General features: G+C 38.0%; 1 protein-coding gene across 1 annotated transcript; it reads right to left on the bottom strand.

The window, feature by feature from the left end:
- Positions 1 to 57528: 57528 nt before the first annotated feature.
- On the bottom strand, positions 57529 to 112283 carry LOC114669376 (H-2 class II histocompatibility antigen, A-U alpha chain). The gene is made up of 5 exons (XM_028825592.2): positions 112102 to 112283; positions 87174 to 87428; positions 77582 to 77863; positions 72005 to 72134; positions 57529 to 57754 (listed from the first exon to the last, which is right to left on the bottom strand). The coding sequence occupies exons 1-4, from the start codon at positions 112166 to 112168 to the stop codon at positions 72010 to 72012; spliced, it is 729 nt and encodes a 242-aa protein (XP_028681425.1). The 5' UTR covers positions 112169 to 112283; the 3' UTR covers positions 57529 to 57754; positions 72005 to 72009.
- Positions 112284 to 144179: the final 31896 nt, after the last annotated feature.

Here is a 144179-nt window from a genome sequence, read left to right on the forward strand (position 1 = left end):
CTTGATTTAAATGATTCCATGTCTTGGTGGGTTTGTGTAGCTTATTGTCAATATCTTTATACCTGTTTTTAAGACTTATTGACTGAAACGGGCTTTCACGCAAAAAGTTAGGGCTTTGCTACAGGATATACCCTCCACAAGTTAAGGAAGTAAAAATAAAGGTATATATTTCTGTTTCATTTTAACCTTTTAAGTTCATATGCATAGCCCCATTTGGCTGTTTTAGTTTTTTTTTTCTTTCTTCAGTAATATTTAATCTCCTTAAAGAAAAACAACATATGCATTTAAATTTTTTTGTATCTCTTTAGTAATATTTTAGTGTAAAAGGATAACCAGTATTTAAACCTTTTATGTTACTTTATAAAGTTATTTTACACAATGTTGAAAAATTAATAAGAAAGCTACATATTTTGGCAGCTGCTGCTTTAATTTTCAATTAAATGAAAAAAGCTCTCCAAGAGAAAACCTCAATGAAGAAGAAACAGTTTGCTCTATCTAAAAAGGAGAAACCCTCATTTATAAAGGTTTGCTGCAGATGACTTAACTGAAAATAAATGAATAGTTCCTATGTGTATAATACATATTTATCTATTTGACTTATGCCTGTATTCCAGCAACTTGCAACATCTGAGGTACAATTTGTTACATTACTTTTGTTTTTGCAGCACAGGCAGGTGAAGTGACTTCCTCAGGGTCACACAGTGGTGTCAGTACTAGGATTTGAACTGACAAGCTCTGGGTTTGCTGAAATATTACTGAAGAAAGAAAAAAAACGAAAACAGGCAAATGGGTCTATGCATACAAATGTCCATCCATCCATTATCCAACCTGCTATATCATAAATACAGGAGCCAATCCCTGCCAACACAGGGCACAAGGCAGGAAACAAACCCCGGGCAAGGTGCCAGCCCACCGCAGGTCGCACACACCCACACACACCAGGGACCATTTAGAATCGCCAATGCACCTAACCTGCATGTCTTTGGACTGTGGGAGGAAACCGGAGTACCCGGAGGAAACCCAGACAGACACGGGGAGAACATTCAAACTCCACGCAGGGAAGCGAACCCGGGTCTCCTAACTGGCACCTTTCACTGCGCCACCATACCGCCTGCATACAAACTTAAAAGGTTTAAATAAAACAGAAATATATACCTTTATTTTTACTTCCTTAACTTGTGGAGGGTGTATCCTGTAGCAAAGCCCTAAGTTTTTTCAAGAAAGCCCCTTTCAGTCAATAAGCCTTAAAAACAGGTGTAAAGCTAAACTTGCAGCACCGCTATTCAATTACACTTGCCTAACGCCTCTCCTAAGGGGAGATACTGTGGGATCTGGGCATCAGTCAAAGCACCAATCACAGGCCCGATTAGAAAGCGGGAAGCTGTGATTTGTCATCTCCCTCCCATGTAACAATCACAGCCCATGTTACAACGCACTATGTATGTATGTGTATATGTATATATGTATATGTGTGTGTGTGTGTATGTATGTGTGTATATGTATGTGTATATATATGTTGATATGTGTATATATATATATGTATGTGTATATTGTAGCAGTTGAGGTGTGGAGCCACCTCTAACACCCTCAGGTACCACTCGAGACACGAGGTAAAAGTATAACAACTATTTATTTTCCTGTTATACAGTGCACAAAGCACCCTCCACTCCACACTCATATAAACAATAATAACTCTCTGAATAAACAATCCTCCTCGCCCAGACACTTTGCCACCCTACCTCCCAGCTCAGCTCAGTGTCTGGGCTTTCCCATAGTCCTTTTATATCCCCCGACCCAGAAGTGGTTCCTGGCACAACCCACAAGTCCATTTCCTTCCGGGTCAGGGTAAACAGTCCTCTTCTTCACCCCGGGAGTACGTCGTTTCTTCAGGTCACGTGACTGTGACGCACTCCCGGGTTATAGGGCATGCAAGAGCCCACTAGCCCCCCTACAGCGACTGCCAGTGGTCCCCAAGGTATCCAGCAGGGCTGTGTATATAAACTACAAAGTCCATGAGGCCCTGCTGGAACTCGGGGCACCATCATGCTGTCCGGAGGGCTCCTCCTAGCGGCCTGGGGGTGGCGACCGGAGTCTGCAGCCGGTCGTCCATCACAATATGTATATATATGTATATATATGTATATGTAGATATGTTTATATATATGTATATATATATGTTTACATAACCTCTTTAACACACTACTTCTCCGCTGCGAAGCGCGGGTATTTTGCTAGTATATATATATATACACACATACAGACACATATATATATATATATACATATTTACATATCTACATATATATACACATATATACATATCTACATACATACACATATATCTATCTATATATATATCTCTATCTATCTATCTATATATCTATCTATCTATATATATAAATCTATCTATCTATCTATCTATCTATCTATCTATCTATCTATCTATCTATCTATCTATATATATAAATATATATATATCTCTATCTATCTATCTATCTATCTATCTATCTATCTATCTATCTATCTATCTATATATATATATATACAGTATATATCTCTATCTATCTATCTATCTATCTATCTATCTATCTATCTATCTATCTATCGATCTATATATATATATCTCTATCTATCTATCTATCTATCTATCTATCTATCTATCTATCTATCTATCTATCTATCTATCTATATAAATATCTCTCTATCTATCTATCTATCTATCTATCTATCTATCTATCTATCTATCTATCTATCTATCTATCTATCTATCTATCTATCTATATATATACATCCCCGTGCTTTGCAGCGGCGAAGTACTGCTTTTAAATTTTTATTAAGAAGAAAACCTTTTTAAATTGAGTGACAATATACCAATAACAATTTGTTAAGGATCTGTTTTTTTGTGAAGCTGACTTCACACAGCCTCTCCGCTGTTTTTACGATTGTTCTGTTTGTATACCACGTTGTCAGTTCAGCACTCCGGTTGGAATATGACCAAGCCGTGCAAGGTTACTGTTAAGAATGCAATGTATGGTTGTACAGGAGAAAAGCAATCTTGCCTTAAATCAATGGCAACCTTTTGTAGGTCTATGAACTTAATTTAAACTTTAGGTTTACACGGTGCTCTGTTTCCATAGTACCTGCACTCATGAATATATCTGTATGCGTCAGTCGCTGAAATCCCCGCGCTTGGCACAGGCGAAGTACTGCTTTTAAATTTTTATTAAGAAGAAAAGAAAACCTTTTTAAATTGAGGGAAAATATACCAGTAACAATTTGTTAAGGATCTGTTTTTTTGTGTAGCTGACTTCACACAGCCTCTCCGCTGTTTTATAAATGAACGTCATATAAGGTCTTCCTTTTTCGTTGCTTCGCCAACGGAAGCAGCCTTTTTATTTAATCCTGTTTTTACGATTGTTCTGTTTGTATACCACGTTGTCAGTTCAGCACTCCGGTTGTAATATGACCAAGCCGTGCAAGCACACTCTTGAGAATGCAACGTACAGTTGTACAGGAGAAAAGCAATCTTGCCTGAAATCAATGGCAACCTTTGTAGGTCTATGAACTTAATTTAAACTTTAGGTTTACACGGTGCTTTCTTTCTGAAGTACCTGCACTCATGAATATGTCTGTATGCGTCAGTCGCTCAAATCCCCGCGGTTCGCACCGGCGAAGTTCTGCTTTTAAATTTTTATTAAGAAGAAAAGAAAACCTTTTAAAATTGAGGGAAAATATACCAATAACAGTTTGTTAAGGATCTGTTTTTTTGTGAAGCTGCCTTCACTCGAGTGATCACTTCGAGCTTTAAGCCTGAGAAATCACCCCGTAAATGCACACGTTTAATTGCACATCTGTTAATATGTATGCTTACACAGTATTAAAAGACACTCAACAATTACACAGTATTAAAAGACACTCAACAATTAACGTCATTTACCTTCGTTCCCGCGTTTGACTTGTGCTGTAAATCTCTTCCTTGTTTTCACTTCACATGATTACGTAGGAGGCGTAATACGTGATGACGCGATACGTGACTCCGCCTCCTCCATTAGAGTATATGGACAAAAAACAGGTTCCAGTTATGACCATTACGCGTAGAATTTCGAAATGAAACCTGCCTAACTTTAAGCTGTAAGGAATGAGCCTGCCAAATTTCAGCCTTCCACCTACACGGGAAGTTGGAGAATTAGTGATGAGTGAGTCAGTCAGTCAGTGAGTCAGTGAGGGCTTTGCCTTTTATTAATTAGTATAGATATAGATATATATACTGTATATATACGGTATATATATATATATATATATATATATATATATATATATATATACATATATATATATATATATATATACTAATAAAAGGCAAAGCCCTCACTGACTCACTCACTCACTCACTCACTCGCTCACTCTCTCACTCACTCACTCAGTCACTCATCACTAATTCTCCAACTTCCCGTGTAGGTGGAAGGCTGAAATTTGGCAGGCTCATTCCTTACAGCTTACTTACAAAAGTTAGGCAGGTTTCATTTCGAAATTCAAAGCGTAACGGTCATAACTGGAACCTCTTTTTTGTCCATATACTGTAATGGACGGGGGCGGAGTCGCGTATCGCGTCATCACGCCTCCTATGTAATCACGTGAAACGCCTTGGGGCCGATCTGGAAGAAGGTAGCGCAGCGCCTTGATTTAAACCATTCCATGTCTTGGTGGGTTTAATACTGTGTAAGCATACATATTAACACATGTGCAATTAAACGTGAGCATTTACGGGGTGATTTCTCAGGCTTAAAAGCTCGCCTTTTATTAAAAAAGTAAATGCAAACTGTTTTCATTCTGAAGGGCACAAACCACGTTGGATTTTGTAATGATAGTTGATTAGTAAGGTCTATTAAGGGATACTTACAGAATGATTAGTAATGCCTGTGAATGCCGATGCAAGTAGGAGAATGGGCGTGAACTAAAGAACGAGTAGTAACATGTACAGTAAATGTCTCTAAAGTCTGTCTATTAAAAAGTTATTATATCTTTCAATCCTGTGTATTGATTAAACTACGAACCTAACAAGATCACTACATGGTGTCAGAAGTGGCGGATTGGAAGAGGAATGTGACGAAGAGGTTCAGCTTTTGAACGAGTCTCGTGTCTGTGAGTAACCCGAAAACGTGGTCAGAAAGCGCTAAGACGTTCTAGCAAAAGAGCAAAAAAGATATGGAAGGATTACAGCCCCCACCAAATCTCCAGTTAAAGGGAAATGTAGCTGAAAATTGGAAAAGATTTAAACAGAGATTCGAGATGTATCTTGCTGCGATTGAAGCAGATAGGAAAAGTGAAAAAATGAAAGCGTCTATGCTTCTACATGTAATTGGCGAAGAGGCGCTAGAGGTGTATAACAATTTTCAGTTTGAAGAAGATGGAGACAATATGAAATTGAACAAAACAGTTCAAAAATTCGAAACGTATTGCAACCCAAAGCGCAATGTGACGTTTGAGCGGCACAACTTTTTTACATGTTTCCAGAAAAGCGGCGAAACAATAGACCAGTGAAACTAAACTTGCAGCGCCACTCTAACACCTGACTTTATTGAAATCTTCAATGACGCGCCACTATTCAATCACATGCTGCTATTCAATGACACTTGCCTAACGCCTGACTTTATTGAAAAGAAACTAAACTTGCAGCACTGCTCTTCAATCACGCGCCGCTATTCAATGACACTTGCCTAACGCCGCTATTCAATCACGCGCCGCTATTCAATGACACTTGCCTAACGCCTGACTTTATAAACCTTTTAAGTTCGTATGCATAGCCCCATTTGGCTGTTTTAGTTTTTTTTTTTCTTTCTTCCGTAATATTTAATCTCCTTAAAGAAAAACAACATATGCATTTTACTTTTTTTGTATCTCTTTAGTAATATTTTAGTGTTAAAGGATAACCAGTATTTAAACCTTTTATGTTACTTTATAAAGTTATTTTACACAATGTTGAAAAATTAATAAGAAAGCTACATATTTTGGCAGCTGCTGCTTTAATTTTCAATGAAATGAAAAAAGCTCTCCAAGAGAAAACCTCAATGAAGAATAAACAGTTTGCACTATCTAAAAAGGAGAAACCCTCATTTATAAAGGTTTGCTGCAGATGACTTAACTGAAAATAAATGAATAGTTCCTATGTGTATAATACATATTTATCTATTTGACTTATGCCTTTATTCCAGAAACTTGCAACATCTGAGGTACAATTTGTTACATTACTTTTGTTTTTTGCAGCACAGGCAGGTGAAGTGACTTCCTCAGGGTCACACAGTGGTGTCAGTACCAGGATTTGAACTAACAAGCTCCGGGTTTGCTGAAATATTACTGAAGAAAGAAAAAAACCGAAAACGGGCAAATGGGGCTATGCATACAAATGTCCATCCATCCATTATCCAACCCGCTATATCCTAAATACAGGAGCCAATCCCTGCCAACACAGGGCACAAGGCAGGAAACAAACTCCGGGCAAGGTGCCAGCCCACCGCAGGGTGCACACACCCACACACCAGGGACAATTTAGAATCGCCAATGCACCTAACCTGCATGTCTTTGGACTGTGGGAGGAAACCAGAGTACCCGGAGGAAACCCAGACAGACACGGGGAGAACATTCAAACTCCATGCAGGGAAGCGAACCCGGGTCTCCTAACTGGCACCTTTCACTGTGCCACCATACCGCCTGCATACAAACTTAAAAGGTTTTAATAAAACAGAAATATATACCTTTATTTTTACTTCCTTAACTTGTGGATTGTGTATCCTGTAGCAAAGCCCTAACTTTTTTTATGAAAGCCCCTTTCAGTCAATAAGCCTTAAAAACAGGTGTAAAGCTAAACTTGCAGCACCGCTATTCAATTACACTTGCCTAACGCCTCTCCTAAGGGGAGATACTGTGGGATCTGGGCATCAGTCAAAGCACCAATCACAGGCCCGATTAGAAAGCGGGAAGCTGTGATTTGTTGTCTCCCTCCCATGTAACAATCACAGCCCGTGTTACAATGCATTATGTATGTATGTATATATATGTATATGTAGATATGTATATATATGTATATATGTATATGTATATATATGTTTACATAACCTCTTTAACATACTACTTCTCCACTGCGAAGCGCGGGCATTTTGCTAGTATATATATATATACAGTATATATATATATATATATATATATATATATATATATATATATATATATATATATATGTATATATACTGTATATATAAAAGCTAAATACTGTACCTCTGACTTACTCGTCACGAAATCTCCTAAACCATGAGGACTTGAAATTTGAAATGTAGGTTACCCTTGGCCCATAGGTGCTCGCTAAGAATCGATTTTAAAAATTTCGTGATCCAAGTGCGAAATTTCTTATAGTTTTTAGACCCGTTTGTATGTCTGTCTGCTTTTCATGAGAAAACTACTTATAAGATTTAGATCAGGTTTTTTTCTAGAATTTGCTTGAACATTCCGTTGATTTTGAGACTTTCTCATCGCGTTAAGTATCATAGTTCGCTTGCAGTACCGATTTATTAGAGCGAATCCAAGAGAGACTCATCGGGCTGTGGGGAGGGGGGTGGGGCCCTCCTCACTCACGCATCTGCCTCGAGGCGTAACCTTAATTCAGCTTAGTTAGTGAACAAAAGAACTACTTAACGGATTTAGATCTTTTTTTTTTCTATAATTTGCTTGAACATTCCGGTTAATTTTGCGACTTCTTTCATTGCACTAAGAATCATAGTTCCCTTGCAGGAGTGATATATTCGCATTAATCCGAGACAGAGACTGCGGGCCAAAGGGAGAGGGAAAAGTGACATCAGGAGTAGAGAGCTGGGCTGGGCTCTCCTCACTGTCCTGTTTCACTAATACGTGAGCGAAGCTGCGGGGGATGGCTAGTATATATATATAAATATATATTGTGGACACAGACAGGCAGACACCAATGGTTCAAGCACCACACACGTTTATTTACAATATATACAACAGTCCAGCCCAGTGCCCCTGCACCACACACCCTCAAGTTCGGGTCTTTCCAAAGTCTTGCCTTCACCGCCTCAACTCCTCTCCTCTCCTCCGAGCTTCGTCCTCCGAGCTGGTTCATAACACACATTGTACATTTTCTAACCATTCTCTCTACATCCGCATCCATGTGTGGCCAGTAAAATTTCCTCTAAGATACTGTTTAGTTTTAACTGCCCCTTGGTGTGTTTCATATGCAGTTCTCAGTACTTTACTGACTAGAGAGGCTGGTAATGCTATTCTACTTCCATGCAAGACCAGTTCCTCATATGTTGACAGATCATTTGCAAATCTTGAGTAAGATTGTAGTTCCTCAGGAATAGGATTAGGCCATTTGTCCATTTCAATTACCTGCCCCAGTTGCTGTAATATTTCATCCTGGTTAGATGTGTCTTTAATCATTTCAAATGCTACTGTCTGTAGGTCTACTACTTGTACAGTGAGAACTTTCTGCACATAATCCTCAACATACTCTTTTCATTCTGAAATTTTCAACAGCCCATACACAGCCCAATGCTTCACATTCAATTTGAGAGTAACACCTTTCTGTGGCATTTAAGGAGAGATTGGCATATACAACTGGTTTTATTAGTCCATTTTGCTGGTTTTGAAACAATATGGCTCCAAGTCCAACTGGGTTTGTATCAATTATTTCAATTCTTAGTGCATTTATTTGAAAGGCAACCTTTAAGTCTCTGAATGAATTTTCAGTCTCTGCTCTCCACTCCCACTCCATACCTTATCTTGTAAGTTGTCTGAGTGGCTCTGAAATATTTGCATAGTTGCATATAAACTTCATAAGATATCCACAGGTATTCAGAAATTATCTAAGTTGCCCTACATTTTGTGGTCTGGGTGATTCACACACAGCCTCAACTCTTCGTCGATTGGGTTTAATTCCTTCAGAGGTGACTAAGTGCCCTAGGACCTCTACTTGTTGAAGAGTCCTCTTTCTTTAAATCCTTTGAACACCTTTCTCAGTCTCCTTTCAAGCTCTTCTTTACTATCTGCAAAAACCACAACATCATCCAAATCCAATGCCACACCTATAAGCCCACTTAAAATGGAGTCAATGTCTTTTTTGGTAGACTTCAGGTGCACTGATAACCCAAAATTGGACCTTATGAAACTGATAGCATCCCCAGTGAGTAATGAATTTTGTAAGATTTCTTGACTCTTCTGCTACATCAACCTGCCAAAAACCTTTCCTATCATCTACTTTTGCAAACACCTTTGCACCTTGCATGGCTTGTAGAATGCTATCTACTATAGGAACTGGATGCCTTTCACAAATGATTGCTTTATTGACTTCTCTGAGATCCACACAGACTCACTTGTGAAGTGCTTTTCTTTGGGATCAACAGCATATTATATATCCATTCCATATCTTTTTTAATTTCTTCAGAAATTACTTCATCAATCATCATGTCTAATTCTTGATTGACAGCCTCAAACATACGATATGGAACATGTCTAAGTCCCTGAGCAGCAGGTGTAACTTTGACATCTACGGTGACTTTGTGTGATTATCCAGTAATCTGCCGCAGTCCTTTAAAAAGCGACTTGTATTCCTTAACCAGTTGCTGGTTAACTTGCTTTGAAACTTATTCACTTGGCACACTTTACTTTTTGCAGTCTTATGCAATATTTCCAAATCAAAACAGGCTTTTCTTCCTAGCAATGGTGCCACCTCCCCTTGCATCACATAGATGCTGTTGTTAATTAATGTTTCTTTGTATTCTATTTGAGCCTCAAAATAACCTGCACATTTCAATTGCACAATCTGTCCATAAACAAAAAAACGTTTTACTTGTTTTACTAAGAACCATACCTTTCAGTGCAAATATTCTTTTAAACAAATCCTGACTGATGAAATTTCTTTCCACTACTGGTGTCAATAATCATTTTTATCTTTTGTCCATTTACTTTGACTGTTTCTTTACCTTTATGGTCAACGGAGTAGATAAACTCATCTCAATCATCTGAACTTGGTTCATAAACTACTCTTATGGAATTTTTTTAGTTGTATGTGTATCTTTATTCATTTCTGTTTTCTGAACATTTTCTTTCTTTCTGCATTAATGTGCATAATGTCTAACTTTTTATATAGATATTTTGCAGTCTTTGCTCCACAATTGTTACAGTTATGTGTTGTTAGCCCACATCTGTAGCGCCTCTGGTCATTTTCGATGCTCTTACTCCACTGCCGTGTAAGACCACAATGTTTAGTGAAATTAACGTGACTTTCTTTTAAACTGCCCACCTGATCTGAGAGCATTTTCGATTCTGATTGTGACAGGAACTGTTAGCGCTCTTTTTAATGTTAATCCTTCTTCCTGTAGCAATTTGATATGCAGGTGTTGGTCAGCACAGTTGTTTGTGAGTTTGTGAACATGTCTGACTCAAGAGCACCAAACTCATGTGATTTTGCTAACTCTCTTAATGAACTAAAAAAAATGCATCGACAGTTTCTTCTGCTGACTGAACTCTTTGTCTAAACTTATGGCATTCTAAAACAAAATCTATCTGTGGCATGAAGTATGAATTCAAAGCAGCAATAGACTGTTCAATTGTATTTTTGTCACCTAGGAGACTGGCAAAACTAAGTTGTACTGGAACTCCTATACAATGCAATAGTGTTGCTTGTTTTACATTATCTTCCACCCCTGTTAATCCCCTCACATTTTCAAAGAATCTGTAAGACTCCATCTACATTTTTCATCCCGTATACAAATCCTCTGCACCAAGGTTGAGCGATCCGGGTGGGATTAGTTGAGCATACGTCATAGTGATTTCTGTCAAGATTTTATTCCATGTTCAATGGACATTGATCCAGTGTCATCTTGTCCAACATGAGTATACAAACTCACAGTTCGTCACTCGTCATCAATATGTTGTCATGTGGGTCAATTATCAGTCCGTTTCATTTTAAAGCAAACTTTATTAATCTCCATGTTCCCCTACTTAACCATTCTGTTCCCCACTCTCTTCCTGTCTCCTCCTATTGCGAGATCACACAGCTATACCACAGATGGGTACACATGTTTTAGGAAGGATAGACAGAACAGAAAAGGAATGGGGTTGCCGTTTATGTCAAACAGAATTTAAATGAATCACTTCTTCAGTTGGATGATGAGCATTTGAGAGAGAGGCCTTATTTTAGGAGTGTCCTACTGACCACCACCAATTCAGATAGTAATTTCAGTCTGCATCTTTTAATAAAATTAAATGGGCGAGTTTACTTGGTGATATTATACTGTAGTTATGGGGGACTTTAATTACCCAAACACCGACTGAGCTAATTTTGCAAATACTGGAGTACAAGACCAGGAGTTATAGATGTAATTATAATATAATAATATAATAACAATGTATTAAAGTACCATTGTGGGGAAAGCCTACCTACAGTAGATTTAGTATTTTGTAATAACCAGGATAGAATTGAGGGTGGACAGGTGATTGAACCACTGGGATCAAGTGACCATAATATAATATATTTCTCAATGTTTTGGAAAAGCATACATGCAAAGACTAAGATTGTTAAGTTTAACTTTTGTAGAGCTAATTTGGAACTGATGTGGCAAAGTATAAAAAGTATAAATTGGGATAAGCTTTAAAGTGTGGAGACATTACAGGAGCAGAGGAATAGGTTAAAAAACATATTACATATGATGCACAACAGATATATTCCAAAATTTGGAATTAGTAGGAAATTTAAATATATAAGACTAATAACTCCCATGCAAATCATGGGGCATATGAGAACATAGCAAATGCTCTAAACTTGCACTTTTCTGAAGTCTTCACACGTGATGAAGTCAAAAACCTCCGAGTGATAAAAGGGGCTGCTAAGGAGGGACTTAATGATTTGGAAATTGTAGAGGGAGAAGTACTGTTTGGATTAAATAGGATGAAATCAAAAAAATCACCAGGACCAAATAACATTTACTTTCAAGGTTAGTAAGTGAATATATAAACCTTGACTCATATTTTTAGGAAGTCATTGTGCACTGGGGAAATTCCAAAGGACTGGAAAATGGCAAATATTACCCAATTATATAAAAAGGGTGATTGGCAGATCTAATTAACTATAAGCCAGTAAGGTTAATGTGCATCACAGGTGAATTAATAAAAGGAATTATTAAGGAAAAGACTGAGCAACACATGGGAAGACCAGGGGCCTTATGTATAACGTGTAGAATTCATACTAAAGCCTGGCATACGGACAAAAACAGAAATGTGCATACACACAAAAAATCCAGATGAATAAACTGTGTACGCCAAGTTCCATGTTTATAAATCCCAATGAACATGAAATTTAACACAAGTCTACATGCCTACACCCCCACCCTGACTCCTCCCATAATTTTGCATATTTGAATATATAAATCAATATAAATAGCCCTTTCAGTTGAGTGTTTTGTTAAATGACAATGATAAAAGTACATATAAAAAAGAATAATTTCACCAACTGTGACGTGGAAGTCCTACTCAGTGAAGTGGAGACAAGGAAAAACATACTTTTTGGTGGCTTAGGCAGTGGCATGAGCAACAAAAGGAACTTGATGAAATGACAATTACACATTCAAGTTCAGAAAGTCGCACAGTGCCCAAAATAAAAAAGAAGTGGTCAGATATCAAAGTTGACGTGAAAATGTGAGTCACAGCCCATCATCTGAGTTTCATACGGAAGCGTATTAGGGTACAGAGTAAATAAAAAAAAACAGGGACTCAGTGAAGAAAAAAGGGTGAAATGTCAACTTTAATTTCGAAATGACTTGTTTAATCTTGCAGTTTATATTTTGTCATTAAACTAGAACATCATAAACTTCATCATAAAATCTATGTTTAATTTACTACAGTTCGTCAAAACCCATCAAAACTAAAGTAGCATTTTAAAAGCTTCGTATTCTTTGTGTTCTGTTTGTTGTGATGGATGGCCGGCTAAATATTCTGGCCCTCACCCCCAGGCCGCCAGGTGGAGCTCTCCCTACAGCATGGAGGTTCCCCAAATTCCAGCAGGGCCTCATGGACCTTGTAGTTTGTATGCACAGCCCTACTGGATACCATGGGGGCCACCGGGAGTCGCTGTAGGGAGGCTGACAGACTGTTATGTGCCCTATAACCTGGAAGTACGTCCTGGTCACATGAACAGGAGAAACGACGTGCTTCCAGGTTGAAGAGAAGGACTTTTACTCTGACCCGGAAGTAATGAGGACTTGTGGATGGTTGGACAGGAACCACTTCCGAGTCAGGAGGTATAAAAGGACGCTGGGAAAGCCCAGAGACTGAGCTGAGCTGGGAGGAAGGGTGGCGAAGTTTCTGGGAGAGGAGGAATTGTGATTATTGATTAGTTATTGTTTTATATGAGTAGTGTTGAGTGGAGGGTGCTTTGTGCACGTAATTAATATAAAATAAAGAAGTCTTGGACTTTAACCTGGTGTTTGGCGTGGTACCTGAGGGTGCAAGAGGTCGATAACAGCCTCTACTGCTACATTGTGTAAATCAATTCATGCTTCTTAAACAGGTTTTCACTAACCCTTATAGGAGCGTGCAGGCGCTGATCGTAGCACAGAATACATTACATTCACAATATAACTGCTCTCTGAATACTTGACATAATATGTTGAGAATTTGGATCAAGGATCAATGCGCTGCATTAATAGTTTTTGTGCTCTTAGCTATGAAAAGTTTAGGCCTGAAACAATGTTAAAAGGACACCATTTATTTTGTCAGAGAGGCCTCTTGCCCGCTTGTCCTTCTTACTTGCTTTGTTTTTGAGTTTCTGCGAGTCAAGCTGTGAGACAAGGTCATCATGCTCTTGGAGGAAGCAAGCAGGCAAACTTTGTTTTGAAAAATGCAGAAGCAGAGCTTTTTTAAGACTAAACAAACTGCATGTAAGGCCTTTGCCTGTGTGAGTAAAGGGTAAGCTCTTAAGTATAAAACATATAAGCAATTGAATGGCATGTAGAAGCATTAGAGCTCATTAACACCTTAGGCAATAAAATTAAAACATAATGTATTATGATATCAGTTAGTTTGAACACTATAGGAGTTGATTGTTGAAAGTTAGGGGACTTTTCCTGAACATGTGCCATGACGTAAGCAGTAGCTTGGCATCTGTCAGACCACTGCTGTCAGAGCGCTGCTGTCTGCATTCATGGGCTTTTATATTAGCACACACATATATGTTTTACAGTAGCATTTAAGTTTATATGGCAATATTTCTTTATATAGCTTAGTGATAATAATAATAAGATATAGTAGCACATATGAATGAGCTTAAAGAAGCAATTGTTAACACTAGAATTACCAGAGCCTACGAAAAAACTCGTAGATCCGGCCCACCTTAAATCGCTTCTTAAATCAGTTCACACCTCTCCGCCAGCATCTTTTGTCCTCTAAATGTGCTGATAAAGACAACCTGCCAGCAGCCGGCTATTCCATCCCCCCTCCAACTTAGAACGTGCACGAACTTCTCCCAGCTCATGCCTTGATTGATTATCTGGGAGTGAAGTGGAGTTTTAGAGTGGAAATAATAGATCGTTATTGAAATGCGTGTTCCGTTCTACAGTAATCTGTGTAAACACATTGTTAAAACAGAAACTTTTTCATAATTTAGTAATAAATGTTACAAAATGTAGGCATAAACTATAGAATGTGTAAAGCCCGAGTTCCAAAGATCAAATAAACACTTTCACAAAAGCTATAAGGATGCTGCAACAGTTCCCATGGCGTAGTGCGATAACATTTTCCTCTTAGAGCGCAGCACTTTGCCGTGCTTCACAGACCTCAGTTCGATTCCCCGCTGGGGATAAAGTGTTGCTTTTTTTTTCTTTTTAACCTCAAACGGACATAAAATTTATAAATTGGTATACACTGTTAGTTAATGAAATCGTTATATTTTCATGTGGGATGCTCCTTTTAAAATATTTTTTTAACAATTGAGACTGCAATTAACATGAACAACTGTCCTTATAACTTATTTTTAAGATCCATAACACACAGACAGACAGAGCACTGCATAATAGAGAGACAGACAGGCAGAGATATACAAATAAAGAGGAAAGGCACATGTACTGAAAGAAAAAAAAGATCAACATGTGCGTTGTTCCTGCTGCACTGAATAAGCTCACGTGCTCTAACATCACCCCTCCCCCCAATCTGACTCTAAGTAACAGCACAAGTACAGACGCAAACCAAGTGTAATCAAGAGTCCCAGTTCGATCCCCACTCACTCCTATATTTGCCGTTTTCAGTAGTAAGCTGCTCTTTTTGTTAATATTATACAGTACACACATGCACTTGGTTTGCGTCTGTACTTGAGCTGTTACTTAGAGAGTCAGATGGGGGGATGCACATGTTGATCTTTTTTTTCTTTCAGTACATGTGGCTTCCCTGTTTAGTTATATATCTCTGCCTGTCTGTCTCTTACTTTCCGTTATCACTTGTAAACCGTATTTATTATTTTATCTAAGTCAAGCAGAGAAAGACCCCAGACAGTCTCTGCGCTGACAAGATATCCTGCTGTTAGCAGCCCCACAGTTGACGCATGAGAGCTGAGCAGACAACCTCTGAGTACTCCCATGAGATGCCCAGGGCTGAAGTTCTAAGCGTGTAGTTCAAAATACAAGCTGGCAGGCTCTCTGTCTACACAGAGACTCTCGGAGCTGACAGCCACTGCGCGCTCCCGCTAGATCCAGCCAGTGCCCGCCACAGGCCAGGAAACTGACAGCCCCCTGCTGCGTTCGACCCTGAGCATGTTTGTCAACAGCTGTGCGTAAACCCCACCTCCTCCAACCCCAGGCGTCGGGGGCGCGCAGCAACTTTTTTTCCATGAGAGTTAAAAAATTTTAAGGATAACATGTAAAACACGAGATAACTAGTTCGACATAAGCCCCTTAAAAATCACACAGACGTATGCAGCAGTTCCCTTTTAAATTACGTTTGATACGTATAAAAAAGATATCCATGGATGTATAATTTGTAATTATAATAATTAATATAATTATAATTTGTATATCTAAAACAAGGCAATTTCTATCAAGCACCCCACATTTTAAACAATCAGCGACCCTAAGGTTTTACATTACATTTAGATTTCTAAACGTTAGAAGTGTACTCTGATAATCCCAAAGTGAACGGAGTGCATTTCTCATTGGTCCATGAGACACACGGAGTATGTTTCACTTATCTAGGTTAAACACGAGTTAACTAGTTCGATATAAGCCTTGTAAAAAATCACACACAGTTAAATAATAGGCATCAGCACCCTGTTAAAGAACGTTTGAGACGTATAAAAATCTAACCTTGGCTTTATAATTCATATAAAAATCGATCTAAAACCTTTTTTTCATCCCATTTTAAATATAGTTCGATATAAGCCTTGTAAAAATCACACAGACGTATGCAACAGTTCTTTTAAATTACGTATAAAAAGCTATCCTCGGGTGTATAAATTATATAAAAAGTATTTCCAATACATATATCAACTGGCCCTATGGAAACATATTGTGGAAGCAAGCGTTTAATTGTCTAAACATTACATTGCCCTCAACATGCAGTCATTCTGGGGATAGCAAAAGGCGCTTTAAAACAATCTTTGGCAAGCCACGCTTTCCAAAGCACATCCCTACCAGCTCCGGCAGCCTGAAGCTAAGGGGAGCTGGGGAGTGCGATTCACAGCTCAGAGGCAACAGGTGTGATCAGGCTCAGGGTAGGGGGAAGGAGGGGTTCAATTCACAGCTCATAGGCAACAGGTGGGGCCCAGATCAGGCCGGATCCTGACCTTTAACCTCCTGTCAGAGCATCCACTGGGCCGTGTGAAAACTGTCTCACCTTGCGGATTGCAGCTGCTAAAAGAAATCTACGCATAACAAAGGGTCCTTTTTTAAAAATACCGGACTTTTCGGTATCCAGCCAAAGGTTTAGATGTAATTATTGTTCATACAGACTATTCTGCAAAGAGCACCGACAGTCAATATAACGGTAAGACCTATTCATGATTTTTATAAGCATTAAACGAGCATGTTTTAAAATGGAGGGGCTGAATCCTTATATTTTATCCATAATATTAATATTTCCAAGTTGATTCTCCGGTAATTCCCTTTTAAAAATGATATTTGTGTACAACGCGTTTGAGTACTTGTGTAGGAGCGTGAGCGCGCTCATGTGTGTGTATAAATTGTAGCATTTTATATTTCTATCTATCTATGTGTACGACGATTAATGTACAATGTTCATAGGACTGAAGCAAACAATATTAGTTTTTTTTTCTCTTACCGAAACGGGCTTTACAATCAATTAAGTTTTGTCTCTGAAAATTCAAACAGGTTCTCTCCTCTGAGAATATTCAGGCCTGGTTTAAAAGCGCAGGCCGGGTGTGTAATAGCTCGGACACCCTGAACAGGGACCCAGGAATTTATATTGCGGCGAATGCTTAATAGACATAATGCAGATGTGTTTCCATTCATTTCAATAAATGAAATATAACACAGACTAGTAGACCCAAAGTTCAGATAATTTTTAGACGTAGCAAGTGTATTGTTGAATCACTGGGTAAAATGATTATTATAAGATGTACCTGTATGTATGAGATTATATCTTAATACACAGGGAACCTGAGACTTGGCTGTCCGTTTTTACTTACGTCTTTAGACTTTAAAAAGTTTGTATCTATACATTTTTCTGTGGTACCTGTTTCTTTATCCGCTTTTTTCACAAAGGTCAGGTATCTTTGTAAGACGGTCGTATAAAGTTTTACTTTTGCATCGGAGCTCAAGTCACCGCGTTCCAGTATGAATTTCATTTGTTTATTCAGTTCAATTTCCGTAGCGTTTAAAAGGTCGCTGGAAGCCGGAGCTTTCTGCCGCATTGGAGTCTTTTGTTTTCGAGGTACTAGGCACATCTTGAGCGTGTATTCATATTTATCCTCTCAAACCTATTAAACTAATAATGAAAGGAATAGACACGCTAATGATGATTTTTAATTTTTTTGCTTAGCTCATTTCTATAACATAGAAGCCTTTTGACAAAGGAAAACTCTGTAAATACACTTGTGCATTTAAAACGGAGATTTATAAGAAAACAGGTTTCTACCTTAGCCTGGTTACACACCTTATCCCAATTTTGTACGTGCACGTAAAAGCACTCACTGTTACACTAGCACAAAATTTTGATATTTTCTGTCTACTCAAAAACTAAAATTATTTCTATTAACACAGGTGATAATTAGAAAACATTTTACTATTTTTAATTAAAAAGTTAAAAACAGAAAAGCCCAATTATGATTTTTGTTTTGTCATGGGAGGGTCCTAGGGTGATACTTTTCCCCTTTATACTCTCTTACGTAACCTTAACACATATTCTTACCAAAATAGTTAATCACTTCCCAATTCCTGTAACTTCAGGTAATTAGACAGAGCTCCATAACAGGCAAGAGAAAAATAAAAGTATTATAGGTCAAATACACAGTGCCATAAAACAAAAGAAAAATAAAGTGTGAGCACCACACAACCTGGTATTGCTAGATGTTTCGTTTTCTCCAGGCGACCCATTTTTTGCGTTGTTTGAGGTATCAGCCATAAGTCAAGATCTTTTTTTATTCTTTTTTGATCAGCTTTTATACTGATTTTATAAAGCTAATCTAGGTATGATGTGGTCATCCTGTCTCCAAGACAACTTTACCATTATTACATTTAAATTTCTTGTCTCTGAAAATTCATTCATAGCTCATACGCTTCTGCTCTTAGAGCCAGGAGGCTATAGTGCGGTGTGCTTGTTTAACTAGAGGCAAGGGTTGTAAGAAGCGCTCTTCTGCACATCCGAAGTTCATTGAACTAAAATCATGTTTTTAAAATCAGCAGCTTTAGCTCATGCTAGTGACCTCATAAATGGGAGCCAACAGCTCAGCACACTTGTATAGCTCACAAAATAGCAAAGCTAATTACTCTTTCTGATTAAACTAATTATCAAATATTCAGGTAATTCTTAATTAAACACTAAACATTAGTGAACATAATACATTTTCAGTAGCCAAGTAAAATGACCAGTTGCTTTAACATGAAAATAAAGCATCTTTAGAAAATAAAGCATCTAAAAGCATCTTTGTAAAGGTCCAATTTTAAAACATTATAAGAAAAATCCTTGTTTCCAAAAGAGTTCTGCCCATTTTTCCAACAGGTTTCTTGACTGATCTTTGGAATCATCAGTGCCTTTCTAATCACATCCACCCCAAACATAGCTTATAACTTAATTTCTGTACTGTACTCATTTTAAATGATAATAGCCAGTATAAAGTCCCTGAAGGAACTGGAGACATCTGATATCTTCTATCATAAATCTTTTTTTGCAAGACCAAGTAATTCAGATTCTGCTCAAAACACAAATGTATGGTTATTTTTTCTCAAATGGCCAAATCTTTGTCATGCTAATCATGAAAAAAATAAAAATCAGATTTTATTCTCATTACAGTTTATTTGCATATTTTATTATACATACTTTTATCGACATTTATCTCTATATTTATTTTTCTAGTATCAGAATGTAATTTAAGTTAATTTGTTTTGGGTTCAATAGATGTATTTTTCACATCTTCGTGCCCCCTAGGTGGGGCCTGCCCCACAGTTTGAGAACCACTGTTGTAGGGGGTTATTTGTAAAACACTCTGTGGCACTTCAAGCTAAATTAGATTTCCTCGGTTATTCAGCTGTCCATCGGTGTTCCATATTTGTTATAAATTGTATTTAGTCTCTCTTTATTTACTAAACATTTTATACGATGATTATTAAACAGGTATCTTGTTCAGGCTTTAATTTAAATCAGCATTTTCATCAACAAGTTATAACCACTTTGGTACTTGAGGTGCTTTGTATAATACAAAGGTTTAGATATTCTGTTAATGCTTGGTAATAGCCTTCCATTTTACATCAGTTATGAGCCCCGGAAAAATAAGAATGGTTATAGGAGCTTATACACTACAGGGCTGATAATTAGGCTTATTTTGGACACGTTAGGCAATTAAGGAAGGAAAATGTTTTAGTGAATAGTTAAATAATATCTATTATATGTGTTAACACAAGGATTCAAATTTTACTAAAACTGTGAGGTTTATTCTTTCTTTTAGGTAGTCCAGGTTACATAGGACAGTTATCCTTGAAAACTGCTTTTCTCCTCTGTTTGTGAAAAAACCTTAAACAGCTTTTCCCCCTCTGTTTGTGAAAAAGCACCCTTTGTTTTAGTAGCATTCAATGTGAAGGGGATGTAAGTTTGAACTGTGATTCCAAGAGTAAACAAGTGTCTGCAATCTTCTTGAATACGAGTCAAAGGACCAGGGTTTGTGCAATGATCATGGTCAGGGGCAGAGTTAAGCTAGACATTATTATTCCAAAATGAAACATTGACTCACCCATATCACAAATATAAGATAGTAAAAACTAAAATTTACAAATTCTAAGTCACAGAGGTGATTAAAAAACATATTAGGACCGAATCAACAAGGGATCACCCCAAGCTCACAGCACACAACAACAGAACCTACGTGTTGTGCGGTATATTATCAGTTAAACTGTCATCTGTTTAGGCAGTTCCATGGGGTTGCAAAGAGTTGGGGAAAACATTATTTAACATCTGCTAGTATGATGCTAATTAACATTAGCCTGTTATTGTTTGAATCTTATCTGGCACTAAAAGTGAGGCTTGTGTTCTGTATTCTCTTTTCGGTATTAACTATTCACAATGACCATACTCCCGAGACCTTAGATCGTTTTTTTTATGTAGAAGTACATTTCACAGACCTGAATAAGAGACATCCATCAAAATGCTCTTGACACAAAGAAGGACCAATCAGGCGGGTGGGGTGGGAGTCTCTTTTCAAAGAGTCTTTGCCCCCAAGCGGCCAGGATGTGCCGGGCTATAAAAAAAACTTTTTTCAATGACATGTTGGCTCCCATTTATGAGGTCACTAGCATGAGCTAAAGCTGCTGATTTTAAAAACATGATTTTAGTTCAATGAACTTCGAATGTGCAGAAGAGCGCTTCTTACAATCCTTGCCTCTAGTTAAACAAGCACACCGCACTATAGCCTCCTGGCTCTAAGAGCAGAAGCGTATGAGCTATGAATGAATTTTCAGAGACAAGAAATTTAAATGTAATAATGGTTAAGTTGTCTTGGAGACAGGATGACCACATCATACCTAGATTAGCTTTATAAAATCAGTATAAAAGCTGATCAAAAAAGAATAAAAAAAGATCTTGACTTATGGCTGATACCTCAAACAACGCAAAAAATGGGTCGCCTGGAGAAAACGAAACATCTAGCAATACCAGGTTGTGTGGTGCTCACACTTTATTTTTCTTTTGTTTTATGGCACTGTGTATTTGACCTATAATACTTTTATTTTTCTCTTGCCTGTTATGGAGCTCTGTCTAATTACCTGAAGTTACAGGAATTGGGAAGTGATTAACTATTTTGGTAAGAATATGTGTTAAGGTTACGTAAGAGAGTATAAAGGGGAAAAGTATCACCCTAGGACCCTCCCATGACAAAACAAAAATCATAATTGGGCTTTTCTGTTTTTAACTTTTTAATTAAAAATAGTAAAATGTTTTCTAATTATCACCTGTGTTAATAGAAATAATTTTAGTTTTTGAGTAGACAGAAAATATCAAAATTTTGTGCTAGTGTAACAGTGAGTGCTTTTACGTGCACGTACAAAATTGGGATAAGGTGTGTAACCAGGCTAAGGTAGAAACCTGTTTTCTTATAAATCTCCGTTTTAAATGCACAAGTGTATTTACAGAGTTTTCCTTTGTCAAAAGGCTTCTATGTTATAGAAATGAGCTAAGCAAAAAAATTAAAAATCATCATTAGCGTGTCCATTCCTTTCATTACTAGCTTAATAGGTTTGAGAGGATAAATATGAATACACGCGCAAGATGTGCCTAGTACCTCGAAAACAAAAGACTCCAATGCGGCAGAAAGCTCCGGCTTCCAGCGACCTTTTAAACGCTACGGAAATTGAACTGAATAAACAAATGAAATTCATACTGGAACGCGGTGACTTGAGCTCCGATGCAAAAGTAAAACTTTATACGACCGTCTTACAAAGATACCTGACCTTTGTGAAAAAAGCGGATAAAGAAACAGGTACCACAGAAAAATGTATAGATACAAACTTTTTAAAGTCTAAAGACGTAAGTAAAAACGGACAGCCAGGTCTCAGGTTCCCTGTGTATTAAGATATAATCTCATACATACAGGTACATCTTATAATAATCATTTTACCCAGTGATTCAACAATACACTTGCTACGTCTAAAAATCATCTGAACTTTGGGTCTACTAGTCTGTGTTATATTTCATTTATCGAAATGAATGGAAACACATCTGCATTATGTCTATTAAGCATTCGCCGCAATATAAATTCCTGGGTCCCTGTTCAGGGTGTCCGAGCTATTACACACCCGGCCTGCGCTTTTAAACCAGGCCTGAATATTCTCAGAGGAGAGAACCTGTTTGAATTTTCAGAGACAAAACTTAATTGATTGTAAAGCCCGTTTCGGTAAGAGAAAAAAAAACTAATATTGTTTGCTTCAGTCCTATGAACATTGTACATTAATCGTCGTACACATAGATAGATAGAAATATAAAATGCTACAATTTATACACACACATGAGCGCGCTCACGCTCCTACACAAGTACTCAAACGCGTTGTACACAAATATCATTTTTAAAAGGGAATTACCGGAGAATCAACTTGGAAATATTAATATTATGGATAAAATATAAGGATTCAGCCCCTCCGTTTTAAAACATGCTCGTTTAATGCTTATAAAAATCATGAATAGGTCTTACCGTTATATTGACTGTCGGTGCTCTTTGCAGAATAGTCTGTATGAACAATAATTACATCTAAACCTTTGGCTGGATACCGAGAAGTCCGGTATTTTTAAAAAAGGACCCTTTGTTATGCGTAGATTTCTTTTAGCAGCTGCAATCCGCAAGGTGAGACAGTTTTCACACGGCCCAGTGGATGCTCTGACAGGAGGTTAAAGGTCAGGATCCGGCCTGATCTGGGCCCCACCTGTTGCCTATGAGCTGTGAATTGAACCCCTCCTTCCACCTACCCTGAGCCTGATCACACCTGTTGCCTCTGAGCTGTGAATCGCACTCCCCAGCTCCCCTTAGCTTCAGGCTGCCGGAGCTGGTAGGGATGTGCTTTGGAAAGCGTGGCTTGCCAAAGATTGTTTTAAAGCGCCTTTTGCTATCCCCAGAATGACTGCATGTTGAGGGCAATGTAATGTTTAGACAATTAAACGCTTGCTTCCACAATATGTTTCCATAGGGCCAGTTGATATATGTATTGGAAATACTTTTTATATAATTTATACACCTGAGGATAGCTTTTTATACGTAATTTAAAAGAACTGTTGCATACGTCTGTGTGATTTTTACAAGGCTTATATTGAACTATATTTAAAATGGGATGAAAAAAAGGTTTTAGATCGATTTTTATATGAATTATAAAGCCAAGGTTAGATTTTTATACGTCTCAAACGTTCTTTAACAGGGTGCTGATGCCTATTATTTAACTGTGAGTGATTTTTTACAAGGCTTATATCGAACTAGTTAACTCGTGTTTAACCTAGATAAGTGAAACATACTCCGTGTGTCTCATGGACCAATGAGAAATGCGCTCCGTTCACTTTGGGATTATCAGAGTACACTTCTAACGTTTAGAAATCTAAATGTAATGTAAAACCTTAGGGTCGCTGATTGTTTAAAATGTGGGGTGCTTGATAGAAATTGCCTTGTTTTAGATATACAAATTATAATTATATTAATTATTATAATTACAAATTATACATCCATGGATATCTTTTTTATACGTATCAAACGTAATTTAAAAGGGAACTGCTGCATATGTCTGTGTGATTTTTAAGGGGCTTATGTCGAACTAGTTATCTCGTGTTTTATATGATATCCTTAAAATCTTTTAACTCTCATGGAAAAAAAGTTGCTGCGCGCCCTCGGGAGAGGGGGGCCGGGGTGAAAGAGGGGGCAGACATCCATCAAGTCTGCTCTTGACAGTTTCCTGGGGTAAACAGGTGGTTGGGGTGGGGGCGGGACACCTCCTTCCCAGCCACCAATCAGAGGAAAGGGGTGGGGCTTATGGCCATCAGTCAAACGGGGGCGGGGCTTATGGTAATCAATCATTTTGACAGAAACCCCCGGGCTTATACTACTACTTATACACAGTTGCCTGTTATGTCAGCCTTAGCCTTACAGTTTGCTAGTGCAACAAGTAATCATTTATTGAATTATTAATTAGGCAGTCCATGGGTCCTTCTGATCTCAATTTAATTGTTTCTCAACTTAATTGTTAAGTTGGGAATTGATTAACAACTGAAAGGCCATCGATCTTAGCTCAGGATTAGGCCGTAAGAATGAAGGAAGGGGTAACCAGGAGATGCTTATCACCGGATGGTAAATATGTCTTGCCAGCAAAAATATTGTTATGGAAAGAAGACTGTTATGGGGATGTCTTCAGGGGCAATAATACAGTGCATCCAGAAAGTATTCACAGCGCATCACTTATTCCACATTTTGTTATGTTACAACCTTATTCCAAAATGGATTAAATTCATTTTTTTCCTCAGAATTCTACACACAACACCCCATAATGACAAAGTGAAAAAAGTTTACTTGAGATTTTTGCAAATTTATTAAAAATAAAAAAATTGAGAAAGCACATGTACATAAGTATTCACAGCCTTTGCCATGAAGCTCAAAATTGAGCTCAGGTGCATCCTGTTTCCCCTGATCATCCTTGAGATGTTTCTGCAGCTTAATTGGAGTCGACCTGTGGTAAATTCAGTTGATTGGACATGATTTGGAAAGGCATACACCTGTCTATATAAGGTCCCACAGTTGACAGTTCACGTCAGAGCACAAACCAAGCATGAAGTCAAAGGAATTGTCTGTAGACCTCCGAGACAGGATTGTCTCGAGGCACATACAGGTGCTGGTCATAAAATTAGAATATCATGACAAAGTTGATTTATTTCAGTAATTCCATTCAAAAAGTGAAACTTGTATATTAGATTCATTCATTACACACAGACTGATGTATTTCAAATGTTTATTTCTTTTAATGTTGATGATTGTAACTGACAACTAATGAAAGTCCCAAATTCAGTATCTCGGAAAATTTGAATATTGTGAAAAGGTTCAATATTGAAGACACCTGGTGCCACACTCTAATCAGCTAATTAACTCAAAACACCTGCAAAAGCCTTTAAATGGTCTCTCAGTCTAGTTCTGTAGGCTACACAATCATGGGGAAGACTACTGACTTGACAGTTGTCCAAAAGACGACCATTGACACCTTGCACGAGAAGGGCAAGACACAAAAGGTCATTGCTAAAGAGGCTGGCTGTTCACAGAGCTCTGTGTCCAAGCACATTAATAGAGAGGCGAGGCGAAGGGAAGGACAAGATGTGGTAGAAAAAAGTGTACAAGCAATAGGGATAACCACACCCTGGAGAGGATTGTGAAACAAAACCCATTCAAAAATGTGGGGGAGATTCACAAAGAGTGGACTGCAGCTGGAGTCAGTGCTTCAAGAACCACCACACACAGACGTATGCAAGACATGGGTTTCAGCTGTCGCATTCCTTGTGTCAAGCCACTCTTGAACAAGAGACAGCGTCAGAAGCATCTCGCCTGGGCTAAAGACAAAAAGGACTGGACTGCTGCTTTCTGATGAAAGTAAATTTTGCATTTCCTTTGGAAATCAAGGTCCCAGAGTCTGGAGGAAGAGAGGAGAGGCACAGAATCCACGTTGCGTGAGGTCCAGTGTAAAGTTTCCACAGTCAGTGATGGTTTGGAGTGCCATGTCATCTGTTGGTATTGGTCCATTGTGTTTTCTGAGGTCCAAGGTCAATGCAGCCGTCTACCAGGAAGTTTTAGAGCACTTCATGCTTCCTGCTGCTAACAAACTTTATGGAGATGCAGATTTCATTTTCCAACAGGACCTGGCACCTGCACACAGTGCCAAAGCTACCAGTACCTGGTTTAAGGACCATGGTATTCCTGTTCTTGATTGGCCAGCAAACTCGCCTGACCTTAACCCCATAGAAAATCTATGGGGTACTGTGAAGAGGAAGATGCAATACGACAGACCCAACAATTCAGAAGAGCTGAAGGCCACTATCAGAGCAACATGGGCTCTTCTAACACCTGAACAGTGCCACAGACTGATCGACTCCATGCCATGCCGCATTGCTGCAGTAATCCAGGCCAAAGGAGCCCCAACTAAATATTGAGTGCCGTACATGCTCATACTTTTCATGTTCATACCTTTCAGTTGGCCAACATTTCTAAAAATCCTTTTTATGCATTGGTCTTAATTGATATTCTAATTTTCCGAGATACTGAATTTGGGACTTTCATTAGTTGTCAGTTATAATCATCAACATTAAAAGAAATAAACATTTGAAATACATCAGTCTGTGTGTAATGAATGAATCTAATATACAAGTTTCACTTTTTGAATGGAATTACTGAAATAAATCAACTTTGTCATGATATTCTAATTTTATGACCAGCACCTGTATCTGGGGAATGTTACAGAAAAATTTCTGCTCCTTTGAAGGTCCCAGTGAGCACAGTGGCTTCCATCATCCGTAAGTGGAAGAAGTTCGAAACCACCAGGACTCTTCTTAGAGCTGGCCGGCCATCTAAACTGAGCGATCGGGGGAGAAGGACCTTAGTCAGGGAGGTGACCAAGAACCCGATGGCCACTCTGACAGAGCTCCAGAGGTCCTCTGTGGAGAGAGGAGAACCTTCCAGAAGGACAACCATCTCTGCAGCAATCCACCAATCAGGCCTGTATGGTAGAGTGGCCAGACGGAAGCCACTCCTTAGTAAAAGGCACATGGCAGCCCACCTGGAGTTTGCCAAAAGGCACCTGAAGAACTCTCAGACCATGAGAAAGAAAATTCTCTGGTCTGATGTGACAAAGATTGAACAATTTGGTGTGAATGCCAGTCGTCACATTTGGGGGAAGCCTGGCACCATCCCTACAGTGAAGCATGGTGGTGGCAGCATCATGCTGTGGGAATGTTTTTCAGCGGCAGGAACTGGGAGACTAGTCAGGATAATGGGAAAGATGACTGCAGCAATGTACAGAGACATCCTGGATGAAAACCTGCTCCAGAGTGCTCTTGACCTCAGACTGGGGCGACGGTTCATCTTTCAGCAGGACAACGACCCTAAGCACACAGCCAAGATATCAAAGGAGTGGCTTCAGGACAACTCTGTGAATGTCCTTGAGTGGCCCAGCCAGAGCCCAGACTTGAATCCGATTGAACATCTCTGGAGAGATCTTAAAATGGCTGTGCACCGACGCTTCCCATCCAACCTGATGGAGCTTGAGAGGTGCTGCAAAGAGGAATGGACGAAACTGGCCAAGGATAGGTATGCCAAGCTTGTGGCATCATATTCAAAAAGACTTGAGGCTGTAATTGCTGCCAAAGGTGCATCGACAAAGTATTGAGCAAAGGCTGTGAATACTTATGTACATGGGATTTCTCAGTTTTTTTATTTTTAATAAATTTGCAAAAACCTCAAGTAAACTTTTTTCACGTTGTCATTATGGGGTGTTGTGTGTAGAATTCTGAGGAAAAAAATGAATTTAATCCATTTTGGAATAAGGCTGTAACATAACAAAATGTGGAAAAAGTGATGCGATGTGAATACTTTCCGGATGCACTGTATTGTTATGAAAAGGTCTGGAACATCAAGTGATTGTTATGAATAAAGGTGCTGAGTGGGGACAACATCATGGGAAACTCTATACAGTAGTTGTTGGGAAACTAGTCTGGAAGGGGGGCATTTTGAGATAAGAATTGTAATATATTCGGGGCTCTCTGGACACTTGGGGCTCACTTCATGAATTGAGACAGGCTTTATGTGCTCTGCAATTGTTTTCTATCTTGTGTAATAAAGTCTTAAATTCTGACTGCCTTTCTGAAGACTCTGCTTGTTTTTATGTGAGATTTCTCCACAACACATTTTCATGATGAACTGAATTAAAGCATGTATTAACATGGGGGCATGGTGACACAGCAGTAATGATGAGCTGGTTCCCTGTCCAGGGATTGGTCTTGCCTCCCAAAAGATGTTTGCTAGGATGTGCTTGACCCTGGATGAAATAACTTATTGCAGCAGTACTGTGACTGTCAAACATACTAACCCCCAATTCCTATCCTTCCATTTTCTTTCTCCTTGTAGCCAATCGCCACAATATAAGCACTGTAATAAATGTAAGCTTAGAACATTGATTCTTCAAAACTTTTAAGGAACACTGAAAAATCTTTGTAATACATCTTTAATTATTCCATCTATCCACCCATTCATCCAGAGTTGCACTTGTCCCAGCAAGCATACAGCAGAAGGAAGGAACCATCCCTGGAAGGGACACCAGCTCATCTCTACCGATGCCCCACCATGTCCCCATATGTTTATCAACAGTATACATTATTTAAATGAAGTTAACAATTTATCTGTAAATGTAATATACACACTTTAATGCATTTAATCTTAAAAATGATATGAAGTATACACAGTGCCAAGAGGATAGCACTTGGAAGTCTAAATCAACTTTGAAATCAGTCATCATCCTTCTGTAAACGCACTCTTCTATTAAATTGAATTGAATTCCTTTATTGTCATTGTATGGTACAATGAGATTCAATATGCAACTGTCAGAAGGGGACATTTTTTGTACACTGGGTGGTTCCATTAGGCACCCATTGTTGGGACTGGGGGTGAGAAGTTACAAGGCAGATTTCCTGGGTAATCCCATTACTGATGTTGTCATGGCTGTCTGCAGGATGTGGGTATTTGCTGTATTGCAAAGGAGTCACCACTTTGAAGTTTTTGGCTGGTTAAGATTACAAACAATACCAATTTGTGATAACAGAACTGCTCCTTCCTTGGAGGATGTCTGTATTTACCTGACTTGGAAATTAACATGTGTGATAGTTTGATGTCTCCGTGACCCCTTGAACCCTCAGACCAGACGTCAGACACCAGATAAAAGTCCAAATAATAGTTTATTATTAGTAATAATAATAATAATAAATGTGCACAAAGCATACTCCACTCCACAATACTCAATAATAATAATAATAATAACAACAATAACCAATCCTCCACTCTCCCAGACACTTTGCCACCCTTCCTCCCAGCTCAGCTCAGTGTACTGGGCTTCCCAGAGTCCTTTTATACACCCTGAACCGGAGGTGTTCCCGTTCAACAGTCCACAGTTCCTTTTCCCTTCCGGGTCAGGGTAAACAGTCCTTTTCTTCAACCCGGGAGCACGTCGTTTCTTCCTGTCACGTGACCATGACGTACTCCCGGGTTATAGGGCACATGTGAGCCTACGAGCGACGCCTGGCGGTCCCCAAGGTATCCAGCAGGGCTGTGTATAAAAACTACATAGTCCATGAGGCCCTGCTGGAACTCGGGGCATGTCCATGCTGCTGGGAGAGCTCCTCCTAGCGGCCTGGGGGTGAGGGCCGGAGAAATAAGCCGGCAATCCACCACACATGTTTGACAATATTGGTTTCTAATCAATAGATCTGTACTCATTCATGGTTGGTAACAATACAATTTGTTAACTTGTGTTTTCATTATTTGTTAAACTCAGGAAATTTAGATGTGCCATTGTTTAAACTGATTGTCCAGGACTGACAATGGCAGGGACTGAAGGAGATTTAAACTCCTGGGCAGGAGAAGGCAAAAAGGGACGGTCCACTGAGAACACTGCCAAGACACTCAGACAGAGCACAGGGGCTCGTAGGCAGATGAGGGTACCTGGCTGGCATGACGTGAAGCACAAGGACGGCAACACTTACTTCCAGGGAGGAAGAGACAGCTCCACAAGGAGATGCCGGTTGTGGGTCCAGTGAGAGAGGGAAGTCGCATGAAAGGACCAAGCAAAGCTGGCAGACGAGAAATGAGGCGTGCCTAGGTCACAGCAACACAAGGAGCCCAGAGTGGAAAAAAAAAGGAACGACGAAGAGACGCTGACAAGCATTCAACGATTTGACAAAACTTCTGTTGCGAAATGAGTGTCTGGTGAACAGAGTGCATCCGTAGACAGTTGAACAATTAAGTGTTGGGGTAACACAGTGCGCAAACTGGACTCTGCACCACTAAAGGTTGTATCCTCCAATTCTTGTTTTTAATGGACTTTTAGAGTGTGGACTGTGTGCTTTCCTTTTTTAAAAAAAAAGGAATTTCGTACCTGATATTGATAGATTTTTTTATGTTTGTTTATTTTTTAATTTACTTTATTGTCTTGTGTAATAGAAGGTATGTTGCTTTTCCTGAAATTACTGTTGTGTCTTTCATTGTGTGTTTACTCACCGCCCAATGTAAAGAACCCTGTGTGCTATTTTCTGTAAATCTCAAGAGCTCCCAGTCTCTTAATAAAACTGGGTGGCATAGTCGGATATTTTTTAGACACCTGTCACACAACTCCTACATAAACTTATCTATAATAATAAAAGGCAAAGTCCTCACTGACTGACTCACTCACTCACTCACTGACTGACTCATCACTAATTCTCCAACTTCCCATGTAGGTGGAAGGCTGAAATTTGGCAGGCTCATTCCTTACAGCTTACTTACAAAAGTTAGGCAGGTTTCATTTCGAAATTCAAAGCGTAATGGTCATAACTGGAACATATTTTTTGTCCATACACTGTAATGGAGGAGGCGGAGTCACGTATCGCGTCATCACGCCTCCTACGTAATCATGTGAACTAAAAACAAGGAAGAGATTTACAGCACGAGTCACACGCGGGAACGAAGGTAAATGACGTTAATTTTTTACTGTCTTTTAATACTGTGTAAGCATACATATTAACACATGTGCAATTAAACGTGTGCATTTACGGGGTGATTTCTCAGGCTTAAAAGCTCACCTTTTATCAAACGCGGGAACAAAGGTAACTGACGTTGTTCACTGTCTTTTAATACTGTGTAACCATACATATTAACACATGTCCAATTAAACGTGTGCATTTACGCGGTGATTTCTCAGGCTTAAAAGCTCGCCTTTTACTAAAAAGGTAAATGCAAAACTATTTTCAATCAGTTTATTGAAACGCTCCCGTTAAGGATTGCAATAACATATTCGCGAGATGAAACAACGAAGTAGGGGGAAATGGAGGAACAGCCGCAAACAGCGAAGACCAAAAAATTTATTAAACAATTGAGAACGGAGCGAGTTAAGCATGCAAGCATGTTCATAAGGGAAACAAAGCACGGTGTAAAACGTAAATTTAAATTAACTTTATAGAAACGCTCCCGCTGCGGATTGCAAAAACATATTCGCGAGATAAAAGTTTAATGAGAAGACACGAGGTATAAACGAACCACACGCCGTGGCGCAACGTTAGGGGCAACAGTTTCAACCATTCTATAATCTGCTTCTCGCAACTGAAAGACGGCACATGGCGGATGTTAGCCGACTTGCTGACCGCAACGTTAGGGGCTTCAAGTATGGCGCTGACGCCACATCTCAGTGCCAACACTTTGCAGACTGTACTTAAAAGACACGCCCTCCTCACTGGACAGTTAAAAACACCAATCAAACTAACGATGACATCAAGTATTACCCAATCAAAACTAGGAAAGGAGGCATCTTCATAAAATGCGTGTGGGATGATTTGCATGAGACGCTGCTTTAAAAAAAAAATGATAAAAAAAATACGGGATAAATCCCGTCCAGTATTGATTCAAAACGGGACGCGCAATTTCATTCTCAAACGCGGCACGATTCCGTATTTTAAAGGACGGGTGGCAACCCTACAGTGCCAGGTAACCACCCATACAATCACATTGTGATTCAGACTAGGAATGCAATGAATGTAATTACCCCGATCTACATACAAGGCGAAAGTCTTGCAACATTCAAAGATGATGGTTTGGGATAAGTACACCATACAACATAAAAGACCTTATGAAGCCTTGAACCGAAAAAAGCAAGATCTCAGAGATCGTAAAAAAAAAAATAGGAGGTAATGTCGTTTTACTCGCTGTACATTTTAGTCAAACATTACCAGTTATTCCACGAGGGAGACCAGCAGATGAACTCAACGCGTGTTTAAAATCCATGCTTCTCCCACGCTCTGTTATATGTCGCGTGTTCTCAGGTAGGTGCACCAAAAAATTTATACATTTAAGCATGTAATGGGCAAAAAAAAAATGAGGTATACCCGAAGGCACTGCAGTAGTACTTAATGTAACTTTACTTCTTAAATTTTAATGTTTTACTGTTTAATAATTTATACGCTTCTTATATGTTGTTCAAATTCTTTTATCAAAATACCACTGACAGCGCAATGCACGATAACATGGAGTGAATACACCATACGCATCCGCCCACGGCTGCCCTGCTGTGCGCAGATAGGAGTTGATTCTACAATAAAATAAAATAAAGATAAAAAGAGTAAAACGATCATCACCCATAAAGCGGATAGTAGACGTGACGTACTATATGTGTACCACATTTCAAGTGTATAGGTGAAACGGTTTGCGAGCTACAGGTCATTTAAAATCCTGGACAGACACACAAATTGCCACGGTAGCAAATTACAGAAGAAGATTTTACTGTTTAATAATTTATATTTATATGAAATGTGCTTCTTATATATTACTTCATATTCTCATATGATAATGATGTTAATGTTTATATTGATTTCTGTGTTATTAAAACTGCATGTATGTGTGTATATGTATATATATATATATATATATATATACTAGCAAAATACCCGCGCTTCGCAGCGGAGAAGTACTGTGTTAAAGAGGTTATGAAAAAAAAAGGAAACATTTTAAAAATAACGTAACATGATTGTCAATGAAAGCCCGCTTCAGTCAGTAAGTCTTATGTGTGTGTTTATGTATGTGTGTATATATATGTAGATGTGTATATGTAGATATGTATATATATGTATATGTATATAAATGTTTATGTGTGTGTGTATATTATATATATAATATATATATATATATATATATATATATACATATATATATATATATATATATATATATATATATATATAAAAGACAGCAACAGTTATAACAATGACAACACAATTACATTGACAATCATGTTACGTTATTTTTAAAATGTTTCCTTTTTTTTTCATAACCTCTTTAACACACTACTTCTCCGCTGCGAAGCACGGGTATTTTGCTAGTTTTCCTATAAAATGATAAAATAATAATAATAATACGATAAAAGACAATGAAAAATATACAATATGAAGGCATAACTCCAATATAAATGTAAATATAGTGCAGATAGAGCAAATGGTTCATAAAGTGGCTCAAGTTGTGCAATGTTACAATTGTAGTGCATGTTTACAATGAGGTAATTGTAGTTATAAGTACAAACACGTCTACCAGGAGCACTTGATGGACTGATTAAGTGAGTTTATAGCTCTTGAATGAAACTGTTTCTGACCCTTGAGGTTTGTCAGGAAAAGCTCTGAAATATTTGCTGGATGGGAGAAATTCAAATAGACTGTGCGCATGGCTGAGTGGAATCCATGCAGACGCTGGTGGCTTTCCTGAGGCCGGATGTGCTATAAACGTCCTCCAGGGCTTTCCGGTCAGCAGCTGTATAGCTGTGATTCCACACACAGATACAATGGTTTAAAATACTCTGAGTGGTGCACTGACAGTAACAATGCTAAAGCAGCTATGGTATTTGGAATAGTTTGGCCATTCCATGCACGCTTATATAGTTACAGATTGATTACAATCAAGTGCCTTAAATTTGTAAATGATATGCAATTAATTTCAATATATTTGATAAATCCCGCATCATTGATGTGCATATGAAAAAAGAGAGACCAAACAGAAACAGTAGCACTGCTTTGATGCTGGGTACCACTAGTTTACAAAAAAACAGAAAAGTGCATATGCAAGGTGGGGGGCTACCATGAAAATGTACTTGGCTTAACTGCAAGTTTAATTTAGAGGGTGAGTCAAAAATTATCCACACTCCAACTGTAGAATTTATTTTAATCAACTATCAGAAAAGACAAATACAGTACAGTCTTGATTATTCGAGTCCTGATTTACAGAGGTTCCGTATTATCCAAGGTAGAGATACTTATGTTGTGGCTGCACCAAACCAGTTCAACTCAAGCAAATGAACGTCAGAATTCGGCACTGGATTCAATCGTCATATTCACGGGGATTCACAGCACTATTATATCCATACATTGTCACAAACTGATTACCTTTTTAACAAAGATCGGATTAATCCATAACTGCTTAAAATACTTTGTGCGGCCAGGTCATTTCATACAAAGTGTCTATTTTTCTCACACACGCACTCGATGCCGCTTAACGCTGGAAATCACCTTCAGTGTGGCTGTAGCCTAAGTTGTCAGCTGTAGTGTGTTAACTAAGCTGCAGTTCTATGTACAGCATGTTGCATTTTTTTGTGCGATTTTTTTTAAATTTTAATTTAAGTTTTAATGTTATTAAGCCACAAAGTAAAAGTTATCATGAGTGGGAAGCAGAAGCGTGTTGCTGTGCCCTTAGAGGTGAAGTGGGATGCGATTAAGCGCATGGATAAAACAATAAAAAAAGTAGCTAGTGACTAGGGTGTTGGTGAAGTGACAGTAGGTGACTGGAAGAGAAAGAGAGTGGAAATTGAAAAATGGTGAATAGAAAGAGCTTTGGTAAGATGTGAAAATATGGAAAGAAAAACAATGAAGAAAGGAGAATTTGAAAAAACTGCGCAAGCTCTGTTTTTGTGGTTTAATCAGATGAGAAAAAAAGGCAGCCCAATTTCTGGACAAGCTAAAGCTTTAGAATTTCACAAGCATTTCAAAGATGGGGAAGAACAATTCACGGCTAGTGCTGGTTGGTTGGACTGGTGGTAAAAAAGGTTTGGAGTTAGACAGTTAAATATTACTGGGGAGAAACTGTTAGCTTCTATTGAGGAAATAGAAGGGTTTACCGCTAAAGTGGCAAAGATTAAAGAGGAGGTAGATTTAAGTCTCGATCAAATTTACAACTGTAATGAAATGGGCATAAATTAAGCTTCCAACCAAAACACTTGCAGCAAGAGAAGAAAATCAGCACCTGGGTACAAGCGAAGAAAAGAGAGAGTGATGGTACTGGCCTATTCAAATTAACTCTCATAGGAAAATCAAAGAAACCCAGAGCCTTACAAAATGTAAATTTAAATAATCTGTCAGTTAACTATAGAAACCAAAGAAGTGCATAGTTGGATTCAATTTTGTTTAAAAAAAGACTTTGTTCCCAGCTTAATAAATTTTTTGAACGAGAAAAAGCTTCCACATAAAGCACTTCTGATACTAGACAATGCTCCATCCCACCCAGACAGAAACGAACTAGTTTTTGGTGACATCAGGGCTCTTTTTTTGCCTCCTAATGTCACTTCACTTATTCAGCTCCAAGATCAAGGTGTATTGGAGACTTTGAAATGAAACTACAGATGGCAACTTTTAAAAAATCTCATTGAAGACCTTGGGAATGGCAAAAGTGTTACTGAGAGCATTAAAAAAATAAACATAAAAGATGTTATTTACTGGTTCATCATCCACTCTGAATAAATGCTGGAACAATACAATTGTGCTCCCAACATGAAACCAGCCAGAAGGAGATGATGAACAAAGGTGAAACTGCTAAGGAAACGATTTTTGAATTAGCCAAAACCCTTCCTGTTTTGGAGGCACACACTACAAACAATGATGGCATGATAGTAAAGTTATTGAATGAAGGAAAAGATGAAAGTGATAATGGGGAGGACGAAGAGTGTACAGAAGTTGTAGAAAAAATATCACACACAGAAGGTCTACATGCTATCAAGGTGGCTCTCTGGTATGTCGAACAACAGAAAGATACTACGCCTGCTGATCTTATGTTGCTGAGGCACCTACAAAATGCAGCAGCAAAGAAAAGGAAAAGGAGCTAAACAAATGACGGTCAGAGACTTTCTTGGAAAAGTTTAGAAGAAGAATTTTAAAAGTGAGTATGAAAGAAATTAGATCGCCACAATCTTAAACCAGATATAAATGTAGTGTAATTAATTTTTGGTTGTTTTATCAGGTTTTTAATTTAATATTTTATTTTTTTAAACTGCAGGATACCGTAACTGCAGATATTATGTTGGTACCTGAAGGATATTGAAGAAAAGAAGTGGGAACCGCAAATAGATGAAAGACAAATACTGTATTTCATTAATGAAAGAAAAAAATATTTTATTTATGAAAGTACTGTATGTATTATTTTTGAAGTTGTTTAAATATATTTTATGTATGTCATACAGTGGCATAGTATGGAAATATCTTATTTTTGTCGTAATTTATGTTTGCACATAAGCCTTCTGTATTATCTGAGTTTATGATTATCCGAGGTGGCCTCAGTCCACATTACCTTGGATAATCGAGACTGTACTGTACATTATTTTTTGACATAATCTCCCTGCTTTTCAATACAAATTTTCCACCTGTCAACAAGCTTCCATATTCCTTCATTAAAAAATGTTTTAGGCTGAGCTGCGAGCCACAAATGGATCACTGTCTTCACCTCTTCATCAGACATGAATCTTCGTCCTCATAGTACTTCTTTCAGGGGACCAAACAGTTGATAGTCTGATGGGTTAAGATCAGGACTCTAGGCTTTACCACCTCAAAGTGAAGTTTTTGAAGAGTGTCAATAGTGTTGGCAGTGGTTTCTGGACGTGCATTGTCATGCAAGAACATAATGCCCTTTGATAACAGTCCTTTGTGTTTTGTCTGAAGTTTAGGCTTTAGCTCTTAAGTGAGCATCTCACTCTAATGAGCACTGTTGATTGTTGAACATTTTTCCTGATAATATACCAATATTGGCTCTTGAGAATGCCAGGAAACTGTAAGCATCAGTTTTCCAGCTGATGGTTGACTTTTGAACTTTCTCTTGGTCAACGATTGAGGATGTTTCCATCCCATACTCTGCCGTTTACTCTCAGGCTCATAGTGATTAATCCATGTCTCATCAGCAGTAATGATTCTTCTTAAGAAACTTTCACCTTCCCTAGAGTATCGGCCCAAATTTTGTTTGCAGATATGCAAATGCTTCTTTTTGTGCTCTTCTTTGAGTTGTTACGGTACCCACACAAACATTTTGAAAACCCAAGTCTGTCATGGGTTATTGCATAGGCAGAGCCATGGCTAATTTGTAACTGATTTGCCACATTATCTTCTGTCAATTGTCTATTCAGTGAGAAATTAAAGTCGATCACTCAGCGGGTGGTGGAAACTTAAAGCCGACAGTCTCTTAGTAATTCAGTGGAAAGCGCCGAAAGCACAGAAGTTACTGCAAAAACGGAGAAGATGATATCAGCACTAAACATAAGTTCTATCTGCTCTCTGCCTGTTGAGGGCACGTTTATATGTTGTGTGTCCTGCAGCATGTACAGTTCAGGTTTTCCAGCTGACAGTGTAGACAGCTTCACCTGCCAAAACTGTTTAGTTAATTTAGAGTTGGTCGGAAAAATACGCGAATTAGAAGACCGTGTTAGGAACCTGATAACAATTGTAGAAAACTGGATCAACTCAGTTTGTTTAGACAATTTGGCTACTTCTGATTCGGCTTCAGTCTCTCCAGGTCCCACTGTAATCAGTACGAAGCCAAAGTCAGCAGCACCAATTCAGCCACAGGGTGAGTGGGTAACAGTAAGACGGGGGTCTAAGAAGCCAAAATTTAGTCCCTCGGCACCCAGGTCACCAATTTGGACCCAGAACAGATTCTCAGCACTCCACAGCGCACCTGTGGTAACTGACAGCAAGAAAATGCTCATAATTGGCGATTCCATGGTGCAGAATGTTGGAATTCCAAACTATTTTAAACCAGCCGTTAATGTTAAATGCCTCACAGGGGCCAAGATTTCTGACATAGAGGCCGCACTGGACAGTGTTGCCGATGATGAAGTATCTATCTTATTGCTGCATGTCGGCACTAATGATATTTATTTACAGCAATCTGAGGTATTAAAAAGGAACTTCATCTCCCTATGCACCAAAGCTAAAAGAAAATGTCGGAATTTACTTGTATCTGGCCCCTTGCCAAGATTATATAGAGGGGATGTGATTTATAGCAGATTGCTTTCCCTTCACTGCAGGCTAAAAACCTGTTGTGCAAATAATAGCATAGCGTTTGTGAACAATTGGGGTGATTTTTGGGAAAGGCCTGTATTTTTTAAAAGAGATGGTCTGCATCCTAACTGGAGGGGATCTTATATATTATCCCAAAATATGGCAGCAAAACTGCCTGGCTGACTGATTAGAACACAGATGGATACTCATTCCTTCATAAATGTAAAGATGTGGTCGAGGAGGAGGCCTTGGAATAATTCATTGTGACAAAATGCAAATCACTTCTAAAAATTTAGGTGACTTTACATCCTTTGAGGCATTCATTTTAAATATTAAAACAGATTCCAACACAATTATAGTGCTAGTCAACAGACCACCAGGGCCGTATTCATTGTTCATGACCAAATTTAGCAACCTTTTATCTGATCTGGCTATAAATTATGATCACGTAGTATTGATGGGGGATTTTAATGTACACTGACACTTTTAGCAAATGTTTTACATATTTGTTAAATTCAGTAGGCTTTTGTCAGATTGTCAAAGGTCCAACTCATAATCATAACCACACATTAGATGTAATTATAACTTACAAAGTTAAAATTCAAAATTTAAATATTACTCTATTAAATGACGTTATTTCCGATCCATACTTAATTACATTTGATTTAGTCCTGCCCTTGCCAACGTACTCACAGATTAAAACAAGGACAGTGTGACATCTAGATTGTAGTTCTGCTTCAAAATTTATAGATACCTCGAGTAAGTCAAGTGTAATTGTGGAAAACAATTTAGATCAGTTAACATCAAATGTAAACGTGAAGAACAATTTAGATCAGCTTTAAATTCTAAAATGACACCCACTACTTGTTCCCTAGATCTGATGCCAACAAAACTAGTAAAAAGTGCAATGGATGTTCTTGCAGTGCCTATTCTAAACATTATCAATAGTTCATTATTGCATGGCACAGTACCTGATGTACTAAAAGTGTCAGTCATTAAACCATTACTTAAAAAGTCAGACCTAGACCCACACATACTTAATAATTATAGACCTACTTCAAATTTACCGTTTCTCTCTAAAATACTAGAAAAAGTAGTCACCAGTCAGCTTCAGTCACACCTTACGCATTACAATTTATATGAGAAATTCCAGTCTGGTTTCCGCACTGGTCATAGTACAGAAACGGCACTAACACGGGTTGTAAATGACATTCTGATATCCTCTGATGAAGGAAACTCCACTGTAATTATGTTGTTAGACTTAAGCACAGCATTTGACAGCCATTGACCATTCTATTTTACTGCACAGACTAGAAAATGATGTTGGGCTTACAGGCACTGTGCTCGCTTGGTTTAGTTCTTTTTTATCAAATAGATTCCAATACGTACAGAAATGTGCTGACAGTACTCCATCAATACACACAGTAGTTCAATATGGTGTCCCGCAGGGCTCAGTGCTGGGACCTTTACTGTTTTCACTTTACATGCTTCCACTGGGATCTATCATTAGGAAACATAATGTTAATTTTCACTCGTATGCAGATGACACCCAGTTATACCTTTCATTTAGATCAAATGAAGTTTCTCCAATGTTGTCTTTAATTAGTTGTGTTAGTGAATTAAAGAAGTGGATGAATGAGAACTACTTGTCTTTAAATACAGATAAAACGGAGATGTTAATTGTTGGAGGGAATGATGCTGATCATAACATTATTTTGTCATCATTTAACCCAGTTGGAATCACCATTAATTTTACTGAATCAGCCCGCAATCCAGGAGTTATCTTTAACTCTAGCATGTCATTTAAAGCGCACATTACAAAGTTGTCCAAATCATGTTTCTTCATCTTAAAAAGGTTGGGAAATTAAGATGCTTTCTTAATAAACAGGATTCTGAGAAATTAATTTATGCATTTAGTAGGATTGACTACTGCAATGCGGTGTTCACTGGATGTTCAAACTGTTCTCTATACAGCCTCCAGTTAATTCAAAATGCTGCTGCAAGAATTATTACAAGAACAAGAAAATACGAACACATAACTCCAGTTCTTAAATCCTTATACTGGCTCCCGGTTAAGTTTAGGGCAGATTTCAAAATCCTCTTTTTAACATATAAAGCATTAAATGGCCAAGGTCCGGCTTACTTGTCTGAACTTATCATGACTTACAAACCAGAGTGCACATTAAGATCTAAAGATGCCGGTCTGCTTATAATTCCAAGAATTAATAAAATAACAGTGTGAGGTCGAGCTTTTAGTTACAGGGCCCCTAAACTGTGGAATGGTCTGCCTGCTACTATAAGAGATTCCCCTTCGGTCTCAGCTTTTAAATCCTGGCTGAAGACTCACTACTTCAGTTTAGCATATCCTGACTAGAGCTGCTGATTAACTGTACAGACTGAATCTCTGTTGTTAGTCATTAGCACTAACATATAAGTAACATGATAGTTATAATTTGTTACTAACCCTCACATAATCTGTTTCTCTTCTTGGTAATCAAATATGGCACTTGGTGCCACGGCCCACCTGGCAAATTGTTTTTCTTGCCTAAAGTAAAGTCATCCCTGATGGAGCATCGCTGGAATCGTGAGGTAGAGGGGTCCTTTCATTGGAATGGCAGGCTCAGTGCTGTTTCAGCTGTGGAATGGTGAAATGGGGGAGGCATGATGGCTGAGGTTTCCAAGACTCTAAACAAATTCCAATTCATATTATGTGATATGATCTACTGTTAAATTCTGCTCCTTACTTGTAAAATTTTTATTTTTATACTGTATTGAGGATTTGTTCTGTGTATTGTATTGTATTGACCCCCTTCTTTTTGACACCCACTGCACGCCCAACCTACCTGGAAAGGGGTCTCTTTTTGAAGTACCTTTCCCAAGGTTTCTTCCATTTTTTCCCTACAAGGGTTTTTTGGGAGTTTTTCCTTGTCTTCTTAGAGAGTCAAGGCTGGGGTGCTGTCAAGAGGCAGGGCCTGTTAAAGCCCATTGCGGCACTTCTTGTGTGATTTTGAGCTATACAGAAATAAGTTGTATTGTATTGTATTATATTCAACATACTCATTTCACATGCACGCTCAATGTTGTCATCAGTCGTGGACCTGACACATGTATGACCTTCCTTGAACTTCTCTATCAATTCATACACACTTCTTTGCGACAAAACACTTACTCCATATTGTGCACAAAGTTCTTCGATAAATATATGCACCAGGCACACCCTCACACCACAAAAAACAAATCACTGCACATTGCTCTTCTTTCATCCAAATCAGAAAGGGGGCAGCCATTGTTTCTCACAGCACAGTTACAAATGATCTGATGTAACACGTTCACCTCTGCACAACAGTGACTGGAGAGGCAGGGAACCTTGTTCAGAAAGTGCTGATAAGACAGTGCTGCCAACAGAAGTTTTAATATAACCGGAGAGCAGATAATTTTTGACTTGTACATCTCAAAGTGTGCGTGGAAATGGGCATACGCAACAGTTTTGTGCGTACACAACACATATACTTGAGACCCCAGGAGTTTTACTGAACAGTCAGCATGGGTTCAGACAAGGGAGGTTGTGTTTTACTATGTTTTATTAACATGAAGGAATTCTATGAAGAAGCAATAAAAGGATATGACCAGAGTGGTACATAAAATATTATTTAATCTTGACTTTCAGAAAGCATTTAATAAGTACCACATGAGTGGTTGTGCATCAAATTAAAAGAGGTGGGAGTTCAAGGTGTAGTTTGTAGATGTGTTAGATGGGTGCAGAACTGGATAAAATACAAAAAGTAGAAGGTGTTGGTGTGAGGAACCTTATCAGAATTGTTCATTGTTAAGAGTGGTGTCCCTCAGGGGTCAGTGGTAGGGCTGCTGCTATTTTTAATATATATAAATGACTTGGTTAGCAACGTAAATAACAAGCTGGTCAAGTTTTCAGATAATAAGAGGCTAGGTGGAATGACAGAAAATCTAGAATCTGTTGAGTCATTACAGAAGGACTTGGACAGCACACAGGCTTGGGCAGATTTGTAGCAGACGAAATTTAATGTAAGTAAATGTGAAGTATTACACATAGGAAGTAAAAATGTTAGGTTCGAATACACAATGTGAGATCTGAAAATTGACAGTATGAAAAGGATTAAAGAGTCGTAGTGGACTCTACACTGACAGACAATATTCAAAAGCCATTAAGAAGAGTAACAGAATATTAGGCTACTATATATAGCATGCTGTGTAAAGTACGAGTCAAAGGAGGTTATGCTTAAAATTTATAATGCACTGATGAGGCCCCATCTGGAGTACTTTGTGCACTTTTGGTCTCAGGTATTTATGAAACACATAGATGCACTAGAAAAGTCCAGAGAAGATTGACTAGGATGATTCCAAGAGTGCAGGAGTTGAGTTATGAAGAAAGATTAAATGAGTTGAACCTTTTCAGTTTAAGCAAAATGACACTATGGGGAGACATGACTGAAGTGTTTAAAATAATGAAGAGAATTATTACAGTGGATCAAGACTATTTTAAAATGAGTTCAACAAGAACACATGAACACAATGGTTAACTTGTTTGGAAGTTTTTCTTTACACAGAGAACCAACGTTTGCACTGTTTACACATGAGGCTCCAGGTTTCTAACCAGTAGTGAAGGGACTAACTATTTTAGTTAACTAACTATTTTACATTAAACCAAGTAATTAACCATATTAAAAAATAGTAAAACGTAATAATTTGAAAGTAAATTATGTTTGCGGAAGATGTACTACATTACCTTTCTTGGATACATCCTTTTTTCTACAGTAATTCGTGCCTTGTAAGACCGGATGGTGTTAACAGTTGTAGATATTCTTCGGGATATTGTAAGTTGATGTTTTCATCTTCCGCACGATCACTACCAACTGTTTCAGCATAGTCTATTGATATGCATTTAACCAATTTGCTGTGTAACCGATCAACAATTTTGCAGTTAATTCATTTGACGTCATCATTTCTCTGTGCTAGGATTGCCCGTGTACACATTTCTTCTGTTGATAACCCTTCGTGATGAAATTCTTCAATAAGATTTGGACATAATACGTCTTCTTTAATTGGGAACTTAAAGTGTGAAAAACATTAAAATTTATAAGAGCTGAGAGAGCAGGAACTGTGTCTGTCAAAAGCATTCACATGAATGAGAGGTGAGAGGACCGTGTGCCTGGTAGAATATGGTTGAGAGTAAGGCGTGACTTGAAAAAATCTTATGGCCAAAGTCTCGACTCTCAGGACTTGAAAAAATCTCTTGGAAATAGTCTTGTCTCGTCTCAGGATTTTTTTATATAATAGAGAGATTTGTTTAAACCTTTGGTCCCCATAGCTGTGTAATTCCTCTTTAATCCCTCAGATTGCTGTAGATGTTATTAGTGCTGACATAAAGAAATAAGGAAGATAGCTTATTGTCGGCCAGGGAGTACGTTTTAGCTGCAGTGTTGGAAAGGTTTGTACCTGGGAGGCATTTTAACTGCTGAATTTACATAGTTTGAATTTGTAATATTCTACACTAAACTAGACTTGATGATATTTTGGAGGACTTAAATGAATAAGACTGTTTGCTGTTCTGATTGACCTTTTCTTTATACTGCATGTTCGAACTCATGCAGTATAATGAAGGCCAGTACCATGTGCTTCCTGATAATCCAAGAATGTGGATAAAAACTAATTGTTATTGTGTGTGATTTTCTTTAAGATAAACTTTGTGATTGGACTCTTTGCCTTGATATTTTCATCTGAGATTTCTGATGACAGATAGGACAGATTTTAATTTTAGGATTTTCTCTCAGTATTTACCTATGTCTTATTCCTTACTACAACAATCTTTAGACAGCACAATAGTGAATAGTTGAGTAACTCTGAGAAACCTTCCCCTAGTAGGTGCAGCCTAGAGCAGTTGCACTATGAACCACAGGGTTCCAAAGGCATGGAAACCCTAACCCATTCTTTGACAATCCACATCAATGTGTGTGAACTGAGCTAATGTCAAACTGGCTCATTTGCCTTGTGATTGTCTTACAAAAACTTACAATCTGTCTTACTTTTAAACCATAATGAATCAGCCAGAATATTAAAGGACACGTATTCAGTCAGTGTTTCAAGTAGGAAAAAAAGGAGACATGGAATGCGGCAATTTATGTACAAAACACCCCCTAACCCCCTTCCCCATCTATAACCCCTCTAAAAATAATATTGAACCAATTATGTCAAAAGTACTTAGAAAGCATACAGAATTATCCTTATTCAAATTCATTAAAGACATTTTGTATAATGGAGAATTGTTAAGGCTTTTTATTCCTTTGTGAAAATTTACTTTCCTCCTTAGTAACGTTTACTGACTAGTTGCATGTACTGGGAACAGTACACTCAGTTCATTTATTTTACAGCTTAAGTCCTGGGCTCATAGATAGCCTTAGCAAATTTACTGACTTGCATGTGATGCTCGCAGTTTACTGTTATGAACTATTCGCAGTAGCAACTTTTCTGGAAATAAATCAAACTGCTCCTTCGTCCAGCATTCCAGAAAATCACCTTGCTCAGACAGAGTGCCATATTTTTTGTAGCTCTTAAAATTGTCTTCGTTCAATTAGGGATTTCTGGAGTTTGTGGTAAAATTTCAAAATTGGCTGTGCTCCTTCCATCCTGCCTATACAGAAGCTCACTGTACACTACATGCATAGTGTGCGGTTCTATAAGTCAACAATTAACTTCACATTCCCAACCACTGCACATGACTCATTGCTGGCTGTATTTTGTTTTATTCTACTTTATTTCTATTTATGTTATTTATGTTCATTGTATATTTTAATGTAAAGCACATTGGCAACAGCATTTACTGATGTTGTTTTAAATGTGCTCTATAAATAAATCGACATTGACACTTCAACCAGAACAGAAAAGATTGTCATCTGAGTTTATGGTGTGTAGCTTAGTCCATTGTACCAGTTCCTCTATGTTAACAGTAACAGTTTTCATCAATATCCTAGTTAGAAAAGGCTGCTTGTCCGTTTTGGCAGATGGACGTCTGAGACGGAACTCCGTTAGTAGTGGTGTTATTTTTCCCTTTTTTTATCTATCAAATAGAGGTATCCTTTATTTACTAATAAACATAAAGAGTAATATAAAGAAGATTAAAAAGGATATAAGGAAAGATATAAAAGACATGAACATGACAAATGAGAAGCTGCTTCAGGATATTAAAGACTTGGAGAAACTTTAAGTAATTGCTTTGAGGCAACCTTTAACACTAGAATTACCAGAGTCTATGAAAAAACTCGTAGATCCGGCCCACCTCAAAACCGTTCTCACCTCTCTTTTGTCTTCTAAATGTGCCGATTAAGAGGAGCAGCGAGCAGCCGGCTATTCCATCCCCCACCGTCGCCGAACGTTCACTAAGTTTTCCCAGCTCATGGCTTGTTTGATTATCTGGGAGTGACTGAACTGCTGGAGTTTTAGAATGAAAATAATAGATCACTATTTGGAATACATGCATTTCATGCGTGTTCCGTTTCTACAGTAATCTGTGTAAGCACATTGCTAAAACAGAAACTTTTTCATATTTTAGTAATAAATGTTACAAAATGTAGGCATAAACTATAGAATCTGTGAAGCCTGAAGTCCAAACATCAAATAAACATTTTCACAACAGCTTCCGTGGCTTAACGCTACGGTTTGCTGACTTGGGGCACAACAGCCCTGTCGTGCTATAGAGACGTGAGTTCGATTCTCAGCTTTGAAGGAAGTGTTTTTTTTTTTTTTCCTCAAATGGACATTGAATTTATAAATTGGTATGCACTGTAAATCGTTATCTTTAAAATGTCAATCGCGGTTATTTCTGCTGATTAATTCATGCTTTTTTACTTAGAGTCAGAACAGGAGCTTTTCCTGCTTATTCAGCTTCTGATCTGACTCAAACAGCGCCAGTATAACTTCACACCCGATCTGACGCTGTTCGTTTTCAAATAATATTGCATTACTTCGACGATGTTTTCTGATTGGTACTATTCGCGTCATAAAATTATTTCTTCAAAACGTCACATATATTTGTCTCTTTCTTTTTTTAAAATGTGCGTTGTAGCACGCAGCAACTGGCCACCTGCATGTTCTCGCTCACACTGAATAAGACAGCGCTATATGCAATCATCAAATTCAAATGTTAACAGTTATATAGCACAGAATGGAAATCAGCAGTTCTTAGCATTGCACCACGCAAGCTGTCATATCAACCGCCTACTGTAACTTGCTTTCTTTTTTCTTTGGTTATAGTCTTGAATAAAAGTGCACTTGTTTTGTTATACTTTTACATCAACATATGTTCCTGTGTTTGAGCTACATGGGCATGCTCAAAAAATACACGTATAATGCCACGAAAAGTGCATGCAGACACTTCAGTTCGTAAGCATTGGTACGACAATGCAGTCACAAGTACACTGCAGAGCTTTAGCGCGTCTTTATGTGAAAACAGCAGTGTCAGATGGGGAGTGTCTGATGATTGCATATAGCGCTGAAGTTACTGCTCTTTACTATGCTTTCCTCTGCATGTCCGGGAGTACAAAAGAAACAGCATACAGCAACACGTGGGGACTGGCAATATTGGGGGAAAAAAACACGCGGTCGTATGTATCGTGATACACTGCAGAACTATAGAGCGTCTTTATGTGAAAACAGCAGTGTCAGGTAGGGGGCAGTAGGGAAGTATCCTGAACGCGACTAAGACAATGAAAGTGAATTTAAAAAAAAAATAAAGCTAACCTTTACAAATATCATAAATTACACCGGCTGTTACAGACTGAAATCAAATGTATCTTTTTATTCTAAAATAGTGAAAATAAGAACACTTCTCAAAATGGAGTTGTGCAGGATCGAACTCACGACCTTTGGATTCCCAGTCAGCAACTGATACTGTTGCACCACAGAAGCAGTGACAGCTAATGCGTGTCAAAGTCGCACACTAAGGTGGCTTTTTTTGGCGGTGGCTTTTTTTTTTTGTACCTTTTGTGAAAGTGTTTCTTTGATATTTGGACTTCAGGCTTCATACATTATATAGTTTATGCCTACATTTTGTCATTTGCTACTAGAATATTGTAAACCGTTTCTGTTTTAACAATGTGTTTACACAGATTACTGTAGAAATGCAACACATATGAAATGCGTGTGTTCCAAATAACAATCTTATTATTTCTACTCTAAAACTCCACTTCACTCCCAGATAATCAATCAAGGCATTAGCTGGGAAAATCTCGTTTACGTTCTAAGTCGTTGGGGGGATGGAACAGCCGGCTGCTGGCAGCTTGTCTTTATCAGTACATTTAGATGACAAAAGACGCTGGCGGAGAGGTGAGAAGGGTTTTAAGAAGCGATTTAAGGTGGGCCGGATCTACGAGTTTTTTCGTAGGCTCTGGTAATTCTAGTGTTAATGGTATGCTAGAAAAAATTGAGGAAAAAATACAGGAATATGTGAGTAAGTTTGAGAATAAATATAAAGAACTTGGTGCTCAGCTTGAAGAAGTTGAGCAAATGTTCATGACTCGTATTGAAATAGTTGAACAATTGGTATCCGCCACTAATGAAAAAGCAATGGGTACAAAATCCAAATGCAAAGTGCTTGGAGGAAAACTAGCTGCACTAAAGGATGGATATAGAAGAAACAATATTAGAATTGAATGTTTCCCTGAAAACCATGAAAGTCATGACCTAGTGAAACTCAAAGCTGAACTAAAATATAATAATCATCACCAAGATATCAGCAGCTTACCACATACGTAGATCCAACACCTCAAACCTAGAAGCCTTATTGTACATTTCGACAAATTACAATCTAGCCTAAATCTGATGTCACTTACCAGACAGAAACAACAGATTACATTTGAAAATAACCTGGATGTTTTTCCCAAATTTTTCACCTTCAACAGTTGCTAAATGTGCTGCATTTAACAGCATTAAACAGTACTTGCGCAAAGCCAAAATCAGATACAGCTGAATTAAGAGTGGAAATTTAAGGCAACTTCTACATTTTTAGCTCTCAGGATGAAGCAAAAAAAGAGCTAAAAAATTTGATCCTGACAATTTTTGAAATACGATCGTGAGTCACACCATGTCCTGGAAAGGCAAAGAAGATTTTACCTGTAATTTGGTCTATTAGTAATTAGACTTTTGCCATAATTATACATTCTGTTTCCTTCTCTGCTACCTTTACATTTTAATTAAATTATAATTATATGTATATGTGTATGTATATATATATATATATATATATATTTACATATATGTGTATGTATATACTGTATATTTTACACATGGGGGATAGTTTACAGGCTCAAATAGTGGTATTTGCCAGCCAGACTGGGGGTTGGTGCTCTCCCCCAACCCTTTCTCCTCTTACTCTTCTGTAGTCCAGCCGAAGACCCTGACTCATAGTGACATCACCATTGATCCACCCCAAGCTGACATCAGTTCTGATAAACCCTGATGACATCATTTCTGCTACCCAGAATTCCTTTTCCTGCCACATCAGTTCCGGTTGTCCTGACTCCACCTCTTCCTCCTACCCACCGTATTTATAGAGCAGTCTCAGTTTGTTAGTCTGTTCAGTTGTGTGATCATTCCCTGGGTTTATTCTTTTGGGCCTGTTCAAGGTTATATTTTAGGTTTATACAGTCATATGGAAAATGTTGGGAGCCCCTCTTAAGTCTTTGGATTTTTGTTTATCATTGGCTGAACTTTCAAAGTAGCAACTTCCTTTTAATATATGACATGCCTTATGGAAACAGTAGTATTTCAGTAGTATTTCAGCAGTGACATTAAGTTTATTGGATTAACAGAAAACATGCAATATGCATCATAACAAAATTAGACAAATGTATAAATTTGGGCACCCCAACAGAGATATTACATCAATACTCAGTTGAGCATCCTTTTGCAAATATAACAGCCGCTAGACGCCTCCTATAGCCTTTGATGAGTGTCTGGATTCTGGATTTTGACCATTCTTCCATACAAAATCTCTCCAGTTCAGTTAAATTTGATGGCTGCTGAGCATGGACAGCCTGCTTCAAATCATCCAATAGATTTTCGATGATATTCAAGTCAGGGGACTGTGACGGCCATTCCAGAACATTGCACTTCTCCCTCTGCATGAATGCCTTTGTAGATTTCGAATTGTGTTTTGGGTCATTGTCTTGTTGGAATATCCAACCTCTGTGTAACTTCAACTTTGTGATTGATTCTTGAACGTTGTCCTGAAGAATTTGTTGATATTGGGTTGAATTCATCCGGCCCTCTCAATCATGAATTAAAGAGGAAGAAAGTATTCTCTCACCTAACAGGTCTAAATGCCAGGATAGAGACTCACTTAATAAGAAAAGATCAGTTTCAGTTGCAAAGAGATTGGAGTGGCCAAATAACCCACTCCAGCTATATAAAGAAAGCTAGAGGTGTGGGAATCTTAATTCACAGAACAATTTAATTTTTAGTATCACATGTAATATCTGATCCTGAAGGGCGATATGTGATGGCGATGGGTAATTTATTTAATTGTAAAATCCATCCATCCATCCATTTTCCATCCCGCTGAATCCGAACACAGGGGTCTGCTGGAGCCAATCCCAGCCAACACAGGGCACAAGGCAGGAACCAATCCCGGGCAGGGTGCCAACCCACCGCAGGACACACACAAACACACCCACACACCATGCATACACTAGGGCCAATTTAGAATCGCCAGTCCACCTAACCAGCATGCCTTTGGACTGTGGGAGGAAACCGGAGCGCCCGGAGGAAACCCACGCAGACATGGGGAGAACATGCAAACTCCACGCAGGGAGGACCCGGGAAGCGAACCCGGGTCCCCAGGTCTCCTAACTGCGAGGCAGCAGCGCTACCCACTGCGCCACCATGCCGCCCTAATTGTAAAATGATTTTGATAAATATTTATGCACCCAATGTAGATTATAGTGACTTCATCCAAAACACATCAGATTGTAATCAACCTCATCAACTAATATTGCATTGTTTAATTCGAGATCTCTTAATGGTAAAGCATTGGTGCTGTCAGAATTCAACATTGACACCAAACTTGATATACTGTGCTTTACATCTCTCATGGAGGCAACACCACCTGGTTATACTTTTCTCACAGAGCCTTGTAGCTCAAGACAAGGCGGAGGGACCTGCAGTAACTGTCAGAGTGGAGTTAAACATCACAAGAATCCCAATTGATTGTCCATTGTCTTTCGAGTATCTGGCTCTTAAACTAATAACGGAATCAGGTTCTATCTAACTCATTGATTTTTATCGTCCTACAAAATACAATGCATCCTTCTTATCTGTTCTGGCTGAACAATTAACCCACTTAAGTTCCTTTTCCCAGAGAGTCATTCTTCTTGGTGATTTCAATATCCATTTTGACATACCCACATCTAAACTGAGAAATGAATTCCTATCCTTACTGGTCTGTTTTGACTTGGTGCAGCATGTTGATTTTCCCACCCACTCTGGTGGTCATATATTGGATCTTATCTGTACATCTGGATTATTTGTTGCCAGCACTTACAGCACTGATTTGGGACTCTCTGACCATAAAGCAGTACTTTTCACTGTCTCATTACCTCTCCCTCCTCTATCCTTTCTGGATCCATTTCTGATCTTTTACTGTGTTCACCTATTCCATCAACACTAGATAGTCTTGTTGACCACTATAACACAGCCCTCCATTCATCCATCCATTTTCCAACCCGCTGAATCCAAACACCGGGTCACGGGGGTCTGCTGGAGCCAATCAAAGCCAACACAGGGCACAAGGCAGGAACCAATCTCGGGCAGGGTGCCAACCCACCGCAGGACACATACAAACACACCCACACACCAAGCACACACTAGGGCCAATTTAGAATCTCCAATCCACCTAACCTGCATGTCTTTGCATTAGATAAAACAGCTCAGTTAAAACACAAGGAGGTTTCCCTTAAACGCTCAGCTCCTTGGTATAATTCAGAATTGCGACCTATGAAAGCAGCTGGCCGACACCTAGACAGAATGTCACGCAAGTCTGGCCTCACCGTGCACATCCAGGCTTTCTGACCACTAAAGAGCTTGCAGAGAAGCATTAAATGCTGCCAAGAACACCCATTATGGCAGAATAATAGAAAGTGGCCTTGATAACCCAAGGGTTTTGTTCTCTGTAGTTAATAAACTACTCCAACCCGCATCTGGCCCAACTACTACTTCTTCTACTGAAGTCTGTGAGAAATTCCTCAACTTTTTTCGTAACAAAATTAAAGTTCTAAATAACTCAACTAACATATATACATCATCTGTTTATATCTTTCCCTGTTCTCCCATTCCATCCAGCTCCTTCTCTAAGTTTTCATCAGTCACATCTGCTTTTGTTAATAACCTGCTTTGTAACATGAGGCCGACTACTTGTATACAGGACCCCATCCCCACCACATTACTTAAATCCTGCCTTCATGCCATAATCCCGACTGTTACAACAATAATAAACTCATCCCTTGACACTGGCTTTGTGCCGCTCACTTTTAAAATTGCTTCTGTAACCCCAATGTTAAAAAAGTCTGGTCTTGATGCTGACAATCTTAACAATTTTCGGCCTATTTCCCACTTACCTTTTCTGTCAAAAGTTCTTCAGTGTGTTGTAGCTTCCCAACTCACCAACTATTTAACTTCTAATAATTTGATGGAACCCTTTCAGTCTGGTTTCAGAGCATAGCACAGGTATGAAACTGCTCTGCTATGGGTAACCAATGATTTGCTTATGGCAGCAGACTCTGGACAAACCAGCATATTAATTCTGTTAGACCTCAGTGCAGCATTTGACACTGTCAGACATGACATTCTACTGTCCAGAATGGAAAACATGCTGGGTATCTCTGGCACTGCCCTCCAGTGGTTCAAGTCCTATCTGACTGATAGGCAAGAGTTTATTAGTCTTGGCAACAGCAGGTCCAGTACAACGTCAGTCATGCAAGGAGTTCCACAGGGCTCTGTCCTCAGTCCTCTGCTTTTCTGTATTTATATGCATCCCCTTGGTCATATTATTTGTAGCTTTGGACTGGGTTATCATTTTTATGCGGACGATACTCAATTCTATTTCAATATTAAAGGTGGAACTTCATCAGAGCTTTCTCAGCTCACAACTTGCCTCAGTGAAATTAAAACCTGGATGGAGCAGAACTCTTTAAAATTAAATTGCAACAAAACTGAACTCCTGCAAATTGGGACTAAAGTGCAGCTTAATAAAATGAGCTCCTTCCCAGTCAATCCTGGCAGTGATCTTATCAGACCTGCCTCTACTGTAAAGAATCTTGGTGTTATTTTTGATTATTCCCTTTCTTATTCCGCCCACATAAATCACAAAAAGAAACTTTCTTACTTTCACCTCCGTAACATATCACTGTGTTCGCTCCTTCCTCTCCTTTTCTAATGCTGAGAAACTTGTCCATGCTTTTATCACATCCCGCATCGATTATTGTAATTCCCTACTGGCAGGTGCACCCTTCTAATCTTATATCACAGCTCCAGCTTATTCAAAACTCGGCTGCAGGAGTCCTTACATGGACCAGCAGTAGCGAGCACATAACACCCATCCTGATTTGCCTCCACTGGCTCCCTTTGTCGTATAGGATTGAATATAAAATTCTACTAATAACCTTCAAAGCCTTAAACAACCTTGCGCCAAACTACATCAGTGACCTTCTCCATCACTATGTGCCTGTCCGCCCACTAAGGTCCTCTGATTCTGGCAATCTTGTTGTGCCCCACACTAATCTACACTCCATGGGTGACAGGGCCTTCAGCTGTATAGCGCCCAGACTCTGGAATGACCTACTGAAATTCATTTTAAAAAAAACAACTCAAAACTCTTCTGTTCAGAAGATTTTAGCTCTACCTGACTTTATTACCCTTCTCTCTGTTTACCTCTATGTCAAGATGGTCATGTAACCTGTGTGTGTGTGCTAGACCATCAATTATGTTGTCTGTTAGGCTTTTCTCTGAATTTACTATCTTACTCTTCTTTATTTATTTATCTGGTTTAATACAATGCTATGTACAGTATACCCTGCCATTCTTTCTTAAACTCTGTGAAGTGCCTTGAGCATGGGAAAGGCGCTATATAAATAAAATGGATTATTATAATTAACTTGTAACAATATAATGGTACATGAAATGGCCAATGATTCCAAATACTATAGCTACTTTAGTGTTGTTACTCTCCGTGCACCACTCAGAGTATTTTAACCCACTGTATCTGAGAGTGCTCTGCAGCAGCTGATCCAAAAGAGGATTTTCGGGATACAGCATCTAGCACATGCTGCCTCAGCCATGTGAACAGTCTATTTGAAACAGTTTCATCCCAAGAGCTATAAACGCACTCAATCAGTCCATCAAGTGCTCCTAGTGTAACTGTTTGTACTTATAAGTACAATTACCTCACTGTAAACTTGCACTACAGTTGTAATACTGTACTGCACAATCTGAGCCACTTAATGAACCATCTGCACTATATCTGCATGAGTATTGTACTTATGCTTTCATATTGTATATTCTTCATTGTTTTTTATCATATTATTATTATTATTATTATTACGGGACAGCAGGCTGCTTGTGCTGATCGACACATTTACAAAACAAAAGACGCTGATGGAGAAGTGCAAAGGGATTTAAGGTGGGCTGAGATTAAGAGTTTTTTTATAGGCTTCGGTAATTCTAGTATTAAGCAACAAACTAATCATATTTAATGATGCATTTAATTATTTATGCTCACATATTTTGGTGTTGTTTAATTATTGTTACATTTCACAATGCATTTATTTATCTATTTATTTTTGTAAGGAATATTTCTCCATAGACACTAGACCACTTCAAAGCATCATTATTAACAATCCGAAGTGAACAGGCTTCACCTTAAATCTTATACCCCATAAGTCTGAAAGAATTCACATTCTGTCTCTTCTCTCCTTAAGCTCATTGACATTCACAGGCACACACAAAATCCAAAAATGTTTAATCCAGTCAGGAGGCTGGCAGGGGGTGAGGGGTGAGCCTATTCTGGTGTCATTGGGTGCAAGACAGGAGTTAAATTTGGATGGTGTTTCAGTTCATCACAAACTACAATTTATTTTCATGAAAAAATACAAACCATCTCCAGATATCTTTTGAAGACATAAAAAGAAGTGAAATGTTTAACAAGTTATGAAAAGAGGTAATTAAAAGTGAATTAAAACATTTACAAAATAAACATTTACAGTGAAAGCAGGAACTTACTACTACATCACTGTTTCCAAAGGAATTGGAATGATGTTTCAGTCCTGGAAAATGTCATTCTTTACCCTATCCATATGGCCATTTTTTATTTTAGAATTCTGATTATTTTAATTTAAAATGAATACATGCTATTTTCATAAGAAACTTAAGTACCAGTATACAGAAATCTAAAGGTCTCAGATTAAATATATGGCAACTAGACATTTACCTTTAAAAACAAATCATTTGGGGTTTGCTCTTTGTTTTATTTTCAGCACTGTACACCTGTCATTTATTCATTTCTAAATATATTTACTAGATTTATTAATTATATTTAGAATCAACAATGTCAACAAAAATACAAAGTCTGTATGAAAATCATGATTTTCACAGCATTATCACCTAGAAATCCAAAGTCATCCCCATTTCCAAAGAAAAACTATGCACTTGATAGATAGATGCTTTATTAATCTCAAGGGGAAATTCACATACTCCAGCAGCAGCATACTGATAAAGAAACAATATTAAATTAAAAAGTGATAAAAATGCAGGTAAAACAGACAATAACTCTGTATAATGTTAACGTTTAACGGGTGGAATTGAAGAGTCGCATAGTGTGGGGGAGGAATGATCTCCTCAGTCTGTCAGTGGAGCAGGACAGTGACAGCAGTCTGTCGCTGAAGCTGCTCCTCTGTTTGGAGATGATACTGTTTAGTGGATGTAGTGGATTCTCCATGATTGACAGGAGCCTGCTGAGCGCCCGTCGCTCTGCCACAGATGTCAAACTGTCCAGCTCCATGCCTACAATACAGCCTGCCTTCCTCACCAGTTTGTCCAGGCGTGAGGCGTCTTTCTTCTTAATGCTGCCTCCCCAGCACACCACCGCTTAGAAGAGGGCACTCTCCACAAACGTCTGATAGAACGTCTGCAGCATCTTATTGCAGATGTTGAAAGGCACCAGCCTTCTATGGAAGTATAGTCAGCTCTGTCCTCTCTTGCACAGAGCATCAGTATTGGCAGTCCAGACTTACAAACTTAACAGGCGATTATCATCCTTATACTATGTGACAACAGTTTCCTGAAGGCACTGCAAAGCTCCATTACAGGAAATAAATGAAATGCCAACCGTTATCCATCCATCCATCCATTATCCAACCTGCTATATCCTAACTCCAGGGTCACGGGGGTCTGCTGGAGCCAATCCCAACCAATAGAGGGTGTAAGGCAGGAAACAAACCCCGGGCAGGGCGTGCACACACACACACCAAGCACGCACTAGGGACAATTTAGAATCGCCAATACACCCAACCTGGATGTCTTTGGACTGTGGGAGGAAAGCGGAGTACCCGGAGAAAACCCACGCAGACACGAGGAAAACATGCAAACTCCACGCAGGGAGTACCCGGGAAGCGAACCCACGTCTCCTTACTGCAAGGCAGCAGCGCTACTCACTGCGCCACTGAATGAAATAGATTAACTTATTTGAAAGTTGATTGTAGAGTTGAAAAAAAAATGAAATGTGCCTTCTCAATCTTTTAATTTTGCTTCAAATCATTCATTAGTCATATTATTAATCGTGTCATCAGTTTCACAATATGAAAATAATGAAGTAAATACATTCCCAGTTCAATTATATGGATATAGATTATTTAGTACATTGTTTATTCAGAGACCTTGAACTAAAGGGTCACTATTGCTTTTGTACTGATTAGTCTGTTTTTTTCTTATCTCACTGCCATGTTTACATCTTGACTAAAAAAAAAAATAAGAATTTACATATTTTCCAGAAAAATAAATGTTTGTCCATTAGGCTGCTAATTGTACTGTATGAGCTATTTTTCACATGTTATGTGATTTAGCTTTTTTATTTATAGCAACTAAGTGTGACTGAGCCTTTGGAAGTTTGCAGTTAAACTTCATATACTAATATGTCATAATGGTGCCTTAGTCACTAAGGATGGTACTTTTCAATGGTCCATAAATACAACAAGTGTCTCAGATATCAGTAAGAATGTGAGTTGCACTCCCTGAGTGGAGGGGAAAGTCCAATGGTAGGATTATACAAAATATGCAGGCTGTAGGCTGTCATTTCCTAATGCTGGGCTTTATGAGTCTTTTACACTGTGTGTGCAAGAAGCAGTATGAGCCATTGTGTTATAACTAAAGGATTAAAGCCCATCAAGAGCACTTACTGAATTTTTGGGTTCACATTTTGTTAATTTTTTATTTTTTTTAGAAATGTACTTTATTGTTTGTGTTTAAATGTGGAATTTACTTTGAATTTATTATTTGTATAATTAGAACTAGTTTTATGTAATGCTTTTGATAAGAGTGTGGAAAGAAAGCATAGACATTATCACTGCTGCTTTCTACTACAGGGAGATGACTTAATTTCTTATCCTGGTCTCTATGTACAGAATTTTTACATTTTTCCTGTTCTACCATAATGTTTCTCTGGGTACAATGATTTTCCTTACAGAGTTAAAACAATGTATGTCTGTTTCATTGGCTACTCTAAAGTTGGTTTATGTAAGTGAGTGCCAGTGTAGCAAGAATGTTCTCAAAGATATTGTAGACTACAGTCCCTCCCAGACATGGTTCGTGCATTGTGCTAGTGGTTGCCAGAATAGATCCTAGTACACCATGAATGCAGTAGTTTTTGAAAAATGGTATGTCAATATTTCTTGTAATCATAAAGGGCTATTAACATTCCAAACTGATTTCAAATGCATTGTTCCAGTCATGGAGTGTCATCTAGTGGCTAATGTCTTGGAGTATAATGTGCAAAATATCTAGTTTAACCCCACCACTGACAATTTCTATAAAAATCCCTATCATACTACACAGAATATTGTCAAATTCAGTATAATTATCTGCTTTAAAATTGTTAGACACTCTTTTATTACTTTGAAATATGTTGTTTATAACATGATATATACATGCCACTCCTTTTGTTTCTGTAAGGTAGTTTTACTAACAGATGTAAAAAAGTACATGTTTATACTGTACAAATTTATTGATATCATAAGATTATACATTATTTTTAGAACAATAAACAGAAGTCATTGTTCATTCTTTTGACAAAGTTTTGTTGTGAAAGTTTTAAAAAATTTAATCAGCTACAGATACAAGGTAAAACTTTGAAAAGGCTGATTGATTGAAAAAAAGGGGTAAAAACAGTTTACAGCAAAATGTTCTTCATCCAAGTATCTTCAACTCCAATCTGAAAAAAAAATTAGAAAATGTCCTTAGTGCCGTAATGGCAACAATAATTTAGCAAAGCAGACATGAAGAAAAAGGGCAGTCACATTATATATTTTATGACTGTCATAATTTGGTGATGTAGCCTTCTCCAGACTCACCTTTTTCACTTTTTCCTTGTTTCTGGTCTTTTTAAATTTAATTATATCACTTTTACTTCTTTACTTTAATTGATAAGGGTCAGGTGTCAAGTTAGCCAATTCCCCTCAGGAGCTGCAGAAATTAAAAATGCAGTTACCTGTGAAGATTTAAAGATTGGCCTTACTGTGACATTTTTATTAAACATGGCACACCTTTTTTATTAAACATGGCACACCTTTACACTGAGTAGAGCCATGGTAAAATTCTTTAAAGATTTATTTGGGTTAAGTGGTCAACCAGGTTTTGATTATATATTAAGGCTAGTCTGTTAAAATTTGTACTGCAGAATTTTAAATTTTTACTTTTCAAAGTTATTTTGCAAATTGGCTCATATTTTGTTATTAGACAATTATTTTTATTATCATTTTATTTTTCTTATTGGGATTTTGGATTGGCTTTGAAATTTGGATTTTTTTTCCACTGTAGTAATTTTGAGTTTTTCCTTGCCTTTTCATGGACTTTGTTAAATAGTGTAGTTTACTTGTGTTTTAGTTTAATTTTGTCATGTGACAGTCTGAATTTTTGTGGATTTTGTTTTTTTTTTTTCATATTTTTGATCATTTTAAATTATTATTTTTCTTATTTTTATGTAATTTCTGTTGATGTTGTTTAATATTGGTTGAGTATGTACTGTCTCTAAGTTTGCATGTGTTCCTTGTGCTCTTTGGGTGGTTCCCCAAGAGGCAGGGCCACCATTGCTGCTGGGTCCTCCTTCTAACTTTGTATTCAAACTAGAGGCAGGATTCAATAGCCAAACATTTTGTTATCTTTGGAGTCTTAACCATTGCTATATTGTTAGATTTTCTGGTTTTCTGTTTTACTTGCTCTATCTTAAGGATTCTGTTGGTGGATTTCATTTTGGGACCTTATTTAAAATTTACTTGATTGTCTTCTAGGCAACTCCATTTTAGCCTCTTTTGCTCGACTGAGCATTTCCTTGTATTTTTCAAATTTGTTTTCTAATAAATAATTTTTATAAAAATCATTTGATGCCTTTTTATTTGCAAACCAAGGTTTATGGTTACCTGGCCCTGCAAGACCTAATGGGGTGATGTCTTTCCAGGCAGACAAAAGACACCTGGCCTGGCCATGTGGTGTAGCGGGTCCACAGGTCAGATTGAAAAGGCCAGTTTTTTTAAAAAGATAATCGCCACACTCGTGGCTTAAAGAGGGGGCATGGTGATGTGGCCGGAGTTGTTCCCGGGTGCTTCGTGATTGCGGGCGGTCATCGCTTAAGTGCACAGGTGAGGAGTCGTCCGCATCCGTAATTGATGCCGAGAGCTGCTAATCACCACACCTGATCCACGTCCCCGTTATATATAATAGGAGCGAGAGTGTGGAAGAAGGGAGGAAAAGAAAAAGGGATCGAGAGGCCACAAGACCAGTTAAGTGAAGAAGGTCAGCTGCTGGTAGGGTGACTCCCCTGGTGCATAGCCTGGATGGGAGGAGCAGGGGAGTCACCAGCAGAAAGAAGGCACCAGGCTTTGTTTTTAAAAGGATTGCTTTCAGCCATTGTTTTTAACCTCGCTTTTATGAATTTTTTTTATGGGATTTTTACCTGCACAGTTCACTTGCCTTTAATGGATTATTTTTTTAATGACTTTGAGATGCACTGCACTTTATTTTGAACATTGTGATTTTGTTGTGTAAATAAAAGCACTTTACACATTTTTGCACCATCCCCTTGTTTCGTGATGTCCTCACTGATCAGCTCATCTAGTTACATTATCGATAGTGTCACATTCAAGAGCTCCCAAAATGGAGACGGGAGCGTGGAGCAGAACCAGGCCAGTGAAGCCTTTTGTGGGTCATTTTAGGAGGCCTCACACCCATTTTGCTGTGTTTGGGAGGACAATAAATCATAAGAAGTCTTAGTTAGGGGTTGTGTTTTACATAAACTGTAAAATTCCTAGTTTAGTTATTTGTTTTCAATTATTTTCTTGTTAATTTATAACTTATTTGTATCCTTTTGTTTAGTTATTTCCCTGTTTTTGTTATTAATTTTAAATAAACATATATAAATGAATTATTATTGGTGTTGGCATTTAAAATTTTTTTTATGGTTTTGACCTTCTTCTCTGGTAAATTGTTAACAATAGCAAGTGTTCTGTATCTACCAGTTCATGTTCTATATTTTCCATTTATGCTTCTTTTATTGTGCTTTTCTGTTTAATTCAAAAGTGATTGTTATATGTTTGTAATAGTTATTTATGTCATGTTAGGAATATTTCAATTTTGTGGAATTATGTTTTCATGTGGAACTACAGGTATGTGTTCTATTATGTTCCTTGTGTTTTGTGGGTGGATCCTCAGGAGGTGGGGGCACCTGTCCTACTCCGTTTAAGAAATTTCCGCAGCTCTTTAAAGGTTAAGGCAGTTCAGTGGAAATCATTTGTGAATATGAGTTACAATTGTGAGCATTACTGTTTTATAGTTGTTTTTCTCCAAGAATTCTGATTCCTGAAATGTGTTTTTTGGGACTTATTTGCTATGGATTGCCTTTTTGGTAACTCCTTTAATACCACTTTTTGCTCTGGGGACCTTTTATTGTATTTTTTGATTTTTTTTCTAAATAAATCTTGTTTTTCATGAAGATTATTTTATTTTCCCATTTGTGCACAAGTCAAAGTTTATGATTACTCTCCTCTTGTTTGACTTTTAAGATATTTAGAGACATTAAAGGTTATTTTGGGACCACCATCCCTGTTAGACTTGCAAAGCCTGACTCAGACCATTTGAATTTCCCAACAGAGTCTGGCTGCACTCCTCCAGCAGCAGACCCCCTCTGTGGCCGCTGTAGCCACAGGACCCAGTGACATCACTCGGGGGTCTGTGGCTAAAGGTGGAAGTGACAGGGGCTTACCAGGCCTTTCCATTGGTTGAAGTGGATGTGACATTTCTGTCTAACACCTTCAAATACCATTCCTTGAGCACGAAGATATTTGCACACCAAAAAACAGGAAAATGTGTATGCCAAAAAAAAATCACATTTTTAAAACCTGGTGTATGCATATTTCTACACAGTTTACCCTTGAAGTATGCTAATCAACCTAATACATATTCAGTCACAACGCTGCAGACCTTCCTTGACTGGCAGAGAAATCTCCTTCCTGGCACATCTTGCTGTGCTCTTCAAACTACTGTGCCAGGAGTGTGAACAGTATTATAGTGTATCTCCTCTGTGTTCAGGGGTTGGAAAGGCAAAAGTCACTAGAATCTCAGAGGGTTCCTATTATCACTTGGCACATGTAATTCAAAGATTGCTGTTACAATTAATAGAATAGTTCATATGAAATCTGGGGGTTCAGCTGGCTACCTTTCCAACAATCCAGCCACCATTTACAGTGCCATCATGTCTGTCAAAGCTACTTTTTCTCAAAATAAATAAATTATGGTTTGACACAGGCCACAGAGTTACAAGATTTGTCAGACTCATCTTGGCATCCCAGGTGACTTGCTGTTAATGGAATGTAACTGCTTAAAGTTATTAAAAACTGTTTTGTTCTTGCGAGATGCTGTTATTGTAATATGAATGCAGTAAAGTGTTTCGATTAATTAGCAGAACTGTACATGACTGCAAATTGCCTTATGTTGGCAAAAACATGTTTTGATTTATGTATGCACACCTACAACAAACAAAAACTGAATGTAGTGCCTCATCAGTTGGTTAATGGCTGCCAGCATGGACTGAAGCTTAGCTAAGAAATTCCGACCTGAGTTTCATGAGAAATAACAACAGGTAAGCTATATGAACTGAAGAATACCCAAAAATGTTCTTCTGTGCAAATATGCAGAATTGTCCCTGTTGAAAGGGAACTAAAAATGAGTTTGTACATCATATTCATCACTTTTGAAATGTAATATGTTTGTCACATCAAGGCACATTATAATAATGGCTCAGATATATGAATCATTATACATAATTAATCATTTAATTGGTTTGACTGCATTTCAGTACTCTACTACTCATTTTCAAGTTTCTCCATAATGTTGCAGTTGGAGGGGTCAGAGTTGCTGTCAATAAACGCACGTTTTATCAGGTTTTCTGTCATAAATCCTGATGTTTCAGATGAAAGCTGTAACGCACATTCCAAACCTGTTTTTCTGTGTATGCTACTTTTATAAATCTGATCCCAAGAGAGTATTTTTGGATATTAAAATGTGATACCTTTATATGAAAATATTATAGTATATTAAATCTGAGAGCACTTTACCATATTGGCTGGTTAAATGCAGTTGCGGTATCATATGTTAAGGAGGTTTCCACAATGGTGCAAATGTATAAATAATAAGAACCTTTTGTAAATGAAGTCATACAATAGGAGTTCAGGATATTAGGCTTTATTAGCAAAATGCAGCTACACTTTGTTTATTGATTTACAACATATGCCCTTACGTGCGCACTTACATTTATCCAGTAAAATTATGTTTTTGTCCTGTGGCATGTGCATTCTTTTTAAATTATTGTAGTTGTTTTATGAGATTATTTGTTTGTTGCAAATCCTTCATTGTATTGATTCTGAGCCATTCCTCCAAAGATGCACCTCCTGCTGCAAAGTATTTCATTGTCTACTCTGTCCACAACATGTTCAAACTAGCAAAAATGTCTAGCAGCCTTAAGAAAAGTTCAGAGAAGAGTGACTAGGCTGATTCAGAGAATACAGGGGATGAGCAATGAGGAAAGATTGAAAGAGTTGAGCCTTTTCAGTTTAAGCAAAAGTATACTAAGAGGGGACATGACTGAAGTGTTTAAAATTATGAAGGGAATTAGTACAGTAGACTGATACTTTAAAATGAGTTAATCAAGAACACAGTTGGAAACTTGTTAAGGATGAATTTGCACAAACATTAAGTTTTTCTTCACACAGAGAGCCATAGACATATGAAACATGTCACAAAGTAGTGTGATAGACAGTAGAACTTCAAAATTTGACTTGATGTTAATTTTGGAAGAATTAAGTGGATAGGGCTGGCAAGCTTTGTTAGGCTAAATGGCCTGTTCTCATCTCAATTATTCTAATGTTCTGAGGTCTAAATTATAAAAGAATATGGATGTTCACTTAAGAAATACAATATCTTTCAAAGTTATACTGATTGTGTGCTTGTTTGCCTTTTTTTTTTTGGATAATCTGAATCTTGACTCAAATCTGTCTTATTGAAGACATTAAAGTTTGTAAGTATAATTTAGACTACAGGAAAGATGCACATTTATGTTCTGGATCTTGCACAATTTACATGTTCTCTATGATGCCATGTTAATCTGACCATTATTTTTTGCATGATGTTCATATGGTGTTTTGCCCACATCAACAACAAAGGTGTTACAAATCACTGCACATTTAACTGCTATAAATATATGTCCAAAGCAATTCTCAGAAACAAATGAAAAACATTGTGGTATTTATGTTACCATAACTATGTCTTTTCGTTGTCTTCTTTGCTACATGCTGTTTGTATCTTAATAGAATTTGTATGTTTCTTTTTTTCTTATATTCCATAATTGTCCTAGACCAATATTTGGGAATAATTGCAGCATCTTTATGTTGATTGTGGGACATATCATTTTGAATAATGACACAGATTGTGCATGTCCTATTGTTATTCAGCAGACTGGTAAATAAACAAGTTCTTTTTTATGTAAAATGATTTTTGGCATAGCTTTTTGAGGTTTGATACTTATTTAATTTTATTGTACTATTTTCATTTAGCAATCACATAAGTTACTGTACATCTATTTTATGGTGGTGTGTAGAAATTTTTGCCCTTGAAAGGTATGATTAATTAGTCCATAGTGTTGATTTTCAAAATATGACCAAATAAATGTTTTTCTGTTGTTAATTGCTGTTAAATGTGTATTTCATTGTTGATTAGCCATGAAAGACCTTTTTTCTCATTGGATAGAGGAATCAAAAGCACTGCTGAAAGGAGAGCAAGGACCTGTCTTCCAAATTCCACTAGATCTAGAACAAATTCAGTTTGAGAATAAACTGTGTATTACCAGGACAACAGTAACAAACATATTTTATGGGAAAGTGGCTGATTATGCTGTGTTCTGACACAAGCAGAAGAACCACCAATAATAAGAATAGTTAGCAGGAAAACAGAATGTGATATTTATCTTTTCACAAGACAACTACTTAACAGATTTAGATTGGGTTTTTTTCTATAATTTGCTTGAGCATTCCGGTTCATTTTGTGATTTCTCTTATTGCACTAAGTATCATCGTGTGCTTACGTCAGAAAATTATTAGTACAAATCCAAGAGAGAGGCTGCTGGCTGAGGGGAGGGGAATACGTGACGTCAGGAGTGGGGAGCCGGGCAGGGCCATCCTCACTCACGCGCCAGCCTCTGTTCGATTCGCTCCACCTCTGGCCACGTTTTGGAGTATACTTTGACCTCCACTTAGCTAGCGATACCTGTTTGTTCAGTGGAGATTATCATCTAGAGATTGTCATGGAGTAATGTTTGACTTTTTTTTTTTGATTTTTAAAGTTTGTCCTGTTTCACTACTGCGTGGGCAGAGCTGCGGGGGACAGTTAGCATTTATTATAAAACAAAGAGGCATGTTTGTTGCTGCCAAATGTGGAGTTTATAAAACTATGACCATTCTAGTTAGAGGATGAAGCAAATAGTAATCTGCAAAGTAAGCCAATTTTAATGTGTACATCAAATAACAAAAATGCTTTAATGCAAACCTTAAAACATTTATAAATGAGTAAAAATGGTGTGTTTCTACACAAAAATGATAATTCCAGTGACCCTTACGCTTTTACACTTAACAGAAACCAGTGTTTATGTGCTATTTATGAATTGCTGCACAGTGGTGCAACTAACATGTGGAAATATTTGCTGATGTTGTGCTGCCTCACATCTTAGAGATGGATGAACAAAATGGCATAGAGACTATGGAAGACTTTTGTTTCACATAAAGGCGATCCACATGAAGATGACAGGGAAGAAAGAGTGGACCTTTTTTATTTTATATTTTAAAAATATATTTAAAATGTCTTCCTCGCCATTTTTGTTGACAAACATAATTTTTACTTGTTCATCACTTAAAGAAGTGGAACAGTTTTCATGTGCACAGTTTAGCTTCAGTTTTATCTTTTAATAGTTTAATGTAATGTGTTTTTAACTGTATTGTTTTCACCTAATAAATCATTATTTAGTGTGACTGTGCTGTTGTCATGTGTTAATGTTCTTTTATGTTGTTTTTTTTTTTGTAATGTAATGTTTTTGCAATGTAATTCTTTTCCTTTGTAACATGTAATTATAGACATGCAGAAAAATGGAGAAAATAACTTTAGGTTTTTTGAATTTTTGACTATTTTCCAAATAAAAAAATAAATGAAGAATAGTTCAGATGGCGTCGAGTAGCCTTGATATTATTCCTCAAAGGTACTTTTTTCATGGTATTAATCTTGGAAGAAATATGCATCATTTTAGGACAATATTATTGAGTATACCATGCAGACATCGTTAATGTAAATAGTAAAAGTAACTTATACCATTCAGTGGTCCTGCAGTTAAAGCCCAAATAGATGTCAAGTTTTCAAACACCACTCTGACGGTACGGGTCGGCTCCATACTCCCTGTTCATAGTCATGACTGGAATGAGCAGGGCAGATGAGAACAAACGCACACAAAGCAAGGGGAAGGTGTAAAAAAGGTGCTCTAGTGCTTTTGTTACAAACCATAAACCAAATCAACAGTGTTCAAATTAAAGTGCAGTGTTCCTTCCATAAGAAATAAATAATCCATACAAAAAAGTGTCCAAGTGGAGGTTAAAAGCAATCCAATTAATAAATTAATTAAAATGTGGTTATAACAGCTGTGCAGGAAGCTGTCTTTAAAAACACAAGTCCCAGTGCACTCCTTTAAAAGCTGATGTCTCCTTGTCTTAATGCTAATAGGTCCTTGCAGCCATGGAGGCACTTCATCTGCAGTTCAGCCAACTTTCCATGCTGTTCCTAGGCTGGGCCCCTTATAGCCCTCTCTGGCTCACAGCAGGGCACCCTATCAAGTCTCCAACTCCCACTACCAGGCTCACACCCATTGTGGTCCATGGCCTCACCCACAGGTGTTGGCCATACACTCCTTTGAGGGACTTTCCTGTTTCTTTCTCATCCTGTGATCTCCCTCTCTCTAATATTTATGCTTTCATATGACTGCAATCACAAGATAAAGTTACTACATTTGCACCAGTAGCAGAAACCTCCTTAACACACGTCATACTGCATGTTAAACCAGTCAAATTAATGTACTGTAGGGTTATATACTGTAATATTTTTTCAAGAGAAAATGTTACAATTTCATATCTGAAAATGCTGACTTGCTCTGTGATTATTTCCATGACACAATGCCACAATTCAGCATATCCTTTTTCGCAGGCTTCTTATGTAAACCAGGATCACAGTGAAGCCTGGGCTTATTCTAATAAGTGTGAAGCACAAGGCCATCAGAGGTTTGAGCACATACACACACACACACACACACACACACACACACCTGGTCCAGTTTGGTAGCGTTAATTTACCTAACCTTTATATCTTTAGACTGAGGAAGGAAATTGTAGCATCAAAAGGAAACCAATGCACACAAGGAGAAAACATGCAAACTACATGCAGGGAGTACCCATCCGTTGAACTTACATCTTCCTGATACACAACAGCATCATTGCCACTGCAATACCATGTCACCCCAATTTAACACATATACTATACTGTATATTACCATCAGATGATGTTATACATTGAAACTTACCATGTTGTTTTTCAGCAGAATATGCTGGTAATGTACAATCTAAAAAAAAATTGGCAAGTGCTGCAATAAAACCCTCCAAGGCTATTTCACTTCAACCTATATCGTAAGTTCCAGCATCTGCTGCCACACCCTTCTCATTTGAGTGAAGATTGGCTGAACAGGGTGAGGTTTATTCCAGGCATGCAGTGATAGCCTGGCCTGGTCAAAGATGTTTTTTGGGCAGCATTATTGAGGCCTCCAACTTGTTTGAAGTCATAGAAGCTCCAATTCATAACAACAAGGAAGTCACAATATAGCTATCCCTCTTTTTTCTGGCCCGAACTTGTTATAATATGGATATATTTTAAAGCATTGTTCCAATTAGTCACAAGTCACAACCTCTAAAACTACGCCCCCTAATGACTGGTCACCATACCACAGCAACAAAGCCACAAAATGGCAGCATCCATGAAAAACAAATTGGTGACAGGAAAGATGCAACAGAAAACTATCCTCAGATTTAGAATTTGGGTATTTCAAAACCCAAAATTATGAAAAAAAACCTGAAACAAATTCATATTATAACACAGGTCACAAGGCTAATGAGAAAAAGCTTCTTTTAAAATTAGATCTGAGAATGCTTCCAGAACATAGGAGGTGGAGCTCATAAGCATTGTCGACCTGTTAAGGCTACATTTCTTATGCAGCCCTGCATATGTCCAAACAGGAGAGACATACTTCCATCTATTGTACTGAGAGAACATACTGCCTTTAGAGGGAATCTCCCATTTTCCCACTATTATTTTGGCCTCCAGTACAGGGGAGGTTCCATGCCATCCAATACATTATCCTTACCAGAAAGGATAATAAAAATAAATTATTGCCAAGGAACAATCAAAAATGTAAAACAATATGCTTAAAAAGTTTGAAAAACAGCCATCTAAATTAAAAGCAATCAGGGCACTTTGTTTAGCATGGCATACTTGGCACACTTTCACAGTATATGTTATTCTGATTAAAGTTCCTTATTACTATCATATCACAAAAATGACCATTAAAAAGTCATTTAAATAAAGTTTGGGGAGAATGTTTAGAAAGTGATGTGAAAGATTATACCAAAACATGGCAAGTAGCATTTCAACATCAAAACATTCAAATACATTTTTCATTTTAATTGACTTTTCCAAAAGATTCTTGTTTCCTCTGAAGCTTCAATGGTATTCGTTAAGATCAACTGATGTCTCTAAATTGCTTCTGTGTGACCACGTCTATGTTGTGCTTAAGTTTACTTTGTAATGTCATGATGTTCTGTTTAGGGAAGTTCCTGCTTTTTGCATGGTATTAAATAATAGATTTTGACAAATCCATAAGCCAATGCAGAATCAATACATTAGAAAAGAAATGTGGGGTTATTTCCAGATTATATTTACATTTTATTAAATGTAGTCATAATTATTATATAGCTGCCTAATGTCAGACTAAATGGTTATGTGAAGATAGGGAGTTCCATTCTATAATATAATATAAACTAGCCAGCCGCATAATCACGCAGCTTCTTTAATGAGTTTTAAGCACAGGGAAAAAAATGAACATTTGAAAAATCTGTAATTTATGAAAAATGTGTAATTGAAAAAACCACCAAGAAAAGTAACATTGCAACAATGCACACTACGAACCAACATACAATTGTCTGTGACTGAAAACTGGAGGATCGCCGTCGCGCCTCCACCTCCCAGAGCGAGGGACGGGGCTGGATGGCGCTCAGACGCAGAGGGTGGAACAGGGGGAGAGGGGAAGGACGCCCATTCCGCCCCCTCCGTCCCGGCCCCCCCAGCCATTCATTGTTCTTTGCGGTTCCGGCTGCTTTTCTGTACATAATCCACCAAGTCACCCGACCATGGTAGTAGCGAGGGGGGGTGTGTACAAAGGGCAGGGATGTAATCAGTGCGAGCATATGACCCGCACTTACTGGGAATTCCTCGTTTGTGGGGAACAATTGCAAGCCCCAGTCTCCATCACGAACAGGGTTCAACGGCTTACCCACGCCTGTTAGCGCTGGGTAGACACACGTTGATCCATTCAGTGTAGCGCGCATGCAGTACCGGACATCCAAGGGCATCACAGACCTGTTAATGCTCAATCTCACGTGGCTGAAAGCCACTTGTCCCTCGGGGGTCGCATAACTATTTAGCAGTGGGGAGTCTCGTTCGTTTTTGGAATTAACCAGACAAATCGCTCCACCAACTAAGAACGGCCATGCAGCACCAGCCACAGAATCGAGAAAGAGCTCTCAATCTGTCAATCCTCTCCGTGTCTGGGCCAGGTGAGGTTTCCTGTGTTGAGTCAAATTAAGCGAAATTTGTGTGTGGTGAGTTGTTGCATCCGCGCACATGAGCAGGCACTGTGAATGCCTTGAGAGCGTGGGTGGATGCGTGCCGGGGAATAATGAGTATCTATATATCTTCTTAGATATAGAAAGCATCTGATGTGGTGTTTGATGAATTGTTGCAGTTTGTGAGTTAGCAGTTGTGATGGTTTTACACTCCAGTACATTGCGGTGAACGCTGGTAACGGTCAGGCGGGCGGCGGGAAGGTGTTCTCGTCCCATGCTCTTAGAGTTGGTGGGTGTCTCTCTGTATCGGTTCAAGTTGTTGGGTGGTGCTCTGTCGTTCGTATCCCATGGTCGGACGACTTGGTGGATTATATATAGAAATGCAGCCGAAACCGAAAAGAATAATGAAAAGTCAACGTGGCTCAGTGGTGCATGTGTACTGTAGCAGAGACAAAAGCGAGTTGGTGAGTTGTTGCGTCCGGGCACATGAGCAGGCACTGTGAATGCCTTGAGAGCGTGGGTGGATGCGTCCCGGGGAATAATCAGTATCTATATATCTTCTTAGATATAGAAAGCGTCTGATGCGGTGTTAAAGTTCGTATCCCATGGTTGTCTTCCGGCAGTGTGAATGCCTCGAGAGACAGGGTGGCGGTATTTGGTGAGTTGTTGCAGTTTGTGAGTTAAAAGCTGCGATGGTTTTACACTCCTGTACATTGCGGTAAATGCATTGCGGTGAATGCTGGTAACAGTCAGGCGGGCAGGCGTTCTTGTCCCATGCTCTTAGAGTTGGCGGGCATGGCTCTGTGAGTTGTCGTCCTATCCCATTGTCTTAGAGTTGGTGGGCGGATCTCTGTGATTTTGTGAGCGTGGCTATGTCGTGTGTATCCCATGGTTGTCTTGCTTGCGTATCCCATGGTTGTCTTGCTTGCCCTGTCGGCTTAGTGAATTATATATATAGATTGACAGCAGAAAAAAAAAAATTCTTCAGATTTATCAAAATCCCCAACTCCCACTCTCCATTCCAGGTAAAAACTATAAATGGTTCATCAAATTGTGTTATTATTAAAAAGTTCTTAAAGTTGATTTATAACATGTATACAACATAACACTAATGGATCTTTAATGATTTATTGATACTGTATTTTAATTAACATTTCTTTCTGGGCAACATGACAGCATAGGGAATAGTGTTTGCATCTTACATTTGTTTGATCCTACAGAAATGCCTTCTCTGTAGACGTAAACTTGAATGCCCCTTACTATGTTCCTTTGGATTACCTACCCAAGACCTGGCTGTCAGGTTGACTGCTGTCTTCAGATTTCTTCATTATAACTAGGTCTATGTGTATGACCTTATTTGGGTATAGCTTTAAGCAGATTAATCACTGCTGATAGGGAGTCATGTGATAATGAATTACACTGACATGGTAGCAAATGCATTAATAGATGGGCAGTACACAAATAAATATTCAAAGAACAGGATATGAAAATAAAAAATATTTTTAACATTTTCATAAAATTTCTTTAGAAAACAGGCCAAGGGATAGAACATACCTGCAATAAATACCACTTCTTCAGTAAATCACATTATTGTATGCTAAAAAGTATGAATTATACTATTATTCAGATTGCTTTATGTCTGTCTTAAGCCTATGTATAGTGATTTAAAATTGAGATAAAATTGGGACACTAAAAATGTAAATAGTGAATGCTCCTTTGACAGATTGCAATGCCACAATCCTTATTATGTGTAACTAAGTTAATCCACTTTAATTGTCAATTTTTCACATTATAGTAACATTTTGCAATATATTTATGATACACAAACATTAAAGTATCTATCAAAGTCTTAAGAGTTATGAGATACATGTACAATACATTATTAAAAATATTTTGCTGTTGTACACATATGGCCTGGGTGCAGATTAACTGGATTCTCCTGTATGCAAGCAACACTAACAAGTGGGGTAGATTCACAGAACTTAATGGCCTAGAAAAAAGATTCTGCTATAGGCAACTGGTCCTTTAAAAAAATGGATTAATACCATATACTCGCCTGTCTTGGGCTTGCTATTTTACATGTGATTAGCCTTTTAAAACACATAAGGAGAATATTAAGGTAGTAATTGAAATTCTAGAGATGTGTTTAGAGATGTGTCGAGGTAAAGTCTCACTTGCAAGGAGTAAATACTGCTAGAAACAATACAAAAGAGCACAGAAAAAGAAGGCTGAGTGTTTTGAAGGTAAGCAAAAATAGGCTCACCTTACCAGACACAGATATTCAGATCTCGCATAGACTAGTCCTGAGAATCAATTAAGATTTTAATTCTTTACAAAAGACTGACATCCCATACATGTGTGGTTGGTTCCCACCTTACACAAGGTACTGCCAGGAAGAGCTTCAGCCAGGGAAAGTTAAGTGGATTAAAAATGTGTATATGAATATGTTTAAACTTTCATTGCTTCACAATTGCCATGTAAAGGTCACTTGGGAACATTACTGAAAGTGTGTGTATTTTTTCCCCATTAACATCTGGCTTTATTTTCTTGAGTGCACAACTGAAAGTCAACTATCTTAAATGGCCTCTTTACAAGATAACTGTATGCCGTGTGCGTGGGAGAGCGCAGGAATTGCTTTAGTTACAGGCTAGACTAGAACCAAAGTATGTGAGAGAGATGGAGAGTAATCAAAGGAGAAAGTAACTTAGTTTGCCTAACCCACAAAGTGTCTCCATCTTCAGAAACTTTAAGAGCAATCACACTAAAGATTTTTATTTATTTCACAGTGTACCTTTAGCAAAGCAATATTTACTTATAAAGTAATGTTAATAAGTTATTTTTATTATTTATATAAGGTGCTTACACTTTATCATGTTGCAGCTTTTTCCCCTGCAACTAAAGGAACAAAACCTGTTCTCTTAGAATAACATACCAACCAAGCATTTCAAGTAAGTTTAATTTGACTTATAGTTACACTATTACCCACAATCTCTTACCTGATTTAATTGCAATTGTTTCCTTTGATCAGGAAAAAGGTCCCTATAGCCACACCTAGAAGCCCAAGCGTCAATCCAATAGCACAGAATGCAGTCTTTCCAGCATCAGACTGTGTCTTCATTTCTGGTTCTGTACAAATAAAGAGTTTTAGTATTGATACATGGCAAATATGGAGTCTATGAAATACCTGTTTTGCATAATGAACTATAATGTATTTTGTGTACACTTCATTTTAAGCAGAGTCTGTGACATACTCTTTTGTTGTTAGTTAATCTAACAGTAAAGCTTCTACTAAATTACAAAGTAAAATAAGACTGAATAAAAAAAAAGTATTTAAAAATATGACATTATAATTTTGAGTATTGTCACTGGCTGTGATATGGGTAGGACAAAGAATGAAATCAGACTCAGTAGATGCAGAGAGCTCGCAGCACCTCAAAACCCTCAAAACCTGCATTCCAAAATGAAAACTAAAATGAATGGCTAAAGTGTAGCTGCACCAAAATTTGGCCAGTTTGCTTCTGGTTTCTTCTGATAATAAAAGGTGTTAATCAAGAATCAACTGCCATGTCTGTAGAGACTCCTTCAGGCCAAAAATCATCTAAAAGGAATTTCATAAGTTAATTATTGTCACATGTAAAGAGTACTCAGAAATTTTTACCTGCATGTGCTAATCAACATGCAATATGGCAGCTCTCCCCTGTACCATATTTAGGAAGTAAAACTATTTGAAAGTAGTTTTATTTTATCTTGAAACATCTTTCTTCTCTTACCTGAAAAATCTCAGATCATAGGACTGAAAAAAATTGAAGCAGTTGAACCTTCTCAGTTTAAACAAACAAAATTTAAGAGGTGACATAAAGTTTCTAAAATTATGAAAGGAATTAGTACAGTGAATTCCTTCATTTTAAACTTGTAACTGCAAGCTAAACTCTGGCTCACTCTGATAGATAGATAGATAGATAGATAGATAGATAGATAGATAGATAGATAGATAGATAGATAGATAGATAGATAGATAGATAGATAGATAGATAGATACTTTATTAATCCCAAGGGGAAATTCACATACTCCAGCAGCAGCATACTGATAAAGAAAATATTAAATTAAAGAGTGAAAACAATGTAGGTATACAGAGAGACAAGAACTTTGAATAATGTTAACATTTACCCCCCAGGGTGGAATTGAAGAGTTGCATAGTGTGGGGGAGGAACGATCTCCTCAGTCTGTTAGTGGAGCAGGACAGTGACATCAGTCTGTCGCTGAAGCTGCTCCTCTGTATGGAGATGACACTGTTCAGTGGATGTAGTGGATTCTCCATGATTGACAGGAGCCTGCTCAGCCCCCGTCGCTCTGCCACAGATGTCAAACTGTCCAGCTCCGTGCCTACAATAGAGCCTGCCTTCCTCACCAGTTTGTCCAGGTGTGAGGCGTCCCTCTTCTTTATGCTGCCTCCCCAGCACACCACCGTGTAGAAGAGGGCGCTCGCCACAACTGTTTCATAGAACATCTGCAGCATCTTATTGCAGATGTTGAAGTACGCCAGCCTTCTAAGGAAGTATAGGCGGCTCTGTCCTTTCTTACACAGAGCATCAATATTGGCAGTCCAGTCCAATTTATCATCCAGCTGCACTCCCAGGTATTTATAGGTCTGCACCCTCTGCACACAGTCACCTCTGATGATTACGGGGTCCATGAGGGGCCTGGTCCTCCTAAAATCCACCACCAGCTCCTTGGTTTTGCTGGTGTTCAGGTGTAGGTGGTTTGAGTCGCACCATTTAACAAAGTCCTTGATTAGGTTCCTATACTCCTCCTCCTGACCACTCCTGATGCAGCCCACGATAGCAGTGTCGTCAGCGAACTTTTGCATGTGGCAGGACTCCGAGTTGTATTGGAAGTCCGATGTATATAGGCTAAACAGGACCAGAGAAAGTACAATCCCCTGCGGCGCTCCTGTGTTGCTGACCACAATGTCAGATCTGCAGTTCCTGAGACGCACATACTGAGGTCTGTCTTTAAGACAGTTCACGATTCATGCCACCAGGTATGAATCTACTCCCATTGCTGTCAGCTTGTCCCTAAGGTGAAAACACTGCAATGCACCTGTAAGTGTACACTGGGCGTGTAACTGGAAGGAACTATAATCCAATCACAGGAGGCTGCATCTTCTCATAAGAACTAAGTGCATACACTCCTTCTGTTTCTTTAAAGCAAGGGAGGCCAAAAGACAGTTGGATAGAAATACGGCAGATAAATTGAAAGAAGACCTTAAGAGATTCTTTCAGTATTTTAATAGTAAAAGAACAGTCAAGGAGGAGGTGAAGTGCATCAGAAATAGTAAAGGGGAATTAAAAGATACAGACAATGAAATACCGGATGCCCTAAACTTACATTTTTCTGAGGTCTTCAGAAGTGAGGAAGTTGCTAAACTCCTAGAGGTAAACAGGACTACTAAGGAGGTAGTGAAGGACTTGGAAATTGTAGAGGGAGAAGTGCTGCTACAGATTAAATAGAAATGAAGCAAATCACCAGGACCAAATTATATTTATCCTTGAGTTCTTAAGGAGGCTTGTGAGTACATATATAAACCCTTGACACATATTTCTAGGAAGTCACTGTGGAAGTCCTGGTGGGCCACAGTGCCTGCAGATTTTCATTCTAACCTTCTTCTAAATTAGTGAGCCGGGTTTGCTGCTGATTAACTTATTTTGCCTTAGTTTTAATTGACGTGACACAGACCCCTTAGTTGTTTCTTTTTCCTTAATGAGCTGCCAAACAATAATGAGACACAAAACAAGCCTCCACATGACCAGCTAACCTGAAAATGAAGAAAGATGAAGGTCTCGGTCATGATGGGTCTGCTCAGGTCACCAAAACATCTTGATGGTGGTCTTGGAAAAACAGAAAATCAGCAGTCTGCTGTGGCCGAATGAGAGCACCAACAACTCATGATATTCAATAACAGCTTTAATTAACAGCAAGAATTAGCATCTCATTAAGAAACTGGTTGGAGTGAAATTGGCTGGAGTTTGATGTTCCAATTTAGCTGGTCATCTGTTGGCTCGTTTCACATCTAATTTCTGTTTTACTGCCATTTAATGAAGAAACAAATCAATTCAGAGGACTGAATCCTTAAAAACAGGGCTATTAAAATGAAAGGAAAAGGAGTTAAATAGCAATGAAAACTAGTCACTGATTAGGAAAAGGGTTAGAATGAAAATCTGCAGCCACTGCGACCAACCAGGACCGGAGTTGGACATCCCTGGGGTAGATCCATGCAACTATAGGCCAGTAAGCTTAACATGCATCACAGGAAAATTACTGGAAGGAATTATTAAGGATAAGATTGAGCAACACCTGGCAAAGACAGTTATTCTGAACAGTCAGCATGGGTTCAGAAGAGGGAGGTTGTGTTTTACATGTTGGAATTCTATGAGGAGGCAACAAAAGGATATGATAAAAGTGGAGCTTATGATATTATTTATCTTGACTTTCAGAATGCATTTGATAAGGTGCCACATGAGAGTTTGGGCATCAAACTAAAAGAAGTGGGAGCTCAGGGTGATGTTTTTGGATGGGTGCAGAATTGGCTCAGACACAGGAAGCAGAGGGTGATGGTGCGTGGAACCTCATCAGAATTGGCCGGTGTTAAGAGTGGTGTTCCACAGGGGTCAGTGCTGGGGCCGCTGCTATTTTTAATATATATAAATGATTTAGATAGGAATATAGGTAAGAAGCTGGTTAAGTTTGTAAATGATACCAAGATAGGTGGATTAGCAGATAATTTGGAATCTGTTATATCATTACAGAAGGATTTGGATAGCATACAGGCTTGGGCAGATTTGTGGCAGATGAAATTTAATGTCAGTAAATGTAAAGTATTACACAATAATAATAAGTAAAAATGTTAGGTTTGAATACACAATGGGTAGTCGGAAAATCGAGAGTACACCTAATGAGAAGGATTTAGGAGTCATAGTGGTCTCTAAGCTATCGACTTTCCGACAGTGTTCAGAAGCCATTAAGAAGGCAAACAGAATGTTAGGTTATATAGCACGATGTGTGGAGTACAAGTCCAAGGAGGTTCTGCTCAACCTTTATAATGCACTGGTGAGGCCTCATCTTGAGTAATGTGTGCAGTTTTGGTCTCCAGGCTACAAAAAGGACATAGCAGCACTAGAAAAGGTCCAGAGAAGAGCGACTAGGCTGATTCCAGGGCTACAGCAGTTGAATTATGAGGAAAGATTAAAAGAGCTGAGCAAAAGAAGATTAAGAGGTGACATGATTGAAGTTTTTGAAATTATGAAGGGAATTAGCACAGTGGATAGAGACTGTTATTTTAAAATGAGTTCATCAAGAACATGGGGACACAGTCGGAACCTTGTTAAGGGTAACAAAAACATTAGGAAGTTTTTCTTTACACAAAGAACGATAAGTAACCAAGTAGTGTGGTAGATAGTAAGACTAGGGACTTTCAAAACTTTACTTGATGTTTTTTGAAAAAAATAAGTGGATAGGACTGGCAAGCTTTGTTGGGCTGAATGGCCTGTTCTCGTCTAGAGTGTTCTAATGTTCACAGCAGACGTCTATCACTGAAATGTATTGCAAACAGGTTAGAAAGAAAGCCAACTCAATTCTGTCAGACATTAGTCATCCTCTCCTCTCTAAATTCCAGCTGTTGCCATCAGGCTGCAGATTTATGTTTCCAAAGGTAAAGAGCAACAGTTTTAGGAGCTCTTGTTCCTAGAGCTGTAAGCATTTTAAATTCTGTTACTTGTAGGGATGCTGCTAAATGTTAAATTCTGCATTATTATTTTGTATACTGTTGAAAGTAATTATTCTTCTTTGTATTGATCTTCAGTGTGCCTTTATGCAATAACATGGGTTGTCAAATGTTGTGTCTTTGTTTATGTATTGGATCTGTATAACAGTGTCTTCTGTTTTGTAGTTTACTGCTGCAAACAAATTTCTCTCTGCAATAATAAAGTCTACCTAACCTAACCTACATGGGACACCCATGAAAATAACACAAGAAATTGGAGTACCACTCTAAACTCTAAAAAGTGGCAACACAATAACATCATAAAAATAAAATGAAAAAAAAAAAAAACTGCAAATGTAACAGCAATAATACTTTGAAAATAAGAAACAAAGATGATAGGAGTGACAATGAAGAAATTTAAACAGGATATTCTTTAATGTGATCTTGGCAGGTGGCACTGAAGAACTGGACAAATGGGTGAACTATTATATTTAGAAGACAGTAGTTAAACAATCTGTGCAGGGAAGCCATGGGGGCAGCAGAAATTTCTTTTTGGTACGTTGAATTCTCTATTTTGTTTGCCTTCTTATTTTTACTTTATATAGATATAATAATTATCTATTTACATAATTTCTACATTAAAAAATAAAAAAAAGTTCTATTATTACCTATTTTGTGCAAAAAATTTTTTTTTGATTATTTAAAAATGTAGTTCATTTTATCTAAACATTTGTGATTATCTTTATTGCAGCAGTAAATTTTAATTCAGTGTCTGATTTGGTTCCACAATGAATGACATTTTCTTCAACTTACCCCAAATTGTCGTAATCAAGTCAGTGACAGAACTGTGCTCCACCATACAAGAATATATGTCTCCCACTTTAGGCATGAAACTTATTTCAGAAAATATTTGAAAAGTGAAATCATCATTAGGGTAGTATCGGCTTACTTCAACACCATCAGATATTGGTTGACTATTTTTATACCATGATAATTTAATGGGTACAGGGTAGAATCCTGTGACAAAGCAGACGAGGGTGTTAGAAATACCCATTTCCAAGTCATATGCTGGATACATCACCACACGAGGTATGGCTGTGAAAAAAAAAAAAGATAAATATTGTATAAAGGAAAATATACTCTGAATTGGAGTACCACTCAAAACCCTAAAAAAATTCAAACACAATGACATCATGAAAATAAAAATAAAAAAATATATACTCTCAAAAGAAACATGCAAATTACAAATGATTGATGTGTCAGTATAGGATTTATACAAATAAATCATTTGACTTTGATTGTTTATAATGCCATTAACAGATGTCATTATAAGATATTTTACAGTATTAAATTACAGAATATTAAAAATGTCATGAAACTAGAAATGAGAATGAAATGTGGACAAGTACTATTGGAAAAATTAAAAAGTGATATCAAAAATAGAGAACAAGCCTCAATGAAAACTAAGAAGTAGTTTAGTTTTATGGATTTGGAAAATTCTGTGCAGTAAGTGAGTTCATATTCAAATGTCATTTAATAGTGGCTGATATGGAATAAATTCAGCAACTATTGATTTCAAGACATTAAGTCATGAGTAGCATGGAAACAATGGGTTATAAGGGAGGGAGTGTCACAGAATGATTAACAAAAGGAGTGCGGACATCAAGTTTAAATAGTATAGAAGGATTTGTATTATGGAAGTAAAATTACCACAACATTTTACTGTATATACAAAGTGACTGTTTAAGTTCTATATGTACATGTGAATAGTTGACTATAAGACTAATTTTATATACTGTGTGAGTTAAAGTTTAAGATTATTGCAATGGTTACATTTCACAATGAAAATTTATGAGTTGTTTCTCGCAAGTTAGTGATAGCAAAATCAACAATAAACAAAAAAATATGCATACTGTGAGCAATTGGCTGTATTTTGACTTTTAAGAGATGATCCAATTACAGAAAAAACACTTTAAGACAGGTACTAGTTAAATTTGATGGATAAGCTGCATACTTGTGCAGGTTTTATTTCTCACTTAACAAATACCTTAAAATCGACTGGCTCTGTTACCCAGCATTGTTCCGGAAATTTTCAATGAGAAGTCAATGAGACTTAATTATACTGCCATCGGTTAATCAGGTGTATCAGAAGTACTATGTAACTAACTAAATACTTTTCTGTATACACTATTTATTTATCTATCTATTTATTTATTTAACAAGAACTAATATTATTAGTTCACTTGAGCTGCTTACTGTTGAACATGCTAAATACAGTAATTGGTGGTGTTGGTGTGAAAGAGATTGCAACAGAACGCCATATAAGGTTATTTGAGGATTCTATGGTGGCTTAGGATGAGTGAAAGATGATGTGTATGTTAGTGTGTCCTGACTGGTGCCCTGACCCAAGTTAGTTTTTGCCATGTGTCCAGTGCTGTTGGAATTGGTACTTGTACCAAGCCAACATGGATTAAGTGAAATCCAAAAAGGGATGGATGATGGATGGAAGATTAAATAAATACATAATGGGTAGTAATGAGCAAAGGAAAAATGTAACTGGTTTTGAGTGGATTATAATGATGCAATTATAAGTCTTGTAAGTGTCCCTGAGGGCTAGAGAAGTGTCTTCCAACTTATGCTGGACAAAATATTGTAGCTAAAAATGTGACATGAGCTGTGAGGCAGCAGTGCAAACATTGTGCCACCATGCCTCCCTGAGATAAAATTATACTAACACCCACAAAGCATGTGATGCAAGGGATCAGCGTTATATACTGTGCCAAGCACTACCTGATCCGTGCTACATGTCAAGGAGCATAACAAGCTTAGTCCAGCATCTATGGAAACCAATGAAGTGTTTTCATAATATTCTCAGTTTGATCCGCTAATGTACCCCTCAAATGAAAATACTGTGATTTTTGCTTTTTTTTAATGCAAGCAGGGTGAAAATTTAGCTGGAGCGGCAATTGGGTAGTCACGTAACATCAGACGCGTGTATACTGCATACATTTTTCATGCATGTGCAAAGCAGATGACGCAGTGCAGTGGACGGATAATGCAGATTGAGTAGTGACGTCTCCATTAAACATTGGCTGTTATAGATCTCTGTTGTTACTCTGGCCTTGCCAACAATTAGGCAGAACTGGGAATAAAAAGTTCATCTAAGCTGGATACATGGTCAATTTCCAGGGAAAAGTTTTGTGATCTAAACCACCGGAGAATCCAAGAAATTTGCTGTGAAAAAATGGTTTGGCATATTTTATTGATGAACACTAATGATGAGTATAACAATTAATAATTTTGCAAATCAACTGTACACCAGTATTGATATTCAGGTAAAAAGAAAAAGAGATTCTCTGTAAGCAAGAGCATATTCTCATTTTGGCTTAATAAGGGCAAAACCAAAGATCGTATGCTAACAGAGACCCTTTGAAGAAAGGGAAATGGGTATTTTATAACACATTGGTACACTGCAAGCATGCTGTATGGTTTTAAAGTTCTAATATACTTAATGGATCATTTAATGGCATATTCCTGCAAACTCATATTATCCAGCCATATCCAGGAAAAGTGCAGACTTACAGTCCTCTTGACAATAAGTGTAATGCTATCATATTTTCTGTTTTAATAGCTACAGTGGCAAAGGACATCCAGACAGCATTATACTTTTACAGGTTACTTTTGGAACGTGTTACAGGTTATCTACAGTTGAAGCACTCTCAAGCCCTTATCACAGTAAGCATAGATGAGCTTTTAACATCTAAAGTTAAATGAGAATTATACATTGACAGCAACAATATGGTAATTATACTTCATGTAACAGGTTCTACAATACAATTGATTCTGTTATAATGTCATATGATGCCATAGCCAATTCCTCCAGCACTGAACAAAAAGCAGGAAGCAGCCCTGGACAAAATCACAGTACATCACAGGGTGTGGTTTCAAATACCTACATTTACATCATACAGAGCCAATTTAGAGAAATTAATCAACTTAAGCTTTTAGGATTTCCTATCTGGTTATGTTTACATAAGGAAATTTTAAAATTTGATTCTGGGTTGTAATCACAGAGACAGGAAGAGAAAGAAACAACAGTATAAAACTTTTACGGTTCATCATTTAACAAAATATACTTTGACTAGCAAAATACCCGCGCTTCGCAGCGGAGAAGTAGTGTGTTAAAGAGGTTATGTAAACATATATATACATATACATATATATATATATATCTACATATACACATATCTACATATTCATATATATACATACATATACACATCCACATATACATATATATACATATACAAATTTACACATCTACATATATATACATATAAATATATACATATTTACATATATATACACATATATATACATATGCACATATATATATATATATATATATATATATATATATATATATATAATTTGCAGTTGGAGATCCACAAAGGGAAAAAAAACGAATCACGTCTCATAAAATAGTTTTATTCCTGAGCTTTCAACCCCTATCAGGGGTCTTCATCAGAGGATAATGCTTAGACTTACAAGAATCAAAGGCAATATATAGCAACACATTCAGGGGGGAGTGGGTGGAGGTGACTAAGTCCGTATGATCAAAAGGGGGGGGGGGGTGTATCGTTAAATTAAAGTGCATATGTCCTTCTTAAGTTGGCATATGCTGGGTTTATGTCCAAGTGTCTGTTGATGGCGTTTTCATCTGATAGCCAAGACTCGGCCAACTCTCTGGCGCTTTTTGTACTGGCCTTAAATTTTACTTTCACGTTGTCCCAGTTGAATGTGTGTCCTGTCGATTTAGTATGTGCATATATCAAAGATAGTGCGTCCTTTCTTCTGACAGCGTTGCGATGAAATCAATGGCAACCTTTTGTAGGTCTATGAACTTAATTTAAACTTTAGGTTTACACGGTGCTTTCTTTCCAAAGTACCTGCACTCATGAATATGTCTTTATGCGTCAGACGCTCAAATCCCCGCGCTTCGCACCGGCGAAGTACTGCTTTTATATTTTTATTAAGAAGAAAAGAAAACCTTTTTAAATTCAGGGAAAATATACCAATAACAATTTGTTAAGGGTCTGGTTTTTTGTGAAGCTGCCTTCACTTGAGTGATCACTTCGAGCTGACTTGCTGGCTAACCATAAGCGTTACCTGGTAGGTAACCACCCATACAATCAGATTGTGAATCAGACTATGAATGCCGTGAATGTAATTACCCGATCTACATGCTGTCAAATAAACGAACCACACGCCGTGGTGCAATTTTAGGGGCTTTGCCTCTAGCGCTGACGTCCGAGGTTCGATTCCCGTAAGGGAGTGAAGTGAGTGCTTCGCACCGGCGAAGTACTGCTTTTAAATTTTTATTAAGAAGAAAAGAAAACCTTTTTAAATTAAGTCTTAAAAAGAGGTGTAAAGATATTGACAATAAGCTACGCAAACCCACCAAGACATGCAATCGTTTAAATCAAGGCGTGAGTTGAAAAACACCATTCCATAATATTAGTTAACGATTAACACATTTCTATATGTATTGTAAGCATACAATACAACTGATAATATGTTGCGCTTATTTATCTGGTGTACCGACATTTTTTGCGCATTTAACGGCTGAAATCTAACGTAGTTTGTGCCCTTCAGAATGAAAACAGTTTGCATTTACCTTTTTAATAAAAGGCGAGCTTTTAAGCCTGAGAAATCACCCCGTAAATGCACACGTTTAATTGCACATGTGTTAATATGTATGCTTACACAGTATTAAAAGACACTCAACAATTAACGTCATTTACCTTCGCTCCCGCATTTGACTCGTGCTATAAATCTCTTCCTTGTTTTCAGTTCACGTGATTATGTAGGAGGCGTGATGATGCGATACGTGACTCCGCCTCCTCCATTAGAGTATATGGACAAAAAACAGGTTCCAGTTATGACCATTACGTGTAGAATTTCGAAATGAAACCTGCCTAACTTTTGTAAGTAAGCTGTAAGGAATGAGCCTGCCAAATTTCAGCCTTCTACCTACACGGGAAGTTGGAGAATTAGTGATGAGTGAGTGAGTGAGTGAGTGAGTGAGTGAGTGAGTGAGTCAGTCAGTCAGTCAGTCAGTCAGTCAGTCAGTGAGGGCTTTGCCTTTTATTAGTATAGATAACTTCTAACAACTGAGAAAGACACCCTACTTATAAAGACAGTGTATGTACACATCAGGGCGGTATTTTCCGTACGTCACTTAAATCATCCGAGATCAGATGCCTCATCTTGGATGAGTTAATGCCAGTGAAACTCATCCAAGATAAGTCGGTTTTTCAAACGCAGCGGTGTATTAGATTAGTCGAGTTGGATCTAATCATTCGAGATGAATGCGCGCGCCCGTGCTGAGTGAAAAGCCCATATATATTGAGTCTAGAAAACATGATCAGCAAGTCTTTGATAGGCTGTAACAAAATGACGAAAGAATGAGTGCATTTTTTTTTCACACAAGTGGAGCAAGACCTTTCATTCGACAGACATGAAGAATTTTAAGATTTAATATGCACAAGGCGTAACACTGCAAAAGCAGCCCAAACCAGAAAAGACGACTGGCAAAAAGTGGCCGACAAATTAAATGCATGTGCTTTGTACTTACTGAAAGCAGCATTTCATTTCCTATGTGTCAGATTAATTATTATTTAATATGTCATAATTCCAGATCAAACATGAGCACAAGGAGAACACGGAAACAGGTTAAAGTGAAGTACAAGAATATACTTCAAACTGGTAAATATTGGTATATAACTATTTAAAGAATTGTTGACATAAAGAATCATATATAATATAATGAACATTAATTTTAAAGCTAATAAGAAGGCAGACAAGCAAAAAACAGGTGGAGGTCCACGCGGTCCAGACCTAACCCCTGCAGAAGAGTTAGCTCTCCAGCAAAATGCTCATCGCCCTGTTTCTGAGGGCATTCCACGGGGAAGCTCCTCCTCAGAACCAGTGCAAGGATGCAGTGGTCACTTCATTTCAGGTAAAGGATGGTCATTGCATATATTTGTCCTCCATGTGTGCCATAGGTATGTTCCATTTAGCCCTCTTTTTTTGTTGGGTCAGTTGCAGGGAATGTCATATCCCTTGAACCTGTGTCTGACCAACGAGATATTGACGAAGGTCAAATATTTGATGAAGACACTGTGTCTGATTATTCATCAGGAGGAGAGGTACATTTTCCAAATAATGTTTGATCAAACTCCACTCTGATCAGTCCCATGTGCCCCAATCACATTTGGAAATCCTGGGTAATAAGAATGTTAGGCTGATTGTGAGATGTTTCATGGAACTGTGGGTGTTTTTGCCTGTGTTGCCTACCTGCAATGGCATGAAACACCTGTTTTATTGTCTGCACACGCAGGTGTCCAGGAAACACTATGAAAACCCGAAGGAAATCTTTCAGAGCCAAACAGACTTTACGAATTGCCTGGCAAACTGCACTTTTAGATAGATTTTCTGCATCGCCTATAGTATATAAAATAAGTGCCGCTTGCAAGAAACCTCAAAGCAATGCATACTGTCTGTGTGGTTGTGAGAGCCCGACTTCACAAAGTTTGACTTCGAATATAAGGTGGTAATAAATCTTTGAGGTACAATATTCCCCCTGGGCTAAAGCGGTATCTTTCGAAAAGAATTTCCTCCGGGAGCAATAAAGGATCTTGCCGATTGCGCAAATCCTCTCTATATGAAATTCTCTTCTTATAATTTGCGTACCGATATCAATTGGTTGCTCATTCATGAACGGCTAAGCCATGACTGAATGAATTTCATGCACGGACACTGATTAAGTATGTGAGCTAATCCTTGTTTACATCGAACAAACCTGCTCCGAGTAGGTTTGAGGATTTGGATGTGTTGCTATGACAACACTTCCAGCAAGAGTTTTGAAAAACCGACAGATCCAGGATCAGGCCAAATCATCAACAATTACATCCGGCTAAATGACTAATCCACGTACGAAAAATACCCCCTAGCTCTCAATAGCTTTGACCTTTGAACAATTTGAGTGTAAAGAAAAAAATAAGTGCCAAATGTATTATGAGTAGACCCTTCATATACTAATTTAGACTGTTATCAAAGTTCTTCTCCAGTTACTATTTCTTTTCCTCTCCCTGAACTAAGGTAGACAGCAATACAAATTGCATACAGATTTCTGTTTGTAAAAATCAAATACCATTTCGTTAAGTTTTTTGACTCAGTCCAGCTGACTGAACTAATAGCCTTCATTGTCTCCAGCTATACATAAGCTTACTTGATAATGGAACAATGATCATTGTTTTGCCTCAGTCCATTGATATACAAGTGTAAATAGTAAGAGAGACAATATGAAAAAAAATGTAAGTACTATAAAGCTAAACTCATATTGCACAACTTCTAGTCAAGGGGTATGTCAGATTTGTTCTGTTCTGTGTACTGCATTGTATTGCATTGACCCCTTTTTTTTGACACCCACTGCACGCCCAACCTACCTGGAAAGGGGTCTCTCTTTGAACTGCCTTTCCCAAGGTTTCTTCCATTTTTCCCTACTAGGTTTTTTTGGGAGTTTTTCCTTGTCTTCTTAGACAGTCAAGGCTGGGGGGCTGTCAAGAGGCAGGGCCTGTTAAAGGCCATTGTGGCACTTCCTGTGTGATTTTGGGCTATACAAAAATAAACTGTATTGTATTGTATTGTATTGACCACAGTTGCTGATCTCATCACCGGACTATGCCAAATTAAATAAATGAAAATCATTGGCCATGTCACATTTACTGATTGATTGCCAATCTTCCAGCATAATCATGCTCGCCCCTTTTTCTGACAATCAATAGCATACTGCCTGATGGAGTCAGCACTGTATGAAGGACTAACAATTACAGCAAGTTTTTTTGTTTGTTCCATTCTGTCGTGGTGTGCCAAACCTGAAACATCAGACAAGCAAACTTCTCTTCATATATGTAGTGTGACTTTACTGTACTCTACAGTAGCTGGTACTATGTTCTAAGTTTGTTTATTTTTTCTCTGTCTGTTTTCTGATGCATACAGTTTAACGTTTATCATTTTGCTTTTCTAAGGTTCAGCATTAAATATTGTGTAATGTTTCAAAGAATCCTTCACATGTCATTTTTGTATTTGAACATTTTTACTCTACATTAGACCTACATTTTTTTGCAGTACTCTTTTCAAAGTCGGTAAGATTTTGATAAAAGTATAAAAACATTTGGTGTCTAAGTCTTAAAACAGTGGTGAAAGTTTTTTATTCATTAGACACAGTGTTGAAGTGATTGACTGACTTTGAATGTGTGAGTCTGTGTTATGAGAAATGCCTGAACTGTTTTGAGAACTGCATTAAGAGTGGTGAGAATGATACCCTGATTTGAGTACTACATCAAAGCAATCAAGAAAAACTGTAATATATGAATTAACATTCATATTGTTCAATTTATCAATCAATATGTGAGGCTGGATAGTAATGAACACTGAAGAAATGTCTGATATAGGTAGCAGGTTTATCAAGAAAGGAGGAAATATTCTGTAAGGTAAATAGAAGTTTGCCAAGTTTGTCATTAAGATGCCCTTCATCAAATATTCAAAGCATTACACTGGAATTGAAATGAAAGCTACTGACCTACATTCAGGAATTTTGAGAATAAGGACAATGATTTAGCATTTTCAGAGCAAAGGTACAATACCAGCCCTACAATGGACTGGTACCCTGTCCAGGGATTGTTCCTGACTTGGGCCTGATTGCTTGCTGGAACAGGCTCCTGCTCCCTTGCGGATAAAGTAGGTTAAAAGATAAACGATAAAGCAGGTTTGAAAATGGATAGATGGATGGATGGAAGTACAACTTCATGGCTTAGGACAAGTTAAAATGAAAATGAAAAACTGGAGAGAGCTGTTTGGTACAAATCTACAGGTGCTGCTCTCATACACTAAGTGTATGACTTCTGGAATTTCCCACAAAATGTCCCTTGCTTATTCATTTTTAATATTTAAATTACTGGCTTCGAATATTAAATATAAGTTATAAACTGGAGGATTTTGGGAGGAAACCCTGATTACCTAGACAAAAAGCCACATGAACAAGGACAAACTGCATACAGACTGACCAAGCTGGGATTTAAAACTTGGTCCCTGAAGCTGTATGGCAGCAGTGCCTAATACTGTACCAACATATCAACTTAATAGAAGTCTGTATAGATTTAATAGTTTCTGTTTTTGGATTCAACAGACATAGGTCAATATGCTTTGCCGAACTATCCTTTTTTTCTCCTAAAACTCAAATTCACTTTGATCAAAGTCATATGGAAATTACTTCTCTACTGTTTAATCCTGTTCACAAACAGTATTCAAGGAATTCTGATACATATGTTATGATTCTTACCTTTAGATTCAGGTGGATTTTTCTCTGCTTTAATATTGATGCCAAGATCATTAAAACAGACCTGCTTGTCAGCTTGTGCTACCTGCATCCATCCTGGATCTGCGCCAAATTGATCCACAAAATTAGGGATAGTCATCACCACCTTATTATTTATGAAATCTGCGTATAATTCTTCATCCCCATCCAGTTGCAACTCATCTTCTGTTTCAGTGCTTCCAGAGGTGCACATAGTTACACGCATCTCTATGTGTGGTTCTGTAAATTAAACATTAGTTATTAATCAAGAGGAAAGCAGTATTTGACTTATATTTACATTTTCACATACCTTGGTGCATTTACTTGTCATCTGGTGTGTTTAAATAAATAGACAACATAAAAAATGTTGTAATAAAATTAAACCATTTAAGATCTAATTAAAAAAAAATACCTGGAAAAATTTTTTGCACATATTCCTACAATATAAATCATCAAAAATTCAGGTTCCTTGTGTAGAAAAAGACAGTACACCACAACTTTCAGCACTGTATTAAAATGCCTAACATTAAAATATGGTGCATATAAACAGGCACAAATGGTTAGAACATCACTAGAGTGTAACATGGAAGTCTGGTGTGATTTGGTCTTAGAAACTGAAGTACGTGGGTACATCATGCTATGATCAAGAGCTCTCTAAGATCCTTAAACGAAAGATTGCTGATACCTATAAATCTGGGAAGGGTTTTGAAACAATTTCCTGATAACTTGCAGTTAATTATTCCACTATTCAAAACATCAGCAACGATTGGAGGAAATTTTAAATCTTATCAAGGCTATGGTCATCCTACCAAATTCAGCCCAACAACTGATTGAAAGATCTTGTTGGAAATCATCAAACGATATTGCTTCTCTTAGTGTCAAAGGCACGAGTTAACCATTCAAAGGAGACTACACAACTCTGCCCCACATGCAAGGAAGAATACATGATTGCAATTTGCCAGACAACACCTAGATAATGAAAAAGACTTTTGGAACAATGTTCTTTGGATGGATGAGACAAAGGTAGGATTGTTTGGCAAAAAGCAGAAACATTCATACCAAGTGTAAAGCATGATATTTAGGGCTCCTTTTCTGTTCATACCCTGGCCTAGACAAAACCAAGAATTCCATAAACTGTACTAGAGAGTGCTTGAGGAGAATGTGTATCTGTCAAATGAATCACACAAAAGGCCATGTCTGTGCCCACTTGATAAACCTCCTCCCAGATTGCTTAGACACAAACACAATGGCAGGTTTCATATCTACACAGGCCCAAAATGGGGCTTAAGCTTTTAAAGAATTTAATAGAATGACAACATTAATGAAGAGAGGGAAAATATAAAACTTCCGGTCCCAGTAAAATAAACAAAAAGTTTTTTAAAGTTTCTTTATATATATAGAATTTTAAAAAGTAATGACAAAACTCAGAGCAGAAAAAGGGCAATGGTAAGAAAAGGCAAAAATGAGGCTTTGCCTTAATGGCAAATCTGACAGTACAAAATAATCAGCTAACCAGAATCAGTACCTTTAAATAAGAGCTACAAATCCAAGCACATTTCTTCAATTTTGATGTCACTACATTGGTTACCCGTGCCATTTACAGTAGAATTGATTTTAAAATACTGTACTTGTTATGGTTTACAAAGCCTTATATAATCTCATGCCATCATATATTTCGGAATGCCTGTCACCTTACACTCCAAATCGTAACCTTAGATCTTCAAATGAGTGCCTGCTTATAATCCCAAGAGCTAAACTTAAAAGAAGTGGTGAGGCGGCCTTCTGCTGTAATGCACCTAAAATCTGGAATAGTTTACCGATAGAAATTTGCCAGGCTAATATGATGGAGCACTTTGAAAAACTGCTAAAAACACATTATTTTAACATGGCTTTCTCATAGCTACATTTTAGTGTAACCCTGATATACTGTATATGCATTGAATTATCAATTTTATCATGGCTCCATACTAATCCCTACTTTCTATGCTGTTCTTTTTGTGTTTTTTCTGTGGTGGTGATCTGTGCCACCACCACCTGATCAAAGCACCGTGATGTCCCTACATTGATGGATTAAAGGCCAGATGTCCACATGATCATCATCATCAAATTCTTTCATGTGAAGCCTGAAAGTGATGAGGACTGATTGAGATCATTTATGTTAGGTAGAATGGCCAGTGGGGGCTGGGCAGTCTCATGGCATTGAAACCTCTGCAGATTTTGTTTGTTTTTTTGTTTTTTCTGTTCTCCTGGCCATTGGACTTTAATTTATTCTTTGTTATTTAGTATTGCCTAATCTTATTTTTATTTTTAGAAACTTTTTTATTCATCTTGTAAAACACTTTGAGCTACATCATTTGTATGAAAATGTGCTATATAAATACATTTTGTTATTGTTGTCAAATTAGAAAATCCAAACAAAGCAAGAAAAAAAATCTTCAAAACCGGAAACCAGAAAGCAAATGCAATATTTACTCAAATATTGCTGGGGCAATAGCCCAGCTGCCAAATTAGGTGGCTGTGCCTCCCTAAGCTCTACATATTGTATATATACTAGTATTTAGCCCACTCTATGCACTGAATTGTTTTTTTTATTTAAATCCTCAGAGATTAAAACCGATCACCCACCCTCTTATTAGGTAATAAGAAATAAGGAAATCACTTATTAGAAAATAAGGAAATTAAGTATATATTACTTTAATTGCTATTTTTTTTTTATATTAAGAATAATATTTGGCAAATATAGGTGGAAAAACATGGAAAAATTAAGTAAAATCATGTTTTTTGTTTGAAAAAAAAATGATTATTGAGAATATATGTGTGTCAGACCCCTTTATGGTTCTGACGCAAAAAAATCATATCTCTAGCCCTGTAGGGGCTACGGACTTGGGGCTTCCATTAACTGATTCAGTAGGTGTCTGGAAAGGTGCCTTTCATTGGCTAACTAAATAGATTACAAATGCAAGCTTTCGAGGCAGCTAAGGCCCCTTCATCAGGCAAGGAGTAACCTGATGAAGGGGCCTTAGCTGCCTCGAAAGCTTGCATTTGTAATCTATTTAGTTAGCCAATAAAAGGTGTCATTTCAGCCTACTTTTTCCTGTATCAATCTATGGCTAACACGGTACAACACTCCACTGCTATGGAAATGTGCCTGTAAGACTTCTTTTTTTTTTTATTAAAATCAAATAACATTCCATACACATAACTCAAGTTTTACAAAAAAAAAAAAAAAAAGATTCTAAACAAATCAACCCCCACCCCAGAGAAAGAGAGCTAGGCCAGTAGTGTAAAACTTTATGCTAGTAAAGACAAGTGAATAGATAAAATTAATAAATGAATAAAGATAAATGGTGTAAAAGAGGGGAGAGAACCTGCTTCCTCAATTTAAATGCTTATTCTAAAATGTTATTGATTAGATCCTGCCAGGTTTTGAAAAAGTTTTGTACAGATCCTCTAGTTTCAAATAGTATATAACATCAGTTACCCACTGACTTAGAATAGGTGAGTTAGGATTCTTCCAGTTGAGCAAGATAAGTCAACGTACCATGAGTGTAGTAAAGGCAATTACAGTTTGTTTGTCCTTCTCCACAGAGCTGTTAATGGGTTAGGAGGGATTGTGACCCCAAGGCTGTCTAAAAGGCATTTAAAAATTTTGGTCCAAAATGATGTTAAGTTGGTGAGGGCCCAAAACATGTGGCATAGTGAGGCCGGAACTTGATTGCAGCATTCACAGGTTGGATCTTGCCCTGGAAACATTTTGGACAATTTTGAATGAGAGAGATGCACTCAATATATAATTTTCAGTTGAATAATTCTGTGCTTTGTGCATAAGGATCTCAAGTGAATTCTGTGCATGGCTACTTTCCGCTCCTTTTCTGAAATGTTTAGTAAGAGATCCTTTTCTCACTGTTCTCTTGGATCTTTGAAAGGGAGGGACTGTAAAATAGTTTTATATATTATGAAAATGCTGTTGAAGTCCTTGAAACTGATCAATATTTTTTTTCCGCCATAGAGGAAGGTGAGAGATGAGAATAATTGGGCAGGTTCTTTTTAACAAAGTTTCTAATTTGAAGGTAGTGAAAGAAGTGTGTTGCTAGAAAGTTAAATTTGGAGTGTAATTGTTTGTAGGAAGCAAAGACGTTGTCTATGTACACATCTCTAAGTGATTTAATCCTGAATGTTTTCCAGGCATTAAAAACTGCATATGTTTGAGAGAGTGGAAAAAGGTGATTTTCATGCAGAGGTGCCACAGATAAAAGCTTCTCTATCTTAAAATACTTCCTACATTGATTCCATATTCTGAGTGAGTGAAGCACAATTGGGTTGTTAGTATATTCGCGATAACTTGTATTTATTGGGGTGCATAGCAAGGAATATAAAGAAGTACAGTGAAAATCGTTTAACACGAAACTGATAGGACTGAAATATTTTTTCATGTTAAAAGAATTTCGTGTTAAAGGATATTACAAAAAAAAACAAAACATGCAGTATATTCAACAAAATTAAGTTTATTAGAGTACATTTTATTTACATAGATATGTATATATGCATGTATTTAATAAAAATGGGAGCATTCTGAGATCTCGCTTGTTTGAACCAAACAAGTAAAGCCGTCTCTAAATCCTCGTGCTTGGCCGTTCTCATCCATTTTCGCTCTGGCTCAAACTTACTCCGTTCAAACATTTCCGTAATTTGCTCTCTTTTTTTTTTTTAATTACTGTATTGTTGATAATGTAGAGATAGCAATATCAAAATCTTTACAGATTTCCGTTTTCGTCTTCTGTTTTTGATCAACAGCCTTAAGAAGCTCCATCTTCATTTTAACCGAAATAGCAGTTTGCTTTCCCCTGAGCTCTTTGCCATTGTGCTTGTAAAAAAAAATTCTTCTAAAATAGAAAAAAAAAACGTGAACCAAACTCACTGATTTTTACTCACACTGCGATGTACTCGTCACCGAATTCCAAAGCTAATTGATGAGAGATGAGATGTTTTTGTGTGGCGTTTGTAGGGGTGGAGGGTGAAAGTAGCTTAGATAAACAAAATTGGCTCGTGTCACAGGCTATTCCGAGGGTATTTCAAAGCCAAGTTAGCCTCCTTTATTTCACACCCCTCTTAAATCTCGCCTGCGCGGCTGGTGTTTTCCGTATTTTGTTCATTCCCAGAAGGGAAATCTTTTCGTGTTAAGCGATTTTCGTTTTGTGTTAAGAGAAAAAAATGCATGAAAATACATAGTAGTTTGTCGGGACCGTTGTATTATTTCGTGTTAACCAATATTTCATCTTAAGCGTTTTCGCGTTAAACGTATTTCACTGTACTGTAGTATTTTCCGGGAGGCATGGTGGCGCAGTGGGTAGCACTGCTGCCTCGCAGTTAGGAGACCCGGGTTCGCTTCCCAGGTCGTCCCTGCGTGGAGTTTGCATGTTCTCCCCGTGTCTGCATGGGTTTCCTCTGGGTGCTCCGGTTTCCTCCCACAGTCCAAAGACATGCAGGTTAGGTGCATTGGCAATCCTAAATTGTCCCTAGTGTGTGTGCGTGCCCTGCAGTGGGTTTGCACCCTGCCCGGGGTTTGTTTCCTGCCTTGGGATTGGCTCCAGCAGACTCCCGTGACCCTGTATTTCGGATATTTGGGTTGGAAAATGACTGACTGACTGACTGTAGTATTTTATTTCCATTGTGGACCAAGCCTGTGTATGTTCATCTATTTGTGTCCATGTCCATGTTTTTATAGTTTGTATATTCACCACCCTTTAATAAAATTTAAAGTTAGGTAAAGCCATGCCACCATCTTCCTTAGGTCTTTGTAGGGTCACCCTCTGGATACATGGATGTTTTGAATTCCAAATAAATGAGGTTATGGTTGAATCTAATTTCTTAAAAAACGACCTCTTGATGTATATTGGAAGGTTTTGAAATAAAAAAAGAAGCTTAGGAAGGATATTCATCTTAACAATGTTAATTCTTCCAGCTAAAGTGAGATGAAGGGTTGACCATCTATGCAAGTCTTGCTTAATTTTTTTCCATACAGACGACAACATTTTGTTGATAAAGACCTTTATATTTACTTGTGATGTTTACCCCTAAGTATTGTAACAGGACCCGGCCGGGACGCCCCTGCTGCATATGTTCCGGGGGTGCAACCAGGGGCAACTCAATACCTCCCCCGGGACACTTGGTGGCAGCCTCCCTGGCCGATGGTGATTCCCCAACCTCCCGCAGGGCTCCATAGGAGATGGAGTCCTCCACAGCCCGGTGGGGAGCTGGGGTGGCCGCTAGGGGGTGGTGCCTGGATTTCACAGCCCGGCTGGACATATCTTCAGCCCCACCCGGAAGTGCAATTGGGACCAGGTGGTCAAGCACCTGGAAGACTTCCGGGTGGGCTATAAAAGGGCTCAGTGGCCAGAGTCAGAAGGTGGAAGACGAAGCTAGACGGGAGGAGTCGTGGTGCCAGAAAAGTGTTTTCTGTTGCCTTTAGTGCTTTTGGGACTGTGTATTGCCTGTGGGGTTCACAGGGAAGACGTGCCCCACAGGTGAAGAAAAATAAAAGTTCATATTGTTTTACACGTGCCTCAGTGTGAGTCTGTGTCGGGTCAGGTGCTATATAGCATCAGTATCACAATATTTAAACTGATGATAAAAGGGAAGGTGTCCAATCTAATATTGTATGCTTGAGAATTCACAGGGAAAGCACACTTTTATTCAAATTGATTCTGAGACAACAACAACATTTATTTATATAGCACAGTTCATACAAACAATGCAGCTCAAAGTGATTTACATGATGAAGAAAGAGAAAAAAGACAAAGTAAATAAGAATTAAAATTAGGGAACACTAATTAACATAATATAAAATTAAGGTCTGATGGCCAGGAAAGACAGAAAAAAAAAAAAAAAAAACTCTAGACGGCTGGAGAAAAAAATAAAATCTGCAGGGGTTCCAGGTCATGAGACCGCCCAGTCCCCTCTGGGAAATCTACCTAACATAAATGACCTCAATCAGTCCTCATTGTATTCATGGTTCTCATGGAAGAATTTGATGATGAAATCTTTTGAAATTCTATTAGTGCTGTTAGGACTGCAGGCACAGTATTTTGTGGATCTGATATATACGGTACCATATCATCTGTATATAGAGAAACTTTCTGATCCAGTCCTTCTCTGATAATCCCCTTTATCTCAATAACATTTTGACAATTAATTGCCAGTGGCTCAATGGCAATTGCAAAAAGTAGTGGTGACAAGGGACATCCTTGTCTGGTACCACGCTCTAGTTTAAAGTAGTCTGAATTAATGTTGGTAATACAAGCTGAAGCTTCTGGATTGGTATACAGTAGTTTGATCCATGCACAAATGTTCGGACCAAACCCAAATTTCTCCAATGTAGTGAAAAGGGAGTTCCATTCAACCATGTCAAATGCTTTTTCTTCATCCAGCGATAATAATATCTCCAGGGTGTTTGACTTTGTTGGTGAAAATATTACATTAAACAGGCGTTGAAGATTGGAAGCTAAGTGTGTGCCTTTAATAAATCCATGTTTGGTCTTGTGATATTACCGAAGACAGCACTTTCTCCATCCTTCTAGCTAAGATTTTGGAGAATATCTTAACACTAGCAAAATACCCGCTCTTCGCAGCGGAGAAGTAGTGTGTTAAAGAGGTTATGTAAACATAAATATACATATACATATATATACATATCTACATATACATATCTACATATACATATATATACATATACAAATTTACACATCTACACATATATACATATGTACATATATATACATATAAATATATACATATCTACATATATATATACACATATATATATATATACATATGCACATATATATATATATATATATATATATATATATATATAAATAAAGACATACATATATACATACATACATACATTCACATATATATATATATATATATATAGCAAAATACCCGCGCTTCGCAGCGGAGAAGTAGTGTGTTAAAGAGGTTTTGTAAACATATATATATACATATACATATATACATATATATACATATACATATATATACATATATATATATATATATATATACACACATATCAACATATATATACATATATATATACACATATCAACATATATATACACATACATATACACATATACATAAACACACACATATACATCCATCCATCCATCCTCTTCATATATACATATATACATATATACATAGTGCGTTGTAACACGGGCTGTGATTGTTACATGGGAGGGAGACGACAAATCACAGCTTCCCGCTTTCTAATCGGGCCTGTGATTGGTGCTTTGACTGATGCCTAGATCCCACAGTATGTCCCCTTAGGAGAGGTGTTAGGCAAGTGTAATTGAATAGCGGTGCTGCAAGTTTAGCTTTACACCTGATGGCCAGGAAAGACAGAAAAAAAAAAAAAAAAACTCTAGACGGCTGGAGAAAAAAATAAAATCTGCAGGGGTTCCAGGTCATGAGACCGCCCAGCCCCCTCTACAGGATGCTACAGGATACACCCTCCACAAGTTAAGGAAGTAAAAATAAAGGTATATATTTCTGTTTTATTTAAACCTTTTAAGTTTGTATGCGGGCGGCATGGTGGCGCAGTGAAAGGTGCCAGTTAGGAGACCCGGGTTCGCTTCCCCTGCGTGGAGTTTGAATGTTCTCCCCATGTCTGTCTGGGTTTCCTCCGGGTACTCCGGTTTCCTCCCACAGTCCAAAGACATGCAGGTTAGGTGCATTGGCGATTCTAAATTGTCCCTGGTGTGTGGGTGTGTGTGCCCTGCGGTGGGCTGGGACCTTGCCCGGGGTTTGTTTCCTGCCTTGTGCCCTGTGTTGGCAGGGATTGGCTCCTGTATTTAGGATATAGCGGGTTGGATAATGGATGGATGGACATCTGTATGCATAGCCCTATTTGCCCGTTTTCATTTTTTTTTCTTTCTTCAGTAATATTTCAGCAAACCCGGAGCTTGTCAGTTCAAATCCTGGTACTGACACCACTGTGTGACCCTGAGGAAGTCACTTCACCTGCCTGTGCTGCAAAAAACAAAAGTAATGTATCAAATTGTACCTCAGATGTTGCAAGTTGCTGGAATAAAGGCAAAAGTCAAATAGATAAATATGTATTATATACATAGGAACTATTAATTTATTTTCAGTTAAGTTATCTGCAGCAAATCTTTATAAATGTATCTCCTTTTTAGATAGTGCAAACTGTTTCTTCTTCATTAACGTTTTCTCTTGGAGAGCTCTTTTCATTTCATTGAAAATTAAAGCAGCAGCTGCCAAAATATGTAGCTTTCTTATTAATTTTTCAACATTGTGTAAAATAAATTTATAAAGTAACATAAAAGGTTTAAATACTGGTTATACTTTTACACTAAAATATTACTAAAGAGATACAAAAAAAGTAAAATGCATATGTTCTTTTTCTTTAAGGAGATTAAATATTATTGAAGAAAGAAAAAAAAACTAAAACAGCCAAATGGGGCTATGCATACGAACTTAAAAGGTTTAAATAAAACAGAAATATATACTTTTATTTTTACTTGCTTAACTTGTGGAGGGTGTATCCTGTAGCAAAGCCCTAACTTTTTTCGTGAAAGCCCGTTTCAGTCAATAAGTCTTAAAAACAGGTGTAAAGATATTGACAATAAGCTACGCAAACCCAGCAAGACATGGAATCGTTTAAATCAAGTATCATTACATCTTCCTTTCTTAAAGAGAAGTAAGGCAGTACTTATAAGCTTACATATATATATATAGACATACATACATATATCTATATCTATATATGTACAGTATATCTATATCTCTATATACATCTATATATATATATCTATATCCATCTATATATATATCTATATATATATATATATATATATATATATATATCTAAATCCCTGCGAAGTACTGTTTTTAAATTTTTATTAAGAAGAAAAGCTTTTTAAATTGAGGGAAAATATCCCAATAACAATTTGTTAAGGATCTGTTATTTTGTGAAGCAGCCTTAACACAGCTTTTCCGCTGTTTTATAAACGAACGCCATATAAGGTCTTCCTTTTTCCTTGCTTCGCCAAGGAAGGAGCCTTTTTATTAAATCCAAGGGTTCTTCGCTTTTTTTTTTTTGTTCATTTATTATGATTGTTATAGTTCTGTTTGTATACCACGTTGTCAGTTCAGCACTCCGGTTGTAATATGACCAAGCCGTGCAAGCACACTCTTGAGAATGCAACGTATAGTTGTACAGGAGAAAAGCAATCTTGCCTCAAATCAATGGCAACCTTATGTAGGTCTATGAACTTAATTTAAACTTTAGGTTTACACGGTGCTTTCTTTCCGAAGTACCTGCACTCATGAATATGTCTGTATGCATCAGTCGCTCAAATCCACGCGCTTCGCACCGGCGAAGTACTGCTTTTAAATTTTTATTAAGAAGAAAAGAAAACCTTTTTAAATTGAGGGAAAATATACTAATAACAGTTTGTTAAGGATCTGTTTTTTTGTGAAGCTGCCTTCACTCGAGTGATCACTTCGAGCTGACTTGCTGGCCAACTATAAGCGTTACCTGGTAGGTAACCACCCATACAATCAGATTGTGAATCAGACTACGAATACCGTGAATGTAATTACCCCGATCTACATGTTGTCAAATAAACGAACCACACGCCGTGGCGCAATTTTAGGGGCTTCGCCTCTAGCGCTGACATCCGAGGTTCAATTCCCGTAAGGGAGTGAAGTGAGTGGCTGGTTACCTACCAGGTAACGCTTATGGTTGGCCAGCAAGTCAGGTAACATCAGCCACGGTGCCTTCAGTTGTGAGAAGCAGATCATAGAATGGTTGAAAATAGTTTACTGTCAAATAATGCAAAGAGTACGCGACACGTCTTTCCCCCTTATTCTTGGCTCATCAGGCGTACACACTCACTGCACTCGCTTACGGTAATCGAACCTCGGACGTCAGCGCTAGAGGGGCTTCGCAGCGGTGAAGTATTGCTTTTAAATTTTAATTAAGAAGAAAAGAAAACCTTTTTAAATTAAGTCTTAAAAAGAGGTGTAAAGATATTGACAATAAGCTACGCAAACCCACCAAGAAATGCAATCGTTTAAATCAAGGTGCGAGTCGAAAAACACCATCCCATAATATTAGTTAATGATTAACACATTTCTAAATGTATTGTAAGCATACAATACAACTGATAATATGTTGCGCTTATTTATCTGGTGTACCGACATTTTTGCGCATTTAACGTCTGAAATCTAACGTGGTTTGTGCCCTTCAGAATGAAAACAGTTTGCATTTACCTTTTTAATAAAAGGCGAGCTTTTAAGCCTGAGAAATCACCCCGTAAATGCACACGTTTAATTGCACATGTGTTAATATGTATGCTTACACAGTATTAAAAGACACTCAACAATTACACAGTATTAAAAGACACTCAACAATTAACGTCATTTACCTTCGTTCCCGCGTGTGACTCGTGCTGTAAATCTCTTCCTTGTTTTCATTTCACGTGATTACGTAGGAGGCGTAATACGTGATGACGCGATACGTGACTCCGCCTCCTCCAGTAGAGTATATGGACAAAAAACAGGTTCCAGTTATGACCATTACGCGTAGAATTTCCAAATGAAACCTGCCTAACTTTTGTAAGTAAGCTGTAAGGAATGAGCCTGCCAAATTTCAGCCTTCTACCTACACGGGAAGTTGGAGAATTAGTGATGAGTGAGTCAGTCAGTCAGTGAGTCAGTGAGGGCTTTGCCTTTTATTAATTAGTATAGATGATTATTCAAAAGTGAGATTGGTCTATACGATGTACATTTTAATAAGTCCTTATTTTGTTTAGGAAAGACAGTGATTAATGCATGACGAAAAGTTTGAGGTAGATTTTTATTTTCTCTAGCTTCTGCAAATCTTGCTAATAGAAGGGGAGCTAGCTGAATTGAGAATTTCTTATAAAATTCGGAAGGGTAGCCATCAGGGCCTGCTGCTTTCCCACTCTGCAGTGAGTTTATAGCACCTAGTAATTCTGATAGTGCCAGAGGTTTATCCAATTCCTCTGCTCTAAGAGTATTTATTTGTGGTATCTGTAAAGTGTCCAGAAATGCATTAGATTGTGTCTTGTCTTCTTTAAACTCAGTAGAATATAAGGATTTATAGTAGTTTCCAGATGTGTGCATTATGTTTTTATGGTCAATGATTTTGTCTCCATTTGTGTTGGTGTTGCTGGGATTGCTTTGCTTGCTTGTGGATTTGTTGAGATAAGATCTTATTAGCTTTCTCTCCATGTTCATAATAATGATGCTTTGATTTAAGTATGAGTTGTTCAATTTCTTTGGACACCTGGCATGTTCTTGATCTATTCAAGTAATTTCATTTTGATTAGCTCTGATACCTTCTTGGTTTCCAATTTATTTCTATGGGAAACATATGAGATAATCTGTCCTCTTAAGAAGGCCTTCAGGGTTTCCCAGAGTGTTCCTGCAGAAACCTCTGAGGATGTATTTGTCTCTAAAAAAACGATTTGCTTGGATATAAATTCTCTACAGTTTTTGTCTGCTAATAAAAGTGGATTAAGGTGCCATCTGTGAGATGAGTATGAGGGGGATAATGATTTTAGCTCCAAGATTGAATGGGCATGGTCAGAAATAACAATAGCGTTGTACTTACACGATTTAATCGTAGGCAAGAAGTTGTTATCTACAAAGAAATAAGCAATTCTTGAGTAGCAATGATGTACTGGTGAGTAGAAGGATTATGCTCTTGAGTTTGGGTTTAGAAATCTCCAGGAGTCTGATAAGTTGTGGTCAGTTACAAACTGTGTAATTTTCTTTACAATGTTAGATGTCATCACCCCTGTGGCAGGAAACCTATCTAAGTCTGGATTTAAAACACGATTGAAGTCCCCAGCCATTATAATTTTATGAGTGTTCACATTGAGAATGGATGCAAATACATTTTGCATGAATTCCCTATCATCGAGCTTGGGTGCATAAATATTTATCAAAATAATTTTCCAGTTAAATAAATTACCTATGACAATCACATATCTCCGTTCTGGATCAGATACTACATCTGATACTACAAATGAGACTGTTCTATGTATAAGAATTCAGAATTATGGAACATTTGGCCAGTCCAGTCTTTGTGCAGCCGAAACTGATCCTTGCTTAATAAGTGGGTCTCCTGTAAAAATACTATTTTAGCATTTAGACTTGTTAGGTGAGAGAATACTTTCTTTCTCTTTAATTTGTGATTCAGGCGTTTAACATTCCAGCTCACAAAGTTAACTGTCCAGTCTTGGACACATTGATTCTAAATTTTTATTGTCATTTTTAGTTTTATCTGAAAATAAGACAGCTTTGACCTTAATTTCCCATTTTCTCAGGAGTTATTGCCATGAAGCCTATTGTTAAGTTGACACTTATAATTATAACAGTTATAAGGAAATATTAGAGATAGCTTGCTCTCTTTCTCTCCCCCCTAGTCGCCCAAACCCACATTTTGCCGCCCCACATGAGGCTGGACCCCACTTCCCAAAGTCCCAGTCCTCTGACATACCTAGAGACAGAGCACATCCAAAACAAAACAAGCTCCCCAGCAGCGGCGTATGAGGAATAAAATTGAAATATCTATTGCCAATGCAGTCCAATTACTATAAGCATAAAATATAATCTTCAGCAAATTTTAGATAGTAAAATAGTAAACTCAGTGAATGGTGTTAAAAAGTGGCCCTGGATAAGCGCATAGTAAACCCTAATACAATAATAACAATAACAATAAACACAGGGTATGATATTGAACAGCCTCCTTTAGAAGAGTAAAAAAAAAGAATTATTAATTTCTTCCACACATACATATATATACGCATATAATTGTAATTAAAGCATAAACAAAAAGTGGCCGAGAAGGGAAAAGGATGTATAATTACTGTACCAGTATGATTGTAAGCGGATCAAACAGCCGGCAAGACCTTCTTTGCCATGCCATGACAGGATGCGACTCACGATCGTATTTCAAAAAAGTGTCGGGATCAGTTTTCTTAACTCTTTTTCTGCTTCCTCCGTAGTGATAATGATATAATGCTTGTCTTGAATATGCACTTTCCGATCTCGGCTTTCCATAAGCACTGTTTAATGTTGTAAAATAATTCATGCATTTATCTCTAGTAGGATTGACTACTGCAATGCGGTGTTCACTGGATGTTCAAACTGTTCTCTATACAGCCTCCAGTTAATCCAAAATGCGGCTGTAAGAATTATTACAAGAACAAGAATATACAAACACATAACTCCAGTTCTTAAATCCTTACACCGGCTCTTGGTTAAGTTTAGGGAAGATTTCAAAATCCTCCTTTTAACATATAAAGCATTAAATGGCGGAGGTCCGGCTTACTTTTCGGAACATATCATGACTTACAAACCAGAGCGCATATTTGATCTCAAGATGCCGGTCTGCTTATGATTCCAAGGATTAATAAAATAACAATGGGAGGTCGAGCTTTTAGTTACAGGGCCCCTAAACTGTTGAATGGTCTGCCTGCTACTATAAGAGATGCCCCTTTGGTCTTAGCTTTTAAATCCCGGCTGAAGACTCACAACTTCAGTTTAGCAAATCCTGACTAGAGCTGCTGATTAACCGTACAGACTGCATCTCTGTTGTTAGTCATTAGCACTAAAACATAAGTAACATGATAGTTATAATTGGATACTAACCCTCACCTATTCTGTTTCTCTTCTCGGTACTCAAATGTGGCACTTGGTGCCACAGCCCACCTGCCAAGTTGTTTTGCCTACCTAAGGTAAAGTCATCCCTGATGGAGGATCACAGGAATCGTGGGAAGGAGGGGTCCTTTCATCGGATTGGCTGTCCCAGCGCTGTTTCAGCCATGGAATGGCCAAATGGGGGAGGCAGCTTGATGGATGAGGTCTCCAGGACTCTAAATATATCCAAATCTTCTTATGTGATATCATCTACTGTTAAATTCTGCTCCGTACTTCTGAAATTTTTATTTTTATACTGTATTGAGGATTTGTTCTGTTCTGTGTATTGTATTGTATTGTATTGATCCCCTTCTTTTGACACCCACTGCACGCCCAACCTACCTGGAAAGGGGTCTCTCTTTGAACTGTCTTTCTCAAGGTTTCTTCCATTTTTTCCTAATAGGTTTTTTTTGGGAGTTTTTCCTTGTCTTCTTAGAGAGTCAAGGCTGGGGGGCTGTCAAGAGGCAGGGCCTGTTAAAGCCCATTGCAGCACTTCTTGTGTGATTTTGGGCTATACAAAAATAAATTGTATTGTATTGTATTGTAAAAAGTTGACGTTTAGCAGCTGTTGAGGGTGAGAAATCCGGGAAAATGTGAGTGTAGTTATCTTCAAACGTAATCGCTTGTTTCTGTCTGAGAAGTGACATTACATGTAATTTAAATTGTAATTTTTGAAGCGCACAATAAAACTCCTAGGTTTAGAGGTATTTGATCGACGTATGCGGTAAGCTGCTGCTATCTCAATGTCTGATTTAAAGTCCTCTCCAATTATTTTAGAGAATAATTCAGCTACGATTTGCACTGGGTTTGGACTTTCACGATTCTCTGGGAGACCTTCAATTTTAATATTATTTCTTCTGCATCTGTCTTCCAATGCAGCAAGTCTGTCTCTGAGTTTTTTGCATTCAGAATTTGCAGCCGTTGCTTTTCTGTCAGCAGTAGATGACAGATGTTCGGCTGTTTCAATTCGAGTCCTAAATGTTTGCTTAACGTCTTCCAAATGATTGCCAAATGCTCTCATTTTATTCTCAAACTTAGACGCATTTTGCCGAATTTGTTCCTCATTTTTCTTCCAGCAGACCTATAAAGGCTGCCTCAAAGCGATTATATACACATTTCTCCAGGTCTTCATTATCCTGTCGCAGCTTCTCATTTGTCTTGAGCATAACATTTATTTCTTTCTTTATATATTTTTTAATATCTTTCTTGAGCTCCTTTATGTCTTGAGCGGTGGCCGTGGACAGTTCGGACAGATTGTTTTGGCCTTCGTGCTCCGCACTGTTACAGAGGAATAGATGAAAATGCGGAAGGCAAGGCCATTTCCAGGTTCAATGAATCTTCTGGAATTGATGAGCTATCATGACTTGCATCACTTGCACATTCACTCCCACTTTCGCTCTCAACTGGAGACGATGCAGTGGCCCGGGGTCCCGGGAGATCTGTGTTTTTGCCTGTCTGTTCCAAGTCAGACTCTGTATGGCCGTACCTTGAGGTTGGACTTGAACTTGATGCCTGTCTAGACTTGGGTGTAGCTTTGGTTTTCTTTTCTGTTTCTTTCTGAGCCCCTTTCTTACCGCTCATGTTTATATATGCTTGCATATGCTGTAATAGAACCTCCTCGAGTTGGGTAGATACAGGATACCTCGAGATAATAAAAATAAGAGAAAAATTAACACCGGTGCTAACGCTTCAGACGTCCATTTCCCGTAACGGACGAGACCAACTACCCTAGCCTGTAAGATTTCATTGATAATCTTTGCATGCGCAAAAATTATGGGCAGAAATAGGACAAAATAGATGGGTTTTCAAATGGCCACCATTTTGAAAGTGGGTTCTGACCACAAATATGAAGAATTTTTTAGTCAAACTTCTGAGGTCACAACTCCAAAATGAAAGTGCCTATTCTGGACAAAGAACCTCCTCTTGCCTTTAATTATATATAATATATTTATATATATACACTCACATGTTTAGGGGACATTTTCAGGACTCCAGCAAGGTCAGCAACACCAGGTATATAGGGGGTGCTGTCATTAACAACAACTTTTACTCCTAATGTAAAGGGGATGCTGGCTGGAGGACAAGTCATTGCACTTCTATACCATCAAAGAAAGCCCCACCCCTTTCAGGAAAGCAGTCTAAAGATCCGAGGGCCACTGGAAGTAGGACTTGCAACTGAGGAAGACAGAGCTTCAACTCAGATGTAATGCTCAAAACCTATGAGCCTCTTGTTTAGGGCTGGAGCCATTACTTTGAACTTGCAAGTTCATTTTGTAAATGGGGTTACCACACTGTTACCCCAACTCTGCGTTTTGACGTCTTTCATTTAAATGTACAGTGATGTAGCTGGCAGGAGTCTAGATAGAAATGAAGGCACAAGCAAATCTAATAGAAGTCACCTGGAGTTCTGAGGAACAGCTGTGTCAAGTGCAGGTGCATGTTATGATGCAACAAACTAATTTTGTGGAAGCAGAAGCCCAAAGAAATGCACAACAAACCCTGTGATCAGAATGTGCACTTGGTTCATCGCAGATATTAGTGCTGTTACAACCCTGTAAATGACATAAAAGTTCACCTTCTTATATTTCAGTGCACTGACACATGTCATATCTAATTATAAGACGAGTGGGCTCAAATCCTTGAAACCATCCTAGCGTGACAAGTCCAGCATGCTTATTATGATCTACAACAATGTGCCGCTGAGGACTACAATATCTAAAAAAAAAATCCCAGCAGAGTATGGTATTTTTTCCTGAGTGTCAAGCAGAGAAATATCACAACTACCTTTTCACCTGGAAAAGCCAGCTATCTCCCAGGCAATTGATCGCTGTGGCAAACTAGGCTGATGGCTACAACTGGGAGAAAATACAAAAGAAAAATTAGTAGTGATGATCTTCTGTGATTATCTTGTACAAGCCAACACAAAGAATCTGGCACACCTGGAACAAAGACATATACCAATATGGAAGGCCTAGTTGAAATTATAACTGCTCTCCAAACAGAAAGACCGAAAGATTGAAGACAGAGTTTAGTGCCTGAAAGAAAAGAACTGGACCCCAGAGCGATCAGAGAAAAACAATCGCCTCATCCCCTACACAGCTACAAATGTGGAAGTTCTGCCAGCTCCCCTGTATGCTGTGATACTGGGGCAAGATTGGTCCCATAATAACTGAAACAAAATTTTACTGCATCCTGAAGAAAAGCAGAGTGTGGTAGTGGATGAAAGTACTTCATCCCAAGATGTCTCTGCATTGTATAAAAGATCAGGTAAGGGTGTAGATATCCAGTGTATTGGTTGAAGCCAACTTCTGGGAGGAGAACATAACAACATCACCCATCATTTTGTCTTAACTTCCTGAGGAGGTGGAACTGCACCTGGATGCTCCACTTCATCCTTTGCATACATTGAAACTTCAGTATAGGCTACTGCCCATTTCGCTTTGGAGCAGTGATTCACTGAAATTTGCTGTAATTTAAGATAATTGCCAAACTGCTACTGTCTCCACAATATTCGGGCAGTATTTTGAGATAGAAAAAGGTGTGCTATATCAGATAGTAAAATGCCAACGGGAGATATGTCACCGACTCTTAATCCCTTGAAATTACAGGAGAGAGATTTGTGACCTGGCTCACACCCACTTCTTAGGGATGAATTTGGGAACTGACAAAACACTAATAATAATAGAATAAAAACCCAATTTTGTTGGCCTAAAATAAACATGGAGGTGCGATGCTTTTGTCTATGTCAATGTCACTTATTCCAAATTCCACACAGAGAATGTTCTCCTCTTGTTCCTATTCCCAATATTGAAATTCCAATTGAGCGAATGGGGATGGATATTGTGGGTCCCCTTGAGTCTTTGGCACATATTGGTGTTGATAGATTATACTAGCCAATATTGACAGGCCATTCCCATGCAACAAGTTAATTCAAAAAACATTGTCAGGAAGTAGTGGGGGTCTTTGTTCAGGCTGGGATCAGCAAAGAAGGCCTTATGAACCAAAGGACCCTGTTTATCTCAAATACTTTCTGGGAAGTTGTCAAGTTGCCATGCATCAAGCACCTTAAGACATCTGTTTCTCACATCAAAAATGATGGGTTTCAAGTGTTTCAATAAGATACTGAAAGAGATACTCAGGAAACTTGTGCATGAAGCTGGGAAAGATTGGGAGTAGCTCCTCCTTGTCATGTTGTTCACAATGTTTGTCCACACTAGACATGAAAAATGGCTACTGGTAAATCCTCTTAGCAGTGTCCAGCAAAGAAAAATTACATTTGGCACTCCTAGTGGGCACTAACAGTACCACATCCTACCCTTTGGGTGTCATAGGGCTCCAGCAACATTCTAGCATGTGATGGACAAACTGCTGCATGCCATAATGCCTATAGTGCTGCCTACTTAGATGATGTGGTCATTTACAATATTCCAGCACCTGGAAGGACCATGTACGGCATGTTTCGACCATTTTCCTGACAGTTCACAAGGTGGGTTTAGATATAACCCCTTGATCACCCTTGACCTTGAACTGATTGGAGGGCAGGGTCAAACCACAGTGTTTCAAAGTTGCAGCCATTTGAGACTGGCCCTAGCTGATAAAAGGTGAGTACAGGCTTTTCTGGAACTCACTGGTTATTACAGATGCTTCATGCTCCGGTTCTCAGAAAGAGCAATGCCTTTAACTTGAAAATGAATGAGAAACACAGTGGGGAGGACTCCTGAAGATGAAGCAGCATTTTTGACCTTAAGAAGAACCTTAATGAACACTCACAATTTTGTTGTAGTATTTAAAATGTGATGATTTTCTCCATATAAATTAATTGAAGCCGGGTATCTCCGTGCTTCAATAGGTGTGTCCCCATCATAAAAGAAGGTAAACATTGAACCCAGAACCACCACAAAGAGTAAATTTAATGCTGCTAATAAACCAGAGAAAGATTTAGGAGAAAATCCACAAGAACAAAGGGGAAAATTGCAATGACCTGAAAGTAGCTTACTAACAGGAATTAAACTTGTAATTAGTATGTTGTTGCAGACTATGCTGACTACACAAGGTGGCAGCAGTAGTTTTTAAGTAGAGGTGGAATCAGGAAATGTCAAAAACCAAAATAGCAAGCAAGGGGTCAAAACGTGAAAGAGGAATGCTAGGGCAAACTATCTTAGGATGTGAAACAAGAACCACAGTCAGGAAATAGTACAGAAGTTTGAAAATCAAAAAACTAGAAAAGAAACATGTAACCAGTGGCAAATCGTTAATCATAGTCAAACAACGGAGACATTTTCAAAACCAGGGATTGAGAAACAAAAATGAATGCATGTAAGGTTTTGGAAGAATTGAATTAGATGAACGGTAAGTGTATGATGCTGACCATTATTGCTATGACCCAATGATGTCACTCATTGCACACTTCCACTTGATCCTGCTTAGAAACAGCACATCAACAATTTAAAAATGCTTAAAATGGAGACATCCTTATGAAAAACAAAATGACATCGTGGGAGAAACATTGATATATTTCAAAATCATTGAAAACACATCAGGCATAAAAACAAATGTGACCATGAGGTTCCTTGACCTTTAAAATTCTCAAAAAAAGGTCTTAATGATTTTAAACAAAGAAAGAAAAAATATTCTAAAGAAAATAAACAAAATCATAATCAAGAAACATACCAAATGAGTGTTCCTCCTTAAGTCCACTTTAAGTGAACATTGCAGCTATATTTGGTCTGCATCTTCATACTAAATGTGTTCTCAACTGCAACAAACCCTAGGCAACAGCTGCTGCCCCCTAGAGGTGATTGAAGTAGCTGACTAACTTAAACCTGTTGTTCCTATGGTAAAAGTTTAAGTTTATTTCAGTTTTTTTCAAATTGTTTTCTGGCTAGTGATCATCCGTTGTGTTCTGGAATCCAAGATGACTTGTTAATTAGGGTCAAAGCTATATTGATAACTGCAGAAACTTTCAAAAACTGAGAGCATAAGTGAACGAGTGAGAACAGGAGTAAGGAGTACATCAAATGGGCTAATTTGTGTTTTCAACTAATGAAGTGAAGTTTTGTATTTTAATACCTTTTTATCTATAATGATACCAGAAATTGGTGATATGTTGCATCTTGGTCAGGCATACATGTGAGAATTTCAATGTACTCTGTACACATGACAAAAACATTACTGTTACTAAGTAACTTAGTACAATACTACAAGTAATTATAGACTGCTTTTAAAGGTTGCTGAATATCGTGAAAATGATATTTCCACTAAACACTTAATGTATGTATGCATCACTTGCAAAATTATAGCAATATTCAACTAAAATTATGTAAAGGTCAAAAAACAGTTATTAGTATTGAAGTGTATGAATATATTTGTATTAATAGAAGTATAATTTTTTTAACAATCAAGTTTACTGTCAACCTTTATTAGATCTGAATTTTAATATACTCTAGACCAGGGGTGGGCAGTGTCAGTCCAGAAGAGCCACAGTGGCTACAGGTTTTCATTCCATCCCAAATGCTTAATTAGAAACCAATCCTTTCCAATCTCAGACCTTATTTAATTTTATGGCTTGTTGCTCTGCAATGTAAGGTCTTATATCGGAGGATATCATCCAAATGATTTGAAGCCTAAAAAGGATAATATTCCGTCTGTCACATCTTTCTCTTAAGTGTTTTATTAAATCAAACAGTGTATGATGAACACACACAGATGTAAATAGAAACAAGCTAGATGGAGAACTGCTGGCTCCTTTGTCATTTACATCTTATTGTTAATAAGGAGCCATTAAAACACTGAATGCAGCAGTTTAAGATTAAAATAAGCAATTAAGGGTGAACCGAGACTACTAAAATGAAGCATCAAAACTTCACTTAAGCAATAAGTGCTTCAACAGCAATAATTGATTTCTCATTAAGAAACTGGGTTGGAACAAAAACCTGAAGCCACTGCGGCCCTCCAGGACCGACATTGCCCATCCCTGCTCTAGGGCAAGGGTTCTCAAAGTCAGTCCTGGGGGCCCACCGTGGCTTCAGGTTTTTGTTCCAACCAGTTTCATCATCAGTGACAACAACTGATAACACTGATCTCATTTAATTAGTTGGTATTTTTTTCCTCTTCTGTTATTCTACATTCAGAAAAACACAGCAGCATGATTTTTTACATTTATAAAATATTTAGAAATATTTCTATTTTTGCTATAGGTTTAAATACTTAACTCTCTTTTGTTGATTTCATTATATTTTGCCCTTTCTCTGTGCAGTTTTCCCCCTGCGTTGTATCTTATTAATGAGAAATTAAAATGAGCAGAGCAGACACGCTGGCAAACAACACTAAATAATCAAAGGCTGCAACTACCTTAGCATCAGGCCCACTTTATTAGTAAACAATGGATTAATTAAACAATTAGAAGACCTAGAAAAGTAGAATGAAAATCAAGATGAAAATACTTTTAAAAAGAAAAAAATACATTATTCCCATATAACTGCTTGGTACATTTTAATATATTTTTTTTTTACCAAACTTAGTTTTCTAATTTCTATATTGTTCCCAAAACACAGAACTTGGGAAATAACACATCGCAAATTATCCCAGGAGTCCAATTAAAAACAGAAGCTGGTTGGAACAAAAAGCTGCAGCCACAGGGGGTACCCAGGACCGAGTTTGAGAACCCCTGCTCTAGGGAGGGAGGACAACAGAATCAAAGGAAATCACTGTGTCAAAGTACTGTGAGCTTTTCAATGTGTTCCACATCTTCTGAGTATCAGCTAAATGGACTTGTTATGCCCCATACTTTATTGTGATGGGGCTTTATATTTGTGTTTAATGGGGTAAAGCGGTGATGATGAATTGATACGTTTAAGGAATAACAATCTTTATGTAGGAAAATTAAAAAAGTGATTATTTATGGCAAATTGGGACACCATTCTTTCTCTGTCCTGTGGCTATGGCCCAATATAACTTGAAAACAGCCATAAAACAACCAGAACAGCTTGCAGATGGAAGATGATGATCATCTGTTGGCCCTTGATGGAGTGGAACACAAGCCAAATAACAGACAAGGGATGCATTTTTTTAGTCTCTGATACTATTCTTTGAAAGTCTGTACTGTATTTGAAATTCTCACTTACTGCCATGAATATAACCTATATACCTATATATAAATGGGGCTGAGTGTAATCTTTATGCACCATAGCAGCTCAACATCTTCAAAGATTTTTGAGTCACTGTGTCAATGTGGTGTAATAAAAAAAAAATCTCTGTTTAAGAAAGAGACCAGAACACCTGTTATGCTGCACTGTAATTTCTTCCAACTTCCTAATTGTTGCTTTTGGTTGCAGGGTGAGGAGACTGTGAAAGGTCACAACTATTGCCATCCAGTATGGTCTACTTAAAAGTCCTCTGCAAGAGACAGAAAGCCGAGTGCCACGATGCCATAACACAACATTGCGCTCTTCAGTTGTCAGGGATGTGAGTACCAAGTATGTCTAAGGTGCTATTGATAGTAACAGCAGTAAAATAAACATATTTGTCAAGACTATGCATTCCTTTAAATACCAGATTGGCTTCTTTCGAAAGGCAAGATGTTTTAATGTGAATGTCTTAGTAGCTAAAATTTCTCCATTTTGTTCTCATGGTGGACACCAATGTAAAGATTAAAAAATTATACATTAAATTATCTATGCAGGATTACATTAACAGCAGTTCAACTAAAATGCTTAAACGGTACTGTTTTTTCCCACAAGATGTCAAGTAAGTGCAATGTTTTGTATAATGATGGTTTTGTATTTCAGCATGTCCACCTTCTTACTATTGTTGTTATGTTTTTTTTTGTTTTGTTTTTTTACGGGATCACAGTTGAGTGGAGAAGCCAACTGGAAGCTCTCAAGCTCTGCCTATCTCTTTCTCTCTTTCTCCTCTACTCTGACAGCATTTTCTATTCACACAACATAGCTCTATCCTCCACATCATTCATTCACAAGCGGACTGTAACAGTACAGATCACCCTAGCCTGGAAAAACATCTAAGCTACTGTAGTGGAATGATAACTGCTGAAATGGAGAGGTATGCTCTAAAGGCAGAGGGAGAAGAGCACAGCAAACAACAGTATGAAGTGAAGATGTTATCACTTAATAAAAAAGAGTTGTAATTAAAAAGGCAGCTACTTCTGGCACAGAAGATGAGAAAAGATAACTTTATTTAAAAAGAAAATGAATGTTCTCAAAACTAAACAGAATCTGCAGTGTGCTGAGGAAATGTACTACTAAAATGTACTAGATAAAATCAAAACATGCTCTAAAAAGCAGAGAAACAATATTTCTTCCCTTATTTCACAAGTTTACCTTACAGACTGTTGGAAATAAACCTGTTAACATTCATGGTCATTAGTTATTTTCTATTTAGTAATGATTTATTAATAACAATGATTTCACTCATTTTTGTGGTGTGGAGTATCTCATTAAAGAAGTCCTTGGAACTGGACTCAGCACATGCTCACAAGAACTTCAACTTTATTTTTTCCTGAAAACTGAGCTTAGAGATAGAAATGATTTCCAAAAATGACCACATTAAATTAGGCCGGTATACAGTTGTGGAATAATTTGGAAAGTTTGTTCAAACTGACCCTGAGAAACCACACAGAACATGTTCTCCCATTTCAATTGTGCCATTTATTAGCAACTATTAATCTGAGAATAAAGTTTTAATTAGAAACAATAAGAAGCAATTAAAAATACCACTAATCTCATTAATCACTAGTCATATGACATATCTTAAAATATTTTACACTTTCAGAAAAAATGACTAAAGAATGATATACTGATTTAAGGATATACTGAACACAATATTAAATATGACATTTGAACATAATTTCTAAATATTTGATGTACTGTTTATCCTAAAATAATTTGTAATAAAAGTATAAAATTAATCTTTGAGATTTAAAATCCTCATCTAAATAATCTAGAAATCTGAACAGTATATAATTGAGAGATATTCTATATATTTTCAAATCAAGTTTAAATGACACTAAATTTTAAATATATTTTTTGAAATTTCAATTTAAATAGTTAAGAATAACGTGAAAGTGCTTCACATATATATTTATCACAAGTCACTTCTCTATTTTGTTCTTAAGAGTATATTTTATGTTACCTACCTTTTTCCTCGTTGATTTTTGAACCAACAGCTCCTAGCAAGATAGCCATGCAAATGTATGCCAACATTCTTCAAAATTACAGATTTTGTTTTTTACCATTAAAAAATAGAAAGGCTCAGATTTGGCTTGTAGGTACAATATCTTTGTTTTCTTTACTTAAGTATGCATGTAAAGTGAAACTTTCCCTTCAGATTGTATTATATAAGGGCTCCATTCAGTTTATAAGCCAATGAGAAACCTACCTTCGGATTTACACTGCTGTTACTAGGGAGACATACAATGATAAAAGGAGGACAGAAAATAAAACTTTAAAATGTACACTAAAGGAAGTGATGAAGTTACAAAACACATGATTTAAAATATAGTTCCTAAAGAAAAATATTGAGTATTAAAACAGTAGTTTTACAAAAATAATATAACTGATTACTTTCTATTTGTATTCTTTTTGAAAGCAGTTATAATATAATTACATACATACAGTACATAATGTGCATATTAGAATCAGAGTTGTATAGAGTTGTGTGTATATATTTTTATAATAGATGGCTGGCAGCTTATCCTGGCCAATACATCCACACCGCTAGATGGAGTCTTCCCTGCAACATGGAGGTGCCCCGAATTCCCACAGGGCATCATGGACAATGGAGTTCGGCTTCACAGCCCTGCTGGATACCATGGGGGCTGCCAGGGGATGCTGCAGGGAGGCACAGGGATTTCTGTTTTCCCTATAGCCCCGAAGTACTCCCAAACACACGGGGACAGAAGAACTGAAGTACTTCCGAGCTGAAGAAAAATAAGAGTTTTCATCTGACCCGGAAGTGCTATGGAATCACATGGACTGAAGAACAGAAGCACAGAAGCAGGGTCGAGGACTATTTAAAGGACTGTGGGAAACCCAGCCGACTGAGCCGGAGTTGGGAGGAAGTGCGACAGAGCTGCTGGTTGGAGAGGAGGATTGATTATTATTATTGATTATTGTTTATTATTGTGTATTGTAGAGGTGGAGGTGCTTTGTGCACATTATTGGAAATTAGATTAATTTCTGATACTTTTACCTGGTGTCTGGACGTGTTGTCTGTGGGGTTCACGGGTCAACAGCGACCCTTGGTGTCACAATATTTTTATATATATATATATATATATATAATATGTGTATGTGTGTTTTACACATAAAAAAATAACAGGCATACTCTTTTTGGATCAAAGTTATGCAATTTCTGAAGAGTTTGTAGTTAACAATGTGCTAGTGTGTAGTAATAGCACAGCTTGACCTATTGTTATAGATAAACTTTTTATACTTTTGTTGTCTCACAGGGAAATTTCTTATGTGATCCACATTTGATCCACTTATATGAAGTATGTACCAAATACAACTACAATGCTGCTAATTATCTGGCCAGTTCTGTCATTGCCATCTCAAAATCTGTCTTCTAGTCTAATGTACCAATCCTTCTGTTGGGAGTGGCATCTTTTTTCCACAGTAATTTGGTTCTGTTTAGAGTAAGGTAAAGTAATTCATGGAGATTTCTACAAATGAAATGAAAGAAAATGTGGTATCTTTTAAAATGTGCATGCAAGTACTTCTAATCCATTAAAGGAATGAATAGGCAGAATTCTTAATATTATGAAAGTTATTACAAGTTTGGACCCAGTTAGCACAAAAACTGATGCAACAGGGGTACCTGGAGATTTTTTTTATAAAACTTTCAAAGTATTTAACACAGACTGATTAAATCAAAGAAGAATATAAAACAGATGGTATTATATATTTCACAACTGTTCCAGATTAGCCAACATAAAAGTAACTGCTTTTTGATTTGCAAAGTGCAAAAGGAAGGGTTGATGTCTAATAGTCCATATGTTGACGCTAAATGAGACACCTTTACTGGTGGTAACTGGATGAAGGGTGATCACAGGGGTCTGGCCTCTACGTGCATAGCAGGCCACTCAAAATGCCTCACACACTGCTCTGGTTTAGCCATCTGTGTCAGTCTGGGTTAGCTGCAGCTGCCATATTGTTCTTGAACCCAGGACTGTTGAAAGTAATAAACTGAGGATGAGCCAGGCAATGAGGACACATAATAGACAAGAGGTGGTGTGATTATGCTTTTTAACAGTTTTCAAAAACAAAAGAATTTTCCCAAAAATAATAAATAATACCAAAAAAAAAAAAAAAACCATTATTCCAAGTAAAATTTAAAAAGTCACAATAAATAACTGATGATTAATCCGTTCATTAATAGTGAGGTCAAAATCATGGCCCGGGTCTGTCCTTTAAAGCTAACATGAACTGTGCTCCTTCCTTCACCACCACATCTCTGCTACTTACCCAACAGGGTCTACTCAGCCTGCAGAGCTGCAAGATGACAAATGCAGTTAATCCTCTCTTCTGGCTTGTGTCCCAGCCACCTCATTCGGTCACCGCTGAGGTACTTCAAGCCCAGTTCATGTTCCTGCTACCATCTCTTGGGCCTTCAACAAGGAACCTGCGAGCCCTGCTACTTTCCTTTGCTACGATCTCTCACAGTCTCCAGAGGGAGCATACTCGGATTGGTTGGTCATGCCTGCTCCTGGAATGACCCTGTCCCCATGAGCACCATCCACTCTACCCTAATGAGGTGTCATTCCTGACCACATGCATTCTCTCTGTTATAATGCTGTCTCTTTTCTTCTCCTTTCTTTCATCTTTTCTCTTTAACCTTCAGACTCCTCTCTTTTTTTCCTTTCTTTATGACGTCCTTCTGTCCTGCTCAGTCTCCTCTTTATACTGATTAGGATGAAGGGGAGTTGATTACAGACCATGGAGTACTATTGAATCTGCACATGGATGCTGATTGCACATTTACATGTGGTTCCATCAATCTCCCCATCAACCTATGTGGCCGCTTCACCACACTACCATGCATATCGCTCCAGCACCCATGTGCACTGTTTTTATTTAAAAAACTTGAACCGCCACAGACATCTCTCACTACACCATTAATTTCAACTTTCCTTTGGGTCTGAAATATAAACTAAGAAACAATTTAAACAGGAGAACTGCTATTTGCGGACTCTGTGGTTTTCACCAGACTGATGGCAGTGGAGGGTGGGCCATTCACGGTAGTGCTTACTCCATGTTGTGTTGTGATTTAAATACTATACTGGAGTCTCCAGTAGATTGTGCTGTTTTGGAAACTAATGTTGAGAGGATGTAAACCCTCCTGAGAAATAAAAAAATTCTTATTGTTCCTGGTGTGATCAACAGGGGATGCTGCAGAGTCTTAAACTCCAAACACAATTGCATGGACCAGTCCCAGGTTCAAAACAAAGGTTTTTATTTTAAAGAAATACATTTGTACTGCAATTACAAGCACTCTTCTCTTCGCTGCTAATTCTCTACTGGCTCCGCCTCGCCTGGACGAGGCAGTGTGCTTCTTTTTATTGAAGACCTAGAAGTACCTTTGGTGCCAAGGCATTGTCTATTGGAAGCACTTCCAGGTCATACACAAATCCCATAAAGTAGGGAGTGTAACTCCCTGCAGCAGCCACTGGCAGCACCCATAGCACCAACAGGGCTGACCTACTGGAATACAATGGCCAGCATTCCCTGCGGGTGTCCAAATGGGTACCAAAGCTCAGGGATGCTGCCATCTATCAGGTCCGGGGAGCATGCAGCCTTGATACTGAGCTTCCCAGATCTCTCCATTGTATTGGCCTCCCGGCTGTTTTAAGGATGTCAGGGACAATCCTGGCAGGGACGCCAGCCTGCTGTATGTGTGTTGTCCATTACACTGATCTCCAGTTTTATTACAATTAATCCCCGCATTAATACAAAAATTTGGCAACAACATGGTGCTTTTTCCTCTGTACCCACCTAATGTTTTCCTGTAGTGCCCAAGTGAACCAAAACTTACATTGAAAGCATGGAATTTTTTTTTTATAATTACATACATGCTATCAGTGGGGATGGATTTTCTGATGAATGGAAAAGGGCTCTGCTGATCCATTACTTAAGAACATAAGGACAACAGATTTACAACAAATTGCCACTGAATTCGGACACCTATGAAAGTAGCGTACATGCCTTAGAAACGTTCCTGAGTCCACAGGTCAATGTTATTGCAGGAAGGTACTATTTTAGAGAATGAGTTTAACATGTTGGTTAATCTACTGATCAAGATGTTGTGGTGCTAAGCGAGTTTGTCATTTCTTCTGGATTTTACAGTTTTGACAACAAGACGACATGTGATCAAATTGTTGAAAAAACATGTTTGCCATGTATGTGGAAACAATTCCTTCTAAAAACTGACTTGACTTTAGATAAAGTGTTTGTCATTGTCAGAGAAATTGAATCAGCTATGGCTGTGGCATAATGCAGTAATGCAGTATAGCCAAAGCATCTGAAGAAACACACAGAGCATCAAAGAGACAAGTCAAAGTAGACTGATAATAAATGCACTAATGCTTTACACTGATTTTGTTGGGACTCTGTTAGGATTTTAAGAAATGGCCAGTTTTACCCTGGTAAAAATGCAAAGTGCAGATCTTGTGGAAAAAACACACATCTCTCCAAAGTGTGTCAATCCATATCAAAAAACACAAAATTAAATAACTGAACATGAAGTTACTGTACTCACTGTGCAAAGTAATTTTTCAGAGAATAAAAAAAAGTTGTGCAAAGTGGAAACTGCAGCTACATGCAGCCAAATGTTTATTTTTAAACTCTTAGTTAACAGAGGCTCTGTAGTACCCATCCTCCCTGAAGGAGCTTCTTACAAAAGACACATCTCCAAATATAAATTGACTGAGCCCAAAGTTCAGTTGGTGACATATTCCAAGGAAAAGCTGAATATTGAAGGATGCCTAGCTGCAGAGGTTGCATGCCAAAAGAAAACTGAACCTCTCTGAATTTTAAATTGTGAAAATAGGTACAGCCAACCTTGGAATGGACCTTCCATCTGCACTCAACTTGCAAATTTCAGGAGGACAGCTGCTATTAGGTGATGTACTAGCTTGTGCCATGCTTCAGCTTGTTGCAAATGTGGCCCAACTTTATCAGAATTTAGATTTACCAAAGTATTTGCACTCAGAGTAAAAGTATGGCCAGAGGTGGAACCTATCCACCAAAAGCTACAACACTGACAAAATAGATTCTTCTGAATAGAGGGATAAACCCCTTAGGAGTGACAAAAATGAATTGAGGGTATACACATCTGTGCAGATTTGAGAGAGCCAAGTAAGGCAGTTGAAGTAGACAGTTATCTACTTCCACTTATTGAAGGCATGTTGTGTGAACTGAGATCTGTCATGTTATCTATCCTTGACCCCAAGAATGCATACCACAAATCTGAGATGCATAAAGAAAGTAGAAATATCTCAACTTTCATAATGCAAGAAGGCTTGTACAGATATGCCATATGACATGTTTTGTTTCTGCAGCTTTTCAAATAATAAATAGCTCAATCTTAAAGGGTCTTCAAGGTGTACAGTGCTACCTTGATTATGTAATTGTATATGGAACTTCAGCAAAGATGCATTACAATATTCAGAGTGCTATATTATATACATTACAATAGAGAAAGCTTAGCTTTGAAAGATGTAATTTTAAAAAAGACTAAACTACATTTTTCAGGCTATTCAGTTTCGTCAGATGACCTATTGCCAGATGAAACTCACGTCTCTGCTATTATTAATGCTCCAGCACCTACTAATGCTACAGGTCTATGCTCATTTCTTGGCTTGACTGCATGATACAGCAAATGCTTTCTTTGTTATACTAAAGTGATTGAACCCTTATGAGCACTCCTTCAGAAGAACTGTAAGTTTATTTGGACCACTGAAGCTGAAGTAAGTTTTGCAAAAGTTAAAGTGGTGATTGTGAATAGTCTTGCCTTAGCTTTATTTGACACCAGGTTGCCAACTGTGCTGTCAACAGATGTACCTAATTACAGCCTAGGAACAGTCCTTACAAAAGTTTTGGAAACTGGAGCAGATCAAACTGTTGCATTTCCTTCAAATGGTCTATCAGAGCAAGTTCCTTCTATGAACAGATCATCAGGCCTTAATAACACTTCTGACAACAAAAGGTGCAAGGTGGTCTGCCTGCATACTCAGGTTTTATTAAGATATTCAGTACAGGATGGGAACTCTAAATCATGTTGTTGACTACCTTTCTAGACTGTCTCTGCCATGTGCTAAAAATGTTTGAGGAGTCTATAGCTTCTGTAGTTGTTGTGGTGGCTGACCTGTGCATAGTTTCCAAAGAAGAATTTATGAATGTTTGCCAGTCTTTCAAAACCGCATACTCCGATACAATCACCCTAGTCCAAAGGATAGTCACCGGGCAAAGATGTAAAACTATATTTTCAGATTAAACATAAGCTTGCAGTAGTTGATGTTTGCATCTCCAGAACAACACACCACTTGGTTGTGTAACAGTCGCTCCAGAAGTGACTCATACACATTGTGTTTGAAAGCCTTCAAGGTATCATTTGCACAAAAATGTGTATTAAAAATTGTACTGGTGGCCAATAATGGATAAACAAACTGAAACACTGATAAAAAACTGCCCTGCATACAGGCAACATGACAAAACTTGCATCACACTCTGCACTCTGTATCCCTACCAAATGCTGCTTGGGAAAAACTTGCAGTAGATATTGTGACCGTTTGAACTTACTTCACCTGACAGCAGGTACTGTATATGTTCACTTTGGTAAGCTACTTACGTAAATGACATGAAGTTGCTTTTTGTTCCAGAAGGCATATACACAGACTGTAATCCAAACACAGCTCAGTTTTAAGCTGAGAAGGGAATCCATGTGAACTGGTTTGGATAATGGACCACAGTTTATGGCATAAAAGTTCAAAGATTTCCTAAAACACAGGAGGATAAAGCACTTGAAATCATCAGTTTACTACCCTTGGTGAAATGGGGAGGTAGAAAGATTAAAGAGTTCTGAATGATGTATACTATGGATGGTTGTGATGGATAATCACAACCATCCAAGGAGAACCTTGGAAGTCATTTACCCTAAAGTTTTTAATGGACTACAGATCTACCCCATGTGCTCCTGCTGGAGAATCTCCTTCAAAGCTACTACATGGCAGGAAGATGAGAACAAATCTCTAGATTCTAAATTTACCTGCACTTGATGTTGGTCATGTCATGATGGAATTAGTGAAGAAAAAAATTAGAAAAGGTGTGAAAAACCAGCTACATTCACACCTGGTAAAAACATGAGAGTAAAGAAACCCTGTAAGGTTAGGAAAGGCAAGAAAAACTGTGATTAAAAAGTCTTCTCCAAACACTTAACTTCTAGGTTATGGTATATTATGGAGTGCTTTACATCTACAGAATGTGCAAGATGATGTCTCCACTAATAATACATCTCACACTTCTGAAGGCAATATACAGTGAGAGTTCAGGTTTAGAAAGCCTCCTGCTTGGACAAAAGACTATGTGATATAACTAAACAGTTCTAGTAAGTTAATCCTTACTCCATGTTGAGTTGTGATTTACACACTATACTGGAGGGGCAGGCAGATTGTTGTTTTGAAAACTGATGTCTGACTCTTGTCTGACTTTATTATCAGCCAACATCCGCAGCACTCTTATTAAATTTTGAAGCACACATGAAGTGTTTGCTAATAATTGCCTTTCTGAGTATGGCAGTTCTTAGTTCAAGCATCTTAATTTCCAGCTTTGACTTGTTTCAATGTGACTGAGGTTCCCAAGGAGGTGGGTTGGCAATTTTCATCCATGGCAACTGTCCAGTACTATCACCTCTCAATTGCTGATCCATGATCTGTTGTGTCAAAAGCTCATCTCATTACGTCATAGTGCCGATCACACAGGTTACTGTAAAATTGAACCATTGCAGTGTGTCAACAAACCTTTGACACAGATCACCTTGCACCAAATCATACCCGTGCAAATTTTGACAGTGAATGAAAGCTGACTGAGTTGGATTATGTTGCTACTCGATGTCTTTTAACTAGAAGTAAGTGTTTAAAAGATAGTTGGCTAGTGAAGTCTCCTCAAACTGGTTGTTTCCCGTGCTAGTTCAATCCCATAATTTATTTTATTTAAGAGAGTGAGGCTTCAGCAAAATTCTGCACCTTGGTTTAGGCAAAGCTACAGTATATAAATAAAATATATTATTATTATTATTTATATATGTTTTGAGGCATGGAATCACAAGGTTCATGCTTAGTATGTTAACAGCATGTGCAAAAACCCTTGCTGCCTATTGTTCTCTAACAAAATTCTTGTTCTATTTTTGATGAAGCCTGTTTAACCAATCAGGGTTCAATTGCAGTTCAGATCCAACTGACCTTTATTGCCATGTCATCAAATGTGTGATGGGAAAGTTGGGTGGTCCTTCAGTCTCATCTCCAAGTGCCAAAATCTCCTAGCTGCTGAAAAATATCTTCACAGTGCTAGTTACCCTTTATTGCAAAATGTTAATGAAAAAATAATATATTTATTAACTAAAACTAAAATGAAAACCAAAAATTATCTGAAAATTATACCTAAACAAAAACAAAAAAACATTAAAATTAAACTAATTTTTGTAATTTTAATTTTGATTTTTACCACCTGTCTTTGAGCATATTGTACTTTTTCTGCCTCACTCCGCTCTGTCTGTGCAATGTGGCCGCAGAGACCTTAAACAACTCACCACATCCACATAAAAACGACAAGGGATGAGCGAGCTTTCTTGAAGGCTTTTACTGGACATACCTCGTTGTAAACTGAAATATATACAAAAGAAACATACAGGCACATTTACATGTGTACAACCAAAGACAATAAAGAATGATTTACAAAGCAATACATAGCAGACAGTATGCATTAAACAATAAAGCTTTAAAAGACAATTACAAGGTGAGTGATTTCCACGGTTGGATCAAAACAAAGAGAAGCGCGTAGACAGAGGTTCAAATTGCTACATACCACAACTAACCAGACCCAGGGGTTTATATACCTTAAAGATATACTTCGGCCGTGACTGAAACAAGAGATAAAGGGGTGCCTACGTGAGACACGTGGGGTGTATTGTATTCAAATGTTTATTATGGGATCGACATGCTTTACGTGAGTTTCATAGACATTTATGACAGCACTGCTGCTGTCAGCTAACAGCTATCAACATGTGGGGCAGAACACTCCCTGTCTGATATAATAACATTATATCACTAAACAGTATTTATAGGCAAACATTGTGTTAACTTATCCATTTTCTAGTAGAAAGATTTTTGTGATAGGCCTGATAGAGTTTCTGGAGATGTCTTGAGAGGCAGTCTTAATTTCTATTTTTTGTTCAGTTCCATCACTGCTAGGGAATACCAAGGTGACAAATCCCATAGGCCATTTATTGCGTGATAGTGGACTCTTCTTCAACAACACAATGTCTCCTATTTGTAAACTTCTGGATCAGTAAGCCCATTTGCACCTGCTCTGCAAAGTGGAAGGGTATTCACATCTCCAGCATGTCCAGAATTCATTTGCCAAGGCTTTCACTTGTCTCCACTGGCTTTTACAGAGATCGTTCTCTGTGAAACCACCAGGAGGTGCAAACAGTCTGTTCCATGGCAACATGGAGTCAAAAATTGTCCTCATTTGACCATACTTCTGTGGATATGTTCTGAAAAGTGGCAGATACCAGCATTCTTCCCCTTCTTTCCTTGGAGGGGCTGGTTCTGAATGTCCATTCTCAAATATTTTCTTCATAAAGCTGGTGAACTGCTCTTTCATCTCGAGTCTTCTGTATAAAGAGTGCTGCAGAGAGACAAGGCAAGAAAGAACCTGTTCATGATTCTTGGGGAGATGAAATCTGAAAAATCTGAAAGGCAGCAAAGCAACCCAGCTGTCTGTTTCATCTCTGCTATGTTCCTTCTCTATAATTTTTAAAAAGACTTGATTATCAATTGAGAGTGCACACTTATTGACTTTCCCAGCACATCATTATAGGCAGACTTGATCAAAGAGGCCAATGGTGTTGGCTCCCCGCCGTAAGTCACCCTCTCTCTCAAGCGAAGGTGGCTGTATAAAGGCATGAAAAGTGAAGGTCGCCCATTTTCCAGCACATTTGTGTTGAAAGTACAAATTATTGGTTTGTGTGCATTTCCAAGGCAAACTTCACGTATAAGAACCCAACCTAAGTCAAGTCTTTGAGCAAAGGGTGCATTGTGAGGGCCATTAATTTGCTGTCTGACTTTGTGCACTCTGATGATGTCTTTTCCAAGCAACAGTAGAATGTGGGCATCCAATTCTGTGATTTGGGCTGCCAAAGACTTTAAGCGAGGGTGGTGAAGTGCTGCCTTTGGTGTTGGTATTTGTGAGCATTTGTTCAAAATCACGTTGCATTCAATAAATGGAGGCAGGGCTATACTTACTACTCCATTCACAGCCTCTGTTTGGAAACCAACTGCTTTCCTTCCAGTTGTCTCAATAACTCCAGCACAGGTTTGTAGAGAGTTTGTGAATGGGCTACTCTTTAGAGGAGGGGTCTTGATGTGATGATCAGGCAGTCCTGCTTGGTGGGGCAGTCTTGGGTAAATAGCATGTGCTGACCGTTATAACACTCTTTGGACATCTTCACTTTCTCCTGCCTGCACCTTTGTAGAAAATGGGTGGTCACCTGAGATGCATGAAGGACTCCTCAGCATGACATCCTGTGTGCTGCAGGTGATGTTTCCATTTCTTTGTGTGTAGGTGAGTTAGGCTGAGAGGTGACAGTGTCAGATGTGAGCCATACCGTCTGCTTCCGTACATACTCTGCTGTCCTTCCCTCATGTGTTGACTGTGATGACACTCTTTGGACATCTTCACTTGCTCCCGCCTGCACCTTTGTAGAAAATGGGTGGTCACCTGAGATGCGTGAAGGACTCCTCATCATGACGCCCTGTTGTGCTGCAGGTGATTTTTCCATTTCTGTGTGAGTAGGTGAGTTAGGCTGAGAGGTGACAGTGTCAAATGTGAGCCATACTTTCTGCTCCTGTACATACTCTGCTGTCCTTCCCTTAGCTTGAGATGAGCTTCGGGCGGATGTGGATCTCATGATTTAGTAGATCCGTCGCAGCTGCTAATATTTCAGTTTCAGCTACTGCGGCAGCAGCTTCTTTTTCGAACTGAAGAGCCTCTAGTGCTGCCTCCAGTGCAAGTCTCTCTGCCTCTATTCTTGCTCGTTCTCTTTTAAAAGCAAGTTCTTTCATTGCGAAGGATGCGTGTACATGCGCAGCTTCAGCCAACGCACAAGCTTTGGTTATGGAACTTTTTACTGATGCGTTGGAATAGCGCGTGTGTCTTGAATTAGCCACAGAAGCAGATTCGTATGAGGGGCCAAACAGGCCATAAATCATATATTTCTGTGTGTAATCTATTGGTTTACGTGTGAACATTATTGGTTTATGAATATTGACTATCGGTTTGCGTGCATACTTAATTGGTTTGCGTGCGTACAATACTGGTTTCATTCATATGAACTATATTGGTTCGTGTCTGTATATTATCGGTTTGTGCGTGAAGTATATCCGTTTGTACGTGCATACCACTGGTTTGCATATGAACTATATTGATTTGTGTGTGTATATCACTGGTTCCAGTACGATTTGTTATTGGTTTGTGAGTGAACTGCATTGGTTTACGCTTGCATGTTATCGGTTTGCGTATGAACTATATTGGCTTGCGTTCTGTGTCGGTCTAACAATGGATTTGCGTATGCACTATATTGGTTTCATGCAAGTCTTATACTGGTTTCATGTGGGTAACCTGTCGATTTTGCGCTTGAACTCTATTGGTTGTATGTGTGCACTATGTCGGTTTCGCGTATGAAACATATTGGTTATGCGTGCGCACCCTATCGCAACTCTGTGTATGAACTATATCGGTTCAACGTGTGAACTATATTGGTTGTTCATGTGATCTTCAGCGGAAATGGGCGGGGCAAGAAACAGGAACTCAAGGGCCAGTAGGATCATGGAGTGTAAAGACAAGTGGCTAGGAGACGCATATGGGTTTAAACGGCACTATATATTTTTTTCCACACAATATATTTGCGAAAGGACTTGGTGGTAATTATTACTATTTAACAGAATCTACCCTTGAGTCTGTAATGAACACAAGGCTGAAGTTAGGTACGTATTTGGCCGCCTTCTTATTTGCTTCCAGGATCATGTTTGCTCACACCCAGCTACGGTACTTTTTCACACAACTTTTGAAACCAGTTATTCATTCTGAAGGCAAAATATTCAACATTTACTAACATCTTTATTCAACATACAACATTTAGATACTACTGGTTAGATTCGCCCAGTGCCCACCGCGCCGCACAGACAGGTGAAGTGACTTGTTTATGGTCACCTAGTATCATTATCAGGACTTGAACTTGAACTCAGAGTTTAAAAGTGCAGTCTTAAACACTACGCCACAATGCTTGCACATCTACAACGTGTATATTAATTGGCATAATATAAACTTGTCCAGGACAGATTCCATTGTTAAAGTTGAGTTTAACATTTTCAACCCGTTCAAATTTTGGTTGAAAATCTGGAATATTTATTTTTTCAAATAATGGATCAGTTTGCGGATTAATGTACACACTGTAGAATATTTTGCTTTGCTGTTAATATACAGTAGAAGAAGAAGCTGGTTTGTGAATAAGTAGCTGACTGCAAGCTTATACAGGATGTAGCTAGAAGTGAATAAAAAGGCAACTGAATGTGCACCTAACTTAAAAATAATTACCACCAAACCCTTTCACAAAAATACAGTGACATGCAAAAGTATTCAATCCCCTTGAAAGTTGTCATAATTTTATGCAAGACAAAATATTTGTACACATATTTATTCATTCAGTGTTTTTTCTTATGCTGTAACAAAACATTTCCAAAGTCAAAATAAACTATTTTATGTAGACATTTAATTGAAGAAGAAAATCTTTAAAGTTAGTGTTTACATAAGTGTTTAAATCTCTGTGCTTTGGAAACTCCAGGTTTACACCAATTACAAATTAATTACAAAGGTGGCAGACATATGACAGTCATAATTAAACATAATGAGGTGCTACTTTCTCTCTGCATATAAAAAGCCCCCTTCGTAGGGGCTGTAGTCTTTGGTGGACAGTCACTGAAAAAATGAAGAGAGAGGAGCATTCTGCTGATGTGAGAAACAAAGTTATTGAAATGCACAAGGTTGCAGGAAATAACTATAAAAATATCAAGAGTTTGAATGTCCCATTGCGCACTGCTGGATCGATCATCAGAAAGTGGAAGGTTCATCACAGCACGTGACTCTTACTAGAGTAGGCCGTCCCTCACAACTGAACATCAGAGTTAGACATCAACTGGTGAGAGAGGAGACTAGACTCCATTAAAAAGGCCTCTACAGGAGGGTGGAAAGAAAGAAGCCATTCCTTAAGATGGTCCATATAAAAGCATATATGGCGTTTTTCCAGTTAAATGTGGGGAGAAGGTTTTATGGTCAAATGAAACCAAAATAGAACTTTTTTCTCAGACTTCAAAGAGGTACAGAATGTGTGGCGTAAAACAAACACTGCCCATACCACAAGAAACACCAGACCTACAGTGGAATATGGTGGTGGCAGCATCTTGCTATGGGGATGTTTTTCATGTCCTGGGACTGAGAATCTTGTCAGAGTTGAAGGGAAAATAGATGGGCACAAATACCACACAATATTGCAGGAGAACTCGTTCCAGTCTGCTATGAATTTAAAGCTTGGGAGAAGATTCATCTTTCAAGATGACAATGACCCTAAGCATTAGACCAAAGTGACACTGGGATGGCTCAAAAACAGACAGGTGAATGTTTCGGAATGGCCAAGTCAAAGCCCTGATCTTAACCATGTTGAGAATCTGGGGCACTGTTTGAAAACTGCTGTTCAGAGATGACATCCCACTAACATAGAGGGTACCTAGAAATAATGCCAAGAAGAATAGGGAAGAATCACGACTGAGCAATGTGCAGAACTGGGGCCTATTTACATACCCCAAAAGAATGAAGGCTGTTACTACAGCAAAAAGGTTCTTGACAAAGTATGAATGTGTTGAGCTTGAATGCTTAGGCAAACAATCACTTTGGAGTTTTTCTTTAGTTAAGTTATTTGGAGTTTGGTAACGTTTTGTTACAACACAAGAGTTCACATTAAAAATACCAAATGGATAAATATGTGGACAAATCTTTTGTTGTGCAGAAATTTAGGATGACTTTTAATGTTTGAATACTTTTGCACATCACTATATGTTTGTGAAAGGGCTTGGTGGTAATTATTTTTACCAGTATTTTCACTTAATTCTGAAATGATCACAGGGCTGAAGTTAGGTTCTCATTCGGCTGGCATTTTATTCACTCCTAGCTACTCCCAGTATAAGCTTGCAGTCAGCTACTTATTCACACAGCTTTTGCAAACCAGCTTCTTATTCTATTATAACAGCAAGGCAAAATATTCTACAGTGTGTACATTAATCGGTATCATTACAGACTGATCCATTTTGGTCCTGCATGGGTCAAAATTGTTCAACTCTAATTTAACAAATGAATCTGTCCTGGACAAGTTTATATATGTCAATGTCACAAAACTATGAAAATTAAGGTGGTCCAACATCATTTAACACTTTACAGTGCCCATTAAATATCACAGTAAATCCCATTTATCTGATATTGAAGTGGGAATACTTTGTCAGTTTCACCCTGATACTCGCACTGGGCAGAGCAAAACTCTGCTGCATCTTAAAAAAACACATCTGCCTTTTCACAAAACTATGAAAGGTAACGTGGCCCAATATGATGTAACTGACCCATGCAGGTCCTAAATGTTAAATGTTTAGCTTTTCAAAGAATTGACACGTTTAGTCAAATAATATACACGTTAATTTGTGCAAGCATTGCGATTAGGGCTTTGCACTTTCAACCCTTTGTTCGTGGGTTCAAGTCCTGAGACTGACACTGTGTGACCCTGAGCAAGTCACTTCACCTGTCTGTCCGGCGCGGTGCGGGGTCGCTGGTCATAATAACTCTAACTAGTAGTAACTAAATATTATGTTGCATAAAGACATCAATCGTAAATGTTGAATATTTTGCCTTTAGAATATGTAACTATTTTGCAAATACTGTGTGAACAAGTACAGCTGCGGGTTGCAAGCAAGCATGTAGATGGGACCGAATAAGAAGACGGCCGAATACATACCTAACTTCAGCCTTGTGTTCATTACAGACTCAAGGGTAGATTCTGTTAAATAGTAATAATTACCACCAAGTCCTTTCGCAAACGTATGGTTCGGAAAAAATATACTGTATAGTGCCATTTAAACACAGATGCTTCTCCCAGCCTGTACCGGCCCTTGAGTTCCTGAGTTCCTGTTTCTTGCCCCGCCTATTTCCGCTGATGATCACGTGAACAACCAATATAGTTCACACGTTGAACCGATATAGTTCATACACAGAGTTGCGATAGGGTGCGCACGCATAACCAATATGTTTCATACGCGAAACCGACATAGTGCACACATACAACATAGTGCACACATACAACCAATAGAGTTCAAGCGCAAAATCGACAGGTTACCCACATGAAACCAGTATAAGACGTGCATGAAACCAATATAGTGCATACGCAAATCCATTGTTAGACTGGCACAGAACGCAAGCCAATATAGTTCATACGCAAACCGATAACATACAACCGAAAACCAATGCAGTTCACTCACAAACCAATAACAAACGTACTGGAACCAGTGATATACACACGCAAATCAATATAGTTCATATGCAAACCAGTGGTATGCACGTACAAACGGATATACTTCACGCACAAACCGATAATATACGGACACGAACCAATATAGTTCATATGAATGAAACCAGTATTGTACGCACGCAAACCAATTAAGTATGCACGCAAACCGATAGTAAATATTCATAAACCAATAGTGTTGATACGTAAACCAATAGATTACACACAGAAATATATGATTTATGGCCTGTTTGGCCCCTCATAGTTTCGGTTCTGTATACCTTCTCCATGTCTGCAACAGTGGAGTTTGGGCTGTATAAATTGAACCGAGTGCTTGTGTAGCGAGCTACACCAAAAGAAGACTGTTGATTTCAGGAGATTCAGGAGAGGCAAAGTGAATAAAGCTGAAACGCTTAAGGCAATCAGATCCCAATTCGGCTTCTGTGTGAACTGTTTTTCTAATTTTTTTACGGCCACAAGAAACACCAAACTGTATTGGAAAGCAGAGCATGAACGGACCTTACTGCGCTTCAACCTGTCAGTAGGCGGAGTTGATTTAAATGATGCCGTGGAGATTCTGCACTCCGAATTGCGATGTGAATACTGTCTTTCAGCCAAGTTACTCCGAGATACTCCCTTTGATCCCTGGCATGAACTTCCCTTTACTTAGCAGGTGTGGAGCAATATTCTGTGGTCCGTCCCGTGCCGTGGAATTGCCTGTTTACTAAGTTGCCGTAGGATCCTTCTTCGATCCGCGTGGCCAGAACATTCCTTAACTTAGCTGTCTTAACGATTCTCTTGCAGTCTGTCCCGTGACGTGGATTCGCCTTTTTACTTTTCTGCCACACTCCAAGCTGTCCGTGCAATGCGGCCGCAGAGAGCTTAAACAACTCGGCACAGCCACATAAAAACGACAAGGGGTGAGCTTTCTTGAAGGCTTTTACTGGACGGAACTCGTTTTAAACTGAAATATATACAAAAGAAACATACAGGCATTTACATGTGTACAACCAAAGACAATAAAGAATGGTTTACAAAGCAATACATAGCAGAGAGTATGTATTAAACAATAAAGCTTTAAAAGACACTTACAAGGCGAGTGATTTCCACAGTTGGATCAAGACAAAGAGAAGTGTGTAGGCAGAGGTTCAAATTGCAACATACCACAACTAACCAGACCCAGGGGTTTATATACCTTAAAGATATGCTTCGGAATGTGACTGAAACAAGAGATAAAGGGGTGCCTACGTGAGACACATGGGGTGTATTGTATTTAAATGTTTATTATGGGACCTACATGTTTTAAGTGAGTTTCATAGACATTTATGACAGCACTGTGTGGGATGTGACTGACAGGTGTGTTAATAAATGACAAGACAAAGGGGGAGCACAGCTCAACAAATAACAGTTAACAGCTAACAACATGTGGGGCAGAACAGTACTGTACATGTGCAGTGTGCTGGTTCAGTATATTGAAAACCACACAGTTTTAATATTAGCTTAGAGAAGAGCTTTGATTTGTGCTCATGTGCAAGTGCGCCTCACTGCTGATGTCGGAATCTGTGTTTTTGTTAACAGGAAGAACACTTTTGTAACTCTATAGGCTTATTGTAGGAATTGAAGATAAAGAGCTTTCACAAACGTTTTAATTAATAACAGACCATACCCTTGAGACAGCAATACAGATGCTGCAGCAGGCAGAAGACATTGAAGAACAAGTCACAAGCAAAGAAAGACAATGGGACAAGTGCAAAAGATTTCTCACAAACTATCAGAGCAGATGAAAGAGGGGGTATCACACTAAAAGAGGAACAGAGGAATTAAAAAGAGAGCAAAGCAAAGCCAGAAGTGTGGGGAACGCAGTGAAACATCACATGCAGAACCAGCCAAATGCCCAGCTGCAGAGCTGGAATGCAACAAATACAAGAAAGAGGGATGATAGAACTCAACAATAAGTGACAAGACTAATCATTTTAACAATAGTATAATGGCTGATGTACCACAGCCCGAGACAACATTCTTAGGTGGATGTTTAATCTAGTAAACCACACCTTCTGTCCAACCTTGTATGCAGGATGTTTTCTTTTCTTGTTTGCATACCAATTAACAGAAGCTCTAGTCTTCAACAAGTGCTCCCATACACGAATCCAGCTAGTATGCAAGTTATCCACAAATTCAGACAGAGAGGGTACCATAGGAGTAGTAGGCCTATAACATAAAACGTGAAGTAAAAACCTATATTGATATTCAAATGGAGATTTCCTACAGGAAGAGTTATAAAGAATATTAAAGGAAAATTTACAAGAGGCAAAACATTACACTAATCAGACTAAAATCATGTAGTTTTACAGCTAAGAAATTTTGAAAGATCTGATTTCAGATAACCTGTTACACTCTAGGTAATATCCAGACATACATTTTGCCTGAATTCGCACTTTAGAACAAAATTAATTCCAAAACTTGGAAACAAATTGAGGTCCTTTGCTTGAAACAATGGACTTTGGAAGACTGTACAATTTAAACTAGTGGTGAAAAAAGATCTCAACTAATTATTTTGCCAATGGAAGATTCTTAAGGAGAACAAAATGTGAACTTTTGGAGACCTGGCCAATGATTACTAAAATATCAATGTAACCCGTTGATGGGGTAAGTCTGTGATAAAATATCAGATATATTATCTCATGGCCTGGTGGGTGGAGGAATACAGGTGCTGGTCATAAAATTAGAATATCATGACAAAGTTGATTTATTTCAGTAATAACATTCAAAAAGTGAAACTAGTATATTAGATTCATTCATTACACACAGACTTATGTATTTCAAATTTTATTTCTGTTAATGTTGATGATTATAACTGACAACTAATGAAAGTCCCAAATTCAGTATCTCGGAAAATTAGAATATCAATTAAGACCAATGCAAAAAAAGGATTTTTAGAAATGTTGACCAACTGAAAGGTATGAACATGAAAAGTATGAGCATGTACAGCACTCAATATTTAGTTGGGGCTCCTTTGGCCTAGATTACTGCAGCAATGCGGCGTGGCATGGAGTCGATCAGTCTGTGGCACTACTTGGGTGTTATGAGAGCCCATGTTGCTCTGATAGTGGCCTTCAGCTCTTCTGAATTGTTGGGTCTGGCATGATGCATCTTCCTCTTCACAATACCCCATAGATTTTCTATGGGGTTAAGGTCAGGTGAGTTTGCTGGCCAATCAAGAACAGGGATACCATGGTCCTTAAACCAGGTACTGGTAGCTTTGGCACTGTGTGCAGGTGCCAGGTCCTGTTGGAAAATGAAATCTGCATCTCCATAAAGTCCGTCAGCAGCAGGAAGCATGAAGTGCTCTAAAACTTCCTGGTAGACGGCTGCGTTGACCTTGGACCTCAGAAAACACAATGGACCAACACCAGCAGATGACATGGCACCCCAAACCATCACTGACTGTGGAAACTTTACACTGGACCTCACGCAACGTGGATTCTGTGCCTTTCCTCTCTTCCTCCAGACTCTGGGACCTTGATTTCCAAAGGAAATGCAAAATTTACTTTCATCAGAAAGCAGCAGTCCAGTCCTTTTTGTCTTTAGCCCAGGCGAGACGCTTCTGACAATGTCTCTTGTTCAAGAGTGGCTTGACATAAGGAATGAGACAGCTGAAACCCATGTCTTGCATACGTCTCTGCATGGTGGTTCTTGAAGCACTGACTCCAGCTGCAGTCCACTCTTTGTGAATCTCCCCCACATTTTTGAATGGGTTTTGTTTCACAATCCTCTCCAGGGTGCGGTTATCCCTATTGCTTGTACACTTTTTTCTACCACATCTTGTCCTTCCCTTCGCCTCTCTATTAATGTACTTGGACACAGAGCTCTGTGAACAGCCAGCCTCTTTAGCAATGACCTTTTATGTCTTGCCCTCCTTGTGCAAGGTGTCAATGGTCGTCTTTTGGACAACTGTCAAGTCAGCAGTCTTCCCCGTGATTGTGTAGCCTACAGAACTAGACTGAGAGACCATTTAAAGTCTTTTGTAGGTGTTTTCAGTTAATTAGCTGATTAGAGTGTGGCACCAGGTGTCTTCAATATTGAACCTTTTCACAATATTCTAATTTTCCGAGATACTGAATTTGGGACTTTCATTAGTTGTCAGTTATAATCATCAACATTAAAAGAAATAAACATTTGAAATACATCAGTCTGTGTGTAATGAATGAATCTAATATACAAGTTTCACTTTTTGAATGGAATTACTGAAATAAATCAACTTTGTCATGATATTCTAATTTTATGACCAGCACCTATAGGTTGTAATAACCACCAACTAGCACTTGAATGAGATTTAGACCTGTTATATGTTTCATAAGCATTCACAAAATCATTAGCATCCCTGGCCATATTACTGTAAGCCACTAAAAATATTTGTAAGAATTCTAAAAATATTAAAATGCCAGGTTATCCCAAAAAATCAGAAATATGACCACCATTCTGATACTTTTTCAACAAACATTTGCACTTGTTTTAAATGGATAATATTTATATGAGCTATGAAAATCAGTGTTGATGAAGACAGTAGACTATGATCAAAAAGAGATTAAATCAAATACAGAGAATAGTTATTTTTGACATAATTTTATTTTACCCAACCTCGGATAAGCGGAAGGGGATGGATGGATGGATGGATGGATAATTTCATTATGTTCATGATAATTAATGCATTGAAACACAGAATTGGTAGTCAGGAAAAAAAATCATTAGTCAGATTGTATACCATGTACTCATCCATTGCCTTAGTTTCAGTACAAGATAGTGGACATAATCGCCACTTTAACTCTTTAAAGGAGATTTATAACACAGTTGTACTGGCTGTTGTTTTTTAAACACATCTTCAGATTCTTGATGCTTATTATTACTACAATGGATTGTTTGTCACTTTGGTATTTGTAAGTCAATGCAGAAAACATTATTGGCCCTGTATTATCGTGGTATTTCCCTCTATTTACCCTTTACCTAGGGGTAAGTGTACTCATCAGATTCATTACCGGGTTGGTCTACTGTTGCATCTTAAGATTATCACACACATACATAGCTATACGCATACACACAGAAACTCAACAGTGCCCTATAAATGACACACACACAGCTGGTTAACCTCTAGCAATTTAAACCACACAAGTGCCTTATGAATAATACAACTTGTCACTCTCCTAGGACTTAATGAGACTTACATACACATAGACCCTAATCACAACAGTGCCCCATGAATGACACATGCACAGCTGGTTAACCTCTGGCACTTTAAACCACACAAGTGCCTTAGGAATAAGACAGTCTGTCACTCTCTCAGCACTTCAAGAGACTTACTTATTATCGGCACGAACAACATATAATGTTTTAAAGATATCTCAGACCTAAATATTATTTTTGGTCTCCAAGAATACATTTAAACATACAATGGCTCAGCATCCTTGACTAAAGGCCATTTATCAGCCAAGAATGCCTTACTTTACGTACTGTTATGTACTTTTGGGTGGAGTTCTCACCCTCAGCATTTAATAAACCTCTCAGCACAGACATAATGGCAGAGCTCCGGCTGCACCAGGTGCTCAAAGAAATCTACCTTATTACTTCAATCATTCTAGACATTAAGACAAAGCATAGAAAGTTAAAAAGCAGCACGGTATTTATTACAGGAATAATAATACCAGTAGAACAAAGAATAATAGAAAATAGGAAAGATAGTAAAGTCTGGATATATATAGTCTTTAGAAAAAGCTTACGAAAAGTTAAAGATAACAAGGATGAATGTCACAGGCGGCTTGTGATCTAGCACTCATTGTTATTCATGAGATGCTTTTCTGATGATCAGAAGGAAATGGCCACATGTTGCCGGCACCCTCTTCTGACATCACTCTGTTCCCTTCTCCTGATGTCTTCATTTCTTCTTCTTCCTGCCTCCTATGTCGATCTTCAGATGAGGCATATTTATTATAAAATTCTACTGGGGGGTTTTGCAGGATGTGATTGTTAGATACACCTGGTTGGCTGGATGTCAATAGGATGGATGAATTCACTGTCCGTTCTCCCAGACAATAAAACATTTTTGATGTTGCTTAATACCTACTGGCATGTCTTCCTTTCCCAAGCTGTAAACCAATTTAGCTACTTGTTGTCCCAGATGCCCATGTTTTAAACTAATCAATAGCCTTAGGCACCAGCATGTCTTTCTTTCTTTCTTGGAACAGCTGTTTTCAAAGTGAGGTACAACTGGGAAGAGGATATGCTTTGATGTGTCCTAAATTTAGTTCATTTGTTGTTGTCTTGAGCAAAATATAATGAAAATACAGAACAAATTTTACAAATTTTGTACCCCACAACAGGCCCTAACCAATTCACGTTCATCCCTGTTAATACTGGGGAATGTTGACAGAGCCATAAAAAAATAAAGTTATATGTGGATTGGAAGAGGGTAAAACAAAAAATGAAATATCCTCCAAGTGTAAATGGCCAACCTTTAAATTCATAGGTAACATGACAGAATTTACTACACCATCCCCAAACAGGCCACCGTCAATACACAAAACTTTATTGGCAGTTTTAAAGGCCCTAGTATCACCGGGTGTGGAGGATTCGGAAGGACGGCCACGGTTAGTTTTTGTACCGATCCCCCGTAACTGATGACACAAGCGGCGTAGCTGTACCAATGGATTTCTCCGTGCACACAGGTTATACTGGTCTTAATCTTCAACCACTGTCGCGGCAGCACAAACTGGCGGGCAGCATTGGTAATGTTGCTACCGGAATCAAATAAGGCTGTAGTCTTGTGTCCATTGACGATCACCATGCCAGTATGTGGGACCGCCAACGGATTAGTCAGAGCACACCAACCCTTCCTCGCCCTCCACTTGCATTCCTCCTTGCATCCAAGTGGCTTGCGCACCCGCGGCTTTGGGGACGCCGATACAAGCCCTGGGTTGTACGGGGGTGGGGAGGCTAGGTCTTGGGATGTACTGAGTTCGACAAAGGGACGGTTCTGCTTCCTCAGATTGTGAGGCTGCCCTTTGTGCCACCTGAAGCTCTATGAGCTCTGCCAAGTTCTTAAACTGCTTACCCCAGACCGGCTGGGTAAAGCCACAGGGAAGCGCTTTCAGGAGCAGATAGCAGACTACCTGCTCTATTACCTTGGAGGGCTTATTTTCATTTGGCCGTAACCACTGCCTTACCCTTGCCCATAAGGATCAGGCTTGTTTGAGGACTGGCCGCTCTGGGTCCAACCTCCAGTTTTTCACCTTACTCATAATGCCAGTCTTGGGCACCCCTAGGTGGAAATCGGGGGTCTGGTCTCACACAGGTGCGGTTACTCTCCTCCGAGAGAACATAATAAGGCCCATTTGCCTTCCCCCGCCGGAGTAGCCCAATTCTATGAGCCCCTCCCGCACATTCCCTGGCCTCTCCAGGTTGCCTAGTTAAGTGTGCCGGGAGCAGAGCTTGCACTGGGTCTCACCGAACCATGGGACACCCTCCCCGCCTGAACACTCGACCCCGGTATGCTCCCACCTGGGTCCATTGCAGGTCCTGTCCCCTTCTCTTCTGGGACTTCTCCATCCTGCCATTGTCACAAACTCATATAAAGTCATATAAAGGTTTGGGGCAGCCACACGTATAATTTGGTTTCCTGGCTGCAAAGTTGCTTTCTGAGTAATACAGCACTGATGTGCACAAAACCGAGTCCAAACAGAACTAAAGGAATAGGGAAGAGGTGGAGGCTTTAAAGGGGAAGACAGGAAGTGAAGTCAAAGGGGTCGGGCTCTCGTAGGTCTTCTGCCATTGGGGCGAGCCCGGACGTGACATCACAGGGGCCGGAGCCGGCAAGGTCTTCTTCCATTGGCTCGGTCCCGGAAGTTACGTCAAGAGGACCAGGTGGAATCTCCTGTGAATGGTCTGCAGGCAAGGGAGAAAAAGAATCAGTGCACTCTGCCACATTCCGGTATGTCTCGGAACTGTCCCTACTCAAGCCTTTTAGCTGCCTCCCATGCGCACGTGTGTGACAGTCTCATTATCCATTAATTTTAAAAAGGGACAAATGTGATTTCAGTTATGTTTTACTACAAACTTCTGTCCCACTAACCATTTTAATTAGGCAGGAATTTTAGATTTCCTACGGTGTCCTACGGCAGATAAATGCCCTGATTCTACACAATAAAGACATAACCTAGAGGTTGCTCTATGGCAATATTCCTGAGAGCTTATGCCTATTTTACTGATCTCCTCTGCTAATCAGAGGAACTATAACTATGGGAAATATGCGTATGATAGGCTTTGTGGTTTATTTTTCAACTTCCTTTTCCCACATCTAGTCTCAGTCTTCTGTGCTAAACTAAATACCTCATCTATTTTTTCTCTAAATCATATTTTGACATTTCATCTTTAATTTCTTCTGGACACCCACTCCTAAAGAAGGTTGAAGTATGGCATCCTCCAAGCCAGAAACTGCTAAAAGAATCTTAAAAATAATAATAAAGTATCCTATGGACCTGTTTCCTTGCTTTCATTTAGTGTGAGTTACTTATTACGTGTGTGAACTTGACGCTGCATAGCGCCCAACTCGGCACAGACTTGACACTGAGGCATGTGTAAAACTCAACAAAATACTTTCATTTTCTTCAGCTGGAGGGCATGTCTTCCCCGTGAACCACCCAGCCGCAACACAGTCCCAAGTACTAAGCACAAGCAAAACATTCCCGTTTGGCACCACCACTCCTTCCTGGCAACCTCGTTCTTATCCTCGTTCTGGCTCCTGAGTGGTGGTTGCCGGCTCTTTTTATAGCCCACCCGGAAGTGCTCCAGGTGCTTGATCGCTTGCTTCTGATTGCACTTCCGGGAGGGGCTGTAGAGTTGTCCAGGCCAGCTCAGGGACCCATGCAGCACCCCCTGGCGGCCACCCCAGATCCCAACAGGGCTGTGGAGAATTCCATCTCCCATGGAGCCCTGTTGGAAACTGAGGCACCATCATCAGCCAGGGAGGCTGCCACCATGCGTCCCGGGGGAGGTACTGAAAAGCCCATGGTTGTTCCCCCGGAACATATGGAGAAGGGGCGTCCCAGCCGGGCATGGGACCCGGCCGCCCACCACACGTGCCATTTGCACTCAAAAATGCATGTAAACTCTTTCAGGAAGTTTTCTAAATTGAATTTAAGGAGTTACATTTGCATAGAGAGCTGATGCCCATTTAAGTGCCTTATTTACTAACAGAGAAACAACAAAGGTAATTCTGCCCCATCAGAAAAATAATTTTGGGGTTGCTTATTAAATTGCAGTTAACAATGGTTAATAAACCCGCTAAACTTAAAACATGAAATGTCAGTAGCAGCACCTTCAGTTTGTTGTTGCTGCTGGACTTTACTAACGTAATTTACTAACTGCTGTACGGTGCTTGTGAGTTTAATTGTTTGCTCCTTTATAGCTTCTTGCTTGTCAATCATACAAGAGAGCTCTGTGACTATTAAAATCATCTCAGGGCCTCTTACAGTCCCTCACTATATAATAGGACACATATTGTGCCCAAGGATTATGATGAGAAACATTACCAGGAGATGAAAAGGAATCCAAAGTACAGTATGTGGTCAAAACCAGGAAAAGAATCAGAACCAAGTGAATCAATGCCAAGGGTTAAAGCCAGAAAAAAGTCTTAAACAAAATCTCAATCTGACCTATAAGACTTAGTAAGGATCGCACAGAAATAGTATCCACTGCGGAATAAAGAAATGAGTGACTGGTGACAACTTATACTGTCATTTCTTGAGGCATCAGAAGAGAAATGAATGTGATCATGTGACCAAACTGAAGAAGGCATCACGTGAATAAAATACAATGGTTATGCAAAATATGCTTTATCAGCAAAGCTCCACAACTGTTCTCCGTCATAGCCCAAAGCAGTTAACAATTTAACCTTGAGACTTAAACAAATATTTTAACTCTCCACCTGGTACTTTTTAAAAAAATGTTGTGTTTAATACATTTCAACTACAATTAGTTACAAACCCTCCACAACCAAAAACTTACAATAGCACATCAATCAATGCCATGTTTCCATCACTTGAATCGGTATGAGCTGTCTATAAAAGTTATTAAGCCACTGCAAGCCTATGCGGACTAGGTTTTTATCTATTTGACATTGGAAAGTGCTGTTAAATAGCATGTACAGCGTTTAATATTGTCTACTAACATCCTAATTTAATTCTATCACTCCTATTCTTTTAAAATATCATTCATTCCTACAAAAAATATTTAATAAATAAAAACATGGTAATTGACTCTTTGACGAAATAGCTAAAAAAAATGTAAAATGCTCCAACTTTCAAATCAGTTTACCAAGTTCCATGTTACACCATGAATACTTGTTCAAACTCGCTTAATGTAAGAAATAACAAAAACCTCCCAGATATACAGAATTTTCTGTAATCAGATCAGTCCCGTGTTGGATGACATTCACAAATCATGCAAACCGCTCCATGGTTCATTTTTTGGGTGTAATGTGGATTCACTAACTTTGATATATGTAGTAAATATTAATCAAGTACTCCAAAATGAATATTTGTGTTAGTTATATGAATTAAGACAGTAGATATGTGATTTGAGATAACCTACCTTGAGGTTATGTTTTTACTATGGCTACTGGGCAGTAAATATGCAACGTCATGTAGTTAAACGAAGCTCACCTAGTATGGCTACTGTCATAAAACTGAAACACATCAGTGTTTGCCTTCAGCAGAGCTTGCCTTCTTTTGTACACTCACCTGTTTCAAATCAGCAACACATACTTTTCAAGTATTTTACAGTCTTGCTATAATAGGCATTGTGCTCATAGAACCGCATGGAAAATGTACCAAAGTCCTAAAACAACTATTGTCAACCCTTGATATTTTTTCCTGGAAAAAAGTTATTGCCCAATGAAAGAAGTCCATAACATTTATTCAATAATAATAACAATCATAACATTTATGTGTGTTTATTGATATGTTTTGTCACTTGAAAGTTTGCAGTGTGAAATGCAATTGAACTAACTGGAAACTGAAACAAAGTAACAAAATATTCCCTGATTCAGAACAAAACAAATGGATCATGAGTGTGAAAACACCTTCTAAAAATGTAATCCTAAACTGGCAAACTAAACTTTATTTCTAGAACCAGTCCTGGGCATGGTGACCCAATAATCGTAACAAGCCACATGGAAGAGTTAGGTGGGGTCATCATCTGAAATAAGAAAGGTGGTGATTAGATGCAATACCAGTCATGTGATACACTTATTTGGTGCAGATTGTGATGGACTATGTCTATGTAACAGGTGTCAGAGTGGGAGAGGAAGGCTGAAAATACAGTAGATAAACTCACCTCTCTGCATAGCAACCAAACATATTACTCATGATGACCAATTTGCTTCCTGGGATTTGCCCCATGGATGGAACTCTAGGCGTATATGAAGGTATACACAAATGAATGTGTGAAATAGAAGATAGTGACTATCAATTGCAGAGGGGAACCTTTGATTATTTTGGCTATTGGCATCAGTGTGAATTTATTAATAAGTTATCTGAATTTTTAGAAGACATATGTAATCACACCTTCTTGTTGTCCCATACACTCGGCTAAAAACCCGTGGCGGTTGTGCCTTTCAGTCTGTGGCACCAAGACTATGGAATAGCCCGTCTTGTGGTCTGCATGGAGTCAAGTCTGTTGATTCTTTTAAAAAACAACTAAAAACATTTCTTTTTAAACAGGCTTTTAATCAGTGCTGAATAGTTCCAGTTTGTTTATTTATTGTTTTTATTGGTTTTGTTTATGTTTTGTTTTAACTGTTGTATTTGTACTATATTTGCTGTGCAGCGCTCTGTGACCTTTTGTCTGTGAAGGGCGCTATATAAATAAACTACTAACTACTACTACTACTACTATTGTTTGTTCTAAATTGAACTTTAAGTGGCATTCCTCACTTACCCAATTGAGTTTGTAGACTATCTCAGTGTGGTGTTAGAATTTTTTGGAAATTTGGCTATTATTCATTTATTATCTCTGCTCCATTGAGAACTTTATTTTTCTGACTTAAAATGATTTTAATATCTCTCACTTTGGGGAATGCTGCAATATGTTTTTATCTATGGAGGCATCACTCCATAAGTACAGAGTGAACAAACATGTAAGCATTGTTTGCTTTACATTAAAAATAACTTCATGGTAGCATTATCTCCTGAAGACTAAATTGATTTAATATTTGTCTGACAATGTAATTTAAATGGACAGTGATCTGCTATCTATGATGATCCATTGTAGCCAACCATTTTATCTTGAGACAGCACAGATTTTTCTTCTCAATCAGGAATTGTTTTCAAAAGTTTAATTTAAGAAATATCAACTACAATAAGCCATAAATGACCCACAACCAAAAACTAGCAATAGTACAAAGAAAAAGCAATTTTTACATCAGCCTGGTTGGAATGTGACATCTATGAAAGCTTTTTCAACCACCACAAGCCTATTTTAGACTCCGCTATAACTACATGATATTTTATATTATAAAGTACATATTTTAGGTTACTGTATTAATGAATGTAATTACATTCCATTAGAAATGTCATTTATGAATACAACTCAATGTAACTAAAATAATTATTAAAATATGATATCATCATCTTGATTGTAAAATATTAAAAAATTTTCAAAACTGTTAACTAAAACACCAAGTCCACATGAATATAGGGCGAGGCAAAATATCACATTTTTAACAAAAATTAATATACAAAAGCCAAAAGTTCTTCTGAATGTTAAATAAAATCCACCAAATTTCTAGTGCTCTTTCTAAACCTGACTGCATCGAAGGATGCCTGACAGTTACAAGTGTGAGAAAAAAATGGAGCAAGAATCAGAAGAGGAAAAGTTTCAGCCCTTATCCATGTATTTTACACTATCTCTGCTACTGAAACAGGAATAAAAACTGAGCAGAAATAAAAACAGCAAAGTTAGTAGTTTTCTTTTATATTAATTTTTTAATTTTGATGCATCAGTTAAGGGATTAAACTGGATTACTTCCCATTTTGTTTTCATTTGAGTGAATTATGCTTCCTATTTACAATAATGGATATTAATTTATAGCATGTTTTATATTAGCATTTATAAATATTGTGTCCTGGTGATCTTCGGATCTGTTAAGATTATTGGATTAAGTCAAATACGCATTTTTTTTACAAATACTACTTTGTGAGCATTCCATTTTAATTCCATTAAAATCAAAATAACACAATAAGTGTGATAAATAGTAGACACCAATAATTTTGGTATTCAGGGGAAGAACTGAGGTAGAGGGGACCATTCAGACTATGCTAAGATGTCTCAATATCTCATCCAGATGTTTTTTTAAAGCTGTTAAAGTTTTTTTTGTCTTCTATGTGATTTAGTAGTCTGTTGCAGATTCCCATGGGTCTTTCTGTGAAGACGTGCTTCCTGGCTTCACTCTTAAATCGATTTGTTGTTGATTCTTAATGGTGTTCACAAGTATGTGATTTTCTATGTACTCAAAAGAATCTTGCTAAATCAACTTTATCGATGCCCTATGAGAATTTTGAAGAACTCAATTAGATTGCAATGCAGCCCCTCTGCTCAAAAATAAAAAGGTTTAATTTTAATGAACCTATACTATGACATCACCAAGAATGTATGTATCAGTAGTGGATTAAAGGAAAGGGAAATTAGAACAGAAGAAGGTTTAAAGAATTTTCTGCTCTTTGTTATGAACTTGAAAGTTCCCAAGCACAAAACTCACAAAATATTCCAAAAATTCCCACAAGAGTTTGAATAGTCAGTACCCAGCTAGTAACACCAAAATCCAAACTAAATTTTGTTTACTTTTAAAACTTACAATATATATTCAATTGTATGCATGTTCATATTGTTTTATGTACTGTATTTATTACATATCATTAACTGTTTCATATTATATAGTGTAGTACTACTGTAGCATTTTGATTATTTTATATATCGTATATAGTATATTGATATTGTTGTCTATGGATGTAACTAAGACAAATATTGCCAGAGGCAATAAAGTCCAAATTCGAGTTATTATGATTTTTGCTATATTGATGGTTTTGGTATAACTAATGGTTTTATTAATAAATAATTTAGCTCTGTAACATTGCAAAGTAGTGAGAAACTGAACTAGAACTAATATGTAAACTATGTACCACAACTAGTTTTATTTTCCTTTCTGCTTATTCTTATTTTAAATATGCACTGCTGTTTAGAATTTTTCATTACTTAATTTTGAAAGTCAGTTGCTGCAGATTAATTACTCCCATATGAATCTAAACTTGCCAATTAAAGGAACATATAGATAGATTCTCAAACCCAATTTAATTCAGGGTCACAGAGAGAATATTTAGGTACTCCAGGCTATAAGACAGGGAACATGGGACATGGAGCAAGTCCGTCACAAGACCTCCTCACACACTCACTTAATCTAATGTGCATGTCTTTGATGAAGTTAGTGGAAAACTGTAATACTGGAAGAAAGCCCATAAAAAACAGGGAGAATCTGCCGACTCCACATAGACAACAACCATGCAGAGGATTCAAACCTAGGATGCAGCACCACTTACCACTGAACTACAACACTACATTGTAAACATGCATTTTAAAAATGATAGATTTAATTTTTAAAAAGTAGAGAAGGTTTGAATGAGTCCTTGGTAACTGTTTGGGTGGAGTTTGTATTTTCTCCCTGTGTCCATGGAAATACAATTTTTATCTCACATCACAGAAATGTGCATGTTAGGTTAATTGTCAGTCAGTCAGTCAGTCATTCTCCAACCCGCTATATCCTAACACAGGGTCACGGGGGCTGCTGGAGCCAATCCCAGCCAGCACAGGGTGAAAGGGCAGGAACAAACCCCCGGGTAGCCCACCACAGTTAATTGTAGATCCTATATTGGACAATTTGTTTTACTTACAAGTGATTACTTCCTGATAGGAACTTGAATTTTTAATTCCATGTTTACATGGGCTTTCCAAATGTTCAGTCAAACTACTTTCAGGTTATATTGATGTAGTGAGTCTAAATTTGCCTGGTATGAGTGAGTGACTGTGTGTGTTTGTGAGCATGTCATGTGATGGACATTGCTAGTTCTGTTTTACAGCTTCAAATGCTGTGACTAGCTCCTAGTTCTGAAAAAACAGTTTTAAAAGAAGTAAGTGAATGACATGAATGCAGTGTTAATTGTTGCAGGATTTATTAGGTGTAAGGTGGAAACGTATTTTAGATGGAATATCAATCCATCTCAGTGCCCATTTACACAAATGCATTAATATTAGGCCAATATGAACTATCAAATAATCTACCACACACATCTCTGAGTTATGTGAAGAGAATGAGAGTCCTGACTTTCATTAGAGTCAAAGATGCAAGATAAAGCCTCGTCTTTCCCATTTTTACTTCCTGGACTATATGATATGGAAAAACTAAAATGACTAAAGAATAATGCTTCTCTGGCCTGTCAGGCATTAAGTTGTTTAACATACTTTAGTATTGAAAGGAAATTTGGCATGCTCTAAATAATACCACCACTTCTGTAAAGCTAATTTGATAGCTAGCAGTTTGTGATTCCCTGCGTCATAGTTGCACTCTGTTTTGTTTAATCTGTTGCAGTAATAAGCACAGGGATGCACAGCACCAATGCTAGGACAGGTTTGAGATAAAATTACATTTACATTGACATTTGAGGCATTGACTTCAACTACGGATGGATGATAAAATACAGGGGTAGTGGTAAACAGATATTTGGTATGTTCGCACAAAGTATTAGCTTCATTAGATCGTATACATTTCTTATTATTCTTCTTAGTTAAAGAGGTAATAGGTGAAATGACAGAAGTAAAATTCCTTATGAAGCTGCTGTAGTAATTTGTAAAGCTCACAAATCTTTGGACTTGCTTAATACTTGTAAGTAGAAACCAATTCAGGATAGCTGTTACTTTAAAATTGTCCTTAGCTAGACCTGTTCTAGAGATTTAATACCCAAGAAACGTTATTTTTTACATATACAGTAGATTGCTGAGACAAGTCTTTGAAGGACTTCCTTCACATGGAACATATGTGTCTGAAAATCTTTAAAGAAAATTAAAGTGTCTATGTAAACCAGCACACAAACCCCAAAGAGGTATTGAATAGTATCATTAACAACTGGTTGAAAAAATGTGGAAGCATTAGCCAATCCACAGGGTTTTACCCTGTATTTGAAATGTCCACTTGATGCATTAAAATCAGCTTTCCACTAGTCATCCTCTTTGATACGGAAGAGATTA

This window comes from Erpetoichthys calabaricus, chromosome 1, assembly GCF_900747795.2.
Source record: "Erpetoichthys calabaricus chromosome 1, fErpCal1.3, whole genome shotgun sequence".
NCBI lineage: Eukaryota > Metazoa > Chordata > Cladistia > Polypteriformes > Polypteridae > Erpetoichthys > Erpetoichthys calabaricus.

What these genes read in the sequence shown, in the direction of transcription:
- LOC114669376 (XM_028825592.2), bottom strand. Translation starts at nt 112,168, where the DNA reads ATGTTGGCATACATTTGCATGGCTATCTTGCTAGGAGCTGTTGGTTCA. An exon ending in AAATCCACCTGAATCTAAAG is followed by an intron (nt 77,864 to 87,173) that starts GTAAGAATCATA and finishes TTTTTTTCACAG; the next exon opens with CCATACCTCGTGTGGTGATG. An exon ending in CTTGATTACGACAATTTGGG is followed by an intron (nt 72,135 to 77,581) that starts GTAAGTTGAAGA and finishes TTATTTGTACAG; the next exon opens with AACCAGAAATGAAGACACAG.